Source organism: Anastrepha ludens, chromosome 4 (assembly GCF_028408465.1).
Source record: "Anastrepha ludens isolate Willacy chromosome 4, idAnaLude1.1, whole genome shotgun sequence".
NCBI classification, from domain to species: Eukaryota; Metazoa; Arthropoda; class Insecta; order Diptera; family Tephritidae; genus Anastrepha; species Anastrepha ludens.
This window is the reverse complement of record NC_071500.1, coordinates 15,736,395-15,880,573: the sequence shown is the minus strand read 5'-3', so window position 1 is coordinate 15,880,573 and position 144,179 is coordinate 15,736,395. Positions and strand designations below refer to the sequence as shown.

The following is a 144,179-nucleotide window of genomic DNA, read 5'->3' as shown; positions in this document are numbered from 1 at the left end:
TAGTTGCCACGATAACCGTTCAACTGCCACAACAGAGGTTCACGCTGAAATACCAAGGAGTTCATCACAACATGATATTAGTAGTACACCAATAGCAGTAGATCGTCCATTGTTAGTCCCAACAACGCAAAGTGAATGGAAAAGAAGCGCAGTACACGACATCATCGCATTATTACCTGATTTTGATCCATTAAAAGGGAGTTTAACATCGAGACAGTTTGTTGATAAAGTTATACAGCTACGAGAAGCCTACGGATGGTCTGAGCAAGAAATTTTGTTAGCCGCTCAATCAAAGTTGAAAGGGGTGGCCAAAGAATGGCTCGATGCACAAACCGTATTTCAACGATGGTCAGCTTTTGTATCAGCATTTCAAACAGATTTTCCTTTTACAATGTGTACGGCAGAAGTGCACATGGAATTATCACGAAGAAAGAGGCGAACAAGTGAAACGTTGAGTCAATATTATTACGCTATGTTAAATATTGGTAGGCGAGGTAAGGTTGATGAAGAATCAATCAATACATACATTATTCGGGGGCTAAATGACAGTAATTTAACACGCACCCTTTTGGCAATGAAATTATCAACGTGTAACGATTTATTGCGTTCTCTTGATAGTTTAGCAGATGTATATTGTGCGGTCAAAGGTACAGATAGTGGTAATAGAAATGTAAACGAGGTAACACGAAATGTTCCGACAGAGAAGAAATCTATAAAATGTTTTAATTGCAACGAGTATGGACACATGGCAGCAAAATGTCCAAAGCCTCCAAGAAAGGAAAGATGCGCAAAATGTAACAAGGTGGGACACGATTCTAAGTCTTGCCGCTATGAAAAATCAACGGTTGCGAAGGTAGTTACTGAAAATGTATATCCACCGTTAATGTCAAATGTTTTGCTGAATGGTGACCAGTATTCGGCGTTTATCGATACTGGCAGCGACACATCACTCATATCCGAATCCAAAGTACCAACCAATGCGGAAAAGAAAGCATGTGTTAGAAAGTTAGAGGGATTTGGGGGTGCAAGCGTTGAAAGCAAAGAAGAAATTGAAGTAAATTTAGTTATAGAAGGCATCGCACTGAATACGAAATTGCAGATAGTACCCGATGAGTTTATGCCATACGATCTGTTCATTGGACGAGATGTTTTGTGTCAAAAAGATTGTTCATTAGTTATACAGTCGGGGAATATGCAAATACAGAAAAATACTGCAAACGGTTTTAATGTGGACGTATCATTAAGTAAAGATGAAATGCATGAAGTACGTCATTTACTTGAAAAATACGATGATTGTTTTGCAGAAGATTTAGGAAAGCTTGGACGTTGTAAAACAACAACTATGGAAATCCTTGTTAGCACCGAGAAACCAATTACAGGTAGGCAGTACCAGGTGCCGTTCATCCAAAGACCTGTACTTTCCACGATAATTGACGACTTGCTTAAGCACAATATAATTCGTCAGAGCTCATCGCCTTACGCAGCTCCAGTTGTAATAGTGAAGAAGTCGAACGGGGAAGATAGAATGTGCGTTGATTTTAGGGCACTGAATGCGGTCACGATAAAGAAACAATTTCCAATGCCAATAGTAGAAGAGCAGTTGTCAAAGCTTGGGGGTAATACGTTTTTCACCACCCTTGATATGACTGCAGCATATTATCAAATTCCATTACATGAAGAGAGCAAGAAGTTCACAGCGTTTTTGACACCTGAGGGGTTATACGAGTATAATGTAATGCCATTTGGACTTCGAAATGCGCCAATGGTATTTCAGGAGATGATTATTCAACTTGTACGTGGTTTGAGAAGCCGAAACAAAATTATAAGCTACGTTGACGAGGTTATAATTGCAACAAAGAATGTTAGTGAAGGTATTGATGTCCTAGCCGAGTTTTTGGAGGCAGTACGAAATGCTGGTCTCACGTTAAAACCAAGTAAATGTACTTTTATGTCAAGAAATGTTAAATTCTTAGGCCATGTCGTAAGCCAAGATGGTATTAAGCCTGGTGAGGAGAAAACAAAATCAATTAAAGCTTTTCCTCAACCCACTAATGCAAGTGAAGTCCGTCGATTCCTTGGCTTAACAGGTTTTTTCAGGAAGTTTATACCAGATTATGGTAGTACCGCTACGCCGCTAACAACGTTACTAAAGAAGGCACAAACATTCGTGTGGACAGAAGAACATGCCACAGCGTTTGGAAAATTAAAACATGCACTTTGCACTCAGCCGGTGTTAGTTTTGTTTGACGTAACAAAGAGCCACGAAGTACACACCGACGCTAGTTCCGTAGGGCTATCTGGAGTGTTGTTACAGCTAGACGGCGAGAATTGGAAGCCGGTACACTACTACAGCAGACGATGTAATGCAGCTGAGTCTACGTATCCATCACATGAATTAGAAGTATTGGCGATCGTAGAGACACTTGAACGATTACGAGTTTATTTAGTCGGCACACCATTTGTTGTACGAACGGACTGCAATGCAATTGCAACAACTAAGTCCACTACAGCCTTGAAGCCGCGCATTGCCAGGTGGTGGTTAAGACTACAAGAATTTGATTTTACATGTAAATATCGACCTGGGTCTAAGATGCAGCACGCAGACTCACTTAGTCGAGCGCCTGTTGAAATATCGGAAAGTACAAACACTGTTGCAGAAAAGGTATTGAACCTTAACCGAGGCACCACAACTGAGGATTGGGTATCCACCATACAACTACAAGATAAAAAAATACGACGAATATGCGCACTTATCAAAGGCGAAGAGGAGACAGACGAAGATGAGCTAAAGCAGCTGAAAGAAGATTATGCCATGCGAAATTCACGGTTATTCCGAAAGGTGGAGGAGCATTACAAACTCGTTGTCCCACAGGCAGTGCGATGGCGGGTAGTGAAAGCAAGTCATGACGATGCAGGACATTTTGCACTGGAGAAAACATTAGACCGTCTTAGAAAGCACTTCTGGTTCCCACGAATGCGACGTTACGTGAAATCATATATTGCGGCTTGCGAAGAATGTTGTTTGAATAAGGTCAAGGGAGGTAAGAGGGAGAGTGAACTTCATGTTGCCGATGTACTACCGATACCATTCAGACGTTTGCACATCGATCATGTGGGTCCATTTCCCAGGAGTAAATCGGGAAACGTCTACGTGTTGGTTATTGTCTGCGGATTCAGCAAATATGTGCTACTCAAAGCTGTCAGAAATACTAAGAGCGAGCCAGTAATCAAAGCAATGGAAGAAGTAATGGCTATTTTCGGGCAACCACTGCGTGTTACATCGGATCGTGGTACAGCCTTCACGTCGAAGCTGTTCGAGAGCTTTCTCAACCAAAAGGGCATCCAGCATGTCAAAACCGCTATCAGAACTCCAAGAGCCAATGGGCAGGTTGAGCGCGCGAATAAAACTCTATTGAACGCTCTAAGATGTACAGTGGAAAATAACAAGGTATGGGATGAGTCATTGATGGCCATCCAATGGAGTATGAATTCGCAGAAGAATGAGGTAACGAAATACAGCCCAAACGAACTTGTGTTCTACTTCGATCCAAGGGATGTTAGTCACAACCGAATGATCCAAGCTATGCATGATGAAGTTGTCCATGTGTCAGACATGGAGGAGAAACGCGACATAGCAGCGTCCAATATTATGACCGAACGTAATAAATGGAAAGAGAGATACGACAAACGACATCAGAAACCCCACAAGTACGAAGTTGGCGACTTGGTGGTAATTGGCAATGTGTTTACAGCGACGGGTGAATCCCACAAACTCGATCCTATGTACAAGGGTCCATACCAGGTGACGAAGGTACTAAACTACGACCGCTATATCGTGGAAGATTTACCGGATACGATGGTCACTCAGCGCCGCTATTGCAATGTGCTGTCCGCCGATAATCTCAAACCATGGTGCGCTAATAGTCCAGAATTAGACATTCATGATGACGACGATGATTCGTCCATGCAGGACGAAATGTCAGGAAAGGCCGAGCTGTCACCGACAGTTGGCATGTAGAGGGCATTCGCTGGTTGACGTTCAAAAGGGGTAGTCGTCGGGTCGTTGAATGTGCACCCGTATACTCATTTGTTTAAATTAATTATAAGTTTCCGGTTTGAGTTTGTAAAAGATTTATAAAATATAAACTTTAAAACAGAATAAAGACAAATTGGCTATTCTTGACACTACCAATATTGCTGTTGCTGCGTGATTTCACATCTGCCATACAGCCAGCTGTAGCCTCAGCGTGAGAAATTCTCTGAACAGTCGTTTTGTGTTGCTTGGAAAGTTGAAGTTGACAACCTCAGACTCGACCACAACAGTTTTTCTACAATGCACATTCCAAATGCATATCAACAATATTTCTAAGGTATTCTCTTTTGCGGTATTTTTCTAAGGTATTCTCTTGCGCGGTGTTCACTGGAATTTTCACAACAAGTGTGCGTGTGTTTAAGTGAAATTGTCGCGCAGCAAACCGATACTTGGGCAATCTGGTGCGGAAGGTAAGCGCATTTAGGAGAATGAATGAATTATGCATGCATTTTCCTGCAGCATTTTACATATGAACCATTCAAAAGAATAACAATGTGACATCGCTAATAAATGCCCCGATGAAAGGATACTACAGGGTCCGACACTCGAAGTGTAACCAACTTCAGACCGCTCATCCCCGTTCATCAGCCGTCTGTTAGGTGGATAATTGACAGTCCAGAGTATTGTTTATAAGCGCGCGGAAGCATTTTGACGAACAAAAAAAATTAATAATGGATTTCAAGCGTAATAGTGTGATTTCATTATATTTGGCTGGAAAAACACATCCAGCGAGTGTTCGTGAGCTCGAGCTCAATGAAGTAAAAAATGTTTTTGTTTATCGCACCATTACTCGTTACTATGATACTAGTAGCATCGCGAAACGTCACGGAGGTTGTCATCAAAAGACTGCAACGTCACGTGAAATGGTTCAAAAAGTGAAGACGCGATTTGAGCGAAATCACCGACGAGGTGCCAATCAAATGGCGAAAGAACTGAAAATATCTGACTTTAGCATCCGCCGCATACTGAAAATTGATCGCAAAGTCAAGCCTTACAGATCCAAAAACACATAATCTCACACCAAAGCAACAACAAGTCAGACTTAAGAGAGCAAAGGAGTTGCTTCGCTTGGCCTAAAGCGGTTAATTTCCGAACATTGTGTTTTCTGACGAGAAAATGTTTAAAATTGAACCATTCGTAAACTCCCAAAACGATAGAGTTTATTAGATAGACACAGGTAATGGTTTGAGTCTCTGTAACCGCAGATGGGCGATCTCCATTCGTTTGGAGCCTGGCGTCAAGGTCAATGAGAAATATTCTCGGGAAAGTATTCTGGAGGTTGTTTTGAAGCCGTGGACAGACAAATATTTCGGGGGCAGACCATGGACGCTTCAAAAGGTCTCGGCACCGCCTCACAAAGCTCGAGTGCACCAAGAATGGCTAAAAAACAACGTTCCGAACTTCATAACGTCCACACAATGTCTCTCAAATTCACCAGACGCGAATCCGATGGATTATTCTTTTTGAGTTATTTGGAAAGCAAGGCCCGAACTAAAAGACTGACCTATCTCGAGGCGCTGAAAAAAGCCATTGTCCGCGATTGGGCCAAAATACCTACAAGTCACATTTGCGCAGCTGGCGATTCGTTTCTGTACCGTCTCAAGGGCATAGTCAAGGCAAAAGGTGGACATATCGAGCAAAAGTAAATTGATTCTTAATTTTGTATTATTTTCACACAATTTTTACTTTGAAATAAATAAAAGTAGTCTCCCAAACTAAATTTATGACCTTTTTTAATTGGTTACTCTCCGAGTGCCGGACCCTGTATAGTAAAGTATGGCGTGAATGTTCAAAATTTGTTTTTAGTCAATTAAATGTACGATGAATCCACTTATTTGATGAAAGAATTCATTGGGATCTTAATACTTAGGAAATATGTAAACTTCGCGATCAGTTTTGAATTTAAAAATTAATTCAAAAAATATAATTCTGGGATAAAGTTAAACCATTTTTTTAAAATCGTATTTTGCAATTTCCGTTTGTACCGTATATTTATTTATAATTTAAGTGAAAACAAAAACACTTTTTTGCTACCATTTTTACCAAAAAGATATTTAATTTTTCTACTTCCTTCACCCTTCTTAAATGCGACCTTTTGTGCGGGAGTGTCAGAATTCTAATGTCACAAGTGAGCCAAGGCCCATTTAAACAAAAATTGCAGTCTTTAACTGGCTATAAATTCGGGTCGTTCCGGTGACGTAGAATCGACTGTCCTGGAAACGCGAAACACTTGGTAATCTGATTCGATTTGGAGCCTTCACTGAGTTTCTGGAGCTCAAGATATTTGCCAATACTGCTACCTTCTCATTCTTGCTGAACTCTGCGAAATAATAAGGTAGCAGCCAAGGCGCATTCATCAAAGGTGGATTTATACATTTGATCCTCACGGCAAAGTATTGGGAAAAGTAGAAAACAAAAAATTAATTTGCCTTGTTTTATTCTGTGCTGACAGCCACATGGACACGGCGTAAGAAAAAAAACAAATCAGCTAATTTACCAACAACGCCTTTAATAAATTTCAAGGGCCGATGTTGAATGTTAACCACACCTAAACGTCAAGTTTTTTTCTGCATTTCATTTGACACTTTTCAATTTTAGACTAACTCAATTTGAACCATGGGAAGATACATAATCGAGCAACGCGTTAAAGTTATTCAGGCTTATTATGAAAACGGGCGTTCAAATCAAAATGCATATCGCGCACTTCGTGAAGAAAATCATCTTCAGTGTGGAGGCACATTTTCACCTCAGTGGATTCGTCAATAAGCAGAATTGCCGCTTGCCGCATTTGGGCGAATGATAATCCAAGAGTGATTGCCGAAAAACCAATGCACCCACAAATAGTGACTGTTTGGTGCGCTTTATGGGCCGGCGGCATCATTGGGACGTATTTTTTCCAAAATGAGGCCGGTCAGGCAGTTACTGGAATAGTGTTCGCAATCGTGAGATGATAACGAACTTTTTATGGCCCGAATTGAAAGATATGGATGTGGACGATATGTGGTTTCAACAGGACGGTGCCACTTGTCACACAGCTAACGCAACAATGGCTCTTTTGCGCGAAAAATTTAATGGCCGAATAATCTCACGTCGCGGCGATGTGAATTGGCCGCCAAGATCGTGTGATTTGACACCGTTGAACTTCTTTCTGTGGGGTTATTTGAAAGAAAAAAAGGTCTACGTCGATAAGCCAGCAACAATTCAAGAGCTAAAGGATGAGATAATTCAGCACATTAACGGCATAGAACCTCAATTATGCCTCAGCGTCATCGAAAATTTTAACCTTCGGATGGAGGTGGCCGCGGCAGCCATTTGCCCGATATTTTTTCCATACGTAATTGAGCCATACCAATATTATCATAATAAAGGGAAATGAAAATAATTTCTTAAAAGAATTGTATTTTATTCAAAATCAACACCGGCCCTTGAAACTTAACCACCCTTTAGATGGGCCTTGCAAGTAAGCAAACCTTTAATAATTGAATCATATGCACTCAGTTACTATGGAGAAATGAGTTACAAATAATATCTAAAGTTTTTCTGACATCTGTCTAAGACATTCCACATAAATTTTTGTCTCAACTCACGAGCAGCAAAAAAGGCAGAAAATCAATTAACATACTACAGTTATTAGAGTTTAGCCGCAACAAGAATAGTAGCAGTGGCAGCATTAGCAGCAATAGATTTAATGGCAGTAGCACATGCACCACCTCACGGCCATAATTGGTCCAGCTTACCTAATGTGCGTATCGGCATTGATCGTCGCTTATGTTTGCTCGCGTAAATTATTTTCAATTAATAAAATTCCAAAAGCGGTATGTGGACAGGCGTTGCACTAGCTAACCAAACCACAAATCACTAATCTTAGCACGGGTGTAATTCAATATCAGGTGTGTAGCTTGCCAGAGATGCATAAATTACCAACAAAAAATTTCTTTTATTTTGCTCACTTTTATTTTGACATAATTGTGTCGCTTTAATTATTTAAATGTATTTTATTTAATTGGAAAATTATTATTTCAACTGTTAAATAAGCAATTACCAACAGTTACATAGTCGTAAATCTACAAGTAGAGCAGCAGGTATTTACTCGTATAATTGTTTTGCCCATACATACACACATACATACATACATACGTACTTATATAAAGGGTAAGTTGATCCAATTGTGCTCCTAAGTAATTGCATAGGTGTTTAAAAGTTTACATGCCACAATTACACACACAGTTAATTAGTTGCATAGACACTCTGTAAAACTAATGAAAAGATTTCACAGTTACACCTTTGGCAAGTGGGTGTGCTGGGATACGGTTAATATATACAACAAGTGAAATAAAAAAGATTTATGACATAAATTGTTGCTATTAATCCATTGGTTCTCTCCTCACTGAGGTTTGCTTAGAATGCATGGAATAAAAGGCACAAATAGTATTTAGTGTTTGTTAACTGTTATTGTTGCCAATGCAAAGAATGGAATGTAAATTCAAATTAAACATTTACTAAAGCATTTTATAAGTGTCACGCCAGTTATTGATTTATAATAGATTAATTAAAGAACCAATATACTGGCGCAAACATATCTACAAATTTATATATTTAACTAGATTTTACCCGTTCTAGTCGGCAATAGGTTAGGAAGAATTCCGATCAGTCAAATCGCTCTCACGGAAAACCTTGAGATTAGGGTTACAAAATTGGAGAAGACATTCAGTAGAGCCTACAAAACGTCCAATTGAATATAGCAAAAAATCTTATCCTTCTTAGTGAAGCAATGAACTCTCGAGGTCAAATTTTAATCGTTTCCACGACAGTCGGTTCTACGTTACCGAAACGTTACGTTATCCGGCCAAGGACTGCCACTCCAGCAGCATTCTCCGCATGTAAGTATGGGGAATGTTTATGCTGCTACAACAACAACAACATCAAATTTTAATCTCAGCTACTCAACAGGTAATTGGCTACTGTACAGAGAAAGTCGGAGACAATACAAAAAGGCAACTAGGGCCGCCAGGAAAGATAGCTGGATTTAGAGATTTTTGTTCTTCGATTGAATCTACCAAAGATTCTGCGAGGTTCAGCCGTATTTTATCCAAAGACCATTCAATGGCTTTTTGGATCAATAGGCCAGATGGTACTTGGACTTCTACAGCAGGAGAGTCTCTAGATTTTCTCTTAAACACTCATTTTCCAAGATGTAGTGCTCACGATAGCGAAGTTGGGCGAATTTGGCGGAGCCGCTATGACCCACAACATCTTGCCGATGTAATAGTTACAAAAGAGAAGGTTGCATGGGTAGTCAAATCGTTTTCACCTTTCAAATCTCCAGGCACTGACGGGATCTTTCCAAAGATGTTACAGGAAACTCTTGATAATATTCTACCATGGCTTTATTCCAAATAGCTGGACCCACAACTATGACCCACAACATCTTGCCGATGTAATAGTTACAAAAGAGAAGGTTGCATGGGCAATCAAATCGTTTTCACCTTTCAAATCTCCAGGCACTGACGGGATCTTTCCAAAGATGATACAGGAAACTCTTGATAATATTCTACCATGGCTTTGGTTATATTCCAAATAGCTGGAAAATTGTTAGAGTCGTCTTCATATCAAAGGTAGATAGAAGAGAACATGAGTCAGCGAAGGACTTTATGCCAATTAGATTATCGTCCTTCGTTTTAAGAACTTTTGAACGGCTTTTAGACATACACATTAGAAGCGCACTGGAGAGCTGTAGTATATCAATTGCACAACACACTTACCTCAAAGGTAAATCTATGGAGACAGCGCTTCTCGAGGTAATCCGAACAATAGAGGGGTCTCTAGTAAGCAAACAGGATACCATGACAGCTTTACTTGACATAGAAGGCGCATTTAAAGACCTTAGTACTGATGCTATCCAACGGGCGTTAATAGACTTAGGGGTTGAAAATTGTATCAGCAATCGGATCATCTCTGTGCTACAAACCAGGATCATTAGAACTAATATGGGTAATATCTACATAACTAAGAGGGTCTATAGAGGTAGACCACTCCCTAAACAACTTCGACACTACAGTCTATAAAGATGACAGTAAAAAGGATTTGATGCAGATACATATTCTCATAGCCAGCGTTCTCGCTTACCATCTTCATCAAAATCGCACAAACGGCGAGCGCTACCCTCTTCTCTTCCTATAACGGGTCTAATAGCCCGTCTACTCGTGCCGCGTTACGAGAGAATTGCATCGATGAGTGGCAAATAAGGTGGGATAACTCTGCAAAAGAGCGTTGGACGTACAGATGCTTTCGCAGCCTAAAGCTCTGGTTAACGAGGCCATATAGAGAAGTGAACTTTTACCTGACCTAGTTTTTGAGTGGACATGAATGCTTCAAAGTAATATATATCTTGGTTTTGAGCGGGCATCAGATTTGAGTAGACATGGACGCTTCAAAGCATATCTAAGTTAAACCACGATAACAATCTTTATTGTGACTATTGTGATGGAAACATTTTGGAGGACGTTTACCTTATATTCTTCACATGTTCGCGCTACTGTTCTGCAAAAGAAAAACCCCGTAGAACCTTTGAAGAACCTGCTTCGCCGGAAACATTAATACAGCATATGCTGCGCTCGAAGAAAAAGTGGAATGGAGCATGCGGCATACGACTTATTGGCCGAGATTATGAAAGAGATGAGACATCTGGAAAGACTTGCAACACTGTAGCGGCGGCTAATCGCCTTCCCTCATCCGCGAAGTAATACTTGACGGTTGTCCCGCGGCGAGAAGTGATGGAAATAAACAGGCTCAGCCTGGTTTCAGAAGGCCTCTTGAGGGTAGCGCGCTAACAAAATGCTTAAAAAAAAAACACAAAAAAAAAACTATCTTCTCTTCCTACTTGGAACTTGACCGGCCCTCCCTGCATTGTCGACCAACTCAAAGGTAATGTTTAGCCGCCTGTTTAGCAACTTCGCTGAACAATTTATGCAGTCCACCATTGATTTCCAGCCCTTCGAAGCTCTCGCATCCACACTCTCTCTATTACCTTCCTCTGCGCCGCTAAGTTTCCCCTACCTCAGTTAATCGTCTGAGAATGCTTTTCAGATAACTGGCTGCCTTAGCGTTCGCCATTTCAAGAATGCGAGGACAATTTTGTAAGTCGGTTCCGACTTTCTCCCATTCCGCCATTACAGCTGTTCTTCGCGCCAAGGCGGAGAGAAAAGTCTGAAGGTTTTATGTTTTTTTTTTTTTTTGGAGAATAAAACTATAGTTACCCATATAAACGGACCACGTTCAGATCTACTATCCAAAGCCCGCAATCACTTAATGGTGTTATTATTATCTATGCTGTGACAGAAAAGTCATGCGAGGGTTGGTGCAAGTGCTTGTGAGGCATGCGCTCTGAGCCAGATCGTACGCAAAAATGGTAGTCACTCAACTGCACCTGCACCACAAACCTGATGGCGACGAGTTTGGAACGTACTCCGAGGCCTGCCTGGGATTTGACGGCACGGGGATATTAGCTCATCAGCCATTTCTAGTGAGTTTCACTCAAGCGTACTCAGGTGGCAGAATACCGCAACCACCAGCTCAAAAATCTAAATTCCAAAAGTCAAGTAAACGAGATATTTCAAAAATTAAAGCAAGGTTTCGGCACCACTCCGGTTTAGAAAAGGTTGTTAAAGCCACTGATCGGTTGATGTTGCCCAGTGTACACCGCGCGCTGACAATTCGCCCTACGCCCCATTAATTTACGAACAAATAATATCAAATTTGCGAATGATTGCAACCCAAAGAAGCAAAAAAGTGACTATTAAATAAAACTAAATTTGTACGTTACGCCTAAATAAGCGAAGCAAAAAAGGAAAAACATAAAAATGCCAAAATAATTTACCAGCTCAATTGAGATCTCAATTTCATGGTTTTGCCGCAATTCAAATCCGCAGCCAATTGTGAATGTATGAAATAATATTTGCATATTTACCGAAAGCAGCGAAAAAACAAACAATAAACAACAACAACAAAAAAGGCAATGCATACAAAAAAAATTGCAAGTCAAAGAAAAGCAGTCAGCTGTAGCCAACAAAACACGCTTCATATTTTCCCATGACCTCGAAAGAGGTAATTTTATACGCGCAACCACTGCAGTTGCAACAACAACAACAACAGAAGTTGGCAGCGAGTCAACGAGCGCCAGTCAGCGCTGCGATTAGCCAAACCAAGCAATGCAAGAACCAAATCGTTGCTGGCAACTAACAACCAATAACGTGATTTTGATATTAAGCGTACCAGACTGGGACAGGCTGAGCCGATTGCAAACTGCCAACTGCCGCTTACCGCCTGATTGCTCTGCGCTTAGCGCTTATGCTGTGCAGTGTTGCAGCTCCGAATTGTCGAACAGATCGATCGGTCATTGAGGTGAGGTGCTGCTCACTTTTGACCAGATCCAATTCACCGTGTCGTTGTGCGCTTGCAACATTTGTAATTGTCCATCGCGCAACCAGATCTCTTGGCCCCACTACAGCGCATTCGTTTTCTCTTATTTCGCTTATTTTTCCTCTTATTCTCATTTTGACATTTACTGGTGTAAATTGCGCGTCATTTAATAAACATTTAATTTGTTTTATTGCCGACGCTACGAACACTGACGCTACCTGCGTCCAGCTCACGCCGGTCTGAGCGTCGTTCTCGAAGAAATTCATGCTAATGTTGCAATCATTTTTTGTTGCCGCTTCTTCTTTATGCCTGTCGCTGCGGCTGCATGGCGTAATTTGTTTTCGTGATTTGTTATTAATTGATGACCGGCGGCGACAGTTTTTTTTTGTTTTTTGTTTTTCCAAAGCAGGTCCAACTCAAATGGCTATAAATGTGCATACATACCAATAACTTTAGCCAACCATTTCATTATTATTTTTTCTTTTCAAGTCCATTAAGACGAAGCTATGAGCGACTAAAGATCGTGTTGCTGTCCTAATGATTTCTATAAAATAATTACAGGTGAGTGCGACCGCTGGCGTATGGGTATTCTTGGAATGCACAGCTTCAATGTGAGTTTTATGTGTATGTATGTATGTGTGTGTATGTATGTAAGTACGCATGCGTATGTAGATATGAATGTAGATGCGTGTGGCTCATATGAAATTTGGAATGCAGATCATAACACACTGAACTTTATGCAATCACGAATTTTCACAGCCCCGCGTAATTGAACAGCACGTCAATGCGTTCAATGACTGCGAGCGCGTGAGTGCACGCGTGTACGCTGACCAATAATTTAAGGTGTTTACTAGAGTTCACCAATCCGCCACGGCAAAGGATGAGATCACAGGCCAATCATTGGGAGTGTGTACTGCGGAGTGCTGCATATCTGGTTGGCTCCTTCGACCCGAACTCAAAGCCACAAATGCATTACTTGCATGTATGACCGAAGAATGTGGATTGTTTGCAATATGGAAGGCAGCAGAAATCAAGCAAAAGCGCAACGCGTACAATCCAATGGGTTTGCCATAAAGCAATTCTCAATTTGTTTGTGCGAAAACTCAGCCGTTGCAATAACCTAAAACCGGCAACAAAATTGCAGGCACAAACCACAAAGGCCAAGTTGATATAGCCACTAAATAAAATTCGCCATCGAACTTCATCTTCGGATTGATTTCTTTAATACGCCGCATGGCATAGCGCAGATCAACAACAACACCACCAACAGCAATAGCAGAAGGATTTGCAAACCACGAAGAAGCGCCAGTGCATCGAAGCTGCTTCATAATACGGCAACAACAATGCGACACGATGGGTCCAAAAGGTTCAGCCAATAATACGTAGTGATTTGCTTCGACTGCTGTGCCTGGCGCTGCTGCTTCATTACATACACACACACACACGTACATATCGCGCTCATTGTGCAAGCACAAGCAATTTTGCATGCCGCAATGCAAAAAAAAACAATCGAAAATCAACAATTGAATTGACTAAAACAGATCAAAAGGTCGTTACAGCTGAAAAAATATTAAAAATAAAATAATGATAGAGGAAAGCCCAGCAACACGGACGGCTGTTCGGCCGCAACCTGATTGATCCACGAACTTTATTGCCCCAGTAAATTTGCAATTTCAATGCAATCACTGGTAATACAAGAGGCTGCAACAACAACATATACTAATTTGTACCGATAAAACACAGCAAGCAGCCAAACAAACTTGGTCATACATATGCGCATTCATATACTCGTATGCTTGTAAGAAAATGCGGCTGCTGAACAATCGCTTGCCCATGCAATGGTTTGATTGTTGCGCATGCTTACTTTATTTATCCGATCGATCGTACGATCACTTTCTTGCCACAATAATCCAGCCATCAACTAATCCAGTGATCGTCAAAACTGATACACTAAGCCGCCGGTTCACTCACCAATCCATTGATCCAAACTAATGGCTATGCGGCGGCGTTCATTTCCGCATGATTACAGCCACTTGGCCAGCTGCATTAGCGCTTCATCAGCAGCACACTTGTAGTGCCAACATTTGTTAGGTTGTTTACTACTAGCCGGCGCTCGTAAGCCGCTCAAGCCATTCTTCGTGTATCGCTTACAGGCTTCGTGTTGGCCAAGTTCGCTTCGCTTAGCTCGTTGATTCGGTTGTTAACAATTTTGATATTTTTACTTGCTCTACTCTCAAGAAATCTCCACATCTTGCTGAGCTTAACAGTAGCAGGGGAAATGCGTTAGGGGGCAGTGGAAAGCGACGGGGAACGAGTATAACATTGGAGAAGTCAGTTAACAGCTGAAGAAAGCATTTTAACAGTGGGGTAAAGTGGCTAGTGAAGGGGTAATGCGGAGTAGTGACTTATGTTAAATAGCAGGGTGGAAGATTGATGTAGAGTTTGACAGGCGCTGTAAAGTTAACATTGTTCGCGAAATGGGGTGATTTTGTGTAGAATAAGGAGAATGCTGTTAATGTAAGGGATAAAAGAAAGGTTGTTAAAGTAAGGAGTAAAAATGTGGAAGATTGATGTAGAGTTTTATTGTTGTTCGCGGAATGGGGTTATTTTGTGTAGAATAAGGAAAATACTATTAATGTAAGGGGTAAAACAAAGATTTTTAATGTGAAGAGCAAAAACAGCGCGCTCTTCCCAATAGGTTGAAGATGAAAAATGAGGTCTGCAAACAAGCAGAACTTCCTTAGTGGAAATCTAGACCGAGGTTCACAGGATCTGAAGTCTGAAAATGTATGGAAAAAATCCATGCGCCTATTTGTTTATACATTTTTTCAAAGCATATGTATGTACACTCATAAATATTTTTGTAAGCATTTATTTTCTATTATCTATGGCATAAGAAAAAAGTTGCACTAGATTGTATTTTTTTTAATTATAACGCTAGTTTTTAATAAATAAATAAAATATTTTTTTTATAATAGTTTTAGGTCAAGTTTAGGATGAAATACTCATAACAAATATCTGTTTGGTATGCACTTTTCACCTCATTAATTTGTGTGACCAAAATCAAAATTAAATCCATATTTTTTCTATTTATTTTAATTTTTTAAATTTTAAATTTTAATTTTAATTATTTATAATTTTAAGATTTGAAAAATAGTGAATTATAATATGACAATAATTAAGTTATTCAACAGAGTATTAAAATCAATTTTTATATTGTAGAAAAAAAGAAAATTTTGTTGGAAGTAAGAAGTAAAATAAAATCAATTTGGCGAATCGGCTGCAAGTTTTTGAAATATCACCAGCATTTAACTTTTACAAAATTTCTGCAATCAAGCAAGTGGACTGATTATTGCTCAATTTCATTCGTTTTCAAAATCATGCTTAGAATGCATCGAATGCATTGCAATTTTTGTGATTAGCTAAGTTTGATGTTACCAGATTTTTAATATTTATTAAATAACCGTCGGGTATATCCCTGATGTCACATTTTAACAATTTTTTTATTACTATTGTAAACCACCGTTATATGGGTGGCCTTATCGCCCAATTTGGAATCTAACTTTCTCACTAATCGAGTGATCTCTTTACGTTTGGTCGAAACTTCAACTCAGCGCAGAAAGTGAATTGGGTGATCAATTTAGAATTATCGGATTTTAAATTGAAATAAAACAACGAAAATTCAAATTGACTGAGCAATCTTTATTATTTTTGTGTAGAAGCATTCATGACATTTATTATCATTTATTTATATAGACACAATTCCTCTCAAATGTTGGCCGAAACTGCGCCGCAAACACCAATTTTGAACGCCTCGCTGGAGAACTGCGGTCGGTATCTTGTGAATAACTTGAGTAATGTTGGCTTCTAATGCCTCAATCGAAGCTGATTTATCCACAAAGCATTTCCCTATTTTATATACCCCCACAAATAAAAGTCCAAAGGTCAAAAGAACGAGGGATAAATTCATAGTTTCACGGCCTGTTTGGCAAGTAGCGACGGCGCCGTTTTGTTGGAGCCAAATGTGGAGATCACGGGCCTCAATTCGCGGCATCAAAAAGTCGTTTATTTGGCGCGAGAGCGTTCGCCATTCACTGGTACGTTGGCGCCACCCTCGTCTTTGAAGAAATATGGATGATTATTCCTCCAGCCCATAGGCCACATCAAACGGTTGTTTTCAATGGATGTAATGGATGTAATGTCTATTTTCGTAATACGACTTACTGAGGCGTAAGGCTTTGCATGATGAAACGTCTATGAATACTGAAAAAAAGTATGTATTTAGTTTGACAGTAGTCTCGCGTGATCTGTCAAAAAACTCGATTGAAAAAAGTATTTCATATCTCACTAGGTTTTTTTTTTGTCGGGAGAGACTAGAAAGCATAGCACTTAGACAACTTTAAGTCCATTCAACTGCACTCAGATTCCCTTTTTAATTTTCTTTAAATCCTCCAGACCTCCGAAGAAATCTGAGTAGATCTTGTGGTGCCAAGGAGCCAAGATGGTCGCCTCTTAACACATCGCCTGATCAAAGACCTCAAGCCTGATTCGATCGAAGGCCGGACAGACGCACAGAAAGTGGTCCGCCGTCTCATCTTCCTCTCCACATACTGGACAGAGTGCACTGTCTGAGATGCCCAACCGTTCCATGTGCTTCGCCCATAGAAAGTGGCCCGTCATTAGTCCAACAAGCTGCCTACAGTCCCATCTGCTTAATGACAAGAGGATATGAGACAGTCAGACATAACAGGTAGGATCAGTTTTGACCATCTGCAGCCTTTCTCTGCCTGCCAAGCTCGTTTGTGGGTTCAAGTAACCCGTTTGCTAACCGTGGCATTGATGGCTGCAGAAGATAGTGGCAGAACGGGTTCTGGGCCAAAGAAGTTGGCTACAGAGCCCATCCGAGCTAAAGAGTCAGAGATATCGTTACCCGCGATACCCACATGTCCCGGGACCCATGTTAGCATAAGGCTATTATGTCTAACAACAGAGTTCAGCCTGAATTTATAGGACTCAAATACCCTTGAAGTGGGTGGAAGGCTGTCTAAGGCCATCAGCGCAACTTTGCTGTCGCTGCAGATACCTACAGATCTGCCTCTCCATCGCTTTTCCACAACAAAGTTCATCGCTTCTTGACCTCACCTCCGCTTGAAACACAGATGCGTGCATTCCAAGAGCAAAGTGTAGTTTTGACCCGCTGGATTCCCCGTAGACACTGCGAAAATAATGTTTGCCGTGCTCATTTTCAGAGTGTAACCACAATTGAGCCTCTGGCAGCACCACACTGTATTTCTTTTCAAGTACGACTCGTGATGGCATAGAGTCAAGGGGCATTGCGAGGATCGTTGGCCGATAACAGCCTTTACATATAAAGAAATTTAAAATACCTTGGCCACGAGGACGCAGCAGACTGCTCGTTCTGCGGCAAAGGTAGTGAGAAAGCGGAACATATCTTCTTCTCCTGCCCGAGATACGCATCTGAAAGAACGCCGATCGAAGAAATGGTAAAAGCAAGAACAACCCCAGCCAACATTGTAAATCACATGCTGCAATCGAAGTTGGTGTGGGCCAAGATGAGAGAATGGTCCGCAAGAAAAAAAATGGGAACGCAGTAAACAAAGAAGACAAACAAGTAATGAAGGGTAAACAGAGACAGAAACATATATGAAGAGCCATACTGGCCAGGGTGGCGCTGCGATACAAAGCTTAAACGTCGGTATCGCAGGGCAAACTTAAGCTACAGAGGTCGGAGTTAGGGTTTAGTACGTAGACGTACTGTTTCGCAAGTCCAATTTAGTAGTAATACTAACTGAGCGTGGTCCTGAATGAGGTGCACCTTTAGCGATCAGTACGAATCATGCATGCCGTCTATGTTGACGGTATCTATGTAAGATTCCTCCTTAGGAAAAAAAAAACAAACAAAAAATACTTCAGCGCATTAGTGGTATGCAGGATACATGTAATTAGAACTTGGGAACGACATACAATCAACCCTCTCAACTTATGTCCCACTCGTTTGAATCTTAGAAATCATATGCACTGTTTTTTTTCGCGTTCAAGCTTTGAAGTAAGCCTCGTGCATTCATTTCTTCTTGAAATATTTTAATTATTTTTTATTTTTAATTTTTACAACTTCAAACTGTGAACACAAATTTTTTCAGTCAATCTGAAACAAATGTCATTTGCACATGACAGCTATGACACAAAATTCTTTGCCTCCACGTGGGCACTAATGAACCACGTCGGTGATAAGCCAATTGGTGCATTGACCAATACTAAAAACGCTGTGGACGCCAGCTGCAATACAGAAGATTTGACAGTTAAAAAAGCAATCAAACGAGCGCAAAGTATGCAGAATTGAAAAAAAAAATTCAAAAAAAACGTCTACACCTTCCTTAAAGATGACGACAACAGCGACGAATATCATTAAGGAAGCACAAAAATTTGGCACTGACAAATGTGCCACCTGATGCTGTGATAGCGCAAGGAAAAAGAGGTAGCGATATTGCAGCAGCGAGTCAACAGCTTGCAACATGTTTTGCCAATTTGAAAATCACCTAATTACGAGCGACAGCCGTAGCCGTAGCCGCAGCCATAACCGATACGAGACCACTTGCCGCGCTGCAGTGAATTGGTGATTGGTTGTTGCTGTCACTCAGCGGATTGTTCGCTGCCAGTATTACTATAAAAATGATTGAAAAAATCCTGTATGTTGCCTCAATATTGTGACTTCTTTTCTTAATTGAAATCATCAATTTTCGCAACTTTTTTTTCAAATGACGACAGCTGCAGACGGGTCCGCATAATCAGCAAAAGTAGCAGAATTTATAGCATACTCGTACACGCGCATACTCACGGAATCAAGCAGTAACGCTTTCAATACGAGTGATTGTTGTTGGTTGCTGGCTGTCGGTTTGGTGAAATGTCGTCGCACATTTTCAAGTCCATCGCATACGAAATGGATGAGTGTCGTTGACTGATAATGACAGTGGGCCGCAACACTCTTACCCACCAAGTCTAAACAACATGGCATACCTACAGTTGCTTGCGCAAACACACACATACACATATATGTAGGTATATATGTAGGTATATACGAGTATGTAAGTAGTTTAGGCATGCAGTAGCTGCCGCGCTAAAGATGGGCAGCCGCGAGTGCAGTGACAGGATGTTGTTATTGCCACTTTACTTGCCACTTGTTGCTGATTCTTGCACGCTTAATTGCACGCAATTAATTGCGCAGCCGCACTGCCATGGCGATAAGCATCGGACGCTTGAATATTGAATCAGCAACCTTTCCGCAATTTGGGGCGCTATGCTGCAACAAGTAGCACGCTAAATACCTATGTACATGCATACAAATACATATGCGCATATATATGCATAGATGCATAGCATAGGCATGTAGGTGTTTTGGCATGCATTTGTATGAAGAGCCGAGTAATCACTTGTGCAACATTTTCGCATTTGCTGGCGCACATTCACCCGATTTTTTTAAACGTTCCCGTATCTCGCTGATAAGGCAAATGCGACAGTTGCAAAAACTAATATTTTCTCGGCAAGTGGGCCGCCGGTGCGCCAATCTGCTTGTCAACTTCTTTACGCAGCTTTGCAATCAACTCTTCTTGCTACGCTTCTTGTATATAAATGCATACATATTTACAAGTACATAGGTACATTCCGTGTGATATTTTGCATAGTGCCACTTGTAGCGAAAATTCATATTTGTATGTGCATATCTACCACAGTTAGTTGCCATCATAAGCTCATTGCTGCTGCTCCGACTTGAGCGCCTCTTGCCCATGCGTAGCTGGTCAGCCGCAAAGCTTTTGACACCTCTTATCGCACACATACACACGCACGCATATGCACTTCGTGTCACGCACTATTCAACGAAATATTATTTATTTTTTTGCTTACTTCTCAACACAGTCATACGTACATTTGTGTGTGCGTATTGTGCAATTTCCTGTTCGTGTATTTTTCATTTAATAATTTGATTTGTATTTACTTCAAAGTTGGTGCAAGAATTTTAATACGCCTCTACTAACTGCTATCCAGCACGTGTGGCGTACGAGTAATCATGCATCACGAAACTGGTTGCAAGCACAAGTGTTTAATGCAGAATTATTGCAATCTAAGAATGTGTAGCGGAGGCGCAATAGCAGCAGTGGCCAGTAGTTGGCACATTAAAAGCTAATAAATCAAGAGGCGAAACGAATGAGTAAAGGTGAAATATTTGCTGTTTTTTATGCAAATTTGCATATACGAGGGCGATACAATAAGTACACGTATTTGATGACAAAGGGCTTTCCTGAGAAAAGTTGGTGTTAGCATCGTATGCTGCCATCTATCAAACAACGGCAAAACAATTTTCAGACTGATTGATACGTTAGTTTGGATTTGGCAGCTATTCGAGTAAGAAGTGTTTTTCCTGATTTTCATTAAGATGGAAAAAGAGTAGAGTCGTTCGGCAATTCGCTTTTTGTTTTTGGATGGGAAAAAATGTGAGGAGATAAAAGCAAAGTTTGCTGTCTATGGGGACGATTCGCCATCTATGACCACAGTTAACTTGAACTTACACGTGGGCGAACATCCGTTCTTGATGAGGAGCGATTAGGCCGCCTTGCTGACGTGGTCACCGAGGAAGTCATTCATAAAATCCAAGACTTGATTCTCGTTGATCGGCGAACGAAAGTACGCGAAGAAACAGAGGCCATAGGTGTTTCGACCGGAGCGGCAATTAATATTATATGTGACATGATAAGTTGGCGATGAAAAAAATTTCGGCTCGATGGATGCCGCAATTGCTTACGGTGGACAATACGCGGATGCGGCTGTTAACTTCGAAGCAGTGTTTGAATCAATTTAAACGAGCTCCGAAGAAAACTAGCTAGTTTGGCCAGCTCTTTAAATGTCACACAATGGTTTAGAGGGGACGAAGTAGAGTAAGAATAGGATGGTTCCGGTGATATCACAGAGGGCCTCTAACTGTCGCAGGACAGCCACTTGAGCTAGCCTATAAGCTTCTTTTTTTTTGTCAGAAGAGGTATGTGGGGCATGTTCCCACTACCCCTATAATGTTCGGAGTTGCCGCCGCCAAACTACATGAATTGCTGCCGCACCCCCCGTATTCACCCGATCTGGCTCTGCACGACCTTTTCTTGTTCCCTAACATGAAAAAATGGCTCGCGGGAAAAAAATTTAGTTCAAACGAGGAAGTCATCGTCCAGTTAGATGCGTATTATGGAGAGCTCGACAAATCCTATTTTTTGGAGCGGTTAAAAAATGGTCGGAGCGTTGGGAGAAATGTATCTTTTTAAAAGGGGACTATGTTGAAAAAAAAAATTGTTTTAAATGGTATGTTCATTTCTAACACGAGTACTTATTGAACCGCCCTCGTATAGTAGAGTGCACTAATTTGCGGAATTTATTTTGTACAATGAAAATTACAGAAAACTATTTAAGGACTAGCTTAGAGGTCTGATGATGTAGTGACTTCCAGCTTCACGCCACCCTTTCGGTTTTTGACTATCGGGAAGCCATCGACAGTTTTCATAGTTTTTTAAAAACATAATAAACTCGTTTTTACCTACGTATCTGTGGTTTTAGCTTAAATGCCAGCCTCTTAATAATAATAAAAATTATAATTATCGCTTACACCCTTTGTTGGGTGTTTGGCAGAGCGTGTTCTCCTATTTTTGGTGCGCGTCTTATTCACAAATTATTATTAGGCACCTGCGCACTGCGACCAAAATGCATCTATTGTGCAATGCCTGCTGAGGCACCCTATATTTAGAGGCTTTTTAAAAATTTTAACACATTCTGGGGTTTATTGCTCCATAGTTTATATGGAGGCGCGGCAGTACCACCAAGGTGCTGTAGCCGTTTTCTGCCAAGTACAGGACATTTAAAAATAATGTGTTCTGAATTTTCAGTGTCCATTTCACAGAATCGGCAGATGATGGTCTCAGAGAAGCCAATTTTGTTTAAGTAATACCTCAGGCTACCGTGGCCTGTGAAGTAACCAGTTAAAAGTCTAAAGCCTACTCTGATAAGTGAAAGTAGCTTATCAGAAATTCCTCTGTCCGGCGTAAGGAATTGTTTCCCTTGTCGCTGACCGATAGACATTCTCCAGTGTTCAACGAACTTATTCCCCTCCCACCTCCTGAGAATTTCGTTAATATTACCCTTTGTAAGTCCACAGAAAGTTTCAGAACCAATTAGGGGTATGTTTGCCCCTTCTTTTTTTTTTTTACTAGTTAGTCCGCCCCAATCCAGTAATAATGTGTTGAAGTTCCCCAGCATATTAAGAAGGTTCAGGCAGGCATGTACTATTTTTTGTGGTGATTGTAGTTGATAGAAGGGCTTTCAAAGCCGCCTGACTATTTGAAAGTATGTAAATGTGAGTTCTTCTCATTTTTCTACGGAGACATTACCTCACACATGGTATGTATTTGCCAATGGTATGTATTTCTGCCTGAAAGATAGTCGGGTAGAGACCCACACAAATATTAGGTTATTTAATAAGTTTCGCAGTTCGAAATACACTTCATTATTCAGTATAGCCTCTCTGCATATCAATACACTTGTTCCAACGAGATTCCATCCCTTAAGAGGGAATCTTTATTGGTCATTGTTAGCGAATGCGGCATCCATTGTGCACAAACCCAAAACTTCTGTCGAAATATTGCTTTCACTTATTTTTTTAGGTATATTAATATGGATAATGAGAAAAAGTTTTTTCTAGCAGCGGTCGCCTCTCGGCAGGCAACGGCAAACCTCCGAGTATATTTCTGCCATGAAAAAGCTTCTCATAAAAAAATATCTGCCGTTCGTAGTCGGCTTGAAACTGTAGGTCCCTCCATTTGTGGAACAACATCAAGACGCACACCACAAATAGGAGGAGGAGCTCGGCCAAACACCCAAAAAGGGTGTACGCGCCAATTATATATATATATACATATATTATACCGCTTATTCCACATCACAACAAACTTTTTTGATTCTTTAATCACTTTTGCAGCCGTGGCGCAAGATAATTTCGCCCCTTTCGAATGCGTGCATAAAAATACCGCCTAAAACGCTTCGCGTACTTCTCACTAATTTTTGTTCGGTTGCGTTCACGGGAAAGTTTCGAACGACACTTCACCAGGACAAATATAGATTTTTTATATTGTATGCATTGCGTATACTTTATTTTGGAGGCGGAACGTTCTGTATTTTTAAGTTTTTATAAAACAGCAATAAGAACGAAGTTGAAAAGTAATGAAACATTTTTTTTATATATTTTGTTTTTAATAGTTCAATATATGCTTTTTCGTTTGATATCCATATTAATATCATAGAGTGCGTATAAGTATTAAAAATTACTTATTAAATATTTAGCCATTTCAAAAATTAAATTGATGAGAAAAGGAGTATGGAGCATTACTATATAAAATCTTTCATATGCATATGCAATTTTTCCCAGCTAACTTTTACTGTAGCGGGGTATAATAATTGACTTACTACGTTCCATAAAAATGCGTTTTATCTTGTTACTACCCTCTAAATACATCCGTGCTTTTGTCCTGGGAATTATCAAATTGAGGCGCACATTTTCACACAGCCCATTTAAAATTGATTAACTATTGAGCAGTTGGATGAAGAGCAAATATGTGCAGCTGCAATAATTCCAATGAGAAATATTATTCTCCCATCAAAACCAAAAAAAAAAAAAAAACATTATCAAACGCGCATTCAGGCCGAACAAATAGAAATGCATACAAAGTGCAAATGCTCAAATGTAACAATAATCCAATAGGGTAGGAACACTCAACTAAGTCAGCGACAAACAAAGTTACAATCAACCAAAACATACGCCAAAATACACGCTATTCTAATGGAAGCTCGAACAAGAGCGAAAAATTCCCACGCGCACGTGGCAGGCGCGCGCATAGCGAGCGCAGTGAAAGCGGTCAGCGGCTGCATTTAGCGCTTCGTACAGCCAAATGACTGATCTGACGGCAAATGATATTATGGGTGGTTGATAACGATTGAATGTGAAAGCCGATTATTTGGCAGTGCAGTGAAGACTCGTTCGATGTTTGCCAGCGAGGCAGAATTGGCGCGTGAATAGTCGCGCGAGTAGGCGCGCACGAAGCTCAGGTATCATCGATGGTAATTAAGGGTTTGGTTGTTTTGCGCCGCTTTAACGCGGATTGATAAGCAGAAGTCACAAACAAAGCAAATCCTCGCATGAAGCGGCTGAGTAAATTCTCATTAGTGTTTGTTTTATATTTTTCCATTTTTAGTATTTCTTTTTTTTTTCTTTTGAAAATCCCATCGCTTTGTCATACTGCAAATGCTTGTGAGAACGCGTAGGCTGTTTTGCGTGAGTGATCGCGCAAACCCTCGCAGCTTAAAAAAGGTACCTACTGAAGTGCCACTAGCACCATCATTTAACTCAACTGGCGTTGTCAGAGCGTTGATTTCATTCGCTTAAGTGCTGTAAATTGAGTTAATTTTGAAATAGTTAGCATACCACAAGGGAGCTGACCGTGCAAGTTCTCATCGGAATCGGTTGCGCTGTTGGAAAGTCACACGAGAACATTTCTATGTGCTGTGAAAATATTTTGGAATCTTTCGTTTTTGTGTTTTGCATTTGGTTTTCCTTTCAGTGATTGTTTGCGCGGTGAAACGTTACTGCCCCTATTTGGGTATGTTTTTGTTGTCTGCCATTCAGACAATTTGTTTTCTGTCGTTAGTGAAGATTTGTACAACTAACCCAGTTGAAAATTTGTTCAGCACACAGACTTGCATAAATGCTAGTTACACACCAGCAGAGCAAATATGAACTAATGAAACAAATTATAAGGTCTGCGAAGTAGTAGATATGGGAGGGCGTTGCTACTAGCAAAACTTTTTTTTTATTATGTTGGTACATTCTTCATATGAACGTAGTGGATAAAAGCAATTATATATACATATATATATATATAATTGGCGCGTACTCCCTTTTTGGGTGTTTGGCCGAGCTCCTCCTCCTATTTGTGGTGTGCCTCTTGATGTTGTTCCACAAAAGGAGGGACCTACAGTTTCAAGCCGACTCCGAGCGGCAAATATTTTTATGAGGAGCTTTTTCATGGCAGAAATACACTCGGAGGTTTGCCATTACCTGCCGAGGGGCGACCGCTATTAAAAAATGTTTTTCTTAATTTTAGTGTTTCACCGAGATTAGAACCAACGTTCTCTCGGCATTCCGAATGGTAGTGACGCACCAACCCATTCGGCTACGCTGCCGCCATAATAGAAGCAATTAATCGGCATTATTTTATACTGCAAACGTTGTCTCCTGTTTCAGTAAGTTGATCTTCAATCAAATTGATATTAAATCTCAAAATTTTAATAAAATTAAAATTTTAATTTTTGTTAAATTTTTTGCTTTAATTTGAGTGTTTTGTGCTTAATATAAAGTGGAAGAATTTCAATTTAATTAAAACCAAATATTTTCCTTGAGCCTCTACAGTACCCTATCTGCACATATGACCCCAATGATCCCAATTACGTCACAGCAACGTTCGCAGATGACAGCGTGCTGATTGCAGTTGGGGAAACTGAAAGCGAATTGCCAGTCACTTTACAAACCGCTTTAAATAAGGTCTGCCTAGTGGACTAATAAATAGAAAATTAAACTAGGGAGGCAGGTCTGGTGGCTGCTAAAATGACACACTTAGACCTGTCCCAGGTCCATTGCGATGCCACTGGAACTTTTTCCTTACACTAAGGGATCTCTTTCAAACCATCCTGTGACTTTTATAAACGAGCTTGACTTCGTTAGCTTAAGATGCGCTATATCCGCTGCATCTGTTAAAAATGCACCACCCAACGTGTGAAGTCTTCTTCCAGCTAATCCTTCACACGCGCAAAGGAGGTGTTTAATAGTTTCTTCTTCTTCTGTATTGTAGCAGCTTCTACAATAATCATAGTATGGAACTCCCAGCCTTCTTGCATGGTTACCTATTAGACAATGGCCGGTTAATACACCTTTCAATGTTCTCAAAATCGAAATTCTCTCTATTGGGTTTTAGCAGGCATTTTGAACCACCACTGTTGAGTTTCGGTCATGTCAATTGGGCTTAAATAGCATGTTGTTAGATTTCGGTATTTAGTATTTACTATTTTAATTTTTCTCTGTCTATTAGTAATTTACAAGTGGCAATGGGCATAGGTATCAGCGTTTTATCCAATTGGATATCAAGGGCACCCAAAAAAGGTGTACTTTGTAGTATTGAGACACATCATTTCGTAGTTTAAGGCATTTTATGGTTGTTTTTGCCGAGTACGTTTCGGATTCCAGCGCTGTTAAGGCTGCTTGACTGCCTGAGTAAATGAAGACTTCATTTGTGGATAATACTCGCGTTTTTATCGCTGTGAGTCCTTCCTTAATAGCAGTGACCTCCGCTTGAAATTCACTACAGTGATTGGGTAGGCGGAATGATTGCTTTGTCTCCAGTTTTTCGGAGTAGATCCCTCCACCTACTTTATTATCTAATTTTGGGTAATTTGTATAGATAATATTTCACTTTCATGTTCAATACGGCCCCTATCCCAATCTTCCTTCGAAGAAAGCAATGTGATAAAGGATTTATAAAAGTCCGTTTTGCAAGGAATACAGGCAAATTTCTCCAATATGGTCGAATGGACTTTATGGGTCGTTCTGAATGAATTTATTTCCCTTACTCTATGAGTAAGATTTGGCAGGTACTTTTCGAGCGAATGATTCGATTGGTAGTAAGTTCAGCATTATATTTAATGCATCTGTAGGTGTAGTTCCACAATTAAGGCAGTATTGCCCTAAGCACCGATGAGCTTTAACTATAGAAAACAAACTGTTAATCTACAAGGAGATACTAAGACCAATATGGAGTTATGGTGCGCAGCAAATCCGTTCGAGAGAAAGATACAAAGTCGAAAACGTCTGGCCAAACCCTGGTGACCAATTGAGGGTTAACCGTAGTTGCTTCGATTTTAAGAATATGTGGAAGCGCCACGTTGGTCGACGATCAGTATTTGGTTTGATCAATTTGGGGTATTTGGCAACAATTTAGTATTGTTGGAGTGCAATAGTCTCTGCGAAGTGTGAACGTGATTAGCACTGATTTAGTCTCGTTAGCTTTTATGGGCCATATATTTAGCCAAGCGCAGACTTATCGAGATTAGTTTGGAATATATATTTTTGGCTATTATGATAGTATAGTAGGTGTATATGCAGTCTCAGTTGTTGGTAGATCAGCAGTAAAATGCGAAAGAAACCGATCCTAAAACACTACCTTCAGGAATTTATGCTTTGATTGGTTGAAGACTAGCAACTGCATCATTTATTTTGCCCAGGAAATGTTTATTGTGAAGAGTTTTTTTGAGTTTGAATAGCAACCGCGCAAGCCAGACCTTATCAAAGGCTTGCGTTATATCTAGGAAAGTTGCCACGTATTTTTCTTTTCCAGCGCTACTCCAGCGAATTCATATACTGAGTTGACTTGCTCTATGGTAGAAGGATGTTTTCGAAAACCAAACTTCTGTGTTGAAATTATATTTTCCTCATCATTATGGCGTTTAACCTTTACGAAAATAGTTTTTGGAAGAATCTCAATAGAATAGACAATAGCCTTATTGGAAGAAGAAGGTATATGAGAAACCGTGCCAAGAAGCTTTTCAGGTTTTGGTATGAATATAATTTGTGCTACTTTCCACTGGATAGAAAATATTCTTTCTGGTGCTTTGCTTGCCCTAGTGGTTTTATTGATTTTGGCTTTAAGTTATTTCCACGTAAAGAGAGGCACCGGAAAATCCATTTTAAACGGGCTTGAAAGAGATTCGTATATTTCATTATCACCTTTTATATCTTTACTCAGAAAGGGTTCGAAGACTTGTGCAATATGTTTGGCGAATTCAGTCACTTTAATTCGTCGATTTTTGCTCACTCATCGCCAAAAGTTTTTGTTGGTACAATGGACGAAGTTGCTTGCGATATGTTTCTGGTTGCTTTCTATAACGAATAGTCAGCAACTCCAGTTGGTGACAAACCAGAGAAATATTCGTGCATTTCAGCACCTAACTAATTTCTGTTTGCTTGCCAGATATGACGACAAAATGTTGACCAAGACCAAAAGACCAACCGCAGAAATGACATATGACAGAGTTTCCTGTTGTCATACACACGAAGCTTCCAGCCATATGTTATGAATTTAAGTGTTGTGAACAATAAAGGACTTGTACTCGTATGCCACCACACTTTTCACTCAAGGATTTCGAGTGGATTCTGTTGTATATATCGATGATCTAGAGCCAGGAGTGAACCCCTGAATTAATAGCGTAGGCGTTGATGGTCATACATCCTTCGGCAATACTCTGCTTGAACTCAGATTGAATGGCTGAAAACTTGTATGTTATTTTGGTTGAATTAGGCAGGGCGGGTCGATTTAAAAATCGCTCATGGCTCTGTGAAAATCATATTCTAGGGATCAAAATAAGAAACTTTGCCGAAGGAACCATACCTCTAAAACGAATTCTGATGTCCCCCAATTTGGGTCGAACGAGAAATCCCACTTTCGACCCCTGGAACTCCCCTGGGGGGTTCCCCATACAATAATTTCAAAATATCACCATTTTTGACCTTTTCATGAGAAAAGAAACTAAAAAGTACGACCCAAATTGGGGGACATCAGAATTCGTTTTAGAGGTATGGTTCCTTCGGCAAAGTTTCTTATTTTGATCCCTAGAATATGATTTTCACAGAGCATTGGGCGATTTTTTTGCCTCCCCACAAATCGACCCGGCCTAATGTATATATATCTATGTACATAAGTACAATATTAAAAATGCAATTGACATTCCTTGTGCCATCATATAAAAACGAAAATATGCTTTCACTTTTACTTTCTTAAATCCACCAGCAGTTCATCAGTTCGCACTGATGTATTTCTCTGCTGGGAAGAGCAAGCTTAAAATTCCAACCGTCATTCATATTAACCTTGTGGTATTCCCACACTGATTTTTATTTCATCTGATTCTCTTTTCTGTGTTTGAATTCAAAACCGGACATCCCGTCTGATTGACCAGCATTAAAGACCGCCACCACCATTATTTCACCCTCTAGTCAAACTATGGCAATTACTTTACTTGGTAAACATATGAGAATGTGAACAATTCAATAAAAAAAATCGTTAATAAAGCTGGAAGTGGCGTGTCGTATCCGTGTCGAATATTTTTAAATAGCTGAAATGCCTTTCACACGCCCAGCAAGTGTGAGAAAACAAAAATGTGAGACTGAGAAACCGAAAATTTTGTCAAGTCACGCCAATGAAAATTTATGTACATACGAGTGTGTATGTAAGTGTAATATGCAAATTAATTGTCTATTTATTATCTATTCGAAATTATGCAACTTTTTCAAATACACGGGATAGGGCTTACTGATAGGGCTTACCTATAGATGTTCAGCAGGTAAAAAGAGTTGAAGCTAATGTTTGCCAATTTGTCCAGATATTCCAAATTATTGAATAAATCAAGCAACAGTGACGCAAAAAATCTACACGGAAAAGAAAATGAACGCGAAACATTCATTATTCTAAAACTACCACACGTATCCGCGGATTTGTCAGCAGAGCGTTTATTTTTTAGTTTTTTTTTATTTAAATATTATTTATTTTAGTCAAATTAAAAACAATTCCTTGCTGAATTACTAAGAATTAGTAAATATTCAAAAAGTTAATAGTTTATCCATCCAAAGAAAGAGTGAGGCGAATCGAAGTTGAAAGTCAATTTGATTCAGAGAGAGCTCCTTTCAAGAGAGCACATTTTGCATAGCTCGATTTTAGAAGTCGTACTTATTATATGTAGGTCAACATCTGCTACATTGAATTAGAGAAAGAAAGAAAGGGAATGGGTCTGGAGCTGAGCGAATATAAAAAGAGATTCAAGTATAATTAGAGAAAGAAAGAAAGGGAATGGGTCTGGAGCTGAGCGAATATAAAAAGAGATTCAAGTATATTCTATTAGGTTGGGAAATAAGTCCGTAGCGTTTTTACCGAAGGCTTTTATTTAAACGACGTCGTCGTAAATGACTATGGTTTAACCATGTCGATCGGGTCATTTCAGTCGAATAGCCTCATTCACGCGGTATAGCTAGGCAATGTAGAGTTCCTTGTTAACCATGGAATTATTTTCGAGCATTTCTCAGTGCACCATACCCTTACAGTCCCACCAAACACTTATCATGACCTTCTTTGGATGTGGATCCGGCTTGACACTCAGCTTTGGCGTATCTTCTGGAGCCACCCACTCCATTCTTTGCTTCATTTGATTTATAGGCACCATTTCTCATCTCCCGTCACGATTCGGTACAAAAAGCGCTGTTTATGACCGCGTCTTGCTCGATGGCGGGCGAGATGCTGAGGTGAAATTCAAAGGCGACTTTCTTTGCTTTTTGTTGAACTCGTGAGACACCCAAGCTCCCAATTTTTCGGTAAAGCCCATTGAATGAAGGTGATTGCGAATGGTTTTATGATCGCAGTTCATTTTTTCCAATTCACAACCAGGGGCTGTTCTGCTTCAAAAATGTTTTGACACGTTATTCACTGAATTCAGAAGGTCTTCCACTGCGGACGTGTAATCGACATCAAAGTCGCCATTTTTGAAAGAATATTAGAAAATACTAAAAATCGAATTGAACAATTTATTTAGTAAACTTTAGAAGTATTAATTTGTAGAACAAAAATCTACTATAGAAAAATACAAGTCAGAATTACTTGCGGAACTGTAGTTAAACTAATGCGTATCTATAAGTATAGAAGGCGGTGTGAACGGCTGTAGTTGATTTCTTCTTCTTTAATTCGGCTTTAATTTAGAAGTGCCACTAAAATGGAATGACGGAAAGTTGTTATTGTGTTATGTATGCAATGAATGATGACCATCAATTATCGATTCGTCGCCGTTCGCAGCAATTGGGCCTCTGTTACTCAACAACGTGGAACATTTTGCGAAAGGATTTAGGTGTGAAGCCTTTCAAAATACAGCTGGTGCAAGAATTGAAGCCGAACGACCTACCGCAACGCAGAATTTTTGGTGAATGGGCTCTTGGAAAGTTGGCCGAAGATCCACTTTTTTATCGAAAAATTGTGTTCAGCGACGAAGCTTATTTTTGGATCAATGGGTACGTAAATAAGCAGAATTGTCGATTTTGGAGTGAAGATCAGCCAGAAGAATTGCAAGAGCCACCAATGTATCCAGAAAAGGTCACAGTTTGATGCGGTTTATGGGCTGGAGGTGTCATTGGACCGTACTTCTTCAAAGATGCTGCGAATCGTAACGTAACTGTGAGTGGTGAGCGCTACCGTGAAATGATATCCAACTTTTTTTTGCCTAACATGCAAGAGCTTGACTTGCATGACATGTGATGTATGTGTGTTCAGCAAGGCGGTGCCACATGCCACACAGCACGCGTAACAATGGACTTGTTGAGAGGCGAGTGCGGTGTGCACATTTTATTTCACGTCGGGGCCTGTCAATTGGCCACCCAGATCGTGCGACATCACGTCTTTAGATTATTTTTTGTGGGGCTATGTTAAAGCTCATGTCTATGCAGACAAGTCTGCTTCAATTAACGCTTTGGAAGACAACATTAAAGCATTTATATGTGAGATACCGGCCGAAACATTGGAAAGAGTATGCCAAAATCGGACTAAGCGGATGGGCCAATTGAAGCGCAGTCGCGGTCAACATTTGCATGAAATAATCTTCAAACATTAAATTATATGGACTATACTATCGGTTTAAATAAAAAACAAATAAAAATTTCATGCATGTTTCTGAATTTTACGTGTGTTTTTTTGAAAAACTTTCCTATAGTTCTTAAAAAATCACCCTTTATTTATCATTCATTCCATGCTTCTAATCTCTTTCCCTTGACATTTCTAATTTGAAAAATGTTGTTGCTCGAATGTCACCACCTTGTATAGATACGCCTTGAGGTAAACCATGGATTTTTTGACTCCAAATACGTAAAATGACCAGAGTCGCATTTATTGAGTTAAAAACCCGTCTCATAAAAATGAAGTCGTTTGGTGCTGATCATTTTTAGCTGCGAAACTCAAATTTTGGCAATAATCGAGTGGCCCTATTGATAAAACAGTGTAATTTTTTATAAGTAGAAGAAAATGGATAAAACATGAGGGCTTGAACATACAAACGTATGTATGCACCTAATAAGAAAAAAATTAAACAAAAGTTGCGAAAATCAATTGCACAAAAACGTTTACGAACAGATAAAATTGATTGTATACAAAGAAAAGACGTCGATTGAGCGCTCTGCACTCTACGAGTGGACGAACACCACTATTTTGGCGGCTAAAGTGTTTCATTGGAGCTCAGGCCAACTTTAGTAAGTACACACTCGAATGCCTTTTGGAAATAATGAAATTATTGTAATTTAAACAAATGGAAAGCTTACTACAGCATTCACCAAGACAGCAGGAATTGCTTGCTGGCTTGCACCAAGGCTTGGCGATCATATCTACGGCAATTGATATGAACTACAACCACCAACCCAAGCGGTCAAACAAAATTCGTACAAAGAGAATATCCATTTAATGTAACTATGCTTGTGAGGCCACTCAACCGAAACTGCTTACTACAACAAAAACAACAACAACGAAATAAACTTTTTACAAAACAAGTGATCATCAAAGCGATCATGCAACGATCTTTGTGGCAAATTGCTGGCACAACCGATAATAAACGGTGCAACTAAGCAATTGTGGTCGAAAAACAATGCAACCTGGGATTATGTTGCAAGCATTGTTTGCCGTCGCGGAGCCAGTGAGATATGGGATCACTTATAGGTTCATAATCCTGTTTGCGTAGATATGTATAACTGCCATATGTACATACAAGCGCATAAACAACAATGGAAGCCACCAGCACCAAAGCCCTCTGAACCTACATACATAAATATACCAGGTTTTGCCCAAATGCCTATCTCTATTATTATTTACATTAGATTAGGATGTTCGAATATGGCGTAGCCCCATTGCTGGCCACCTATTGATTGCACATAAAATGCTGACTTAAACATTGGAAAAGTACTACAACGAACGGGCGAATACATCCTACATTGGCGTAGTAAAGCTTTTTGTTTTCGCTGTTTGTTGAAATAATCCATTATTCTTATTCAAATAATAATTCTTATTCTTGAAAATGATTTAATCTCACATATTTACTAACACAGGGACATTGAGGGTAACCGGTGATAGTGTGAGTGTTCCCTAATCTTCTGGGAGAGCTTACTTACGGCTGTGATTCGGCTAAGCACCTTTTGAAAAACTTATTGAGCCTTTTATCTTGGCGGATTTTTGAAAAGACCCGCTCTTACTGAGAAGAACTTCTTTAACCGCCTATCTCGACATGCGGACGTTGATCACAATTCCAACTGGAAACCACTCAGCTTAGAGCTTATGCACGAGGTTTATGGCATGCAATGAACTGCCATTTTGGTGTTTTGAAAACGTCTTTCATTGTACGAAATGTTTGTATATAAAATTAAATTAGAAATTTAAAAACGAAGTGATTCTTCTGACCACATCAACCTATTTAACATTTCTGGCGCATAAAGACAGCAAATAGATTGATTTGCTGAATTTGTTTGTAATTCTTCGATTAATAAACTTTTTTTCTTACGTTTGAAAGTGCAGTGAGTGCTAATACATGGCCTGAAAACTCCCGGGCCTAACAAAGAAAGCACGTTTTTTTTTCAAAATTAGTTTTATTCACTAATGTAATTTCCATCAAGAAATCGCAATCAACTAACATTTCAGTAAAACTTTTGTAGAACGATTTACCTTTTTCCTCAGTTGCACCGACAACCTCTTCATTCGAGCGAAATTTCTTACCGGCGAGCATTTTTTTAGGTCTGTGGGAGCAATTCGAAGTTCAATTCATGTAGTTTTGCCATTGTATTGATTGACTTGAGACACGGTGCGTTGTCTTGATGACACAAAATTGTTTTCTTTGCCATATTCACTGTTGATGGGATTTCCCTTCTCAAGATAGGTGATGAATATTACATCACGCATACCTCAAAATACTGAGCCTATAGCCGATTTCCAGCCGATTGTTGTGCTTTCGGGCGCTTTGGACGAGGATCACCAGTTGCTGTTCACTCAGATGACGTTCGTTTTGATTCCGGAGTGTAGTGATGGATCCATGAGTCATCAATGGTCAGATATAGAAACACAAATTTTGGCTTATTACGTTTAAACATGGCCAAACACCGCTCAGAATCATCAACACATTCTTATTTTAGGTCAACGCGGCACCCACTTGGAACGGAGCTTTCTCATAGTCAAATGCTCATGCAATATAAAGCCAACACGTTCTTTTGATATCTTTACGATGTCAACTAACTCACGCAACTTCACTTTTCGATCATTCAAACCAATTTTGTGGACTTTTTTGATATTTTCTGGTGTCACCGCCTCATTTAAACATAAACACAATTGAAATCAGAAAATCATCATTTTATTGTTGTTTCTGATGGAGCGGAGCACCCTTAACATTTTTCAAGCCATTGCTCTTTTTGAACGGTATTTTTTCTCATTGAGAAACAGTGTAAAATTAAAACATGAAATTGTTTTTGATCCATCGTTTCGAATGTATCAAAAGTAGCGTCATTCCTAGCACAATAACTCACGAACTAATGAATAGAATATCATGAAATTTTAAGTGCAAACTAAAAAGAGGTGAATGCAATAAAACTAGTGCCATCTATGTTTTAGACCGGTAATTTGTTTTTTTTTTTTATGAAAATTTATGCGATGAAATGTCCACGTAAAAAATACATCTAAGATCATTGTTTCGCATGCAATTAAATTGACAGTTTGCATGCGATAGCCAATCTGATGCAGTGATCTAATAACAAAAGGACAATTTGCTGCATACTTACAGGTGGAAAGGAAATTAAGCGAAATTTTTTTAAAAACGTGTGAGGCTAGAGAAAGTTTTGAAGTGAAACTTCTTAGGCGTCGATGGACGCGCGAGAATGGAGAGTAAAATTTCAAGGCCATGCAACGTTTTGGGCGTTTTCGTTCCGCGAGAGAGGAAATAGATATAACGTAGAGGAAAAGGAGAGAGAGAGCTATACCTTATATATACCTTAGATACACTTTAGGCTACTTTTCCTAATTTTTTCCTTGTGGTTGCTAATTTCTAGTGAAAAATAACACTGCCTACTTTTTGGCGCTTTTTTGTTGGTGCAAACTTGTACGAAATATATTTTTGGTGCCTACTGTTGTTTTGGTGCCTACTTTTTGGCGCTTATTTCCGTTTCCTAGCTAGTGCTTGTGCGTATCCATTCAGGCGTCGGATTATTGATATTGCCTTGCGGTAATTTGTGCCGTTGCTGCGGTCCTGGTGCGGGTGACAAACGCTCGGACTAGTGCGCGTTGTTGCCACGGCTTGTGTGCGGCGTTTACCTGCACCGGTCGACCCTACTCCGTTTTTTGTAAATTTTGTCTATTTGTATTCTCTGCAAATGTTGTGAATTTATTTAGATATATAATCTTTCTCTCTCTCTCTCATTCTCTCTCGGTCTCGCCCTCTTTCTTTGTCTGGCTTGAAAGTTTCACTTCTACACGCCCTTTTTTTGTTTTTTATTATGAGTTTTTTAAGATTAATTATATATGTACATTTGTTTTTTTTTTTTTGTTACGATTTTTCTGGGTTTTTACTAATCAATCGGTTTCGTGGGGCACCTACGATTAGCGAATTAAAAACTGTTGTTGAAGAATATTACTATTGGGTTGGCAACTAAGTAATTGCGGATTTCACTCATAGATGGTTTCAGTTGAATTTTTAGGTTTCCAGACGTAGTACAAAAATACATTTTGTTGTTTGATAGTTGGCAATTCAGCCGTCAATCAGTAAAAAAAGTTTTTTGATCGATTGCGTAGTTTTCGTTTGGCGTTCGTTGCAAAATCAAAAGGAACATTTTCGTCATATTTTGCTTTTTTATTTCAGCAAAGGGAAAACCGCATCGTAAGCTCATAAAAAGCTTTGTGCTGTTTATGGTGACGAAGCCTTAAAAGAACGGCAGTGTCAAAATTGGTTTGCCAAATTTCGTTCTGGTGATTTTTCACTCAAAGATGAAAAACGCTCTGGTAGTTCAGTTGAAGTTGATGGCGCCCTAATCAAAGCAATAATCGATTCGGATCGTCACAGTGCAACACCTGAGATTGCAGAGAAGCTTCATGTATCACATATTGGTAGGGTAAACTACCGTTTCATACAAGTGACCCTCAGGCTGAAATCTGAAAATATAACGACCGAAGAGTTAGTTGACCAAATGGAGTCAGTGGAGTTACAAGAAGAGGACGAAAGTCCTCCCAAAGACTCCGAAAACCAACCGGCGAAATGAGGTGCCTCCAGGCAAATCTTCACCATGCTAAGGCTGCCACCACTGAGCTTAGCAGAAGACTTGCCGGAGGAATCAACATAGAGGCCGTCCTCAATTGTATTCTCTGCAAATGTTGTGAATTTATTTAGATATATAATCTTTCTCTCTCTCTCTCATTCTCTCTCGGTCTCGCCCTCTTTCTTTGTCTGGCTTGAAAGTTTCACTTCTACACGCCCTTTTTTTGTTTTTTATTATGAGTTTTTTAAGATTAATTATATATGTACATTTGTTTTTTTTTTTTTTGTTACGATTTTTCTGGGTTTTTACTAATCAATCGGTTTCGTGGGGCACCTACGATTAGCGAATTAAAAACTGTTGTTGAAGAATATTACTATTGGGTTGGCAACTAAGTAATTGCGGATTTCACTCATAGATGGTTTCAGTTGAATTTTTAGGTTTCCAGACGTAGTACAAAAATACATTTTGTTGTTTGATAGTTGGCAATTCAGCCGTCAATCAGTAAAAAAAGTTTTTTGATCGATTGCGTAGTTTTCGTTTGGCGTTCGTTGCAAAATCAAAAGGAACATTTTCGTCATATTTTGCTTTTTTATTTCAGCAAAGGGAAAACCGCATCGTAAGCTCATAAAAAGCTTTGTGCTGTTTATGGTGACGAAGCCTTAAAAGAACGGCAGTGTCAAAATTGGTTTGCCAAATTTCGTTCTGGTGATTTTTCACTCAAAGATGAAAAACGCTCTGGTAGTTCAGTTGAAGTTGATGGCGCCCTAATCAAAGCAATAATCGATTCGGATCGTCACAGTGCAACACCTGAGATTGCAGAGAAGCTTCATGTATCACATATTGGTAGGGTAAACTACCGTTTCATACAAGTGACCCTCAGGCTGAAATCTGAAAATATAACGACCGAAGAGTTAGTTGACCAAATGGAGTCAGTGGAGTTACAAGAAGAGGACGAAAGTCCTCCCAAAGACTCCGAAAACCAACCGGCGAAATGAGGTGCCTCCAGGCAAATCTTCACCATGCTAAGGCTGCCACCACTGAGCTTAGCAGAAGACTTGCCGGAGGAATCAACATAGAGGCCGTCCTCAAGGCCTCAATGTCCAAAACACACAGGTAATTTATGACAAAAGCGCTGTCAAACCTAGGGCTGCGATAATCATAGATACCAATATTAAATTCTTGCCATTCACAGAATTCATGGATGGCGACACATCAACAATACTGGTCGAAGCGGAGTCTGGCGGAAGCAAGAGAGAGGTCGTAATCGCCTCAGCTTATTTCCCCGGAGACGCCGACATAGTACCACCAGAAAAAATAAGAGGCCTAGTGGAGTATTGCCAAACCCACAATCTAACCCTCGTAATTGGATGCGACGCCAACTCCCACAATGTGGCATGGGGAAGCACAAATACAAACAACAGAGGTGAGTCACTCCTTGAATTTTTATTACTTAGTAATATAACAATAGTAAACAGGGGTAATAAACCCACTTTTGTAAACGCAATACGACAAGAGGTACTCGACTTAACTCTAATTACTAACAAATCTTTGAATATGATCAGTAACTGGAGAGTCTCGGATGAGGACTCAATGTCTGACCACAAACACATACTCTTTGACCTAAATGGGGTAGTAAAGTTCTCCACATTTTACAGAAGCCCAAAAACAGCAAACTGGAAAAGATACAATGAATGTCTTTCAGCTAAGCTTAATAACAGCGTAAGCAAAATAACATCAACAGAGGAACTAGAAGAGGCAGTAACAGAAATGACTGACTCAATCATGGCCTCATATCAAGACTGTTGTTCACTAAAAATTAAATCCTCCACGAAGAGGGTCCCCTGGTGGAACAACGAACTTGACAAACTTCGGAAAGCAACGAGAAAACTATTCAACACTGCAAAGAAAACAAACAAATGGGACGAATATAGGAAATCCCTAACTAACTATAACAAAGAACTAAGGAAATCCAAACGAAACTCTTGGAAAAACTTCTGCGAGGATCTAAAAGATACTCCAGCAACAGCTAGAATCCAAAAATCACTTTCCAAAGGTGACTCAAGTCCCATAGGCACACTAAAAGGTCCAAACGGAACTATTACCAACACATTCGTAGAAACACTAGAGCTTCTTCTAAAGACTCACTTCCCAGATTGTAAAAGTCATGACCCATCAATCGACAATAGTCTAGACATGGTAACTCACCATCAACGGAGATCTACGGTCTCATTTGTCAATAAAATCATAAACTTCGAAAGGGTAGAGTGGGCAATTAACTCCTTTAAACCCTTTAAATCACCAGGGCCGGATGGAATATTCCCAGCACTTCTATCCAAAGGCACTGTGGAACTGATCCGAGTCATGGTGAAAATCTTCAGAGCTAGCCTAATATTGGAATACATTCCAAAGATATGGAGGAAAGTGAAGGTAATATTTATTCCTAAGGGAGGTAACAAACCCCCTGATTCTCCAAAATCTTACAGACCAATCAGTCTATCGTCGTTCATGCTAAAGACAATGGAAAAACTACTCGAATACCATCTAAGAGAAGAAGTAATCTTCAAAAAACCCCTTCATAAGCTGCAATTTGCTTACCAAAAAGGGAAATCCACAGTCACAGCACTGCACACACTCGTTGTCAATATAGAAAAGGCCCTAAATCAAAAAGAAATAGCCCTATGTTCCTTTATGGACATAGAGGGAGCCTTCGACAACGCAAATTACAAATCCATGGAAACAGCACTCGAAAAAAGAGGTGCAAACCCAATATTAACTCACTGGATAAGCCAAATGCTTAATCAGAGGATTATTAAAGCCTCGTTAGGCCAAGCTGAACTTAATGTCACAACAGTAAAGGGATGTCCGCAAGGAGGAGTCCTTTCTCCACTGCTATGGTCCCTACTAGTTGATGACTTGGTGCAGCACCTAAACAACAAGGGATTCATAACCATTGGTTATGCAGATGACATATCTGTTATAATAAAAGGCAACCATGAAAGGACACTAACGGACTTAATGCAAAACGCCTTGAGCGCAACATGGGAATGGTGTAAAAAGGAGGGGCTGTCGATCAACCCTAACAAAACCACAATAATCCCCTTCACAAGAAAAAGAAAGTTAGAGTTTCCTGCATTGAAACTAAATGAAACAGTGATAGAACTAAAGGAAGAGGTCAAATATCTAGGTTTAACCTTAGATAAAAAACTCACTTGGGAATCACATATAAATAATATAACAAAAAAAGCCACGAAATCCTTGTGGACAACCAAACAATTACTAGGGAGATCCTGGGGCCTCAGCCCTAGTATGGCCCTCTGGATATACACCCAAATGGTTAGACCAATCATACTGTATGGGGCACTAGTATGGTGGAGCAAATCTATCCAACAAACAGCGATAACCAAACTGGGAAAAGTACAAAGGCTTGCTTGCCTATGCATCACAGGTGCTATGAGAACTACCCCAACAGCTGGCATGGAAGCACTCCTTAATCTCCCACCACTTCATATAGCAATCCAAGAGGAAGCAGCTACGCAAGCACTCATGCTACACATGAAAGTAAATTTCAAATTGGGCAACCTCACCGGTCACCTAAACATCCTAAACAAAATCAAAAACACCATAAGCATGGCTCAAGTTTCAGACCACATTGACCCAACCCTCTGTTTCACAAAAGGATACTCAGTTACCTTTCCTGAGAGGATAGAGTGGAAAACAAACCCGAAATGGATGAATGATGATTCACAAAAATGGTACACTGATGGATCAAAAACACCTTATGGTGTAGGAGCAGGTGTAGTGGGGCCCAGAATCCACAAATCATACACTCTCACCAGGGACACCACTATCTTCCAAGCGGAACTATACGCAATAATGGAAGCAGTAAACATCATGCAACGCAGAAACCACAAGAGAGTAAGGATTAAAATACTCTCGGACAGCCAATCAGTCCTAAAAGCTTTAGATAGCTATACATACAACTCAAAAACCCTCTTAGAATGCCACAAGGCACTCAATAATCTGGCATCCAAAAACAATGTATCATTAATTTGGGTACCGGGACATGAGGGATATGACGGCAACGAAAAGGCAGACTTTCAAGCCAAAAAAGGGGCAGATGAAAACTTCATCGGACCTAGTCCTATGTTCGGATTCAACAAAAACAACCTAAAACAAAAAATAAAATACTGGGCCAAAACTCTATTAAATCAGCATTGGAACAATGTAGAGGGTCTTAGACACTCCAAAAAGTTCTTAAGTTTCAACGCTAAAAGAGCCAACATGGCCCTCACGTTAAACAAAAAGAGCATTCGCACTCTCACAGGCGCCCTCACGGGTCACTTCACCTGCAACAAACACTTACATAAATTAGGCATAACTAACACCAGCACCTGCAGATTCTGCTGCGAAGATGAGGAGTCTATGGAACATCTCATTATCGAATGTCCGGGGTTGACGCACAGAAGGAAAAGGTTTTTAAACAAGTTCATGCTTACAGATGAAGACCTTCAATCACTCCCTCAGAAGGATCTGGTACAATTCATAAGCATACTTAACAGTCAATAGACAGCATAGGGTGCACAATAGATCAATATGGTCGCAGTGCTAAAGGGCTATGTTGAGATGGCAACTCTTAAATAGTCAACGTGTATTCTAGTTATTATAAATTCTTTTTTGTTAAGCTTTTCTTATTTACCTATATATGCACAATATTGAATAAACGTTTTACTTACTCCGCTTTTATATCTTGAAGAAGAAAGACGCATTTAAACAGGTTATGGGCCCAGGGCCTTTCGATTTTGCGCTTTTGAAGAAAAAAAAAAATTTTTGTGAGGTAAGGACTCAAGATGAGTGTACCTAGTCTTCAAATCGACAAATTAGATGACAGAAACTATGATTCCTGGGAAGTGCAGATGAGGAGTGTGCTCATCCATGGAGGCTACTGGAAGATGGTGTCTGGGAAGTTGACCCATGAGAATGCAGAGGACAAATTGAAGTTTGAAGCCGACGATGAAAAAGCGCTAGCAACAATTTTGTTATGTGTCAAGTCGCCGCAATTGGCACATGTAAAGAAGTGCAAATCTTCTAGAGATGCGTGGGTGAAACTGCAGGAGGTGCATCATCCGAAAGGGCCGTTGCAAAAGATTTCGCTTTACAAGAGACTGCTGAATTTGACCATGGCGCAAGATGGCAATGTGGTGCAACATATTAATGATTTCACAGAAATTTCAGAAAAGCTGGCTGAAACGGGTATAGAAATTCAGGAGGAGTTGCTTTCCATTATGCTTTTATCCAGTTTGCCCAAAGAATTCGAGAACTTCGTGGTGGCTATTGAAACAAGGGACTCCCTACCCAATTTCACCATTTTGAAGCAGAAAGTTCTGGAAGAAGGCAAAAGGAGAAATGAGAACAACGAGAGCGAAGTAGCAACAGGTGAGCATGCGTTTACAGCGAAAAGCGTGAAAAAGAAAAAGTTCGGCAACAACTTCAAAAAGGAGCGAAAAGAATTCAAAGGAAATTGCTTCGTTTGGCAGCAAGGGCATTATGCAAATCAGTGTGAGAAGAAACAGAACAATAAGAACAAAGGACTAGCGATGCTGAGTGCTGCTGAAGTCAAAAGTTGGAAAGAGACAGCATGGTATATCGACAGTGGCGCGACAACACATATGTGTAACGACCGCCGCATGTTCACGCGTTTGGATAAACACGACGAGCAGATTGCACTTGCTGGAGACAACTATATAAAAGCAATAGGCAAAGGAGATATTGTGATTCGTCGTGGAATCGAAATGAAAGATGTGTTGTATTCACCAGAACTGCAAGCAAATTTTATTTCCGTAAGCAAAGCTGTAGAGAAAGGGTATACAGTGATATTCGACTCGAGCAAAGCCACAATAAACGACAGATCAGGCGAAGTACTTTTACAAGCCGATAGAAAAGATAGCCTTTTTGTGTTAAGAAATAGCGCAGAAAAAGCATTTGCAGCATGCAATAGTGACATAGCATGGCATAACCGAATGGGACACCTAAACTTCAAAAGTTTGCGGGAGCTAAGCCGTCGAAATATAGTGCGCGATATGCAAGTAAACAGTCGTGGCGATACAGGAAAGTGCAGAACTTGCATGCTAAGCAAAATTCATGTACTACCGTTTCCTGATGAGTCTAGTACAAAAACAAAGGATTTGCTACAACTTGTACACTCAGATGTGTGTGGACCCTTCCGAACTAATTCAGTAGGTGGCTCAAAATATTTCGTTACCTTCATTGATGACTTATCACGACGTATTTTTGTGTACTTCATGAAAGCAAAGAATGAAGTTTTTAAATATTTCAAGATATTTAAAGCACAAGTGGAACTTCAAACTGGACATAAAATCAAGGCGATCAGGTCTGACAACGTTCGCGAGTACGTCAATGCAGAATTCGACGCATATCTTCAAACATACGGTATAACAAGGCAGTTGACAGTGGCATATACTCCGCAGCAAAATGGAGTGCCGGAACGCGCAAATCGCACACTGGTCGAGATGGCGCGATCGATGATGGTGCATGCTGGTGTTATTCAATGTTTGTGGGCTGAAGCTATAAATACGGCAGCATATATCAGGAATAGATGCACATCAAATAAGCTGGGAGACAAAACTCCGTACGAAGTGTGGTGGAACAAAAAGCCCACTGTAAAGCACTTTCGCACGTTTGGTTCTATTGCAGTTGCATTAGACAAGTCACATAAGAAGTCCAAATTCGAGGCCAAAGGTAGGCAGTACATTATGGTTGGTTACTCAACAACAGCAAAAGCTTATCGCTTATATGATAAAAAGAGTCATAAAGTTATTGAGCACCGAGACGTTTTGTTTGACGAAACTGCTTTTAATAAATGTTTTGATGGCGACAAACCTGAAGAAGGGGTAGATTTAGTGCTACTGAATTGGGAGAAAGAGATAGACACTTTGCAGCAAAGTAAGCATGAAGATGCTTATGATACACCAAACAGTGACATCGATAGCGATTCAAGCGCGCATCAGATGAGCGAAGAGCAAGCAGAGAGAGAAGTGAAAATCGGACAAGGCAGACCCAAACTTCCGCGTACGTGCAAGGTAAGCAGACCGAAAGATCAATTCAACGAATTATACAGCATGGTAGGAGAAGGGGTACCGCAAACCATTGAAGAAGCGCTAACTTCTAAAAATAGTAGAAAATGGGAAAAAGCAATGGAAGACGAATATTTCGCGCTTAAGAAAAACAATACCTGGTCAGTGACAGATTTGCCAGCTGATGGCACAGCCATTCCATGTAAATGGGTGTTTGCATTAAAGAAAGACGAACACGGCAACATTGTGCGCTACAAAGCACGTCTTGTGGCGAAAGGTTGTAATCAGCGTTATAGAATTGATTACAAAGAAGTATTCTCACCGGTTGCAAGATATTCTACTATTCGACTTATGTTGGCATTAGCAGTGCAACATGAAATGCATCTTCATCAAATAGATGTGAATTCAGCATATTTAAACAGTGAGCTTCAAGACACGATCTACATGCAGCAACCGCAACATTTCGTCGAGGGCGAGTCATCGCAAAAAGTTTTGAAACTCCATAAGGCCATATATGGGTTAAAGCAAAGTGGCAAAGAGTGGAATAGCAAGCTTGATGGTGTGTTAACGCGCATTGGTTTTACTGCATGCGAAAATGAGCCCTGCTTATACAAGGCAAATTTCAACGAGCAGCTTACGTTGGTGCTGGTGTATGTTGATGACCTGATCATAGGATGCAGAGACAAGGCAGTGGTGATTAAGATAAAACTACAACTGGCAGAACTATTCGAGGTAAGCGATAAAGGTATGTTACAACACTTTTTGGGAATTGAGTTTAGTCGCGATGGAGAAACAGGCGAGATGACTATTTGTCAAGCACAGTACATACGTGAAATGTTGTCACAGTATGGTATGAAAAATTGTAAAGCTGTATCGGTTCCATTAGAGAAGGGATATCAAGTCGATTGTGCAGATGATTGCGAGAAGGCAAATCAAACAGATTATCAGTCCCTTATTGGTGCTCTTATGTATCTGGCCATTACAACGCGTCCTGATATACTGCATTCAGTGTCAAAAATGGCGCAGCGTAATTGTAACCCTCATGTGGAGCATTTTTGCAAACTGAAACATATTCTTAAGTATTTGGCTGGCACTGTAGAAATGAGAATGAAATTCCGTGCAGGCGAGCAGTCCATAAAAGGGTTTGTGGATGCTGACTGGGGAGGTGACGTGTTGGACCGGAAGTCGTATACTGGGTTCATGTTTTTCTACGGCGATTGTCCAATATCTTGGGAGTCGAGAAAGCAACATACGGTTGCACTCAGCAGCACAGAGGCAGAATATATGGCTGCATCAGATGCAACAAAAGAGGCTATATATATGAGGCGATTGTTGGTTGAACTTGGAATTGGTCAAAACGAGCCTGTAGAGCTGTATATCGATAACCAAGGCGCTATGAAATTGGCGCAAAATCCTGTTTATCATAAACGTAGCAAACATATTGACATCAAATTCCATCACATTCGCGAAGCCGTACAGAGGAAGGAAGTTGAGCTGAGATATTGTCCTACAGACGAAATGCTGGCTGATATTTTAACGAAGAATTTAGCCAGGAACAAACATTATAATTTCATGAAATTAATGAATTTTGAATAATTTTTGTAAAACAGTATCCACGTTGAGGAGGAGTGTTGAGATGGCAACTCTTAAATAGTCAACGTGTATTCTAGTTATTATAAATTCTTTTTTGTTAAGCTTTTCTTATTTACCTATATATGCACAATATTGAATAAACGTTTTACTTACTCCGCTTTTATATCTTGAAGAAGAAAGACGCATTTAAACAGGCTACTCCTTAACCCTTTACAACCATTAACCATTAACATAATTGCATTGAAAATCACTTAAAACAACTTGGCTATGTTCAAAAACTCAATACATGGGTTCCTCACGAACTGAAAGAAACGAATTAACAGCTACGATTTGCTAAAGAAACGTAATGAAAATGATCCTTTTTTAAAACGACTGATAACTGGCGATGAAAAATTGTTTGTTTACAACAATATTAAGCGGAAAAGATCGTGGAGCAGGCCAGGTGAACCAACAACATCAAAAGCTGATATTCATCAAAAGAAGGTTTTGTTATCAGTTTGGTGGGATTACAAAGGAATTGTCTTTTTTGAACTCTTACCACCCAAATGAACGATCAATTCTGATGTCTACATTGAACAACTAACGAAATTAAGCAACGCAGTTGAATAAAAGCGGCCCACATTGACACATCGAAAAGGTATTGTATTCCATCATGACAATGTAAGGCCACACACATCTTTGGCCACTCCTCCAAATTGGAGCTGGGTTGGGATGTTTTGCCACATCCACCATATATGTAGTCATGACCTTGCACCATCTGATTACTTTTATTTAGATCTTTACAAAACTCCTTAAATGGTAAAAATTTCAATAAGGATAATGATGTCAAATCGTACCTGTTTCAGTTTTTTGCTAATAAAAACGATAAGTTTTATGAACGTGGGATTATGATGCTGCCTGAAAGATGGCAAAAGGTCATTGATAAAAATGGGAAATACATTACAGAATTAAGTTATTTAGTTCCATGAAAAAATTGTCTTTGACTTTCTAAAAAAGTCCGCAATTACTTTGTCGCCAACCCAATAGATTACCCTTCAAAATGAAATGTTACTATGGCCTTTTAATTTCAACTATTTTGCTTGAGTTACGCGTTCGCAAATGCCAGAGCAGATCGTTTTCGAAAATTATCATTTAGCTTTTATCAATAATCAAAATATCAGAAACTATCAGCATCGTGAACACAACTGATATTTAGTAGGAAACTAGCCGAATAAACCTTATAAGTTCATTATATAAATTTTTTTGAGCGCCAAGAGGGGAACATTACTAACTTTTGCAAAGGATTTGGGGTACTGAAAAAGCATCGAGAATTGTATTCTCCGGATTTCGGGACTGACATTTATAGGGTGGGCCATGTAAAATTTGCTTTTTGAATCGGCTATAAAAAAAAACTAATCAATATTTTTTCAAACCTTTTTTTTTTTATTTGGAAGATTGAACATTGTCATTTATGAATGGAAAATAATATCGTTGAAATGACTGCCGCGACTGGCTTTACAGTAGGCCATTCGATCAACCCAATTTTTAAGCACATTTTCGATTGTTTGGGCTCCAATTTCATGAATGGCAACTTCGATTTCGTGTTTTAAAGCATCAATCGTCTCTGAATGGTTCGCATAGCATTTGTCCTTAACGGCTCCCCACAAAAAATAGTACAACGGGCTTAAATCACAGCTCGGAGGCGGCCAATTGATATCGGAATTTCGGCTGATTATTCGGTTTTCAAAGACGGTAGCCAAAAGTTCGAGTGTAACTTTGGCAGTGTGACAAGTTGCACCGTCCTGTTGAAACCAAATGTCGTCCATGTCATCCTCTTCAATTTTTGGAAACAACTCGTTGAGCATGTCACGGTAACGCTCGCCATTTACCGTAACCGCGGCTCCTCGCTCATTTTCGAAAAAAAAATGGCCCGATGATGCCGCCAGACCAGAAACCGCACCAAACAGTGACTCGTTGTGGATGCACTTGCTTCTCTACAGTAACGTGTAGATTTTCTGAGCCCTAAATCCGACAATTTTGCTTATTGACGTAGCCACCGATGTGAAAATCAGAAAAGAAGAAGAAGACTTACCACTTTGGAAATAGGTTTTCGATATTTCCCAATTTTGTTCAAGCGTATAGCGTCCCATTTCGTAATGTCAAACCTTTAAGTAAATTATGAACACATTTGACATGTCATTTGTGTTACCATTCTCAAAAAAATAGATGGTTCAAAAGCAAACGCTACCTGCATACGGTTAGCACTTGCGCATCTGCTAATAGTCATGTGGACCATTTTTTGGGCATAAATTTTAAGTTAAAAGCACCCAGATGGATGCGCCAACTTCCAACACAAAGAACATAAATATTGCAAAAAATGGGAAGGCTAGTTGACTAGTTTGCAATAATTGCATTTTTCCTCACTATACAAATGCAAATTAATTAATAATCAAACACATTTGCAGCTGCTCAGTTGCCACAACTGCGACTTTATAAATAACTACATATACATACATACGCACATGGTTTGTGGTGTGCATGAAGAGTGAGTGATGAATAAATATTTGTCGAATGGGTATATAAAAATCAAAGCCAAATCACACGAGAAGTAGTTAGGCTTGTTGCAAGTAACCCACTTGAAACGCACATGTGGCAGCAGGCAGCATCTGCCACATTAAAGCGGCAACAATGTGGATGGGCGAGAACAGACAACATTTGCACCTGCCGTTTGTGATTTCAATGCAGCGTCAAGTTTTCCCCCCACGAGAAAAACCAGTGACAACAAAAACAATAGCACAGCAATTGCTTGAATCTCAAGTATGCATGTATGTGATTTTGGTGCATGCTTATACTCATACATACATACGTGCATATGTATGTTCGTGTGACTGTGTATGCCTTTGTAAATATCTGCGCCACATTGATGCTTCATATTGGTCATGAGGAGAAGCTGCACATACTTGGACCGTCTATCCTAGCGCGACCATTGACAACAGATACGCGTTGGGGCGGTTGCAACTTGTTATCTGCAGTGCTTTTACTCGTATATGCCAGTCATGTACACACAGTCACATATGCATGCATATATATCTACGTATGAAGGAATAGAAGGCTTTGCCCCATGGTCATTATTGGCTTCTACGAATCATTCATTCATGGATACATGAGCGAAAAATGCTAACTGTGTGGGGTGGTTTCGTGGCAGTCCCCCATTGCATGATGTTGCATGAGAAAATCTGAGATGTTGCCGCTTGAATATGAGCGTGGCGCGCACAGCTGCTAAGTGAGTGCGAATAGTTTAGATGTTCTGCCATCTAGAATTTTTGTTTTGTATTTATTGCCAGCAATCTTGCCGAGTGTACATCTGCCGCTTGTGGAATTTACAATATGGTAACCAGCCACTTGTTGCAACTGGTGGATGTAATATTGCAACCACAGGTTTTTCAACATGTACATATGTAAGTACATTTTCACATACATTCACACATACGTACATACATATATGCATATGAACACGCATCACTTTCCCCCTCGCCCTTATTTCGCACTCATTCATACATTTCTTCAACTGACCGCCCATTCATGGATTACTTTACTCATGTTGTTGTAGCAGTTATAACAAATATCAGCTTTGAAGTTATCTTTTTATTATTTTATCGTTACTGCAGCAACAACATCGAATTGTCAGAAGCAGGTGGCGTTTAATAGAGAGAAGAATTTGCAGTTGTTACACCGCAGAAAATCAAGCCTAGGTTAACTTGTCGAACAATACTAAAAATATTCGCCTCTAATGTTAATGATTCTTAAAAAGGATAAAATTGAAATAACCTCTAGAAGTATTTCTAAGGCCCAACCAGGGAATAATTTTGTGAAAAGAATATAATAAAAGAAAATGTTGATCATTTTTAAAAATAAAACAAAAATGGGACAGCATACACAAGGTAGATTCCATGATCGATACGTCAGAGACCTCAAAAGTGGTGAAGTAAACATTGCAGCCAAATATAAGCCGAAGCAGCAATTAAGAGGATGGTTCCATATGTGAAGTCCACGCGAATGGGGAAAGTTACTGATGGCCATTCACTTGGGAGTGGCCAGGGCGATTCTTCTCCACATGGTTCAAGCAGCTCACAACTTCCGGGATTAGCCCAAGTATCCTCTGGGTAGCTTCCGAGTGAGAAGGCGAAGCATCCCGGGATAGCTGGTTGTGCGCTGAGTTTGGGACCCACCACTTAAAAATCCCCGGAGGGTTTCTCTATAATTTTATTTTACCTCTTCTTGTATGGCCTTTTAATTAGATTTACTTACAATGTCTTTTATATGGGGTAGCATGAATCGCATATATCGAAAGTAACACCAATCAGCAAGCTGTAAAACTTTATCACATCTCTTACTAATTCGTTGCGCATTCCTGAGTGAAGTTTTCTTGGTCACATTCATGTGCGTGCAAAAATTATTAATAAGTTGACTTTATCACATCTCTTACTAATTCGTTGCGCATTCCTGAGTGAAGTTTTCTTGGTCACATTCATGTGCGTACAAAAATTATTAATAAGTTGACGTCATCGATTACGAGCTTGCACTTAATTAAACAATATATTTAATGTTGGTTTTGATAAGTATTATTTTTATTTCAACTTACTCTTTTATGTCATACAAGATTTATATATATGTTCCCATATTTCTCGTTGCACTTTTCTCGACGAACTACTGTACACCAATGGATATCTCTTCACCAAATATATCACCTTGAGATTTGTATCTATATATCGCTGATCTGGATGAAGCATTGGTAAAATTATTTTTGTAAAATTTGTATATGGCTCAGAGATCAGTGAGGTTCAATGTTGCTTAGTGAGATACGTTACACTAGACAAGGCTAGTTTACTGGGGTGGCAGCCCTTGGTCGGGAAAACCCCGAGTCATTCCGGTAACGTAGAGCCGGCTGCCATGGAATGGTGTTGCTTAGTATAACAAACTGGCAGTCGAATCCATTGACAATAGTGAATTGTTTATCCTTAACCACTTTCAATAACAAACCCAAAGGCAGAAAAGGAAATATGTTAGTATTTCGAATATTAATACCATTCGATTAAGATCTTTTGAGTTTAAGTTTAGAATTAGTTTATACTGAAACCGTTACTGTGACCAAACTTAATATTTGTGAAGAACGTGGATACATATTATACGAGTCTTAAGCAAAGTGAATGCAAATTTCTAGGCAAAATGTTATATACTGTTTTCCTTTATCTCTTTTCTTTTGCTAAACGTCCTATGTTTTTTCGGCAACAGCTGAAATTTCTGCCTCGTTCAGTGACTGCAACATTTCACGCTTAACTTCGTTCTCCAATTTGATTGGCAATAAACGCTTTGCACGAAAAACAGCATCAAAAAAACTACCCACAAACTTTTTTCTTTTTCTGACATATTTTCTTCATTTATTGCTGGAATATCCATTAGTATATTTTCGGAAAGAGTTTGTGTCTCAGCAGATGGGAGGTGGGAGAGGTTTCATTGCAAGGTTGTTGTTGTAGCAGCAGCATAAACAATCCCTATACATATACTGGGAATGCTGCTGTGGGGACAGTCCTTGGCCGGATATAAATGCGGATCGTTCCAGTTACGTAGAATCGACAGCCGTGGGAACGTTGCAGGGTCGTCACTCATTGCAAGGCCGTTTAATATTGATTTGCAGGCAATACGATCGGTTGCGCCAATTGAATAAGTCTTTCCAATTCAGGATCTTTGCTTTTATCTCTGAATAATGCAATGAAACGCATTTCAGTGTAGTGAACTGCTTCAACCGCTGATAGCGTCAGTATTTTCTTCCAACGGCAGGGAAATATGTTTTGCATTATAATTGGCACGTGCAAGACGTATTAATTCATTGCAAAAGCAGATCATAAAAGATTTGTAGAGACGGTTCCAAGCATCCTTAGAGTCGGCGACTATAACTAAGAAAATATAAATAAAAGTTATCCTTTGCAAAGCAAATCTGGACTTACCATTTTCAAAGTCACACTCTACTGCGATGAATTCCCAAACTCCCTTCTTAAAATCCATACTTAACATGTCGAAAATCATACAAAGGTGTATTTCTGCGCACGGCCTGTATCAGCGACAGTAGTTTTGGATCCTTTTTTGGCGGCATTTCCACATACCTGATTAACTAAGGTCAAAATTATTGCAGTTTACATTAAGACATTGTAAAATTGTTAAATATCAATTTAAACAGCTTGTAAATGAATGTAAACAACCCAGGAATGATAGAAGACTCAACTCGCCTTGTAAACAGCCCAAAGTCAACGGACAAGGCGAATTCGGGCAAGGTGATAGCAGTAGTATAAAAACAGTATTAGCTTGTATTTTGTTTTCCCACTGCGGTAGCTTGAATGCCAAATTTTGAAACGGCATTTATACACATAAACCAAATAACTACAAAACACAGGTCACTTCTACATTCAAACCAATTTGCAACAAAAAATCAAATCAGATGCTCTATTAACTTCATCTTACATGAACTCGCCTTGAATGGGAAATTACATTCATAAAGCCAAGGCAAATATATCATTATTATCATAAAGCTACGACGAATTCATACATGCATATGAAAATACCAAAGAAACACAGCTACAATAATCAAATGTAGGCCTCTTCTTTTCGCCAAGACTTAGCAATTTTCGCTGCACTCACTTAACTTTCATGCGCTAGAGCTTTTTTTACGTATATTTAACATATCTTCTTAAGTTAAAGCACTTAATTGAGTATTTTTCAAAATTTGTCCACAACTTTCAACAGAACTCAAAACAAAACAAAAATTTATTACGCAAATTTTGTCGCATCTGTCAACTGTGTTTTGTATACAAATGACAGTCACCAAAGATTCGTGATCTCTTATATTCGTTCATTTGGTCTCTAAATTGTCAAATTTGGTTTAAAATTGCTAATAGATTATTGTCAATTGTTTGTAAAAGCGGCAATCTAAGGGCTAAAAGCAAAAACAAAATGCATTGTTCTTGTTGGTTTTGCTCTACTGTACCTGTTGAATGTGCCTTGATCAACATGATCAAATGTCAATTCTTATTGTTAAACAGCTGATAAGCACAGGTTACATAAATTGTAGGTGCCTTCGTATATCAGCGCACGTCAACATGTAATTAACCTCGATTTGTAAACGTAAAAGTTTAGTTATGTCATAATTTTTGCCTTAAAAAACCCGACTATGGTTAATAACAGAGAACGTTAATGTATCTGTCAATAATGTCTATGGGTAACGAAATGAACAAGAATGTTAATAAATATTTATAGAAATACAAATGTGAAAATTTTTCTGATATTAATATATAATACATTTTATTCATTCATGGAACTTACACTCATTTGCTAAACTATCCTAAACTAATCAAATTAACAATGAACTATTGTTTTAATAAAATAAAAATTATTCAGCATTGCGTCAAAACCGTAATGTATTGTTTGCTATGGTTAATGGTTAACATTTTCTGTGCTGTTCTTTCTCGGATAAAAAAAATAAACACATCCAAAAAAAATACGAAAACAAATGTAAAAGTTTGACAATATCATAAATCGGTAAAAAGTGAAAAGGAAACCCAAAAGCAGTGGGCGATTGACGGATATTGATAATCTGTTGAAGTACATGCGCCGGGAATGCAACAAATATCAAGTTAAATATACAAGTTTTATATTTTTGAAAGCTTGAGCAAAATTCGCAAATATTATTTAATACACTAAACCTAAATTAAAATGGCTTTGAGCATTTATAATATCCACATATATATGCAGCTAAATCAATGCATGTATTCTTGTAGCTGCACTGCAGTGTCTCCATCAGCGTAAACGTAAGTTTCACTGTCATCGTCCATATATAGTAATTTTTCCTCATCCACGGTATCGGTAGCAGAGTGGTCTTCCATAATATTAGCCTGTTCATATTGTGATGAAACCACTGCCTCTGACGTATTTGTTTTTGGTTGAATACTTCGTTGACGTCCTAAATTTCCAAGGCAACCTTGAAAAAGTATTTCGGAAATTGCCTTTCGGGCATATATTCGCTGCTCTTGCGACATTTCTTCATACTGTATAGCCCACGACTTGGCTAATATATTTGAAACCTCGCTTATTGCACGACTAGGTCGAGATTGTCGCTTAACGCGTTGTTTGGGATCAGACTTTATTGATATTATAGGAGTTTTCGTGTGTTTTCTAAATTTTATTAGTTGCTCTGGAAGTTCCACAGGTTCAAGCTCTTCTAGGGTATCGTCTTGAATATGAGATGTATCGTCTATGTTGCTAATTTCGTGAAAGGTTTCGGCATCAACTTTTGTTTCTTCGTAAATCGGCGTATGAAACTGTTTCTGAAATTGCTGCTGAAATGAATTTTCATCTGCATATTGCACTGCTTCTAAATATTCTTCTGACTCATTTCTATTGGCCGTTATGCATTCATATTTGGCAAGCTGGTGTTTGTATTCACTGGAGTTGTCTGGCAACGTTTGAGAAGAATCAGAAACATTTGAATTTACAGTATCGATTTCCGAATGTAGAGGCGTTGTTTTACTTCCCATGCGACGCTGTTGTATAGAAATAAAATCAAAAACACAATATACACATATACATATGCACATATAAGCCTACCAAAATTTTCTTTTCCTCATTCGGCATCCGTCTCCTATCCTTACGGAACTCTTGACTATGTAAAAAATTCAGCATGTGAAAGTACCAAAGCGAAGTTGTATACATTTTGCCCATTCGATTGCTCGCTTTAATTCGTGTGCATTCACGTCGATAATTTGTGCGGAAGATATTTATTTTTCGGAGCACGTCCTCACGGCAAGCGCTCGGATCGATTTCGCGCATTTTCATAACCAATATCTCATAGCCATGTGCCCTACTTTGTTTATCTTTGTACGAAGGGTCATTTAGGTCCCATAATGCAGGCAAACTTTCATACAACGCAAAGAATTCAGTCCAGAAAGCGCGTTTGCCCACTGAATGTGCATGTTGGCGGGAGTTTGCCATTTTGTTGCTTGAAACGGATCCGCGACTATAAATAACACTACATGCAACAAAAAAACCGTGAATTTGCGATAGTTAAACAAAACATCAATCACGCGAATTGGCTTGTCCACCTGGCTTGATGACCATATGCGTTAACTACTCTTATGTCAACTGAGTCAAGCAAAATAATTATGCTTTTTCTCTCTTTTGGCTGCTTAGTTTTGAGCAAGGCGAATTCATTCATTCATTCATTCCAAAGCGAATTTAATAGCTTACTTCTAAGGCGAATTAGGTACCATAGGTGGTGTCTTCCCAAAACAATTACTTTATTTTTCGCGATTTTGACAAGTATGACAGAGTTACAAGTACAAAACAAACCAAAGGAAGAGAACTTGCTCGTTTGTGAAAATTCAGCGAATGGCTTATTAAAATTAAGATTATATTTCTTTCTTCACAATTTATCACACGGCGATTCGTTTTTAAAAGTTTGTTTAGTTTAAATGCCACAAATTACAATATTACCTAGCCATTCACTAAATTTTTACAAACATGTAATTTCTTCTCCTTTTGTTTGTTTTGTATTTTGTATTTGTATTTTTAAGGAGCCTGACGTCACACTTGTCAAAATCGCGTAAATTAAAGTAACTGTTTTGGAAAGGCGTCACCTTCTGTATTCAATTTGCCTTGATGTGTTTTTGAGTATAAAGCGGCACATACTGTACGTCATGCCGGAAGCACAAAACTTCACAACTTTCTACTTTTGCCGTACGGTAGGACCGATGCAAATAGCAATTGTTTAACTGCGTACTTACTTTTTTTTGTAAATTTTATATTACAGTGTATCATATTTCCATTTTCAGTTACAAACTCCCACGTGGACGATCTCGTTAATCTTGATCCCATTTTAATTGAACTCTGTATGTGTATACATGAATAGTTCCAGTACGTTTTTTATAAAATAAGTATTTTTTATATTACCAGAGATTTCGATATAAAACCATGAAATTTGAAAATGTGATGATACACTTGTATGTTATTTATAGAAAATCATGAGTGGAAAATTAGTATTGAATGACTATTCCATCGTGTATGCTAAAAACAAGGAAAAACACTTTTTACATGATATCGGAATGAAAAAAGGATAACAAAATTAAATTGCTATATCTTCTGTCCACAATTGGTTGGAGTCAAATGAATTGCATGAATCAATAGACCGCTTCTTTTCGCCAAGCGTTAGCAATTGGCTAGCTGCCTGAATGTGACTTGCAGGTATTTTGGCCCACTCGCGGACAATGGCTATTTTCAGCGCCTCTTTTAGTTCAGGCCTTACTGTGCAAAATGGTCCAAAGAGAATGATCCATCGGATTCGCGTCTGGTGAGAGCCTCTGTGTGGACTGGAACCCGCAAGGGAGCAAAGGTCGCGGTCGATCAAGAAACACTTGGCGAAAGGTCGATGTTGCGTAAACTAGCAGATGCCGACATCGGACGACGCAAAAACAACAGCACAGAACCGTGTACGATGGAAGAGTCTTGTCGAGGCTCTATGCTCCCGATAGAAATGAACTAGGAAAAAAATGTAAAGAGGTGGCTAGTGTTATACGGCCGTAAGAGGTTAACCTGCTACATTATTCACGCTAACGTGAGTTTTGCCAAGCAACTGAAGCTCTTTGTCTGCAATAGGTGATGGTTGGACTCCAAAACCGACATTTGTAGACGGAGAGTTTATGAAGGTGTTAAGGGGCTCTCGGTGAGGAAGTAGTATGTATGCTATGTATTGTCTGCTGAAAGAGATAGCTTTCTCTCTGGACTCGACAAAACACAATTACCGAATGTGATGGCAATCTGTCATTGCTGTCAATCGGATGCGGTGATTCGCAAAAATAGAATCGGTTTATCGATCAAGACGATAATGGGTAAAGGGTATTATGCAATTGTTAGGCCAAGCGAAGCATCTACTACGAAGCTAAATCCACCAAGTGGTTCAAACAGTTTGGTTTACTCCCTGTGTGTACTAAGACTTAACAGGTCATAAGGTAGCTCCACGCATTGCACTGATTTCATCTAACCAAAGTTGAGTTCGAATGGAACCTTTGGCAAAAGCGCGAAAAAGAAGTTTCAAACACTAGATAAAACATAGCTGGAAAAATATGCGCCAGCGATGAAAGACGAGGAATGAAAATCACTGCACTAAACAGGGTCAGTTTACTGGCGCAAAAGGCATTGGTTAGGGAAAAACCTGATCCATTCCGGAAGGTGAAGCTCGGAATGTTGTGCTAGTAATCATCCTCAAATGGAGGAATCCAGATGCATTCAGGGAAGTTTGCTGAATATTTTCTCTACCGATGGGTCCAAGAATGAAATAGGGTCTGGAGCCGGATGGTACTTAAACGATAGTATGTAATAAGTATCGCTATGCTATGGGGAAATGGCAACTGATTTCCAAACGGAAGTTTTTGCCGTCCTGAAAGTAGCCGAATGGATAATCGAGAGCAGATGGAGCGCGAAACAGATTGGAGTTTTCAGTGACAGTCAGGCTGCACTGATAGCCTTGGAGTACGCGAAGTAAACCTCAAAGATTGTTCAAGAATGTAAGAAGAAGCTTAATTCTGTCGCAAGACAGAACAGGATTGTACTTATATGGATTCCAGGACACTCCGGTGTTCAAGGAAACGAAATTGCCGATGAATTGGCCAACCGTGGATCAGCGGTTCTCCCACAAGAGCCAGAGCCAATAATCGGAATCAGTTCAGTTCCGCAGGAATCATGAATAGGATCAGCGATTATGTATGCAATCTACATAAAGTGCGATAGTCCGGTGTAGAACGCTGCAGAACTGCAAAGTGTTTTGTGACAAGTCCGAACAGAAACTGTCAAACTGTCTACTAAAACTTGGAAGGAAAGACTTTGGTTGATGGTCGGTATCATTACAGGACACAACCCATGGGGTCAGCATATGACCACCATTGGAATCATTGAGGACCCAATGTGTCTGTCGTGCTTGGAGAAGGCGGATAGCACTGAGCATTTTCTCTTGTCCTGCCTTTGCTAGAGCACGGCTACGAGTTTTGGGTTCCGATGTCGTGAGAATGGGTAACATTCGTTCTCTAAAACTGGAGGATATTTACAAATTTACCAAAGAATCTGGAAAATTCTCATAGGACTAACTATCTCTATCTCTGTCTCTATTCTCTCCTATCTATTTCTTTGATACTTTTCTCCTTCCCTCCTTGACTTTCTACCCTCTTTCCAGAGCTCTACGTGCAATGGGATTTTTAGTCTGAGTGTTTAAGGAGTACCAAATCTCTTGGTGCTCCTTGGCTCGACCCAATCAAATTTCATTTTTCAATTTCAATCAAGAATTATATTCTTTAAGTAATTGGGTACGATGACATATGTAAATATGCGGGTTTATGTTACTTTCAGACAGATATGCTTATGTGTTTTCTTATATTCACAAAACGAGGGCTTGGTCCACGAATGACTCGGATTTATATCTGGCCAAAAACGGTAGCTCCAGTTTTTCTCAGGAACAACAAAATCTATGGCATACTCTTTTTTATTTCAGCATTAATATTGACTGATTTATGTCAAAGAGATGTTAAGTCCATAAATTCGGTATGTCGTAGTATACAAGTTTTTATGTGTGTTACAAAGATTCTGATCAAAATGGAAATTTTCATTTCGTGATTTAAAAAGTGCATATGTAGGTATGTATGTATATAAGAAAGCGTTAAAGGAGAATTTTACGTTTTCTACATATGTATGTATAATAGTGTCCCACAGGACAACCGCTTCAACCTAACCTAACTGAAGCTACATATGTATGTATGTATGTATGTATGTATGTATAATATAGTTGTACCTTTATGACCATCAATAAATATATGTATGCAAATGTATGTTAACATAGAAGTGATAGCTACGTCACTCCTAAAAGCCCTACAAAATTATTGTTGTTATTCCTCGGTGTTTTAAAATACCAGCTGCTGTCATAAAAACCAATGAAACCTATTTTCACTTAGAATGAAACAAATATCAAGGTATCACTAACTACTGTTACCAGTATCACAAACGAATGCCAACGGTTCACTAGCTCTACCTCCGAACATTTCTGTCTATATTTAAAATGAACTTTCGCAGCTGCTGTGCTACCTGAAAAAAGACCTCGTGGTCTCTCAACAAAATATGCCTGTATGTATGTATAACAAACATATTTATAAGTATGCAATCACATGTGCATCGATATGTGTGTATAAGCATTCATCTACATACACGCATACATACAACTGTATGTATGCATATTTTTAGTTCGACAAAGCTTGTGTTGGGACCGAGTATCTGATGTTGCCCAGACTCGGTCATCAGGCCTTTTCTTACTCAGCGCTCTATACACTCGATATGTATAACTCTGAATTAAATTACGTCTATTTTCTGTATGCCATTGATTTGTGGCTGTTCGGTTGTTCGCTTGATTACTTGGTCGAGCTCTGCACCCGAGGCTTGGACTCACTCAGTTGTCTCTTTCGTTGTGCGTTTCACTAGTCTTTATCACCGTATTGGTGTCGCTCTTCGGCCGTCATCATCTACTGCTTTGCATGGAGCTTGTTCGGTCTGTTTTCTTGTACGGTGTGCTCAGTCGCTTGCCGGGTTCCTTGTAAATTTCACGTGTTTGGTCTCGTTTTGCAACAGTTTGCCGGTTTTTGCGTTGCCCCGTTTCATGGTGTTTTATGTTGTTGGTTTCGCATATTCATCGTCTATTTTTTGGTAGTGTGAGTTTGTGGCTTTGCATTTGCTTTTGCCAGACGGTGAGTATACGACTGTATACATACGTGCAGATGTATGTACACGTACCAAGAGAATATTTTCATTTGCAATGCAGTGGAATTGTGTTTGTGCGAGAGAACATTTGTTGTTATTGTTCTTATTTTTGCTATATCTGTTTTAATTCATTTACTTGTGTATTTTTTTGCCTTCATATGTAGGCTTATTTGGAGTTGAGTGGGAAAAACAAAAATTGCATACGACGAGCATCCGCACACTTCGCTTTTTGGTTTTGAAACAGTTGTGACGGACATGAAAAATGTAAGTACTTAGCGTATTGAAATTGCTGCATTTGTAAATAATATTTAATTTATTGTTATTAGCCGTTTTCACAAAAGGAAGGGGGATTCTCTAGATATGTATTTAAAATAGACTTTACATAAGCCTGGGGATCTATTCGGAGATATGCGTATACGTGTATGTATGTATGTATGTAGGTATATGCATGTTTCTGACCTACAGTTTTATGCCGCCTTCGAACAGCAGATGGTTTTTTATAATTAGCTTTTTCGTGACAGAAATACTCCTGACGTATGTCATTGCATGCCGAGTTGCGACCGCTATTAGAAAAAAAATTTTATGTCATTTTTGGTGTTTCATACCCGAGGTTTCAAACCCGGGGACTACGGAATGGTATTCACGCCCGAACCATTCAGCTACCGCGGCCGCTACATATACAGTGGCTCACAGCTTATTTCGTGTGGCTGTATGTTAAACTAAAGAATTGTAAAATTATTTTTATTTGATTTATTTTAAAAAAAATTTAAATGCACAATCAAAGATAAATTATTTCTAATTACAAACATGTATAAATGCATTCAAATTTTTTCTTCTTTAGTAGAATATTTACAACAAAAACAGAATACTAGGTAAATTGACGTCACAGCTTATTTCGTGTGTTCACTTTTACCGTTATCGGCGCCAGTAAACCGGTTAGCAATTATAAGAAATTTGTTTTGCATAGTATATTAGATTATATCCTTATTTAGTTTACACATTGAAAGTAGTCGGTTGTCCAGCTTAATTTAAAAATACCGTGATGGGTCGTCGTACGTCGATTGAAAGGCGCGAACTAGTGATTACGCATTACAAAAATGGAAAGTCGAAGATAAAAATTGCTCAAATTGTAAATTTGAGTACTTCCACAGTACAGTACATTATTCAACGCTTTTCTCGTGAAAAAAGAGTGGTTGACAAAGGCCGCCAAGCTCCAAACAAAATTTTTACAGAAGCTGATGAAAGGTGGATATTAAGAAAAATTAAAAAAGACCCACGAATTAGTGCGCCAGCTTTGACAAAAGAGGTTGAAAAAGTACTTGGTAAGTCATGTAATCCTGAAACAATAAGAAGAATTCTGCGCAAAGCTGATTTCCACGGTCGTACAGCTCGAAACAAACCGTTTGTTAATGAGCGTAACAGAAGATTAAGGGTGGAGTTTGCCGAAAACCATGTTAATAAAGACCAAACATTTTGGAATAACGTTATTTTCGCCGACGAAAGCAAATTCAACCTCTTTGGTTCCGATGGAACGTCTTTCGTTTGGCGTAAGCCCAACGCGGAGCTGGACCCGAAGAATCTGCGTGGTACAGTAAAACACGGTGGGGGCCATGTAATGGTTTGGGGCTGCATGTCAACAGCTGGTGTCGGAAACTTGGTTTTTATCGACGAAATTATGGATGAAACAGTTTATTTGAATTTATTAAAAAATAATTTACTACAAAGTGCTGAAAAATTAGGCATTCGGGACAGGTTCAGGTTCTATCAGGGCAATGATCCGAAGCATAAGTCGGAATTAGTGCAACGGTGGCTTATATGGAATTGCCCTCATGTGGTAAAAACGCCAGCACAATCACCTGTTCTCATTGTAATTGATAATTTATGGAATATTCTGGATCAAAAAATTAGAAAACATAACATAAGCAACAAACAAGATCTAAAAACAGCATTGCAAGTGGAGTGGGAGAAAATATCTCCTGAATACACTGGAAAACTTGTTAGCTCCATGCAATCCCGGTTAAAAGCTATATTAAAACAAAAAGGCTACCTCTACAAAATATTAGATTAGTAAAAACTTAATAAATTTAAAAAAAAAAATCATGTTTTTTCTAGTTTGGTTAAGCACACGAAATAAGGTGTGACGTGGATTTACTTATAATTTTGATTTTGCTGTAAATATATTACTTAAGAAGAAATAATTTAAGTTTATTTATGTATGTTTGTAACAAGAAATAATTTATCTTTGAATGTACGTTTAAGTTTTTTTCCTAAATAAAGTTTATACAAAAATATTAAACTTTTTTATTTTGATAAACGGGCACACGAAATAAGCTGTGAGCCACTGTACATTCAGAAATTTCTTCAACCCTCTTGAGTTGGTGTTCATGGAATTATAATTATATAGTAATTATATTCTCTTCCATAGTTTTGCTTTCCTTCTCTAGTATTTCTGTTGCTGCTTGGCTCTTCATATTTTTCATTGGAAATTTCAAAAGTCAACCGTTCGCAATAGAAAAGTAGCGAGCTGGCTACTGCGTGAAAAATGTTTGATTAAACAATTTCAAGAAACTGGTTCTGCCAAGGATAGGAAAAGGACTGGTAGACCAAAACTGGACGTTCTTTTGATAATCGACTGTTTGGCGGATTTTACCCCTATACCTACTCATGGCCGACATTTAAATAAGGCCATTTTTCACATATAATTGTTATGAGCCGTAATTTGAATAAAAAAAGTGAAACCTGAAAGAATTAAAATTTCCAAATATTTTATTTTAAAGCAACATCTAGTCGCGTCTTTTTAAAGACCCTTTATAAACACATTGCCGACGTAGAGACTGAAAAATTTCCTTCTCTGCAAATGTCGCCTTAAAACCAGCTTCTTAAATATTTTCAAAAAGATATCAACTATCAAACGGCTGATCAGGGTAATATTTTACGGCGCAGAAAAGGAAAATAGCTTAATTTATATGTTTAATATAATCGATTGTTATAATAAAGAGTTTTCCAATAACAGGTGTTAGGTGTTAAACAGGAGAGATGATTAACGATTTTTATGGCCGGAATTGAATGGTATTGATCTGAACAACGTTTATTTTCAACAAGACGGCGCTACGTGCCCCACAAGCAACGAAACATTGATCTTTTCCGGACCGTGTTATCTCTCGAAGAGGTGATCACAATTGGCCACCGACCTTTTGTGATTTAACACCTTGAGACTCTTTTCTTTGGGGCCACGTGAAAGAGAAGGTCTACGCCAACAGCCCAGGGCCGATTCAAGACCTCAAAGATGGAATTCGTGAGGCTATCGATGGCATAGGGCAGCCACTTTGCAATTCAGTTATGGAAAATTTCATGAAAAAGATATTGTCCTGTAAGCGTGGTCGTGGTGGTCATTTGTCTGATGCTATTATAATTCCACTATTAACGGTATACCTTCCTCTTTATAATGAAATAAACATCCGATCATTTATATTAAAAAATAGCATTTTTCTTTGAATATTAAAATAACACCTCTTATTGGAAACCTCTTTTTTTTAAAGAATATAATTATTTCATGATCTTTTTGAATAAATAACCATTAGAAATAGATTTAATCTGGCGACGTCAAGGATTGCAGTCTAGCAGCCAAAATGTCGTGCTGGTGTCTAAATATGGCGTTATATAAATATAAAATAACGGTCATAAGAACGTGTTTATTTGATTATTTTACAGATATAACCTGTCGTTACCGCTATAACAGCTGATATTAAAAAACTGCCACTGCATTCTTGGGGTACGAATGCCCAATAATCACCCCTGTCCAAGGCGAAGCTATACAAAGTGGTGTCATTAGACCAACTGATGGTTTTTTTCTACCTTAAAAGGTTAGGGAGGAACAGGTGGGGTAGGGACCATTACTTCTCAGCAAACTTCCGATATTTTCTTAGGAATTTTGTCAGTTTGTAGAGGGAAAGAGAATGTAGCTCGTCCATTCTCAATACATCCTTACTTCATATTTACACACAGGTACAAAACCGCATGGTACAAATATAGTAAGGTTGCACTACAAGCCTAAGGTCTTTCACCAGAAAGCATGCAAATGTCATGTAGAAACAAAGAATCTAAACATAAATATTGGAAATCAATTTCAAATTTTCCAAAAAATAAAATGTCTTGTTATAAGTTATAAGGAATGCACAAATACCAAATACAATACAAAAATTAAGAAAAACATCATATAAAATATTGTAGCCATTGGTTTTACTTCGCAATGGCTACTTAACATTCTATATCTACATAAATAAATAAATTTTTAAATAAGTGCACAGGAATGAAGATGTGACCAAAGAATTCGCCAGTACGTGCGCTCCATTTTAAATTTTTTACACAAATATATGAGTCATGTTTTTATCTGAAAAATTAAATTTTTAGTCGTCAAAAGTATGAACTTTGGCTAAAATTTCTATGAGATAAAGTGTGATGTAGCCACAATAAATCTGGAAACATCGAGGGATGTCCAACAGTCAGTTGTGATGCAAAATTGATCCATAACTCCAAACTCCGCCTGTAACACTCTTCGTGCATCGCAGGAATCGATGTTTTATAAATAAGCCGTCTGCTTGGAAGTTCATATTTCGGATTCAATGATCGTCAAAACTCTCTTAATCCTGCAATGGTTTTTGTTCTTGGCCGACGCATATTCAAAATTACGCCCTAGAAGCCTGATGGTACTTGGACTGCTACGACAGAAGAATCGTTAGAACTTCTGCTAAACACGCGTTTCCCGGGGTGCAGCGTCAACGAAAGTGGGAGGGAAAATATCAGGGGCAGCCAATATAATCCACAGCATCTTGCAAAAGAAATAATTACAAAGGAGAAAGTTGCATGGGCAATTAAATCTTTTTCACCTTTTAAATCCCCGGGTCCAGATAGGATCATCCAGAGATGTTACAGGAAACCTTGGACTGTATCCTACCATGGCTAGAGGAAATTTTTAAAGCATGTTTAAACCTAGGCCATATTCCAGATAGTTGGAAACTAGTCAAGGTCGTCTTCATTCCAAAATAGGCAGGAGCGAAGGACTATAGGCCAATCAGTCTTTCGTCTTACCTGTTAAAATCCTTTGAAAGACTTTTGGATATACATATATCTCAGAAGCTCTTTGGAGAGCTCTGGTATATCAACTGCACAACATGCGCACCTTAAAGGCAAATCTACGGAGACAGCGCTTCACGAGGTAATCCGAACAATAGAGGGCTCTCTAGAGAACAAACATTATACCATGGCGGCATTCTTGGATATAAAAGGCGCCTTTAACAATGTTAGTAAATATGCCATCCAACGGGCGTTGATAGACTTAGAGGTGGACAATTGCATCAGTAATTGGGTCATCCCTATGCTAGAAACCAGGATCATCAAAGCTAATATGGGTAATATCAGCATAACCAAGAAGGTCCACAGGGGCACTCCACAGGGGGGAGTATTATCTCCACTCCTCTAATTATGCGTTATTAGCAAAGTCTTAAATATTAACGGAAAAACTGTCTCACTATCACCCAGCGAGCTTAGGGCTGGACTCCAAACTTAGCAGGAAATTAAATGTCGAAGAACGGGTAAGGAAGGCAGAAATTGCTTTATATGCCTGTAAACGTATGCTTGGAAGCATGACTGTATAAAACGGTTATACGACCTATTTTATAGAATGGTTCGGTAGTTTGGTGAAAAGCTCTAGGGAGAGATTACAATACCAAATTACTCGGCAGAATACAAAGATCAGCCTATGCAATAACGGTCGCTGCATTCAGATCATGTCCTGGAGAGGCTCTCAAAGCACTGACACACGTTATTCCAATAAACCTACATATTAAGAAGACGGCAACCATGAGTGCTTTTAGGTTAAATGAAGCGGGTCGCTGTCGTTATTGCGACAAACTCAGTTAATCTCGGTGAGAACTGACTACATCGTCCCGACGGTAACATTCAATAGGAATTTTGCCACTCTCTTTCCATCTAAGAAAGAATATAATAAGGGATTTTCTCTAAACAACATCGACACTACTGTCTATACGGATGGCAGTAAAATGGGCTCTCCCTAATACCAGCAGTGTCTTCCAGACGGAAGTACTGGCAATTGGGGAAACCTGTAGGCTACTAATCACAGATTTCTCTTTTAAGGGCAATATCGCTATTCTTTCGGATAGCCAAGTTGCAATCCAGGCGCTGGATTCGAAATAACGAAAAAGCAGCAGTTCATCTTCAAGAGGGTGATCTGCCATGAATAACGCTCTTGCAGAATCGGTATTCACACCATTAGGTGCAATCAAGGATATAATTTCCCCACAAAACCTCCGAATCGCGGATTGTAGATGGAAAGACCAGACGAAATGCAAAATTAGCAGAACGTTATGGCCCACTTACAACCTCAAGCAATCGTCGGCATTAATAAGCATGAAACGATGGGACGCCTGGAGACTAACGGCAGTCATAACTGGCTTTTGGTCTATCGGAGAACAAGCAGCCAAAATGAGTACCCACCCCTCACAATACATACTGTTACAGTTATAAACAACCGGAGAAAAAGGAAACAATTTTCCATTTCCTCTGCCCTATGGAAGGACAGAATGTTAACCCTGGGCCAACCGCTGTTCGAGAATCTTGAAAAACTGCCTGGCTTAGACGTCAACAAACCGCACAGACTGGATATAGTCATGCTGTAAATAACCGTTAAACAAGTTGGTAACGAGGATGTGGCAACAAAATGGTGCGGAAGCGCTAGTTGGGTTCTGGAATAATCACCACTTTAAGCAACGCCCTTACAAAATTCATCCTACAAGGATCGACGGGCACGTTGGTACTCGTTGTACCATCTTTTCACAGCAGCTAAGTGTAGTGTCTCAACGCCGACAGTCGAAGTTAGTTGCATGCACAAATGCACAAAATATACTTTCTATTCTGTTTTTGAGTAATTTTTTACCTAATAAAAAAATTATTCTGAGTGATGGAAATCTGTATTTTGACCTTTACGCGCTCCATTGGTTGTCTATTTGTATACTGCAGCTGTCTAGTTCACAAATGTCAAATATGATTAATGTACGACGTCATTTGCCAAAATTATAAATCTTCCGATAGTCTGATCAATTTCTCGCCACCTTGTATAGATTAGATTAGATTTGTGAGGGGTTGGGCAAGTCCAAGCACTCAGTAAGTAGACCATTCCATTCCACAAATCTCTTGGATTCATTAATGAATTTTAAGAGATCCGGAAGAGGAAGAGTACGAACTTTATCCATACTCAGTATATCGCAACCCAATATCCTAAGTCTGATTCTAAAAAATGCAGGACAGCTACAGAGAAAATGCTCTGCAGTGTTGTCATTCTCAAGACAGGATAGGCAGGTCCTTTCTGCTGAGTTTTAGGAGCAATGTCGCTATTTTCCTCAGGTTCTTTCACAAAACACTTGGCTACTCTGCACGAGTTCAACTCAGAACCTAGAAAGAGTTCAGGGCCTAGTGGCATACTTGCATAGCCTTCATTTGCCAATTTATCAGCTAACTGATTCCCTGTAATACCACAATGTTCAGGCACCCAAATAAGACTAACTTTGTTGTGTTTTGCAACACTGTTAAATTTTGTCTACATTCACCGACTAACTTCGAAGAGCAGCGTGGGTTAGCAAGGGCTTTTAGTGCAGCTTGACTGTCACTACAAATTCCATTACTGTTGACCCCCACTTTATACCTCCCAAGCCCTGTATTTGTTCTTTAGACACCCACGCTTCTTGAATTAATATTATGTGAGGATTTGTGTGTAGTTTCGTTTGACTGCGGCATAAAAAAATAGTAGCCGATATGCTATGCTGCAAGTTAATTTGGGTAAATGAAATATTTGATGTCATATGGGCAGCCATAATTCCAATCTTACACTTTTCCTATATCTGAATCGAGGACGGTAACTAGTATCCGCCCCAGATTCAAATATGGGCGCATTCTATGCCTCGACCGTATGACCTTCAACGATTCTGGATCCACACCAAGAACCAAGTGGGAACAGTTTCCATATTTAGGATCCGTCCCCGCTTCGGTATAGTGGTATGATCTCCAGTGCTTCGTAACAAGTCCCTTGTTCAGGGCATGGAGCCTAGAGATGATCGCATGCGGCTCCCTTGGAAGCCCAGGAATCAGCATACTCACCCTCATCAGCTTTTGAATTTTGTTCGTTTACCGAATGACAAACTTATGTACATCCTTAAAACGCTGGCATCGCAGCCACAGTTTTGGTCAGCCATTCGAGCGATTGAGTGTTTGAGCATTGTACCTTCAAGATACCTTGCTCAACTCTCATTGGCTCGAATCTAGGTACATCTTTTGATTTCCCTATAGCCTCCCAGACTTGACTGTCGACAAAATCCAATTGTTTTTGGGACAATTGGATATGCCCATCGCCACAGATCTCCACCACCATGCCGCTGGCTGCTGCCGCAGCATAGTTACCTCCGACGGACAATAGTGGATCACTAGGCGGGCTCGGTTTCGCGCTCGCTACTGCGCTCTTAGCCCCCGTGACAATCGTTCCACTGGATTCGTTAGTACTACTACCAGGCACTTGATTGCTGCAAGAGGCTCCTCCTGCAGTCACTGCAACCTGTTGTCTAAGGTTGCTTACTTCGGATTCCGGTTTATTACCCTTGCCCCTTTTCTTCTTCCTCTTGCCAACTGGTGCGCTCACCCTCGCTTCATCTGTCAAGGTGGGTCATCATCAGATCTGTTCCTCTTGCCAGATTCGGCTACAGGAGTGGACGAAGGCAGATGAGCTGCAACCCGGCTTGAGTGGCAGTGGCTGTTTCTCTTGCCTTCTTCACGTTCCTCTGCCTTTGCCGCTTTTTCTGCCTATTAGACAGATTTTCTCCTGAAGCTGGTGCGCTGGTACTTTCTGAGCGTGAACTCGGATTAACCATAGCCCCGGACAGGAACCAATTTGGTTTTCTCAGTCGTGGTAACATGACAGGCAGGGAATACCTGCGTCATAACCACGTCTGCATCTTCCAAATTGCCTCCCGAATCAGACGCTCTCTTTATAGCCGTTAGTGCAATGATACTTTTCGGATTTGTATCCAAATTAAGCACGTTACTTCCGTCCGTAGAGGAAAGCGTCAGGGCACTGAGACGTAAATGAGTCAGCGCAGCCTCCCCAGGATCAGCTAAAGGGTTTGCAAGGGTCGCCTGCATCTTTATTGCTTTCGCTTATTCCACTGAGCCAAGCTCATTTTCGCCCAGTAACAGGCTCTCTATAGAGCTTGCTTCCTCCATGGCCCTGATTTTCAGCCTTGGTCGTCTTTGTGGTGAATGAGTTTTGGGCCTGCACATCCGATGCCCAAGCCGCTGGAGAACCAGCGGGAGAATTACCACAAGTGTGGGTACCCCGTCAGAGTAGTCCTGGTTTGTACTCATTTCCATTTGTGTAGTGGCCCTGTTAATACTCTATTCTTCAAGGGAGCCACTGTTGAAGAGGAACCCGTTATCGACAGTTCAAGTCTAGATCCATAGTGTTCTGTTTTAACTCAGTAATCACTCTATTTGTCATCCGACAGCAAGGGATCTTACTGAGTTAAGTAGCAGGGTTATCTCGCGCAGGATGTGATTCTTCATCACGCACTAACGGTCTTGGCTTAGTAGAGGCTATGGAGTTGGAATAACCCTCTGTATTGCGCTTATCTACGCCCTGTGCCGTCCTCGTAGTAGTTATAGTCAGTGCTAAGAAAGACTCATACAGTGAGAACAAACACTTAACCCCCCCACCTTGTATGAAAGAGGCAGTAGATGAACTACTACTTAAGGTGTTGCAGCAAAGATACGTCTAACGTGGCTATGTGTGTAAAGAAGTTTATAAGAAATTATGTTTTATATTGTAATTCCAAACTGTTGAAACGTCGGCTGCTTTTTTTTTTTGAATATTTTACGCTTACGCCTGCGAAAATCTACAATTTTAATTAACAAAAAATATTTTACAATTCATTTTATTATTTTTACTTATTTACATATATATGTTATACGTGCATGTATGTACATACATATGCATATACCTATATATACATGTACATATACTCGTATACTTACATTTGTGCTTTAACGCACTCGTCTGCACACTGCGATGGCTCCAAAGTAAAAGAACGAACTTTCTTCGTTCGCTTTACTTTGGATCGAACTCGTGAGGTGCAGGGCAAGTATGCTTTTTGTAGTGCTTACTAAAATAGTTACTGATTACAACGCAATTACACTGCGTTATAACTCAAACTTTTGACGTGACAACGTCTTATAATTCGATGGAGCCGGCTGCACGCACCAAAAAAACATGACTCATGCGGCGTTATCTTACTCTGAGGCGTTCCATTTAAGACTTGAAGTACAAGCGAGAGGGCGGAATGAGCGACAATCGGCCTCCGGCAACGTTCGACATCTGTCTCTCTCCTACTTGAGTGAGTGATGCGTTCGGACAGCTGCTACTCGTATACAATAATACTATGTAGACTAATTCAAAGCGCGCCTCAATTTCACCCAATAAGGAATCAGTGCCTCTTTTTTCGATATTTCGCTACTAAACAACTTCACACTGATTCAGTTAAAATAATATTAATAATAGTTTACACGTTTTCGTTAAGTGTGAAGTGCTGTGAAAAGTGAATGTGGTGTCAATTGTTTATAGCAACGATAATTGCGGCGATAAAGGTAATGAATCTTTCGATATTAAATATATGTTCAGTGATATATTGTCGAATATTCGTGCTTTCATCATTTAAATAAATACCATCAGTCCGCTAGTGTAGCGATTGTAGGTTATGCTATAATTGACAAAAATATACAACAATAAGTTAACAGACCTATTTCACGATGAGTAAAAAATCAATGGATTTACTATTCAATTGAAATAACTATCAAGCGTAGCTACGATTTCAAAAAATTAAAACATAAATGTTAAATCTTCCACATATCATAACAACATGTCTGAAATGACAGGTTGGACCAGCCAACCGTCAAAGGGAACAATTTTATCCTATATCAACCACATTGAGGAGGGCTTTTTAAAAGCTAGAGTTAATATACAAAAATGTTAATGTTTCCAAATTTTAAATTTTAAATTTAAGATTTATGATCAATAATTTAACCACAGATTATTCTTATAATAAATTATTCACGAATATATTAACTCTTTTACAACAAATTACAATTAAATTTGCAAAAATAATTAAGTAACTAATTGAACAGCAACTTTTATTCAGTTTACTAGCTGTAAGAAATAATGTCAATACAAAATGTATTATTATAAAATAATAAAATCAAAAATTAATTTTTAACGGACGAGTAGAAATTGAAACAATACATTTTATTCAAGTATTTTGTAAATTTAAAATGATTTTCTGAACGAAGAATTTTATGAAAAACTTTTCTAAATTGTTTCGAACGCCGATCATTTTGCAGAACCGCTTATAATCGCACCATGGAAAAACAACCTGACGAACTAGGGGATGTCACGAATGAGCCACTACCTTCGATGAGTGAACCCATGGAGGTTCAAGATGCTGTAGCATCTACTTTAGCAACGTCATTCGCGCAGCCAATAATCGCTGCTTCAAAATCGAAAGCACAAAAACAACGTGAGTACAGACAGCGGATTGCTACAACCCAAACTCCTGCACAGAAAGCAGCTGCAAGAAAAGCACGTAATGCAAGAGATCGAAACAACAGATTACACCAAACTGTTAACTTGGTTACTGCCAGTGGTTCTCTAAAAGCGACAACTGCTGCTCCAAAAACAAAGGCACAAATACAACGAGAGTACAGACAGCGGATTGCTGCATCCCAAACTCCTGCACAGAGAGCAGCTGCAAGAAAATCACGTAATGAAAGAGATCGAAACAACAGATTACGTCAAACTGTTAACTTGGTTACTGCCAATGGTTCTCTAAAAGCGACAACTGCTGCTCCAAAAACAAAGGCACAAATACAACGGGAGTACAGACAGCGGATTGCTGCATCCAAAACTCCTGCACAGAAAGCAGCTGCAATTACTGTACAACCAAGTACTTACTCAGCTCAAATTGAAGTTCAAGCACAATCTACTTGGAACACTAAATGGGCATCATTAATCGAGGTGGCGCAAAATTTATCTTTTCATACTGTCTTTGACTAATTTTTCTACCCTATAAAAAAGTGATTTTGAACGATGGAAATCTTTATTTTGACCTTTACGCGCTCCATTGCTTGTCTGTTTGTATACTGCAGCTGTCTAGTTCAAAAGGGTCGAATAGGATTGATGTATCATACGACGCCATTTGCCAAAATTATAAATCTTCCGATAGGCTGATGAATTTCGCGTCACTTTTTATCAAAGAGGCGCCCTTTGTTAATTGTTGAATAACACTAAAAGTATTTGTCGGATTCACTTCAAATTTTCACACAATATTTGTAAGATATTATAGACAATTTAAGAAAATGCAAAAAATTCAATTTTTTGAAAATTCTGACTACCCCTAACCTCATAAACTGGCAAAATTCTATTGACTTTCAAAATCAAGAACCAGACTTAAATCTTCCGAATGTTTTTAATTAGCAGAATTCGAGACTGATCTCCGAATATTATTTGGCGAATTCGTCGATATTTCGAAACCGAATAGAATCATATAAAGAGAAAAATATGCGTAATTATAAGCGTGCGGCGAATTGCAGTGGCGCCTTCCGGAAAGCGTTACGTCATGCACCGAAAGAATACAAAACATATAAACAAAACAAACAATGTGAGGAGAACTTACACGTTTTTAAAAATTCGGTGAATGGTGGCTTGGTAGTAATGTGATTTGTGACATTTAAACTAAACAAACTAATGAAAAATACCTGCAAATGCGGTTTTTTTCGCAGTTTTATGCGGAACATGCCGTGGCTAGAAAGTGTAGGTTTGTTTGTATAATTTCTTGTGTTTCTACTGCTTTCGCCTACGCTTCCCCTTCACAAACAAGTAATTTACCTCCTTCTGTTTGGGTATTCTTGGACCACGACGACGCAGCGAATACGCAAGACCCAATCTTTTATGCTATCATTTCTTGTTATAAGCGCAAAATAATTGTGTTCATACACTTTTTATTGTGTTTTGGAGCAAATATTTTTACATGCACTGTTTACACAAGTGTGTTAAGGCAACAACTTCACACAGCAAGCAACAACAAAATCATCATTTGTATCAGGCAAAAGAGAGCAGGCAACAGACAACATAACTGTTGCAAAATTATAAAAGCATAGTGCGGTTATTAAGAAATGTAGAAATCTGTAGGTGTCTTGTCATTTTATATCAAAATGCCGCGTGGCACACAACTTACAGAAATGGAAAAAGGTAAAATTTTAGCTTTAGCTTCCGAAGAAAAGTCATTTCAGGAAATAAGCCGTCTAATAGAAAGAAGTGATTGTGTGGTGCGAAATTTTTTAAAAAGAAAGAAAAGTACGGAGCTACAAATAACCAGCGTGGACGAAAACAAATTTTAAACACCCGTGAAGTGCGAAAAGTTATTCGCGTGGCGCGGAACAGTACAAAGAGCTTACGTGATATCAAAGCTGAATGTGATTTCAAAGTTTCTCGGGCCACGTTAAGTCGAGTCTTAAAGCGTTCGGGCAGCATTAAGTTCTCTAAAATGAAGTCCGGTCCAAAACTTACCGCTGACCACAAAATGAAAAGGAAAACCTTCGCACGTTATAATACAGGCCGTAATCTGGTAATTTAAAATAAATACAACAACTTTTCAAAAATGTATAAGTTTTGCATATTTTATAAATTTTTTTATAAGGTTATCTTTTCTGAAGAAAAGAAATTTAACTTAGATGGGTCAGATGGATTTAGTAAGTGTTGGAGAGATTTGCGATCAGAGCCAAAATATTAAAAATAAATAAATTTTGGCGGTAAATCTCTGAGGGTTTAAGCAGCTGTGGTTACAATTGGAAATCTCAATATTGACATCCCATCAACACGCATGAATCCGAAGGGTGCATAGGCTTACTTTCGGATAAATTGCTGCCATTTGTCAATGTGTATTCTGGCGAAAGTCTTGTTTTCCAGCAAAATAATGCGCCTGCCATTCATTCGTCGCACTTGTGAGTTGGTTTGCTGAAAAGTGTACAGGGTTGCCGTTATTCGACGGACCCATGTGTTTTTTTTTTAATCAAAGAAAAACACAATTTTTTTAATGTTGACGATAATCACTTTTTGCATATGATATCTCTCAAATGGCCGCCTTGAGCCTGTATGGCGTATTGTGCCCGTTTTGCAGCATTTTCCATAGTTTTAGCTAACATTTCGGCTGGAGTAGCGGCTATTTCCTCACGGATGTTGTTCTTGAGCATTTCTATGGTCTTTGGTTTAGTAATATAAACCTTTGATTTTGAATATCCCCCCAAGAAGAAGTCAGGTGGCGTTAAATCGGGCGAACGCGATGGCCAGTCAAAATCGCCATTTTTCGACATCAAACAACGAGGAAACAATTTCTTCAAAAAATCGATTGTGGTGCGAGCTGTGTGTGGTGGAGCGCCGTCTTGTTGAAACCAGAACTGCTTCATACGCTTTCGACGAATAATTCGCATCACAAAAGTGGTTATCATATCGCGATAACGCTCCTGATTGACGGTAACAGCTTGACCATTTTCATTTTCGAAGAAACACGGCCCAATAATCGTTTTCGCACTAACGCCGTACCAAACTGTGACTTTTTCGTCGTATAGAGGTACCTCTTGAATTTCGTGAGGATTTTCAGTAGCGTGAATACGGCAATTTTGCTTGATTACCGTCCCATTCAATAAAAAATGAGCCTCATCGGACATGATGATTTTGTTCCGAAATTTCTCGTCATCTTCAGCTATGTCGGGCCCATTCCAATCGACGAGGCTTGTCCGCAGGCAACAATCTTTGCGTCAATTGAATCTTATACGGGAATAAATGCAAATCAATGCGGATAATTCGTTGTAAAATAGTCCGAGCAATGCCCAACTGCTGAGAACGGCGATTTTGGGATGCCCTTGGCGACGTCTCAACACTGGCCAGTACAAGAGCAATATTCTCATCCGATCGCCTTGGTCGGTTTTGATTTGGCGTCTTTGGATTAGAAAAAGCATCACCAGTCCAACACCTTTCGTACAAACGCTTAATAGTGTTCTTAGAAGGCGCACTTTTCACATTATTTAATTCTTTATACGCACGTTGAGATTTCACAATTTACTTCTTTTGTTGAATGTAAATTTCAACAATTTGGGAGCGCTCGTGTGGCGTGTACTGTTCCATGGTAAACATCTGCTTGGACTGACGCTTCCAACGCGGTATGTCTTTAAGCGATCTGACGTCTCTGTCAAAAGATACAGGGTTACCAGATGGGTCCGTCGAATATTGGCAACTCTGTATCTATCCCCTTTCATGAGTGGCCATCAATTTTTCCATATACCAATATTATGGAGAATGTATGGGGTACAGTGACAAAGGAAGAGTTGAAAAATGTTATTCTTCATTCATGGTACTTTCTTAGCACGCAACTAGTGATAAAGTTATTTGATTGAATCCCGAACAGGATCTTTGAAGTTATTGAAAAGAGTGGAAATGCCACACATTACTAGGGAGAGCTGATAAAAAATATTTTTAAGGAATTCCCAAATTGCCTAATACAAAAAATGATGTTTTTGTTGCTTGTCATGTGAACTTTGACGAAATCGTCGAGTGAAACAAAGATTCGATGCGTGATTAATTGTTTCAAATCTTATAACAACCCCCGGTATCGTTCTAGTAAAGCTTCAGTGAATGCTTGATCTGGCGATACCTTGACTCCTGGTTATTTTTAGATATATCCCTGATAAGCGGAGAGAAACCAATAGAATTCCAGCTGGACGTGAGTGGGTTGATAATGTACCTAGTCGGAAAAACTGCTTACGGTTCTTTACTGATGGCTCAAAGCTTGACGATAAAGTTGGCTCTAACGTCTACTGTAAGAAGAAAAAATAGGTGTTTTATTGGTTACACTTCGAGTGTCGGACCCTGTAATTTGATTCCAAATTTATAAAACATTCTGATTCTGTTGTAAAACAATAAAATTGTTTGTTGGGGCTTAAATTCATTTTGGCAAAAATATGTAAGTGCCTAATGTTTGCCTTACATTGAAATCAATGTAAAATATGTACATATAGTATGTATGCACATAGTATAAGTATATGTGTACCTCCTTATGAACACATTAATCCATGTCAGTAATTTGTTTGCTTGTACTTTTGCTTCCAGCCCACACGTTATGAGCGCGAACGCGCCTCCATGAAGAACAAACCACGCAAAGTGCTCAACTTGGAAGAGCGCGTTTTGGCCATACGTTTGTATCAAGAGAACCCCGTCTATCAGCGTGTAGCCTCCGTATTCAAGTGCAGCTGGGAGCAAATACGCAACGTAATCGCCAATCGTGACGACATACTACGCTACTATGGCGAATGCCAGACCGTCAATGTCAAGGATTCACCACAATATGTGCGAAATAAGAAAATCAACTTTCTCGGCAATGTGACATATGAATTCATTAAACGTGCTTATTACCATCACAATGCCACGCTCAATGACGAAGTTATACGCCAGCGTGCGCTGCAGTTTCGCGATATACTAAAAATTGAACAATTCCACCCGAACAAAGTGTGGATAGCCGATTTCAAAAAGGTATATAACATAGATTGGCAGAATTTGGCTGGCTTAATTATATGTGGCGTACCGCCCCGTTCGCTTGAAAATAAGGATTTAATCGAATATTGCACCCGAGTGGTAACGAAGGCGATATCACTAATAGGAAAAATGCCCAAGCAATTGTCCAAGAAAGAAACTAAAAATGCTGATATGGAGGATGAAGAAAATGAGGCGGCTAGTGCTATTAGCAGCTATGGCGATAATGAATCCGATTCTATGTTAACTGATCAATTCAATGATGTGCCAGTGGTGAACGAAATTGATGACTTTGCAGGTATGTACCTAGATGCGGCCGATATCGATGAGGAGGAGATCAATGAAGATGAAGAAGGACCGACCATCAATTATGCTGACTACGATGGCACCGATGAAATGCCAGACTTCAACGCCAAGAGCAATTTGTCGGCAGTGACGCGAGCAGTACCAATAAAAATGTCAACCAAACCATTTCTAGCAGAGGTACAAATAAAGCAAGAACGACCTAGTCGAAGTCGCAGCAGAAGTCCGCCATTGTTATCGCCATTAACTGTGGCGAGTGGTACGAGTACGCAAGGCACAGGCGCAGGAAGTAGTCCAGGTGTAAAGCGAAAGAGAACAGAAGCAACCCAATCAACAACAGAGTTGAGCGAAATCGTAAAAAGAGAGCGAGTGAGTACTTATACGGAAGCAATGCGCGTTTTGTGCCCTTTAGAAGACTTCGCGACGCAGCAGGAAGATTTCCATGCACTAAACCTACTTATGCAGCTGGTGCGTGTATTCGAGAAGGGTGCCAATCGAAATAGTGAGCGAAGGGGGAATGTCTAAGAGCAGTCATAATTAAGAATTAGTGTAAAAGCATAAATTATGTATTTACCTACATACGTATAAGTAAATGTAAATAGTTTAGGTGTCTCACCCAGTAACCTATGAATTGATGTATGTACAGTGAAATCGCGATAACTCGCAGGCTTTATAACATAAATTGAAAATCGCGTTAATTCCTAACAAAGTTCGATGCCTTGGAGTACTCGTACAAAATGCACATAATTTAATTTGGTGCCCTCTACACGGTGAAGTCCAAAATAAACAAGACTAAGCTAAAATAGAAACGACATGAACTTTAATCTCATAACTTCGAGTTTATTTATTCAAAACCGTCCCCTCTGGCCTCGATACACTGTTTTGCGCTATCTAAAAGCTTTTCGAAAGAGTGTTTCAGGCCATTGAATGTTATTCAGGATGTCGGTACAAGCCTTTTGTATGGCCTCTACGGACCCAAAACGTTTTCCTTTCTAGCCAAAAAATCAGTCACAAGTCGATTTCTAGCCAAAAAATCAGTCACAAGAGTGGATCGATGAGATGATGCAATAAGCGCCAGCTTTCTCCTTCGCGGTATTCAGGGCGAATTCGACGAATGCAATGCAATAAATGCTTCAAAACGCCCAGATAGAAAATCGCATTGACGATTTGGCCCGTCGGCACGAACTCCTTGTGGACAATTCCTTTGGAATCGTAAAAACAAATGAACATCGACTTGATTTTTGACTTTTCCAAACGCGATTTCTTGGGTGTTGGCTCGTATGGGGCCTTCCATGCGGCACTTTGACACTTAGTTTCAGGTTCATGTTGGACACACCACGTTTCATTTTCTCGTCTCTTTAATGAGGTCTTTCGAATCATGAATTCGGAGCAATTTTGGTCCTCAGTTAAGTTGTGCGGAATGAAAAGTGCACAGACCCCTTGTAGGCCCAAATGATCGATGTTTTGGAGATATCGAACTCCGATTCCATGAATTTCAACGATGATTTCGGTTTATTTTTGATAAAATTACCAACAAATTCGATGAAGTTTTCGGTAATTACTGATTTTGGGCGGCCCGTATTCCCGTTCATTCTTATTTATGTCCTCACAACCATCTCCTCTGAAACGTGTAAACCACTCATGAACTCTGGCACGAGATAGACAGTCAACACCATAAACTTTTTTCATCAATTCAAATGTTTCGGTAAACCTTTTACCGATTTTAAAACAAAATTTGATATTAGCTCTTTGTTCGAAACTCATTTTTTTACCGATGACACAAACATACTTACACTTTGGACGCAATAACTTCACTTCCACTGCACCGAATGTCACCAAGCTTTCACTGGAAGTCAGCTGGGGATGTAACTTCAACTCACCAACTCATTAAAAAGATGGCGCCATCAAAAACATTTTTATGACGGCAGTCTTGTTTATTTGGACTTCACCTTGTATAACTCGTTTTTTTTTTCTCTGCCGAACGACTGCGTTAATTTTTTCTAATCGTTCTCTTTTAACTTTTATTCTTGCTTTTGGTTTTGCACAAATGCACGTAATTCCGCTTACTTGAAAATAGCGATAACTCGTAATATTTTGTTGGTGTTTTGGATTATGAGTTATCTCGATTCCACTGTATGGATATTTTGCGGAAAACCCTTTATCACCAAATAAGTGTAGTTACTACAAACTTGTAGCACAATAGAAAATTAAGTAATATGAATAATAGTGTTGAATCGCATCAGAATAAACTTAAATTTCATATGGAATAGTACATTTGTACCTACTCGTATATATGTACAATATGTATGTATCTCATTCTTAGTTTGTGTTTGTGTATATGTAAATATATGTAAAATATGATGAAATTCGCTCGTGTACACTCAGTCAAGGAATTTAAGTCACTGGCCCAGGATCTAGTTCGGCTTAGCGCCACCATGTCATGCTTTTTTGTTTTTGCTTTTTGTTTAATTTTTTTTTTTTTTGCGGGTGAGGTAGGTTGAACCCTATGCCTTCGCATCTACAGCGACCGCCGTCTAGTACATCGAATGGTATAGCCACTAAAACAATCTCTTTTTTTTTCTTCTGGGTAGACACCCTTCCAGGGAACTACTTTCTGCATTATTTCGGAAGGCACAGAACGGCATCTATAAAGGACCAATTCTATTCATCCACGTCTGGGTCGATCATATTCGTATTCAGCTTTCTTGCTATAGGATCATCTTCTTGTGTCGCCATCTGTGCGGCTAGGCTCTGTTGCACTATGTCTAGGTCTATGTGTTTTTTCCGTAGTGCGTTCTCGATGTATCCCTGTATCAGCCATGCCATGAGGTGTTGTGGTTTGTCGTTATTCAACAAAATTATGAACGCCTTATCAGTGGCATTTTTGATGCTGACTCGATACAGACCAAGCACATATACAAATACAAGTATACATGTACATACATATGTATGCATACTTGAAGTACCATAATTAAAAACAGTTTTTTTCAAATAATTTTGCAGAAATGAACACAAAGCTCTTCTTTTATGCTGGCGTTATTTATTTACAATATCTTATTGCTTAAAAATATGACTTTACTTTTACTTAGGCAGGCTTAGCCAATTGAAAACTTTGAAGACATTTTTCTCAACATTTTGGCGTTTTGAATTTCACAGACTATTAAAGTAAATGAGCGATATGTGAAGTATAATTTTATATTTGTTGGTAGAAAATCAATTGTGCACAGTAATACGCGCCATAGGTACATTTGCGTGCTTATTGACTCGCACTAGTCAGGTTGTAGCTTGGCATGTTTAAATGTCTGTTCTAAATATAATTACCAGCACTTTTTTTGTAGCACTGCAGTCACACCGCCGTCGCCTTGCCGAGAGCTCACCGAAGCACCAATGAGAGTGCGTCGCTTAAGGCTTTGCGTGCAGCGGAGAGTAAAAAGTAAGTAGCTAAATTTGCGCATACGAGTTGCAACACATAAATACATTTATGCACTTCTATGTGTGCTTTCCATATTTCACGTAGTCATCCATACGACGCTTTGACTCAGTGGGCAGACATGCGCATAGGCGGTCAGGTCCCACTAGGGGAGATATATGTACATGCATACCTATGTATGTGTGTATAATGTATGCAGATATATGCATATGTGTATGTAAGCATGCACACGTGTGTAGCTAGCACTAGTCATAGAGCTTAAGCGATATAGCCGCTTATTTTGTAATTTTCCCGACACACAAAATCGATGAGGTCTCACATTTAGTTTATTTTCTTGAAAAATTACTGAACTTCTTATGTTAAGAATTATATTAATTTTTGCTCGAGTTAAGGTGTGCAAGCACGTGCAGACGTGGCTAAATCGATTCCTCTAACCATTTTAGTAAATACACATGGAGATATACATACATACATATGTCTATATCTGACTCGATTCCTTAACGCTGTCACATACAACCGTTAAAATTGTAATTTATTATTTATTATTGACATGTTCAGGTGTTACAATACATATAGGTATATGTACTAAGAACTTAGTCTATCTACAAAAGATTTCCACATATTCCGATTGCTGGCTAGGAATTTTAATTCATTGAATGGCTTTTTGGATTCCTGGTTAACGCATCTACGCCAAGTCATTTTGGGACGCCCTCTGTTTCTAGTGCCTTGCGGGTTCCATTGTAAGGCTGAGTAGACTATTTCATCGGGTTGTTTTCGGAGGGTGTGCCCGATCCATTTGTACTTTCTGTGCATTATTTCCTTTTCAATAGGTTTTTGGTTCGTCAGTTGCCACAGGCGAGGGTTAGATATAATACGTGGCCACCAGATACCGATAATGCGTCGCAAGCATCTGTTTACGAATGCCTGTAGTTTTCTCGTTGAGTCTTGTTTCATGTGCCACGTTTCGCTGCCATACAGTAGCACTGATTTTACGCAAGCATTAAATATACCGATTATAGTGCCTCTTTTAAGCGCTTTGTTAGACCACACTCGTGACAACCCAGCAAACGTGTTCGTCGCTATGGATATCCTACGCTGAATGTCAGCCGTTGTACCACCATCGGGGGTTAGGATGCTACCTAGATACTCAAATTTGTTTACATCGTCAACTTGTCCTCCGTCTATTTTAAACTCTGTGTTGTTAATTACGTTAATTCTCATAGACTTGGTCTTCTTTATATTAACTTGTAAGCCAAGTTTTAAGCAGTCGTTTGTTGTGTTGGAGAGTCTTGTTTGTAGTTCGTTATAAGAGTTACTAATTAGAACGACGTCGTCCGCATATGATAGGTCGCCAAGTTTTTGAGTCATTTTCCAGTTTATACCACATCGGTTATAAGTTTCGAAAGCTATGTCCAGTGCTGTTATGAAGAGTAAGGGAGAGAGTGCGCAGCCTTGCTTCACGCCTGATACAGTAGGGAAGGACTCGCTTAGTTGTTTTTCGTGCAACACTCGGCAGCATGAGCCGTCATACATGCATTTTATGATGTTAATTATTTTATCTGGGACACCTCTCGCAGATAGAGCAGACCAGATTATATCCCGCTTTAGGGAGTCGAACGCCTTTGCAAAATCGATAAATGCCAGGTAGAGTGGTGAGTTGTACTCAGCAGATTGTTCTATCAAGATTCTAAGAGTATGTATATTGTCGATACACGAGCGTCCAGGTCTAAAACCGGCTTGATTTGGTCTGATAAGTTTATCCAGCGGGGCTGATATTCGTTCTAGGATGATTTGAGTAAAAATTTTTGTGATTGCTGGTAGAATAGATATTCCTCGCCAATTCTCACATTTTTTCCGATCGCCTTTCTTGGGTAGCTTAATAATGATAGATTCTTTCCAATCACTAGGCATCACTTCTTCTCTCCAGATTTGCTGGAATAGTGGCAGCAACAGGGATGCCATAGCCTCAGTATCGACTTTGAAGAGTTCAGCAGGGATACCGTCATTTCCAGTAGCTTTGCCGTCTTTCATCATTTTGATTGCTGTTGTTATCTCTCCTAAATCTGGCGGTTGCACGCTTATATTTCTGTTAGGGTGACGCCGAGTTCTTATTTCGAAACTTTCTGAGCTTTCATCGTACACAGAGTTGAGAGTTTTTTGGAAATACGTTTTCCAGATGGCGAGCTGTTTTTCTTTACATGTTTCTATTGTGCCATTTTCGTCATATAGTGGCGACTCGTATGTTCCCTTGTAGCCACTCAGTTTACGGATTGCTTTGTAGACGTCTCTTGTATTACCTCTGTCAGCTGCATTTTGCGCGTTCCTTCCTAGTTCATCATAGAAATCTTGTTTGTCTTTTACGACTTGCTTTTTAATCAATTTAGTTAGCCTTCTATATTCAGAGTCAAGCTCTGTCTTTTTTCTTCTGCTGCAACATCCTGTTAGATTCACCTTGACTTTTCTGCGTTCTTGTAATATCCTCATTCAAAGCTGCGCCCGGGTAAATGTCGTTTTCTTGACATAACAAGTCATGCCAATATTCAATATATTTTTCAATTAAATTAACTAAATAAAAATAAAATAGAAGTTAAAAAGAAATTTTCATTGTCATTACGGCACAATATTTTTAGTGAAAAAATACTTTCATTCACTACTCAAGTTTTTAGTGTAAATTATTTATACTTCCACTATTACTCACCGAATGGGTTGGTGCGTGACTACCATTCGGGAGTGTGGTCGCCTCTCGGCAGGCAAAAGGTCTGTTCACGCAAAAATTATGCAGTAAGTTGCCATTTACTTTATTTCCGAGAATTCTCTCTCAAAGGGGAAAATATCAAAAAAGGACATGTACGCAAATCCAGTAACAATTTTCAAGACTGACGAACAGCTGATTAAATTGTTGGTAGGAAAAATCATAAAAATTAAACATTTTTCCACCTGAGCTACCTTGTATTAAATTAATAGAAAAAATAAATAAATCTATACTATAAAGGTGAATGTCTGTACGTTATCCGCGCATCACTACGAAACGACAACACCAAATGACGTAAAAATGTTTATACATACATTCATATTTTCACCCACTGAAGATTATAGGCATGTTTTTATGATGGAACTCCCTTCCCACAGCCCCCAGGCCGCGCCACCACTCTCATTCGTCACTAATAATCGAATATTTGCTTAAATTTAATCTAAAAAATCTTAGTTTTTCCTATTTCCCACTATTTATAGCACACTCTATACTTCATAATCCGCATAAGCTGTTCAACTATGACCCAAATGCAAAGTTCAAAAACGGTTTGAGATAGAAAATTAATAAAAATAATTTTGCTTGATATTTTTCTGATTGGTTGTTTTGATTTTATTCAACGAGGCATAGCAACGGATGCCGGGTATTGGAATATTATGGTTATTAATAAAAAATTATTTTCTATGAAATTATTGTTTGTAATTCTTTTATATATATATCCTAAATCCCTCAAAACTACTCCTACGCGAGCGGGGCCGCGGGTTAAAGCTAGTCAAAAATAAAATACAAAATAATGAGCACCGAAATCACACGATTTCATTTTGCCCACAGTAATTTGTTGCATTTCATCATCGCTTTCAGATGCACAACATTCCATTAGCAATTGCAATTCACAAATTTTAATTCGTGTTTATTTTTACTTTGCGGTCAGCTGTTTTCCTCACTTGCAAATTCGTACAAGTAAAAATTTATTCAGTAAAAACTTGCTACTTCCCCACAAAACGAAATTTCATTTTGCTCTCTCACTTTCCCCTACTTTGCAAGTTTTTTGGGTACATGAACACCAAAACGTGATAATTCATAACAATTGTTACAAACTGTTTGCTTCATGACACAAGACTTCAAAACTCGTTTCAAAATTTTAATTTTTCGCCGTCATTCAGCTTCTTTTTCATCGAGATTGGCGCAATAACCGCTTACGCGAGTTTTGCCGAGTTTAACCAAGTGCGCCAGTCATTTCTTTCTCGTGCCTACCGGCGTCAGTTGGGCACACCAAGTGAAGGCAAATCGTTCTACACCCGATCTTTTCAACGCATAGGAGGCCTTCCTCTTCCTCTGCTGCCACCAGCTGGTACCGCACCGATTACTTTCAGACCCGACGCGTTTGTATCCATTCGTACGACATGACCCAGCCAACGAAGCTCAACCACTCATAAATAAATTACAGCTTTGCAAAATAAATTTACTTTCTAACATATGTACATTTATGTATGTATGTGGTTTATTCAGTTTTTTAATGATAAGCCGTGGATTGTTAGCATCCATATATGTACATACACACAATTACGTATGTACAAGAAATTTTTAATATTATATATTACCATACAGTTAGATGTCAAGTGTGAAAAAATAAAAATCTTCAGTTCTTACAAAAAACCAAAAAGTAAATATTTCATAAAGATAAATTAAAATAAAAACAAATCCGTATTAGTACTTACGTATGTAACTACAATTCTAGCTCTTTTCTACATGTTTACGTATATAAATATGTAGTAAACTTCGATATAGAGAATTATTCACATATCTCATACATGAATGTATACATACATTTTCTTCACCGCACTTACAAACTATGGCAACAATTACCGGCTTTGGTATTCATAGAAAAGGCTATACCCATATATACTTATAGATGTATGTATGTATATTAATTGTATATGTATTTGTTAATGCATATATTACATGCTTCCAAAGTGTGAAATCCCTCAATCCACATCCACATCATCGTCACCGTCCAGCTCCCGCAATACTTCGTCGGCGCGTGTTATCAAACCGATTAGTCTAAAATTTTCTTTGACCAGCGCAAAATCTTCCAATAGCTTTAGGTATTTACGCGCCTCGTAACAACTTTTGATGGGCGGCAGCAGTGGCATATTATTTGTGGCTTGTTTTCGCTTATGCGCCAGTCGATTTATAACGGCATCTGGTGCTTTTGTTAGAGGCGGTAATGGAGGTGTAAAACTCAATGACCTGGTCATGGCAGAAATGTTTGCGGCAGGTATGCAAGTAATGGCAGTCGTTGATGTTGGTAAATTTTGACGATCGGCTGTGAAAGCGGTGAGTGGCGTTAAAGCTCCTAGTGATAAATTGGGTTTTGGTGACAATGGAGGTACAGATGATGTAGTTTTCGTAGGACGCATGATCGCCGATGCTGACGTTGCGGTTGGAACAATTTTACCCTGACTCTGTATGAGTCGTCGCAAATTTGCTAAAGCTATATTTTCATCATCAGCACATCCTGGCTCTACAACAACACGATCTTCCGCATCCGTTCCACTGCCGGACGATGTTGCATCACCGTCAATGTTAAAATCATGAGTATTCCCCTTTTGATTGTCTTGCGTGCTGACAGTTGACTGCGTATTAGTTGCATTTTGTTGCTGCTTTTTTCCTACCTCTTCCTCCTCATCTCCTTCAGCATCCGAAATATACTCTTGCTTAATTTCAACTGGCTCCTGTTTGATTTCCTTTTTGATATCTAACAAAGGTGTTGGCACAGTCGACTTTTCAGCGTCTGAAGCGGGTGTGATTGCAGTTGCTGTGCTTGTTGCTAGTGCGGCGGTCAGCGTGGGTGCAGTGGTAGTTATAGCTGCTGCTGAAGTTGCTACCGTTGCCGGTTGCATACATTGAGACTGCGCTATAGTTGCTAGTGGAATGATTGTCATTGTCATGGGTTTCGTGCCTGGAACCTGACCAGCAGGCGTAATTGGCGTAGCAACAAGTACCTTCTGTGGCATACCTGCCACGTTGCCCTGCAGCGGCAAAGCGACCAGTTGGCGTAATGGTGGCAGCTGTTGTGGTGCCACCTTTTGCAACGCCGGTTGTGCAGCACTCTTATTTTCATTATTGTGGGTTGCGTTGCTTTTCGGCGTATTTAAATTGAATTTAGAGACATTTATGCGATTAACGATCGCTTTGCCAGCTGCATTTAAGGTACCGCTCGCAGCATTCGATGCACAGCCAGCAGCACTGCTTTTAGTGGTATTTATAGGTGCGCTCGATTTTAAACGTCTACGTTTCGCCGACACTTCCCTATCGCCATCGCCTTCTTGCGCATTCGCATTTTCTGTGTTTTCACATTCTTCCCTAATTTCTTCAACATCATTATCGTCATCGACCAACGGATCCTTGGTCACATCCGGTGTACACTCGTTAAGCACGTCCTTCATGACATCTTTAATTTGCACGGAATAGCCTTGCGTGTAGCCAATTTTCAGTAATTTGCTATCTGTTGTGTGGATTTTATACGTTTGTCGGAATTTATCACACCAATCCTGATGTGGAAAGAAGTTCTGTAAACCCATTGCGCTTTTGAATTGCAATGCTGTCTTCTGTATGAGTCCATCGGTTATTTGTATATCTTGGTAGTAAATCATTCGACGCAGCCAATCAAAGACAGCCTTACCCAGCATCGAAACGCGCACTACTTTCATCTCGAGGGTTTTCGCGTCGTGGCAGCGGCGCGTGCGTTGTTTCCAAGCTTCGAGTATGCTCTCCTTCTGCTGCACTATACGCTTTATCTGATCGGGACTGCAGTGAAAAATTCGCCCAACTCGCTTATAGACCGGTGATTTCTCATACTCGCGAATTGCTGCTACCTTCTCGTTAAGCGCCAGTACATTTTTCCGACGAATACGCGTGTCGTACAACATCTTTTCATGGGCAGGATGCGATGTGGCTGGTGTGGGGCGCTGTAAGGCAGAGAAGAGAAATATGGATGAAGAATTAGTCACTCAAGTGCAGTGTTTCAAGAAGTCGAAAAAAAATACAATATATCTATGTATGAGTATATATGTATGCATGTAAGTATGTATATAGAGTAAAATGTTAGTGGCATAAACACCTCTGCAACGAACGTAGCTACATATGTAGTTTTAAACTAACCATTTCACGAAACTTCGGTGCATAGATGAAATTATTTACGTCCACTATCACTCACCGAATGGGTTTGAGCGTGACTACCATTCGGAAGTCGGTCGCCTCTGGCAGGCAAACGGTATGTTCACGCAAAAACTATGCAGTAAGTTGCCATTTTCTTTATTTCCGAGAATTCTCTCTCAAAGAGAAAAATACCAAAAAAGGACATGAACGCAAAACCAGTAACAATTTTCAAGACTGATGAATATCTGATTAAATTGTTGATGCGAAAAATCATAAAAACTGAAAATGTTTTCTCTTGAGCTACCTTGTATTAAATTCAAACAAAAAATAAAGCAAATAAAATTCAAAATAACGAACATCGAAATCACACGATTTCATTTTGCCCATAATAATTTGTTGCATTTCATCATCGCTGTCAGATGCAGAACACTCCATTAGCAATTGCAATTCGGAATACTTTGCGATCAGTTGTTTTTCTCACTTGCAAATTCTTACACATAAAAATTTATCCAGTAAAAACTTGCAGCTTCCCCTCAAAACGAAATTCATTTTGCTCTCTCACTTTCCCCTACTTTGCAAGTTTTTTGGGTAAATGAACCTCAAAACGTGATAATTTATACGAATTTTTACAAACTATTTGCTTCATGAACAGACCTATTGTCAAATGTTACATTTCTGTGTATGTATGCATGTATATGTAACATTTTTTGGCTGACACGCCTCGTTGATTTCTATATTTTGCAATGAAGCAGCAAAACTGAATGTGGGAACACAAATTTATAAATTTGTTTGCTGTTTTTAATGAAATATTTAAGATTTAAATATGAATTTCAATGCATTGGGGCATAAAGCGCGAATGGTGTGTTACCTCAATGATTTCATAGTTTTTAACTAAATACTTATATAATTATAAGTACATACATATGTATAATATGTATATGTGAACACATTCACACAACCAAAAATATGTCAAAAGTTACATAGAATTCTCGTTCTTATTTTCGTCCAATCTTAAATAAATTTAGTGAGATTTAGTAGTCCACGAAGACATTAAGAATATGGATAATAAATATTTTAAAATGAAATAACAATATCCATACCAATACATATATATGTACATATAAAGGGCTCTAATTCTGTCGAGAATAGAAAAATGACTAGCAGACCAATAACAGGACATTAAGAATATTGCTGCTGTGACACAAAGTGTTGCTGAACACCTTCAACATCAATATTTCGACGTACTCAACAATTATACATTCATGAATCGAATGGATTTCATCAAGCAGATTTTATCTGTGGACGTGATCAAGTGTTGTAATTTTTAACCTACATACACTTGTTAAGAACCGTATTTCGAGTAAAATTTGAAAATAACTAAATTTTTACATGTTTTATTTTAAAACAACACCTAGGCGCATATTTTGAGAGACCCTTTACATTCATTTTAACGAAAAAGAAAATTTTGGAAAATACAAATTTTTTGTTTGTGCCAAAACTACACAAAAAATTCATTGTTAGGACTTTTAAAATTTGCTATAAATTTAGTGAAAGACCTCCCAGCGTTTATATGTTAAAAACACATCGAAATGTCCATTAGGTTAGATTAGGTTTTAGCGGATGTCCACTATCGGACACAGTCAGCCTCATAGCCGCTACCGCTTGAGGAACATGTCTTGATTTCGCTAAAACCTGAACGTGAACTTTTCAGAAAATTTTTAGAAGATCCCTGATTTCAACAGTACTGAGATCCTACAACTCATTAAAAAATTGTTTACTTAAAGCGGTGAATCTTCGTCTTTTAGTTCATGCATTCCGTAAACGCATATAAAAATAAAATACGTGCGTGGTACATTTTGTTTTCCACGGCCCACAACTACGCCAAGGTCATAAACAGTTTAAGGATTTGAGGCTCTCTATCTCACAAAAAGCAACGTATTTCAAAAACACCCGGCATGAGCTGCTTAGCCGTTAAAGCAAGTTATGTATATACAAAAGAGAAGTGAGCAACACAACAGGCAACAACAAAGAAGCATGGCACTTTGACTCTCAAGCCACCAAATCACGAGAAAAAAACAAATCAGTTGCTATACCGAAGTCCCCTTGTGTGGCTTCGCCTTTAAAACAAATCAAAAGATATAGAATTCAGAGAGCATCACTTTGCATGTTTGCTTTGTCTGCTAATTCCCGCTTATCCCGCAGAGTGGAGTTTGACATACAGCGAACATACACACAAACAGCATTTTTTTAATAATTAATGCAGAGTAATAGTAAATATTTATAGGTTATTTGGAAATTAATCTTATGAATTTTTAACACATTTTGGCTTCTACAAACGCCTGTTTTGTAAGTTTATGCAGTTCATGTCATGAACGAACTTCAAAATACATAACGTAAAGCCCTGTGCAAATCGGAGCATTCCTTGCATAATGTACATACATATGTACATATATTACGGGACTTTATTTTGTAAGATGTTGAGATAATATATAAATATATATATATATATACATATATATAATTGACGCGTAAACCCTTTCTGGGTGTTTGGCCGAGCTCCTCCTCGTATTTGTGGTGTGCGCCTTGATGTTGTTCCACAAATGGAGCGACCTACAGTTTCAAGCCGACTACGATCGGCTGATATTTTTATGAGGAGCTTTTTTCATGGCAGAAATACACTCGGAGGTTTGCCATTGCCTGCCGAGGGGCGACCGCTATTAGAAAAATGTTTTTCTTAATTTTGGTGTTTTTCACCGAGATTCGAACCAACGTTCGCTCTGTGAATTCCGAATGGTAGTCACGCACCAACCCATTCGGCTACGGCGGCCGCCTGAGATAATATATAATCTTCTTCAAAAACATGTATGCAATTGCACTCCAATTCTACGTGACAACCACTGCACATAAGCTAGAGTCGTAAGCTATAGCTACTAGCACTCCTTTGTTTTAATTATAAGAATTTTGATGCATCCTATAAATAATAATGATCATGTATTAATGAAGAAATTTAAACAAATATTAAGTAAGATTAAAAAATAGTTCATAAAAAAAGTTTACTACGCATTCTGCGTCTCTAAATAAATATCTGTTTGAGATTCCAAATCAGTAAGATAACAAAAAGTAGTAAAACTATAACAGAAAAAAGGGGTTTGTTCATGAAGTAAATACTTTGTAACCATCAAGCTTTGGTGTTCATGTATCCAAAAAACTTGCAAAGTAGGGAAAGCGCGAGAGCAAAATGAAGCATTGCCATTTTGAGGGGAAGTTGTGCAAGTTTTTACTGAATAAATTTATACTTGTAAGAATTTGCAAGTGAGAAAAACAAATGATCGGAAAGTACAAATCAAAACGTGAATTAAAATTTACGAACTGAGTCAAAGTTTTAAGCCCAAACAAAAATGTAAGTAAATATGTTTTAGAAAAAATGTATGATGTCATATATTAAATAGAGCTCGGCCAATGATATAGAGGTATGTAGTCACCGTTGCTGCAGTTTCTGGAATACAATCGAAAGCATTGAAGGTATCTTTTGGCTATTAACTAATTTGAAATGTTCTCCATCTGACAACAATGATGGAATGAAAGAAATTATTGTTATTTTGCATTTATTTGCTTAGTTTTTTTTTACGCGAGGTAGCTCAACTGATTTTTTTTTTTTTTAATTTTTGTGATTTTTCACACCAATAATTTAGTCAGCTGTTCGCAAAACTTGGGTATTGTTACTGGTATTGCGTTCATGCACTTATTTGAATGTTTTTCTCTTTGAGAGCGAATTTTCGGAAATTAAGTTACTGAAATTAGGTTACTGGTCATTTTGAGCCGCCGGCGAAAAATGTTAAGTGAGAAAAAACGAGGTTCATCTCATTTAAAGTTTCTCGCTTGCAAGTCATTTTTTTTGAAAATATAAAAAAAGATCTGAAATTAAAAAAGATCTTTCGTTCAGAAGCTCTGTAAATGTTGTCTCGAGTCATATTAAAATTTGAAATGTACATATGTATTTAAATACACGTTTTATAGCGGAAGGCGGTATGAAGATTCTCTCCTAATAGCAAATAGTAGTTTCAAATCTTACAAGTAATTTTATAACTTTTTAAAGCGTACAGTGGTTCGAAATCTGCTTATCCAGTATATACAACAGAAATTATACAATCATTTTTAATCCGTCTTGCAAGCTTTGTACATATAATCATAAAACTGTCTTTATTAAAATAATTAAATTTTATTTTGGAAGTCTTTTGTGTTTAGAAAGGAAGAGTAAATTGGCAACTGAAAAGCCGGTTTTCTCAAAATTTAGTGTTTTGGTATCAGACATTCTTATGCCATATGCACCAACTCTTATTCCAGCGCATAATACATATATACATGCATGTATATATATGTAAATATGTATGTATAGTACGATATATAGCAGAGCGGAATAACCACTTACATTTTCCGACCTATAGGTATTGGCGCCTGTTCCGTTCATCGGTTCATCATCTTCGATTTCATCCATATCTTCCATATCGTCCACCTCCTCCACTTCATCCATTTCATCTACATTCTTATCTGTCACCACCACCTTATTGCGCTCCTTTACTTTCATCCCGTCTTCACTTGTGCTGTTGCTATTGCTTTCAATACAACTTTGAATGTTATTCCTATTGATATTAGTGTAGTTGTGCTGAGCTTGGCCACTTGAAGCAGTGCGCACTCTGAGGTGTTTTCTTTTGCCGCGCGACAATAAATTTCGCAAATTTCGCAAACTTCGCAATTTTTTTGGACCCAGCGTGGATGACGTTCCCGTTCTTATAGTGGCCGTTACCGACGTCGCGAGGTGCACGGGTAGGCGCACGCGTCGTCCGACACGACTGGTAGTTGTGGTGGTGAATTGCGGTAGCGGGACGACTGCCCGCCGACGTTGTCGTGAGATTTGTTGTTGATTCGGCGTATCCGATGTGAACGCCGTGGTTGCCACTGTTGTAGACGTCGTTGTGGCTGATTTTATTATTTCACTATACTATCACTCTTACGATTCGTTATCGTTTTGTTTGTGTTGTTATAGCTGTTTTGTTGCTCTGCCGTTTTGTCTTGTTTTTTTTTTTGTATGCACAATGGGATTGCACTTCTGTAATACATAAATTTAGTTTTATTTTTCATTTTCATAAATTAAACAAAAACATGCACACACATTCATGCATATACACGCAAACGCACATACATACGTACATACATATGCACATGCTTACATACATACATACATACATACATACACACGTATGCATCGAAAGAACTTTTAATATGCTGCAAAAACCGAAATATGCCCAGCACAGCAAGTAATTTTCGAATAGGACCAACACTCACTGCGTACAAATTGTTTTTCCAAAAGTGATTTTCCTTCCCTCTGCACGGTGCTTTAAGTCGTATTTGATTATTCCAACAAACTGCTGTATTACTTTGTTTTCAATGACGGATATGCTGCTGCTCCTAAGTGAATGAACAGATGGGCGGGTGTGCGGGTGGTGTTCTTGTGAACGCACAATTCGTAACAGCAGTACTGCAAAGAATTACCAACCAGATTGCTAGAGCGGTTCGTCTCAACTAGAACGTTGCGTTTACTAGAAACGGAAGCAACCAGCGAAAACAGCCAGGCAATATGTCAACGAGTCAGCGCCGCCGGTGTGCCGTGTCGTATCGTAGCCATTGTCGAAAGCTGCATCGTTCTAGTGGTGTCACAATTACATTTCTGTTTTAATATGCCAGCCAAGCTATTCGGAGAGCCCGAGAGCGATATAACTCAACAACCGCGTTGGTCGTCTCTTTGCGCTTGCTCTTTGCGCAGCACCACACAATTATCGCTGATTGCGTTCTATTACTAAGTGCTTACAAATATACATACATACATATGTACATGAATTTTATTTAAATTTATATAGCAAGTTGGTGTTTGTTTTTATTGCTGCATGTACACTTACATATGTACATACATATGGATAAATTTAATTTCGCTTTCATTCGAGATTTGGAAATTTTGTTTTCGTGCGCATCTGCAGCACATTTCTCACCGTCGCGCTCTCTCCATAGCCAATGCCGTTTCCAGCACCATAGCTTGGTGATGGACTTTGTTATTGTGAAATATACAAAGCGTAGAAATGTAGCGCTGTTTGATAGTTTTCTGGTGGATGAAAAGAGCGCCGGCGTTTGCCTTTTATTAATTTAAGGCGTGTATGTAGTGGTATTGACTTCATTACTGAGGCTGTATTTGTTTGGCATTATCATTTTGCTTGCGCTATGTATTGTTTATGCTTATCATATGCAAAAAACATAGTATGTACATACACACATCAGCATGTACTACAAAGGTATGCATTTTTTTAATGCTGACCACTCGAAGATTAGACAAAGCTTATGGTGCTTTCTTTCCCCGCAATAAGGCCGCATTTATTGCGCCCTGCCCCAGAGATGTCAGATTTTCCTGATCTTTGCTCATCATATTCATAAGGGTTGCGTGTTATTTTCTCAAACTTTTGTACTCTGAGCAGGCGAATGTGAGGCATTTTCTATCAACAAAAAGTGAGGGGGGTGAGCGTTGTTCAGCTGTTTTGCTGTTTTTTTTTTTCTTAGCTGTGTACACAAGTTCGTCAAAAAAGTTAGTTGTACGAGGACTTATGTATATTGGTACAAGAAATTTTAAACTAAATCGCTCTATTTCATTATTATTAATATATGTATGTGCATGCATATACATACATATGCTTACATATATGTATGTATATTCATTTTATTATATTAATTATGCAAATAGTGGAAGTGTTAAATTTGTTTGCCATCCTCTCATATGACATTCATCATGCAGACATTCTCACAGGGCGTCTGACAATATTTTCAGCATGTTGGCTATAATGAGGGGACTTTTTTCGAGAAAAGAAAACACTATTTGTTATCATGTTTCATCTTTACCGCCTACATTCATACACACATGCACATACATATGTATATAACTATAGTACATATGTTTCGCTGCACTTTTTTAAGCTTCTTCGTTTCTTACTGCTTTTAAGACCTGATTTGCCTATCCACTGAGCAATAAGTCAAATTTCAATTCATACATACATATGTACATATGTGCTTCAAAAAATTAAAAACGTTTTATCAATACTTGGCTTTGTGTGGCGATCGGGTGGGGCATTCGTATTCTTTACGTACACAAATCTTTACATGTATATTCGTATGTATGAACAACAACATGTGATTTATCAGCGATGCGCATACATATATATGTATGTTAATAGTTCTGTTCGCTCAAAAACCCAGTAAGAATTAGCAAGCAACCAAAATTCTTCACAGTTTTGAAGTATTCTCTCTCAAAGAGCGATGCTTGCACAACGCAACGCGAACGCAAAATTACAGAATACAGACACTTGTAAGTTTCAATGACAACTGATTGCCGCAACCGTTGAACAAAACACAATATGTATTTAAAAATGGAAAACAAGGAAAAGTTTTATGTTCTGCTTAAAATGGTCAGCAACACGACTGAAATCCAATATATGAATAAAATAAGAATAAAAACAACAAATAAAAAAACGCATTTTTGTTACTTGCAGAAGTGGAGTATTGGCAGAAAGCTCTACAAGATGCTGGTGGAAACGATTTTTGCCACGGCATGCAAAATACTAAGGTGTGTGCAATAGCAAACCGTTACTGGGCTCACAACGAATTTGAAGGATTCAGCTGGTTTGTTGACCTAAAAGGTGCTATGACAGCGGTTTGTTTACGACAGAGGTCGGCAAAGACGGTAGTGATGTAAGAAAAGCTTAACGCAGCCAATGCTCATATTACTGCGTTGCCATCTGAACAACGACTAATTGGAAGATTTGTAAGAATACATGTGAAATGAGCGCGCACAATTCTGCTGACCAAACCATCGTGACGTAACAGCCAAAGCTACTCTCATAATGTTGCTGTATATGGGCAAACCATCCTTGATTTTTATGAAGAAATTGCATTTTCGTAACATAATGAGAGGTGTAGTGTGACAGAGTAAAATCGGTTTCTGGTAGTCTTGTGTCAAGACAAAGATTGTGGTAAATTCGGTATGAAATAGTTTTTGGCAAAAATTTTTTAAAAGGCTTCCAGAACTTAGCTCAGAACTTTTACTCCGTAGAAGGTGACACATTTTTGTTCATTTGCTCCATTTAACCCTCCGTTGGTCATATGGGTCTAGTCTGCCTTTCTTGACTTTGGACGTGAATTTAACACATTTCTATTATAGCTAACGACTTTGAGCTTCAGGGTTGGTTGGTTGGTTGGTTTTTGTGGTGATTCTTCCAGAATCCAACTAGCGCTTCCGCACCATTTTGTTGTCCCATCCTCGTTACCAACTTGTTTACCAGTTATTTACGGCATGACTATATCCAGTCTGTGCAGTTTAAGAACCTCATTAGGTTGTTGACATCTAAGCCAGACAGTTGTTCGAGACTCTCGAACAGCGGCCTACCCAGGGTTAACATTCTGTCCTTCCATACGGCAGGGCATTCACAGAGGGAGTTTCATGTTTAACAATATTGACGATTGTTTGAGGTTGTAGGTGGGCTATAACGATCTGATGATTTTGCATTTCGTCTGGTCTCTCCATCTAAAATCCGCGAATCGAAGGTAGATTCCTAAAATTTAATTTTTTATCAATTTATGAATATAACCTTTAACGAGAATCGTCGAAAAGCACGATAAAAAGGACAGAGCCGAGTGCCCAACGGAAGGTTAGTTGAATTTCTATCATACTCATTATAGCTATTGTTTTTTCTTTTGAGTTGTTGTTCAAATTTCATTTCTTCATCATCGTCATTGTCGGGTGAGAAAATGGACTCTTAATGGTGATAGCAACAACCTTGTTTCTGAATTCCACGTTCTCGATTTTTTAAATTGTTTTGGTTGGCAAAAATGCTACCATATGCCACCTGTTTTGCCTGCTCGCTCGTTCTTGTTGGCTAAAATTTTCCCAGCACGAATTTCCAGCTTCCCCACAAAAAGAAATGCCAATTTACGTACTCTCCTTCCAAGTTTTGCGAGTAACCGCACGCAATTGGACCCAATTTGAGTGAAAAATACATCCATACATATACACATACTTATACATATCTTTTTACAGTATGGAATCTTAGTATAACAGTCTATTTCCTACATGGAGGTTGTACAATTTTTGTTTTTTTTTTGGTTTGTTTAATATTTGCGGCGTGTGTATATTTTCGGATTGATTTTATTCATATATTCACTAAAACTGTTGGATGTAGTCGAAGTGGTTAGACTATAGGTCGTTGATGTTTATGGAAAATCATTGAACACTTTTCGAGGAATGTTGTAGGAGCCGAATATACATACATATGTACATAAATCCATGTCATCCCGGTACATTCAAAGCACTTGGCATATAAGTATAAAAACTACGCTTTCTGTGATGAAGTAAATTGTATTCAACGGTACAGGCGTTCAAGGCATTATTATTATTTATGGTATAATCTTCGTGATTCCTAGAGTGCATAGAGTAGCATTCAGCTGCATTGGATTCCGGGCGATAACGCGTTGACGCAAGTGAGGAGGCTGATAGATAAGCTAAAGAAGCGGCGGCAACTCCACCAATAGAGCTCAAGCCATGAGTGGCGGTTTGAAAGCGCAACGCCGGGCAAAATTAATCTTCCAATTTTGTTTTAAATATTTCGTTTTACTAAATAAAAAAATATTTTGTGTGATGGAAATCTTTATTTTTACCTTTACACGCTTCATTGCTTATCTGTTTGTAGTATTGCTGTAGCTGCCTACTTCACGTCGTTTGTAAAAATTATAAATTGGCCGAAAGGGTGATTATTTTGCACTTGTACAGCTTCAGGAGGTTTGCGGACCTTATTGGCCTTCCATAGAGCAAACTGAGAATGATTACACCCCGTCGGTGAGTGTAGCCAAGGATAGGCACATCTGTATCAGAAGTGAACCCATCCCTTTCTTTCTTGAATCGTTTTCTTTAGCACAAATTGTAGGCCTAGATTTAAATTTAAAAGCTTACACTAGAGAGAATACAGATGGTGGTACCTTTTGAAAATTGCTATTTTATTCTTGGCGAATTTGAGGTTTGAGTGTCGTTAGTACAGAAAATTTTCCTCCATTTTAGTCACGATAATCTTCCAAAAACGAAATTACGGGAGAGTTGCGAGAAAGGAATTAATAACAGAGCTGATGTCTCAAATGTTCATTCCTCATCATGAATAGCATATTTCTCGTATACTTCGTATTTCAATAGCAAAATTCAGCTTTCATTTAGTGATTCGGGTGGAAAAATGCATACACTAGCTCTAACTCTACACCAAAAGAAACAACACTTCATCACTACCGGTAAAAAACTCGCTCTTAATAAATAAGTTCCGCAAGTTCAAAAGCAAATTTTGAGTAAGTATTCTCGCTCGCTAAGTTGCTTGAGGTTGAGGTTTGAATTTTAAAACATAAAGAATCACAGTTCAAGAGAGCTAGCATTAAATTATTGTTTGCCCCTAATTTTTGTTGGTGTGTAGAAATTTCCAAATAGAGATGCGTTTTTGTTGGAGCAGCGATAAAAGCGAAGATTTGAGTACTATTTGAGTTTGAAGGTGAAGCAGTTGGAATGAGTAGCACCGGAGAATAACTGTTGTTATTGTTTTTTAAGACAATTATCATATAGCTAAACATACAAAGGAGACAAAGGAGCTTCTGCACACAACATTGATTAAGAAAAGCAAAAATTCGGCGAGTTGCATAAGATGTACGAAACTCTGCAAAATATATACATATGTATATGAGAATGAGTACCGAGAATCGTTTGATTGTATTTTATAAAAATTTAAGGAAAATTTCATCTAAAAAACATTTAAGGATAACCATAAGCTGAATGGGTAAAAGGTAAAAGTAGCAAAATTCAAAAATATAATAATGATAAAAAAGGATCAAATTCTACCCTACATCTACATATATGTATGTATATTGCATATTTCTTACATCATTGCTTAATACAGTAATGATCCAATATCCAATAACCATAATGTTTTTAAACTCGCGCACTTGTACCCAAGAGTATTATAATTTTGTTCCATAAAGATTGTATGCAACATAGTCCGGGAGCCAGGGGTCGATTTTGCACTGTGTTTTTATACCGTTAAATTCTTGACTACACTTGTGATTTAGCTTTCATGAATAACGAAAGTGAACGTCAGCTGGCGGGGGGTGTGATTGTGGAAGGGTACGAAACATGTCGAAAAAAAATTTGTACCAACTCATTTTATACCGGCTGACATTTTTTTGTGTATTGCGCCGTAGAGGGGGAAAAATACGTCAGCTGAACAGGCGAACTTGTAAAATAAATTAAAAAGTAAAACTACTTTATGTCGATTGAAATTTTTTTACATAATTTTGGACACATATGAAAATATAATAATGATGGTCAGCTGCGTTTATAGCGGTGGGAACTTCATAAAATAGTTTAGATTGATATAGACCTACGTATGTATAAGTATATGTATATACATCCAAAAGGAGTCGATATGGTTATGTCTGATCGTCTATGCGTACGATACCTCGAGCAAAAATTAATAAGAGGGGGGTTCAATAAGTACCCGTGTTAGAAATGAAGACACCATTTTTTACCAAATGTTTATTTTTCAACTTAGTCCCCTAAGAAAGATACACTTCTCCCATCGACCCGGCCATTTTTGAACCACTCTAAAAAATAAGATTTGTCGAACTCTCCAAAATACGCCTCTGTCTCGGCGATGACCTCCTCGTTTGAACTAAATTTTTTCCCGCGAGCCATTTTTCCATATTAGGGAACAAGAAAAAGTCGCACAGAGCCAGATCGGGTGAATGCAGGGGGTGTGGCAGCAATTCATGCAGTTTGGCGGCGACAACTCCGGATGAATGTCCTGGTGCGTTATAGTGGGGAAACAGCACCTTCTTTTTCACCAAATGCGGTCGTGTCCCCTTCAATTTTTTGTGAAAGTGGCCCAAAAGTGGGATTCCAAATATTGTCAGGTGATCGTGCTTCCATTTTCTAAAAAATCCATAAGGATAACGCCGTTCGCATCCCGATGGGACTATCTTCGCCTTCTTTGGTGAAGATTCACCTTGAGAAATCCATTGTTTTGATTGTTGTTTAGTTTCTGGTGTATAGTGATGAGTCCAGGTTTCACAACGGTGACAACTCGATGCAAAAATTCCATCGGATCTCTCTTAAATAGCTCCAAACACACCTTTGAAGTTTATAGCCACATGCGCTTGTCGTCCATCGTGAGCAATCGCTGGACCAATCGGGCTGACAATTTTTTTTATCGCCAACTTATCATGTAACATTTTAATTGCCGCTCCGGTCGACACACCTATGGCTTCAGTGACTTCACGCACTTCCATTCGTCGATCAGCGAGAATCATGTCGTGGGCTTTTTGAATGATTTTCTCGCTAACCAGGTTTGCCGCGCGTTTTGGCGGCTCCTCATCAAAAAAGGATGTTCGCCCACGTGTAAGTTCGTTCAACCAATATCTTACTGTAATCATAGATGGCGAAGCGGCCCCATAAATCTCATCCAGCTTTGCTTTTATCTCCTTGCATTTTTTCCCATCCAAAAACTAGAAGGAAATTACCGAACGACTCTACTATTTTTCCATCTTAGCGAAAATCACGAAACACGACTTACTCGAATAGCTGCTAAATCCAAACTAACCCATCAACTAGTCTGACATTTGTTTTGCCGTCGTGTGATAGATGGCAGCACACGTTGCTAACACCAACTTCCCTTAGGAACACACTCTGTCATCAAACACGGGTACTTATTGATCCGCACTCGTGTCTTTCAATGAAACTTTGTCCAAGGTAAATTGGTATTGAAAATGGGCAAAATCGGTAAATAACCATTTATTAGCGAAATAGAGTGTCCAAGGAATAAAGCCCTGTTGTTCTTCTTCTTAAAAAATTTTCATTTTTAAACTTTTAATTTTAGGCAATTCATCACGACTCTCAATAGCCACAACGAACTTCTTCATTTCATCTGGCAGGCTACAAAGGAGCATAATACTGAGTATGTCATCAGGAATAGATACGTAAATCTCCTTAAGGCTTTCCGGGATGGAACAAAAATATTTAACTTGATTACTGTTACTTACGCGTCATTGAAACTGAAAACGAACGATCTTCTTGAAGAGGTTCACCTTTCATGCAGGACCTCTAGCTAGATACGTGTCAGGTAACTTAATTTAAACATCTGTCACTCGCAACCGTCTCGTTAAAGCAAATTTAATTGTGTAAACGTAATATTTTCAGTGACAATATACAAAAGGAATGCTTAGAGAGAATATTTGAAAAGTATATAGTTAAGTAGTTTTGTAGTTGAGTTGTAATACAGAGAAATAAGTTATTATATTCCAACAGACCTAATAAAGCTCGCCCAAACTTAGACCTATTTCTTCTTACCTCATTTAGATCCGACTTATGGTAATTATTGTTGAGGTCGGATAAGAACCACGGCCACTATTTATGTGCTAAGACTAATGGTGCTCACACTCACCAACGTAAACGCTGAAATGAAAGAAACGATGAAGGAACCATCTACTATACTACGGAGTTCATTTACATAGGGCTCTCATTAGTTTAATCGTGTCAGCTGATACGGACGTACCTTTACGTTGATGAGTGTGAGCACCACAAAGCTGCGCTCGAGCTTCTGATGTTACTCTCTCTCTGCTGTAACTCTCTTTGGCTATGAGTTTGTTTAATTTCAAAAATGACCGGGCAGTCCAACTGAAATTTTACTAATATTTGCGCGACTATCTAAAGTTCATTCCCGACCGAGTTTAGCATCCCTTACTCCTTTTTTTTAATTCTAATTAAAATGTTGGAAATTTTTTTAATTTTTATTAATCCTGCACAAAATTTGAAACTTGCATTGATATGGTATATTTCTTATATTCCTATAGAATGAAGTACATTTTTATTAAAAAAATAATAATTAAAATCAAAACATAAATAAATAATTAAATAAAAATATAATTTGCAAAATATGGTGCTTTATTAATTTTCTTCTTATTTTTATTTGATATGCCATAAATCAGTTATTCCTAACCCTCCTAATTTCATTGGCGATATAAAGAGAAAAACGCTCAAAACGAACTCTCACCTGATTATAGTCTTTAGCACTATTGAATAAAAACTAGAAGTTCTTCGGTCACTTCTTAATTCATTCAATTCATTCGACTCATTCCATAATCTCTCGTTACTAATTTTTCATTCATTGGCTTCCTCTTTTTCGGGGGATACTTTTTGTTTTTAGCTATATGATCCGTTTTTTTACTACATAAATACTTTTTTTCTTGCGCAAACCCTTTTCTCACATACACTTCTTAACGCACTTGGTGAGCAAGAAATGAGAAGCAGACGGTGCTGCTTAGCTTTTGAGAGTGCAAAATTACACGCGCAGTGTAGGTGCATTGAGAATTACTGATGCCACAAAAATAAAATTTAGAAGTGGAGAGATGATAATATTTTAGTTCCAAATAGATAGATACATACAAATATTTAAACATTTGAAAGAAGAAAACTGTGACTACACTGAGATAGCCTGAGAGATCCCCTTTTAAATATTATCTGCAATTATCGCAGCTGCAACATAAACGCACCTTAAGATAGGAAAGCAAAGCCAAAGGGTCTTATAACAACTAGAGTTAATGGAGTTTATAACTCATTAGCGATTTGCACAAACTTTTTTTCGGACTTGCAACAGTTAGAATGATTATATATGTAAATGTATTCATTGAAACTTAATTAAACGAGTACAGCGGCCACCATATACAAATGGATTGATGTGTATCTACCATTCGGAAGTGCTTAGGTTCGAGACCCGCTGTAGTCACGAACCATCAAAATGGCAGAAAATGTTTTTTTTTCTTATAGCCGTCGACGCTCGGCAGGCAATGGCAAACCTCTGCGTTTATTTCTGCCATGAAAAAATTTCTTATAAAAATCATTTGCCATTCGTAGGTGGCAAAAAACTGCTTGTGGGAAAACATCAAGACGCACACCAAATATTGGAGGAGGAGCTTGGTCAAACAACTAACAAATGATGATGCATATAATCAGTGTTTTTTTTTTTTTCAATAAATAGGCCAAGAAATGTCGCACTATCCATCCGACTAAAATAAATAAGATTTAGTAAAATCCTCTAGACAATAAAAAAATATTGTATGGTATATACTTGAATAGGTTTAGATAATTTCATATACATACATACAAATATGTACATACGTTTTCTGTGATTTCAATTTACGCCAGCAACGTAATAAGATGACGTAGTTGCGTACTAAATAAAGCATTTAAGGTTCCGAATGCGCATGTCAAGCAATTCTTATCGCTTGTCTTCTACTGCCAATATGCAACTGTATATGGGTGAATATGTATAGGCAAACACATACATATCTATGCATATACACAAAATATTCGTAAATGATATCTTTTATTATTCTTATATAAAATAGTTATTCCTTCAGTAAATCGGCGCCGCAGTCAACGCCGTCGCTGAGATCTATGATTAGTTTACGTAAAGCGCACCACCCCTTTTCATGTCAGCCACTAATTTCCTGCCCGTTTCAAGGCACATTAGGTAGCATTCATTAAGAGAGTAGTAAAGAGAAATAAATATTAAATTTCTCTTGCTTTGAACAATGTTTATGAGCCAAAAATGATAAAATTGCAAATTTGCGCAATGAGAGTTTTCGGTTTGAGTTTGCCAGCCAGTTCTTCTCATCGAGACGTTTTAAATTATCTACATACATATGTTTTAAATGAAACGAATTGCAACCAAAACACACGAACAAATACAAATTTACATAGAGCGCATTGTATGACCGGTGATATTTAAACAATTTGAAAGAAAGAAATGAAAACTGATATTTAAGAAATAATGAAGTGCTAAATTCGGCCCTGATCGAACTTTATATACCCGCGCATATTTTAATTAAATTCTTTTAAGCTTGATGCTAATTTTTGGATCAAGCAAAATTGTAAACAATGGGAGTTGTATCTTATAATATCAGACGGATAGACGGAAGTTTAGTCTTAACATATAAAAAGTGGGACGATCTCAATAGTATTTATGTCGGATATATGTATATGAAAAGGGGAGAATTACAACTACCAAGTTTGATTCTTTTCTTATCGACTCGCATGCTTTTAAATATTTTACTTGCGGCGTATTTTTATTGTTGGCTTCATCAGATATGCATTTTTTTATTTTTTTAAATTAACGTTATATGGGAAGTGCGCATGGCTATTGACCGATTTTCCCCACATTCAATGGCAAAGAGTAATACAGGGTCTTTCAAGAGTCGTGCAGACTTTGACAGCAGTTATTTGTGACATATTAATTTCTTTTTCAGACATTTGGTACTAGAGACTTTAGCAAACTTAGTTATGGAACGATACTGAGTTGAACAGCGCGTGAAACTGATCTAAACATTTTATGAAAAATGTCGATCGCACGTAATTTTTTCAGTTATGGATGATGAATAAAACTGCCGCGCTTGGGGAGCAAGAGAGTTTACTCTCTTAAAATGCATCTAATATTACTGATCTACTTTTATTGCATATATTTTATTACTTTTAAACGCTTAATTAATTTTGTTTTGCAATATTCGCTTAATTTTCAACAGGACACATTGAAAAGTAGAAATAAAGGGTACGTATGACGTCAAAGTCACCGGCATATTTTTATTTTACAATGGCAGTGTTGCGATCATTAATAACTTGTTCATGTGTCGTTTGGTCGGCTTGCTTTCCAGTAAACATTATCAAGCAGAGAAATTCTGGCGAATTGACATCTGCTTCGCAAAGGGAAAAATATTAGAAATAGTCAACGAATAGAAAACCAGTAAAAATTGCAAATTTCGCCAAAAACTGATAAAGAATTGGAAACTGCCAAATACAAGAAATTATATACACACTTTCTTACCATAGCGTCATCGGCATAAACACACAAAAAAACTGCATTTGGAGATATTTTTATAATTCGTGCTTTCTCTTCCTTTTGATTCTGTGTTTGTTTATTAGAAATTATGACTGTTATGACGTCTACAAGTTGTCAAAATACCGAGAAATTAGCGATTATCGCAAAGCGCCACCTATCCAATTCTGTACACCGTGCATTTCTTATAACTTTCATCAGTGATGCCATATTGGAAGAAACATTATTTGAGTAGTTTTTAAACAAAAACTGGAAAATGTGAGTTTCTACACCATCATTGAGATGGACAGACGACGAGTTATCGAAGTTAGTGTTGCGCAAGAATGATAGAATACAACATTGCTTCTTCCGAATTTGCTAAAACATTGAGTAAAAATATATAAGTTAAAACATCGGTAAAAATATATAAACAAAAGAAAGAGAGATTACAAATTTCTGCATGTTAAATTGTGAAAGCACGAATTACAACACTGCCTCCAAATGCAGTTTTTCTGTTTTTGCCGGTAAAATAAGCCCGCTTTTATTCATTACTTCCCTGCTCAGCTCACTTGACGAAAATTTTGCATAACAAAGCGTGTTTATACTTCAAAGATTTTAGAATACCAGGTTAGTCCTTCCGAATTCACTGTGTCGTCAGAATCCATGAGTAAACAAATAAGAGGCAGGGAAATACCTCGAGAAAAATATAGTAACTGTTTAGGAAAGACGCCACTTTCAGTATTCAATTCGCCTTACCAATGCTTGGCGAAACGAAGAGACCAAAGCGTATTTATTAATTTACTAGTAATAAGTCCATGCAAGGTGGATTTATTATTAATTATTATGGCCTCTGGTGACGGTCCAGCATTGTTTGACAAGAACTTTATATGTGTGCGTGTCGGGTGCTTGACGCTAATATCTAAAATTTTTGATTTTTACCGACAACAAGTATGTGTGACACGACGCCACCCGACTGCACTAACACATACAAAGCTCAGTCAAGCATGCTGTATCGTCACCAGAGGCCATTAGTCTATCCAAGGTGGATTTTTTAAGGTGATGGAAGCCACCCAGCTGAATTTTTCGCCGTAGATATGTACAGCGTCAAAATGACGTATTATTTGTATTTGTGTGCTTACATTCTGGTTCAATTCAATATTTGGTGAATAGTTATTTAGCATTTAATTTAAAATTTTAATTCAAGATTATGTACGTTTGCTGAGCTATTGGTGCAAATGGAACATTTATTCGTGTATGCCAATTTATAGACTCGCGGTGGTCCTTTTATTTTATTCATTTATGATTATCCAAAAGACGTACAAACACTTAGTAATGCAGGCCCACAAGAGTTGACAATAATTTTATCTGGTGGTGGTTTATATACTGTTGCATTGAAGCTGGTTACTGGCTTCTAATTATTATCTCTTTCCATATGGCCGCATAAGCCGCATTACCGAGGAAGGCGCCAATGAAGCATGGGTGTGGTTACAAGAAAATGAAATGGCTGGTGAGAATAAGTAGTTTCTATACAAGCACCTTTTTCGCTATACGATTTTTTCTGTAATTCAGATTTGCCTCATCGCAATAAAGGTGCCGATATGACCTGGTCACAGTTACAGAAACTCATTTATGATTATGAATTAGAAAATTCAACTAGCGTACGTAAATATATAGCAAACAAGCTGCTATGTCTCAACACTTTTATACCGCAATGGCTATATTATGACTACAATTTATGAAATTTACTATAAAAACGTTTTATGTCATTTATTAAAAACATGCATACGAACAGTTGGCGAATTGTCCAGAGCTATTGTATTTGTTCGTCAAACATAATCCCTTAATTGAAGCTGCTGAGTTACCACATGCACTGTTGGAAGCTGAAAGCTAATATTATAAGCCAGGGAATTGTGTCTGCCAGTGAAAACATTAGATCTTTTGTTGCACGGATTGAAATTGAATGCTAATTCAGATATCGTTTATAAGCAGGTGTGCATAATAATAATTCGAGTAATAGGCATAAATAATCATTTGTTTTTTTATATCATAGGTGCTCACAGATTTAGAGGACATCATACAGCCCTACATATATCGATACCACACAGCGCATAGCAGAGGATGAAATCTCATTGGATTGAATAAAAATAAATTAAATTAAGTAATTTATTTTTCAATCAATTTTGCAAGGTTTAGGAACTTATGTTTTAAATACAGATTATAAAAATTATGTGGGAAATGTGGCGACTTTTTATTTTGTAATAATTTCCAGCGTAGCTTCAAGGCGAATTTATTAGAGGTCGTATCGGTTAATCGGCTGATTTTTTTTCTGGCGCCGTGTTCTTGTGGCTGTCAGCCCAGAATGAAATGAGTGAAAGCGAATTCATTCTTTGTTTTGTACTTTGACAATCTAACGTACAAGACATTGTTGTTGGGCAAGTGCCACCATATTTAATGAATTCGCCTTGCCACAGCTATAGAAAACCCTCTTTTTCTGATTGACTAAACCAAATTAATTTTCTTTTTTCCATATGACGGGCCCATATACTCATATTGATACCCTGCTTGCGGGCAAAAAAATTAACAGAAATTGTATTGTTGAGATTGAATGTGTACATCTGGCAGTGCCGATTGTAATCGCTTCAATGCAAAAAAAGTCAACAAGCAATAGACAGCTGGATGTTGATTAGTAGCATTTGTTTACATTTATTAAGTTGTGGCCAATGTTTTTTTGTATTTTAAAGTGTTTATTGGCAAATTTTGGTTTAACTACAACGTTGGTGTGTATAAAATGTTTCCTTATTATTGTTGATTATTCGTAATAAGGCTTAAATGCCTATACCTATCTACATGCACATGCGTGCTTCTTACTTTAAATTTGTCAAATGAATAAATATTCCGCAATCAAATGTGAAAAATCAAGAAAAAACTTTGCGAAGGCAGCCAGTATTTGTGTGCTCTAGTTAATTAATAATCTAACGGTATCAAAATAGTACCTAGTCTTTCTATCAAATTTTATGTGTTTCTATAAGATATATAATATAAACTATTACTTACGTGTTCTCTAATTTGGTTATACTGTCTCCATTACAGTAAGCATTTATATAAATAAATCCACATATACAATGGATACCGATCCGTTAACAGTAGTTAACATTGAAAATGGTGTTCCGGATGAGAATGACATTTGGCAGGCCCACATCCAGGAAGAATCGGCAAATACCAACACAGACGATACTGCTTTTTGCATTAAAACTGAAGGCAGTTATCCCAATGATATAGCTTCAAATAATGGAACCATAGATATTGATGATGATACTACCTTTGTTGTTTCGAATCCGCAAACAGTCGATGATTTTATCATATACGAACTAAATGAGATGGATTGCCGAGTTTTGGGCAAAAATTCAAAATTTAGAGTGAATCCGACCGGCAGATTTCCACGAAAACGGCCAAAGGTATCAGATATTTCCCAACGTTCTTTTAGGCTAGATAAGGGACCAATTTTAAAGAAAAGAGAGCAGGCGGCACCTCGCACTACTAACACTACTTCAGGTTTAATAAGAATAATGTCATCGGAAAGAAATGATAATTTAACCAGTACAAATGACTTCCACTACAACAACGAACACATGGCTACACAGAAATTGACGGTTCTACCAAGTAGACAAATTTCTGAAAACCATTGCGCTATGACAATAAAAGAAGTTACCTCCAGTGCAACAATAGATGGATCTGTCACAAAGAAAAAAGGCACGTCTTTCAAACAAAAATTCCCCAAAATAAAGGAGTTTTGGGAAATGTCGGATACTGTTACAACAAAGGTACCGCGAAATCCAGAAACTTTGGTACTAAAAAACAACAAAAGTCCAATAAAAATATGCACAAAACCTGCTAAAAAACCTTTGGCGAGTTACAGTGAACTTGAAAAAAGATGTGATTGTCATATCTATCCAGTGAAGGGCGCTGAAGCTTATACTACATTCGAGTTAAAGGATTTCTTTGAAGAGATGTTTGAAAAGACGCGCAAGTTAAGTATTGAACGGCGTCAAATGGTTAAAATGGAATTACTGAAGGCTGTTTGTCGTGCAGAAGAGGACGTAGAGGCTGGAAATTTTTGCGAAAAGTGCTACACGATATTGGCGCAATCAAAAAATAATTGATACAGAAAAGCGTAATTGAACATCTCTCATACATATATATATTTATTTTAAACACAGTTACTTATGTAAGTCATAGAAAAATAGAATAACAAATACAAATTATGTAAAAAGATCGGCTTAACATCTTAGTTTCCTTCAAAAAAAAAAAAAACAAAAAAAAAAAAAACTGAAGATGCTAGATTATTTCTAATTGTTGTTGTTGTTTTAGCAGCATAAACATTCCACATACTTACATATATACGGTCAATGCTGCTGGAGTGACAGTCCTTGGCCGGATATAAATCCGGGTCGTTTCGGTAACGTAGAACCGACTGTTAGTATTTAGTAATTATAGTAATAACAAGACATTCTCGAGAGTAGTAAATCTCCATCTACAAGTATAACGCTGCTCCAACAACTCGGGTTGGGTATGTCATAAGATTAATCTAAATTTCTATCTAGCGCTGAACTAGGATATTCATAAGTTTGAGACATTTTGAGCTTGATTTCAGGCTGTTATTATGCATCATATATATTTTGTAATTGTGGAATTGTGCTGCCGAAATGTTGTTACTTTGTTGGATATAAATCGCGGGCCTTTCTAGCATCGTAAGTCCGACTAGAAACGTGCCCGGCTTGATTTTCAGCCTTTTAGCACTTATCATCAAGACCATTGAGCATAGTTGACTCCAAACAGGCGACCCTGGACGCAGGGTGAATAAGTAAGTGTCCTTCTTAGGACGCCGTATTCGCCCTCTACCTTGAAATAATGCGGAAGTAGCTCCGTGGTGGAGGGAAAATTCCAAGCGAAGAGGAGGGATACTTTTAGTGGAATCACCACACACGTGGTAGCGACGGTTATTATATGGTGCGAAGGCATTTTTAACCCAACCTCTCCGACAAAAAAAAATACTAACCATCATTTTGTTGCGATCGTCGTACCGCTAACATGCGAAACAAAAAAGCGGATGAAGCGATTGGCAGTTCGGTTCTACGTTACCGAAACGACCCGGATTTATATCCGGCCAAGGACTGTCACTCAAGCAGCATTCCTCGTATGCAAGTATGGGGAATGTTTATGCTGCTACAACAACATTAGAATTCTGTGCATTAAGAAAAAAAAAACATAAAAAAGAAAAAAAAGGTGTGGATGAAAGGGTGGTTGCAAAACAGATTACTCCTACTTGTTCTCATATTGAGTTGTTGAGAAATATGGAAATTAGTGCTCCAGAGGTAGGTAGGTAGGTGAAATGGTTGAAATGCCCGTCTGGTACTCCTCAAGTAGCACTAAAGCGACGTTTTGATACCATTATCTGCCTCCAACAGGCAGATATCTATAGCCAGCCAGAGCTGTTGATATAATGGAGAAGATTGATTAGATTTAGGTTGGCGCACTGCCTCAGGCTGTCGAAGAAAGGAGCACCCAGTGATCTTAATCATCTAGCTGCCAAACCCGGACATTTACAGAGAAAGTGCTCAACAATCTCCTTCTCTGAAAGGTCCCAACAGCTACTGCAATGGGGGTTAAATGGAAACCTAGCTTTTCCGCGTGTGTGACTATCGTCTAGTGACCGGTAAATACAGCTACGAGTTTGGAAATTGAATGGCGTGGAGTCCCCAGGGCTGTCTGAGTACTCCTTCTGTTGTACTGCGGACAAAGGGTTTTCGAAATAGCACACGAAGAAATGAAGCTCCATCTTTTCTGCGCTTTCCTGAGAAATAATTTGTGCAGTTCCCCTTTAACAACTGTCAGGGGGATGCCGATGCAAGGGTAGGAGGTCTCTGAGGCCAATTCAGTCAATTATGTCCTGGAACCCAGATTAGAGAAATGCACACCTGCACACCCAAGGAGTAAACAATGTTTTTATTATCACGTATCATTTTTCCGTTTACTCTTATCTCGACGACAGTCAGTAAAAAAATGAGAGAATCCACAAGCTGCACCACAAAGTAGCAACAAATTCCGAGGTAAATGTAAATTTGCAGTTACTTGGGATTTGTGTCCGCACTTCATGGATTTTCTTCGAACTGCAACAAATCCCTGGGAATTGCACCCTTTTGGGGCTAGCTTTATACACATTTTAAGACAAGTTTTAACTTGTTTCCACGACAGCCGGTTCTACGTTACCGAAACGACCCGTATTTATATTTGGCCAAAAACTGTCACTTCAGCAGCATTCCCCGTATGCCCGTATGTAAATATGGGGAATGTTCATGGTGCTACAGCAATAACAAGTTTTAACTTCTTCAAGAAACATAATATAATATTATATTAAATAAAAATACACTTTTTGTTTTAAGTTATTTGAAAGGGGCGGCTGCATCTTTTATTTGCACAGTAAATATTTCTAATACTGGCTTAAAATAAATAAAATAAACATTGTCTTTGCTGCTGACTCGATACATTAATTCATAGACTACACTAAGTACCTTAAATCAGATTTCTATGTACTAAATTTTTAGTTATTTATAAAAAATTACAGAGTGCATAAATAATGGTTACACAAGTTTATGGAGTCTAAATATACTAAAGCGTTTTATAAATTATTTACAAAAACTAAATCACATCAAAGTGTAAGTAAATAGCTTTTAGTTCTACTACAGCAGAAATTAGCTCATTACTGGTTCATAGCCAGTTGTTTGTTTTCACCCTTACGCAATACAATATCCAATTGTGAGATTAATCCTATTGCGCGGAAATTCTCCATTGAAAGGGCAAAGTCCTCCAACGGCTTTAGGTATTCAAGTGCTTGTGCATAGGATGTCAAATCAGTTTCCACACTTTTGCTAATACCATTTGTACCATTTGTATTGCCATTCACTGTAGGTTTCGGCGAAGGAGCTGGTGTGTGATAATTCGTGCCATTTGGTGTGTTACTGCCATTCATCAGTTTGATTGGTTTTACATCGCAATCGTTAACATCGCAATCACTCGTTAAGTCTGTTACATTGTGACCATTTGTTATTTCGGTAACGTCGTCCTCATCTACGCGCGCTCGCTTTGGAGGCGCCGGTAGTACTGGGCTCGAGCGATGCACTGGTGATTCTAATTTTGGTACTTGTTGCTGTGGGGGCGAGTGCGATGCAGGACGTTGTGGTTGTGGCGAGCTATAATTGCTATGTTGATTTTGTCGGTCGTAGTATCCTTCATAACTTTTATAACTACCATTGAAGCTCTGTTGTGTCTGACCGTAAGCGTCATATCCCGAGTGATTTTGCTGTTGATCCTTCACTGAATTACCCTGAGAATCTTCATCATCCTCATCATATTCCCCATATTGTTTCATGTAGTCCATATATTGTTCAGGTAAACTTTCCAATTTATCAACGCGTTCAGCGCTCGTTGGGGGGAATAGATGTTGCAGATCTTGTACAATATCTGGAATCCACAGTGACACACCAAGCGGCTTCAATTGATTGCTGGCCAATTTTTGTGCAAATCCAGTTAAATGTGTCTCGCGGAACCTATTAAGCCAACGATTATCAGCCACAAACGAAGTAGAACCGATAAGTTGTCCCGCTGAAGCAGCCTTGTCCTTAATCATGCCGTGCGTTATAGAACCTCGTAGCTGTGGATTTAGATTGGCACGCACCAACCATTCATATACAACGGCATTGATGTATGCGCACTTGCGGCTTTGCTCGATTTCTTCTACCATGGCTTGTCGTTCAACGGCTTTCAGGTCGTTTGGCACTTCCAGGCGCTGAGATGGTACAGCTGAAGCTGTCAGTCGTCGTCCACCAATGAGATTAGGATGAAAGTGGAGCGCGCACACAACTGGTTTTTTGAAAGGCAGTATGCGACTCAGCGAGGCATGGCACGCCTGCTTCCAAAGGTTATAAAATGGGTTTTCCGGTCGAGGAAATTGGAAGAACTGCAATTGTGGACTCTGACTGGAATTGGAAAGACATCCTACAATACAGCAACGTCGTATGGTCGGCATAATGATTTTCTGCTACTTATTTGTCGGGAAAAAAATAAATTGTTTGTGGGCAGATTTTTGTTTTGTGCGATTTCTGAAGACCGTTACGGAACAGCTGTTCTGTGAAGAGAAAAATGAAATTTATATGAGTGACCAGAAAAAAACGTAGTAAAAGTATTAATTACAAGAAATCACTACATATTATAAAACAAAGTCGCTTTTTCTGTCCCTATGTCCCCTTATACGCTTAAATCTTTAAAACTACGCAACGGATTTTGATGCGGTTTTTTTTAAAGATAGATTGATTGAAGAGGAAGGTTTATATCTATATAATGTGAAGAAATATATAAAGGGGGCGTGGCAATCGGTCAAAATGTGGCAAAAAAACATAATTTTTTTGTTTTCACGGCCATAAATCATAAACGAATGAACCAATTAAAATGAAACTTTCTTGAAGTTTAACTTTGAAATATTTACTTTCGTTCTGAATCAAAAAAAATAATTGATTTATTTGTTATTTAACCAAAATTGTTTAAACAAAAGCTGTTTGTGTGTGTGTTCGCTGTCAACCGAATTAAGCAACAGGCGTTAAGCGATAATCTCACCACACCTCATTAATGTTGAATTACATCGTATGGTGACGTATGTATGTATGTATTTACGAATCGCTCGCATTATTTCATTTCGGACATATGTACATATGGTATGTATCTATGTATGTACTGAATTCCATGTAATTATATGTACATACAATTTTACAGCGAAATAAAACGCCATTTTCAGGTTCTATATTAGTAAATCGCACATAATTAAAATACAGTTTTTGAATAGTTTTTATTGATTCGGAGCGCGTTTAGTTTGCTATCAATTCCATACAATAACATTTTTTGTCATTTACTTTTTACGACAACTAATAGCTTATTTTCGAAGCGATTTCAACAAATGGGTACAACATTAATCCTTATCCAATTAAATACCTTAAATACATTGTTGTTTTCATATAGATCTATGTATGTATATGACTCTTTACAGCATATAATTAAAAACAATATTTTTCAAGATATTACAACAGTAATTAGTAATTGAGATCTACCGGAAAAATTGCGTTAGCTGTTGCGTCATCCGGCATTGCCGCTACTCTTTTGGAAAGAGGCCGAACCACACACTCTACAATGAAGCACCCGCTGAAAATCGCCACCGATGATGATAACAGCGTCTGTAGTGTTTCTAGACAGAGCAATACAGGAAAATTTATGCGTGACTGCTCATTAATAGTCTGGGACGAAGCTACCATGTCAAACAAGACGTCTGTGGAAGCACTGGATAGGACAACACGCGATTTGCGCAACAAAAATGCACCTATGGGTGGATGTACAATTCTGTTCTCCGGAGATTTCCGTCAAATCCTACCAGTTGTGACTCGAGGAACACGTGCTGACGAAATAAATGCTTCGCTAAAAAGATCCCACCTTTAGTCGCATGTCAATAAATTAGATCTTAAAACTAATATGATTAAAACTAAAACTAAGGATTAACCTAGAAAACCTTTGTGTTTTGATAGACAACATCCAAGAGTTAGTCAACAATGTCTATCCAGACATTGATAACATAAGGTATAAGACAATATCTTGGTTTAAAGAAAGAGCTATTCTGTCACCAACTAACGAACAAGTAGATAAAGTAAATAACTTGATTATTTCAAAGATTGATCGGTCGATACTGTTCTCGATTTGGAAGAAGCTGTTCAATTTCCTAGAGAATTTCTAAATTCTTTGAAACCGTCTGGACTCCCTCCTCACAAAATGGAGCTGAAAATAGGTTGTCCTGTTATTTTATTAAGAAACCTAAGTCCACCTAAATTTGCAATGGCACGCGTTTGGTGGTAAAATCACTGAAAACTTTCATAATAGAGTGCACAATACTCACAGGATGTGGTACCGGAGAAGATGTATTGATTCCCCGAATCCCTCTGATACCATCGGATCTACCATTCCAATTTAAACGCTTACAATTTCCGGTAAAGACATCTTTTGCAATGACCATTAATAAATCTCAGGGTCAAACCTTCAACGTTGCAGGCTTAGATTTGAGTGTTGACTGTTTTTCACATGGCCAACTGTATGTCGCTCTTTCAAGAGTAACCTCTAGAGAAAACATGTTTGTATTGTCTAATGACAAGAAGGCTATGAACGTTGTATATAAAGACATTCTGTAATATAGTAATTGTTGTAAAAATAAAATAAATACATACATATGTAAAAATGCAAAAAGTTAATATGCAAAAATGTAGGGTATGAATTTAGATATCCCAAAGATAGCAGGAAATCTTCATGCTATAAAGAAAGGATAATTGTTTTACTCCAAATTTAACGCGTGCGGGCCACGGGCAATAATGAATAAGCTAAAACTACTGGATCGATTTTAATCATTTTTTCAGTGAGTGACATAGGGTATATATTTTATACCCGTGCGAAGCTGGGCGGGTTGCTAGTATGTATTATAATTTATAACGCAATTAAGAACGAAATTAAAGTATTTGGTGATATCTGGAGCAAAAGATCATGCACATACATATTTGCATACTGATGAAAGTATAAGTGTATTCGAGCTGCAATAATTTTTATTTATGTATTTATTAAAGTCAAACATACAGCAATGGGTTATTTTTGCAATGATTGACGTTAAGAATTGCTTGCATAATTTAATCGTAGATAAAAGAATTAATAATAAAATCAAAATAAAATTAGAAGGTATTAAAATTGAGAAGGTATTAAAAAAGGAAAGAACGATAACAATAGTAGAAGTAGAGAGTAGGGATGGCGGCCGCCGTAGCCGAATGGGTTGGTGCGTGACTACCATTTGGAATTCAGAGAGAACGTGGGATTAATTGGATTATGTTTGAAGCGCAAGTTTTTATATGTTTCATGCTTCGGGGTGAGTTATTCCAAATACGGACAGAGACACATAGATTCGATATAATTATTATTAAAATCGTATAGGAAAACGACTGCAACTTTATAAGTAAGTTTGGAGAAATTATTAAAATAATATTATGTTTCTGACATTTGTGAAGTAAAATTAAGAGAGGAGATTAAAAAATATCGACTTGTAAACGTGTTTTACAAAATTTACGGCAAAATGTTGTTGGATAAACGGTTGTATGATACAACTGATTTCCATGTTGGTCCAATGGTTCCATGAATATTAAAATGTTTCAATTTTTGGTGGGCGGAGTTAGCGGTTGTACAATGAGTTGGAACGTTTATACGCAAATTGTACAACCTACTTTTTTTTTTTTGATTTTTCTTTTTAGTTATTTACACAGAGAATAAATAAAATAAAATAAAACAAAATGAAATAAAATGAAATGAAATAATAAAATAAAATAAAATAAAATAAAATAAAACAAAATAAAATAGAATAAAACAAAATAAAATAAAATAAAATAAAATAAAGGCAATAATCGAAAATGCAAATTTTAAACTGTACTGGGACAGATTTATATCCACAGATCAAACAGCAGCTGCCAACAAACCTGACATTATCTTGTTCGACAAGACAAATAAAACGATCGAAGTAATCGATATAGCGGTGCCCCTTAATCGCAACATCCAAAGCACATACTCCACCAAAGTATCGAAGTATGCAGCTCTGGCCATAGAACTTAAACGGATGTACAAAGCGAGGGAAGTGAATATAATACCAATAATTATATCTTCCACTGGATTAGTGCCTAAGCATTTAATAAAAAACTTGAAGAAGTATGACTGCCAACACCTCTTAGAAGACATGCAGAAGTCGACCATACTGGACACATGTGCAATAGTTCGTAGATTTTTAAATATTTAAGCAATAGCAATCGCATGGGCGTAGAACTTGGACTACGCTCCACCAGAGCACAATCCCTTGAAAATTTTATCCGGGATGTGTAATCTCCGGCAATAGCCGAGATGGATTAAGCTCAAATAAAATAATACAAAAATTTGAAGAAGTATGACTGCCAACCCCTTTTAGAAGACATGCAGCAGTCGACCAGACTGGAAACATGTGCAATAGTTCGTAGATTTTTAAATATTTAGGCAATAGCTATCGCATGGGCGTAGAACTTGGACTACGCTCCACCAGAGCACAATCCCTTGAAAATTTTATCCGGGATCTCGGCAACAGCCGAGATGGATTAAGCTCGATTAAAATAAAACAAAATTAAATTAAATTAAATAAAAGAAAAATTAAAAAAATAAATAAAATTAAATTAAATTAAACAAAACAAAATAAAATAAAAACAAAAATTAAATGAAACAAAAATAAAATAAAATAATAAATAAAATTTCTTCAATTGTTTCTATTGCACAAATTCCCTTAATTCCTGCATTTTGCGAAATGTTCAACCCCCCGAATATGAGAATAGTACAGTTGGGCATTGCGTTGTATTTCAGGTTGGAACGTGCCGTCCAACTCATTGTGCAACACCTTGATACAACGGTTGAAGCGTGTGTATTCTACATAATGCCCATAGATATACACCTAATTCTCTTTTTTCACGAGTTCAAAAGAATAAAATTCTTTTTTTACACGAATTGTTTTGTTTTAAACGATTTTTAATATTTTATGAATTTTTCTGGAATCTAAATAGAGCTATTATAGTGAGATTTTTCGACGCATGTACGAAGCGATTAACTTAGTATCAGGAAAAGTCTCTGATACTCGGTAGATTTTGGTCTCGCCGTTTAATATTTTATGTCTTATGATATATTTAATAAATTAAAATGTGCAAGCACGGAATAAACGTGAACTCTAGAAGATTTTTTAATATTGTTTTTACTTAATTCTCTTCTTACACGAATTTTTTGGGAACGTATCTATCGTTTAAAAAGAGAATTAGGTGTACTCGCATTTATGGATTGCTGGTTTCTAGAAATTTTTCAAAGATGCTTTCCATTTCAATTCAACCGGGCTATTCGGGACATGTTCTTCGATTTCGATGTAACTTAAATATGTTGCTCTCTGGTCAAAATAATGAGACACGTATTTTTTTGTTCGCCCGAAAAAAATTTTTTTCAAGAGTTATCGGCAATTTTGTTTTTCGCCTCAAACTCGATTTTTTTTAATTATATAAGACAATTTTTTTTTTAAATTCCCATAACATAGTCAAAAATGAACCGATTTTAATAATTCTGGGTTCAAAATGATCGTAATTACTTACACAAGCGACTTCATGTAGAAACAATTGCAAAAAAGTAGTTGACAATTTTTTATTTAGCAAAAAAGAAAAAAAATTGAAATTTTTTCAAAATTCAATATTTCAAAAAGTGTATTTTTTTTTTTTTATAACTTTTTCTAAATCAAAAAAACATCTCAAACTTTAATTGAGCTGCATGCCTAGTAGCTAAAATGAGTTGTTTTTGAGTAATGAATTTTTGAGTAAACACCCTGTTTCGCACTTTTTGTTTTTTGCAAAATAAAAAATTTTCAACTACATTTTTGCAACTATTTCTACATGGAATCGCTCGTGTAAGTAATTACGATCATTTTGAACCCAGAATTATTAAAATCGGTTCATTTTTGACTATGTTATGGGAATTAAAAAAAAAATTTTTCTTATATAATTAAAAAAAATCGAGTTTGAGGCGAAAAACAAAATTGCCGATAACTCTTGAAAAAATTTTTTTTCGGGCGAACAAAAAAATACGTGTCTCATTATTTTGACCAGAGAGCAACATATTTAAGTTACATCGAAATCGAAGAACATGACCCGAATAGCCCGGTTGAATTGAAATGGAAAGAATCCAAAGTAACTGTGTTCGATACTCACATGTATGTATGTGTGTGGACGTTGTACAAAAGCTAGAGATATAAATCACAGTTACTTGATTTTCCACCAATAGTATAAAAAGTATGCATTCGCTTAAAATATTTGTACATACATATTTTATTTATAAGTATGTTTGTACATATCGTTCATTTACTTCAATATTGTGTAATCCAAAAAAGTAAAAATGTTGAGAAAAACGGATTCAAAGTGATAAATTTACTATACCTCCCCAAGTAGAAGTAAAGAAATATTTCTATCTAATGAGAAACTGTTAATAGATATCGCCATGAATTTTATACACAGCATAAAAAAAGGCTTTTTGTTTGGATTATCGTACTATTGAAGTAAATGAGCGCATATAGAGATGTTAGGGTTAAGTCATCAAAATCAAAGTAGTTTTCATAGTCGACACTTCATCATATAAAAAATTGATATACTCAGCTGGCATTTCATTTAGTCATAAATGTGAGTGTATTCTTTATTTTAATTTTTTTTTAATTCAATACTTCTAACTCTATTGGTACCCTCAATTCACGCTGTTGCTGTTGCTGCTACTTTTGGTGGTGTTTTGAGAAATCTCAAACTCAATCGAGGTTGACTACAACAGAGCAAACGTTTCTTTTTGGTTGATGCTTTTGTGTGTATCATCACTCCAACTACCTACTCTTCATATGCCATTGTGTTGACTCAGACGCTTTCTTAGGACCGAATGAGTCAAGCAGTTTTTTCTTTTGCCGATTAACTGTGCTACAGCGTAGATTACCTGAAATAATGGAAATCAGATTGTCGGTAGGTATACCTACCTCTAAATGCGCGTATGTATGTATGCACACACATATAGATATATGTATATGTACGAGTATATGCCCGGAATTTAAAATGCTGGGAATGGAATCGTGCAGAGTGACAACTCGATAAAGTAAACGAAAAGTCTCTATACCCAAAACGGCGTCGTATTCTCACAAGCTGCTATTCGTGCTATTAATTCATCTCATTTTCGAATACAAGTTCTTCTAAGGTTAAGTTACAGCTTGAGGCTGGTTGTGGAATTTGTATTTAGGTATTAATGTGGGTATGGATGTATAAGTAGATACGTATATATGTATGTACGTATATATGCCTTGTGTATGCCTATAACTGCGTCTACTGAAATAAGAATTGCCATTCCTCAAGAAAATATCTGCTGTTTTATCTGTCCTACTTTGTTCCTGCTTCCACCTGTGCCCCTTTATTAATGGGCACAACTATTATAGTATACATACATACATATATACGTCGAACACTGAATACAAGAATGTATCTATAATTTTTTGCTGTTTATTTATAGTTCTAAGCCTTTCAATTCCCATGGTTTGCTAGCGGATGTTCGAGTGATTTAAATCTGGCATCCCATGTCTGGCTAACGGTTAGTTAATAGGATTAATGGGTGTTTGTACATTTGTATAAATATATATATATGTATGTATGTATGCATGGATGAACAGCTGTTTAACTTGTATATAGTATAAGTTCATACATATATTCTTTGAGTGTCTCTGATGGCCTTTAGTTATCAAATCACGTAATCTCAGCTGTATTGTTGAACAAGCTGGAATATTAGAGTATATGGCTGTAGGTTTGCATGTACATATGTATGTAGAAGTAGAACCCACGCTAGATTTGCAGCTGCCATTTTTAGAGTTTATCTACCCTACATGAAACACATACCAGTATACACCTTGATTAAAAAGTTCTCGGAACAACCGTATTGAGGTTCTGTTTTTTTTCGTTTTCGTTTATTTCAATGTCTAAAACATAATTATAATCATGAAAAAAAGTCAAGCGGAATAGAACTCGAAATCGCATTAGATTACCACATCTGTGATTAATATTCCTACCAAAATGTTATCGCCATTGAGATTAAAAGTTACGCCGCCAAATCGGCACGTGTTTTTGGTTTTTTTATGGTTTTAAAAATGGATTTTAATTTGCAACGACTTTGTATTAAGTTTTAAAAAAATTTTAAAAATGGATTCAATGGTGCGAAAACCTTAGAAGTGTTGGAAAATTGTTTCTGTAAAGAAAACAGCCGACAGCCGTTTACGAGTGCAGGTCTGCAAAAAAATGGGTTCGGAATGTTCTATAAAAGTGTAGTGTCATTTCCGAAGTAATTTTTTGCGTAGAATCCGAATCCGGGATTTAAATTGCTCTATTGCACTTTAGGTTAGGATATCTCAAAATCCTGACGTAATAGAGCAATTTAAACCCCGGATTCGGATTCTACGCAAAAAAATTACTTCGAAAATGATCCTACATTTTCCTAGAACAATACGTTGTTGACCTGTGTAATCGCCAATTAACCATTAGAAAACTGGCCGAGGCTTTGAACATTGCTTATGGATCCGTTCAGGGCATTGCAGTTAATAATTTGGGTTTGCGCCGTGTTCCTGGAAAGTTAGGACCTGAAAAAACGCCGACCGTGTTGATATTACGAAATACATGATTTCCAGGGCTGAATCCAAGCAACCCACATTCTGTGAAGTTTTGACCAAGAACGAAACGAATACCACACAACAGCCAACGAATTCGCCAGACATGGCTTTCTGCGAATTTTTATATTTGATCGAGTCAAAAAACCACTTCGGAAATCAGAGTTGATGTGGAGTACTTTGAAGGCGATAATATCACTTCTGAGGAATAAACTTGTATTTTACATTTGCTAAATATATTCCGGGAACTTTTTTATCAGGGTGGTATGTGTTTATATATTTGTGTGATTTGAAAAATTTCTTTCACTGCTTTACATCTAAACAGATCAACTATTTTCGGCAACACGAAGCCATCCAGTTTTTTAGAATAATTAATATCGATCGCCGTAATTAATGGGTTGGTGCGTGACTACCATTCGGAATTCGGGATACATTGGTTCGAATCTCCGTGAAACACCAAAGTGAAGAAAAACATTTTTCTAATAGCGGTCGCCCCTCGGCAGACAATGGCAAACATCCGAGTATATTTATGCCATGAAAAAGCTCCTCATAAAAAATATCTGCCGTTCGGAAGCGGCTTAAAACTGTTGGAGGAGCTCGGCCAAACATCCAAAAAGAGTGTAAGGGCCAATAATATATATGTATGTATGTATAATATTGAAATTAATGGCGTTATTATCACATTTCCTAAGTTTTGTATTATCTCAGGCATATGTAAGTATGATACTTAGCCCTATAAATAGGAATATAAACCGAACGCCATATTATTTTTAATGCCCATCTTTTTTTACCTTAATGGTTTAATTACTTATAATTAATTCTTATGTATGTATGTAAATCAATTAATCAATACTGACACTGTTGTACAAGAAGTACGCATGCGCCAGCGCTCGCCGGCTGCTTAACGTTAAGCCTACGAGTAAGGCACAAGTCTATCCCGCTTCTATAAAAAAAATACCACAGTCTTCATTCGGATTAAAGAATTTTTTCTTGTTTCGCCGGAAACATTTTAAGAGTGACGATTAGCTTCTTCTATTCGCTACTTCACTGCTCGCTATCTCTATGTTCGATTAACTTAACGAAAAATGTGGATGTGAAAGCAAAATCAAAGATATCGAGCAAGAACGGCAAAAACTGAGTTTGTGTTGATGATATGCGAAAAAATCAATGCAGCCACTGCTCATGTTGCTTCGTTACTCCGCTCAGCTTACAACAACTGATTGGACGAGCAAAAGTACAGGTGTGAAATGAATAGCCGAGTCCCCGATGACAAGCAGCCGAAGTTACGTTCCCACAACAGTCGGTTCTTCGTAACCGGAACGACCTGAATTTATATTAGCCAAGGATTGTAACTTCAGCAGCATTCCCCGTACATACATATATGGGGGATGTTTATGGTGCTACAACAACACCAACAACTCTCATAATTTTGTTTGGCTTTGAATTGTCAAACCTTGTAATCTATCATCCTTGCACAGACACACTTAAACACATTTGCATCTGTGTGCGGACTGTCTTGTGTAGCGCTTCTAAGAAATTCAGATCCATTATATGTTTTAGTTACATTCTTTCCCTATACCAACAATTAGTGAGTTTTAACGGTCCAAAATACCGAAATAAAACTTTTACAACATGAGCCAACTTTCAAAGAAAATGTGTGAGGTTGCATTTCAGAAGGCTCCAAGCCTTTTAAGAATACTTGATTGTATGATACTAGGTAGCATTCACATCATTCTGTGTTTCACTGCTCGAAATTCTAGATAAATGCGTTTCGGTTTTTTACGAAATCCATTAAATTAGACGATGTCGAAATATCTTAAATATCGAGTTTTTGGTAATTGGGGTATTCACAAGGGCGCTACTGCTTACTGCTGTTTACTAACCCCTTTCAGTGCGATTAAGTCAACTTGTGCTGTATCGACAGGTTGGGTCCAAGGGGAGAGGGGTGTAAAGTGAGTAGGTTTCATAGGGCATATATAAATATATGTATATGCTTGAATCCTCATTTAATCGTTAAAAACTTTGCAACTTAGGACAACATGACACTTACGACACCTGGTGAACCACCTAAATATGTTGCGAATCATTTATAAATTTTTGTTTATTTTCACCTTTGGATAAGTGCAAATACTTCAATAAAATTGTCTAAAATAGCTTTTTGTATGTTACTTATTTTGCAATAGATATTTCATTTATTTTGAGTGCCTGTCGCTCGAAAGCTTCCGACAGTGCTTGTTTCACATTCGATCTTATCGTGCGCTTTCGTGTGACACTAGACGAAATTTGTTCTGCTTATACCCGCGCACTTATGCACAAAGGAATTATAATTTTATTCACGTAACGGTTGTGTGTAACAGCATAAAGGAATCGAATGTAGACATATAGCATATATGTATGTATGTATGTACCATATACCAAAATGCTCTGATTGGGAAGATGAGTCGATTTAACCGCCCGCCCGTGCGCACCATAACTGGGGCAAATATTTATATATTTCAATGAAACTTGGTGCATATTATATAAACATTCTTATATACTCCCAGATTACACATATGTTCCAAGGTAGTTTGGCATTGAAAATTGGCGAAATCGGTCAATAACCGCAATAACCATCCATTTAACGGTAAGCCCAAAAAAGGAAAACACCTAATATTTGTGTTATAAATAATGAACCTCAGAAAATAAATACGACGTAAGTAAAATTTTGAAAAATAGCCGGTGCTACGCCCATTTATTGGGTAGTAAAACTCGCCCACCCACTTCATTTAAGTCCGACAAAATTTTTATTGAAATCGGATAGAAACATCGCCCGATTTGTATACATATGTAAAGTCTAAATTTCCGTCTGTCCGTCTGATGTTACAAGCCATAATTTTATGAGTTTGTTTGATTCTAAAAATTAACATCCAGCCCAAAATAATTTTTCAAAAATGTGCGCGGGTACATAAAGTTCGATCCGGACTTAAGTACTTTTTTTAGGGAAAACTTGTATTTGCAAGAAAATGCGGTTCAAATTCCATGGCGCCATGGTGATTTTCACCGAGTCCAGTTCCGTCAGGATATCGATATCGTGCGAGTTATAAAAACAGTTATAAAATCCAAAATAAACAATAAAGCGGAGTGTCGCATTCATTGGCAGTTAAACGGTTAAATATGTAGGTGGCAATCCTATTTAAAAATATTTCTAAGTCAAAGATTTCCCAAATACCTTTCATTTGATACCCATATTATAATTTGTTTTTTTTTTTTGCGGAAAGTCTAATTTTCAGGTTCCGTGAGACCATATTTTTACTTATGTATGTATATCTCAGGAAGGCATGCTAATCACCTGTAGCGGCAGCCTTATCACCTACCCTGTTAAAAATCAAAATAGATTAACGAAACCAACACAAGACTGAGTCTTATCGAGGCCCTATGCTCCCAAGAGGAGTGAACAAGGGGGAAAAAATCTCAGGAACCGTTAGAAATATAAAAATGGAGTGAAGCTCTAAACATTTTTCTCTTAATTTGAAAATATGTATGTTTATTTGGCATACAAAATTCTCAAATAACGTTAATTCAAATAGCATAATGGGCCGATTTATGTTCAAAAATATCCTAGAAAGTGGAATATTTTCACATAACGAATGGAATATGGCATTTCACAACCTCACCTCACAATTCATAAGAAAATGAATGGCAACTAAAAAGTCCTCCTCAAATGATTGGCTTAGTCGGCGGACCATAATAAAAAATTTAAAAATCTGTGGGAAATAGTAAACAGGAGCATAGACAGAGGGTGACATATATGGATAAAATCAAGTTAGTTGAAACTGCAGAAAGCGCCTGGTTAAGTATTTCACCAGTTATCATTAACAAACTTATAACTCCTATATCTCTATGCATCTATGGAGATTCATAACTCATAAAAAATAAAGGTTGTGCTATAAAATATTAAATAATAATCGGTTCAATACGTTTCGATGCACTGAATATTGAATATTTGCAATTGTTTTCGTATCTAATGTCACAAAGTGAAATAAATTCTACGATTGCTTATGTTTTTTTCAAAATAACTAGTTTTGGCTAGAATTTAGTATAGTGCCGATCGCTTTGGAAAAAACGGTAAAAAGGGGGTGATAGAGGGGTGTATCCTCATCTTAAAACTGAAAACAGAACCTGCCGGAGGCTTATAGTTTTTAAGTAATTTAATGTTAAAGTTCTATAATTTAGCGAAAAGTTGGTGTTGCCATACACCTGAAATGAAAGCGAAGTTCGCACGCAGGGATGTTCAGTGGAAGGTTCATTGTAAAACTGCAGTATTTTTTGCTGTAATTTAAAGTTGAGAAATGAATTTGAAAATAAAAACATACAACTCATTTAAACTTAAAAACAATGATATTAAGCGTATCACAAAAAATAATAAAGTAATTAAAATTAAATTAAATTAATTAACACAGTATTTTTGCGTGGAACTCTTTATCGCGTATACATACGCAGGTGCCTTTGAATTTTACAGGAGCGTCGACTAGGAGGGTTTTTGTAAATTTGTTACCCTCATCAGTCCAACTCCGGCTACGCAATCCACAGTATTTTTGCGTATAACTCCTTTTCGCGTGGGCGGCCTTCGGCCGCGCTTCAAAAAAATAACCCTCATCAGTCCAACTCCGGCTACGCAATCCACAGTATTTTTGCGTAGAACTCCTTTTCGCGTGGGCGGCCTTCGGCCGCGCTTCAAAAAAATAACCCTCATCAGTCCAACTCCGGCTACGCAATCCACAGTATTTTTGCGTAGAACTCCTTTTCGCGTGGGCGGCCTTCGGCCGCGCTTCAAAAAAATAACCCTCATCAGTCCAACTCCGGCTACGCAATCCACAGTATTTTTGCGTAAAACTCCTTTCCGTGTTAAAACCATTGAACCCAAAATTAAAACGTCATATGCGTGTATGTAGTAAGCAGGCACAATAACCCCCATTCCCATCATTAACACTAAACTCAAGTACTTAATTTTTGTTTTCATTTGCAGGCATCCGGCAACACCATACTGTTGTAATTCCAATCTTCTTCTTGTTCGCGCTTAAAATTGGAATGTGATTGCATAGGCAAATGAATTTGCATTTAATTTTAATAGATATAATTAGAATATTAGCATAAAAATCGGTACAAACACGCGTGTGAGTGTATATTTGGTGATTTATAGTGAAATGTTAAAAAATATAGAGTGTAATGTGGCAAATTATACTGATGTTCCCAAGGGCATTTTGAATGTAAATAATTAAAAAATTATTATTTCCCGATTAATTTAAAGTTATAAAGAGTGTTCCTTAACACCTCACTAACATCTCCACCAAGTTTCATTAAAAAAACATTATAGTTTGCCAGAAATTCCAAGATCGGCACTGTTCTAAACTCCAGCCCTAGTTTTTTTTACTTTTAAATAATTGCATTATATTCTGAATAATACAATATTTGGCAGTTCAACAGATGATGGTGCAATTATAGGCATCAGTGCAACATCGCTTGTCCTACGCTGTACATGCATACATATGTAAGTATATAAATTATCGTATCTGTTTGCAGGTTTCCCAAATCGATTTAAGTTTTTTAATATAAATAAAAATAAAATTAAAAAAAAATGTCTCACTTACTAAAATGTTTAATTTTACTGAAACCCAAATTAATTTTAGTGGCACAAAAATTTACATATTTGAGTGAAAAAAGTCTTTTCAACTTTGATATCGGGTTACACATAAAAAAAGTAACGTAGTTGCAAACTATTTTTATTTTTTTTAATGTGCATATCCAAACACTTTTGAAGACTTCACGTGTATCAACAACTTCTTGTTCTTCACCTCATCCATCTTACTTATACACTGTATCAGACAAGCCGTTTCACAACGCGCAAAACTGGCGTAAGTAAAAATTTCAATAAACAAATAATTGTCATATAGTCAATGACGAAGTCAACAAAAATGAAGTCGCCAACCAAATATCAGCTGTTAGAAAATATCAGCAACAACACTTTAAACAATTGGTAGCAATACAATAATGACACACACCGTGATGAAATAACAACAATAACAGCACTCGTTTTCTCACATCCTCACACTCACATATTTACTTATTATGTTTATACATGCGTATGTATGTACTGTATGTATGTATGTACATAAATATATACATAGATGTGCCTTCACATACGAATGATAATTACCTTGCACGCATACAAGCACAATTCTCAAGACCCCGTCTTGCGTCTATTTCGTTTCAACTGGCGCGCATCCAATGCTCAACTGTCTCTCAGCTCTCTTTCCTTGGGCACGACCCACATGAACACAATCCCAGCGATTATTATCCGTTAAATATTCGTACGTATGCGAATTTCAGGTTGGGGGAAATCTATATCCGGCTGACAGCCCCTACGTGAAGCGTCTGTGGTATCGTATTAAATATTTGTATACCGTATACTGAAATGGTTCGGTTCCCTGACCTCTGTTTGTGATATTTTTTCAAGAATCACTTGCACGATGCAAGTAACATCTATGTATTTTTGTATCTGTGTAAATACTCGTACGTATGCCAGATAATGGCAATGTCTGCCAAATGTATGATTATATTTTGAATTCTCTTATATCCAGTAAAGCGCGCGCACTAGTAAGTAATAATCAAAACGTTGTATTCACAACGTTCCGTATAAACTGAAGCACTCCACTCTTTCACTGCTACTACTCGAGAGAGAGCGATATTCTTTGGATGCCTAGTAATTGTGTAGTGTATGTAAATGTTAGATACACACCACCGTAGCGTCGAGAAGCAGATAAAACACAAACGTTCAACGCGACTGCTCAGCACTAAATGAAACGTACATTCGACCGACTTGGTGGTCGAGGTCTTGTGCGCCCCAAAATAATACTCGTTTTTCCCATACGCGCATATAGACGAAAATCCTCCAAGCACTGTGGCCCGGCATCTATAGTCGTTAGTCGTCAGCCAAGCGGTGTTCGATGTATAAGCACAAAAACAACTATATACAATGTGTATACACACAAACACAGATACACTTGCACGCACACAAGCAAATGTCGAATGAATGGTTGAATGGATGGTTGGTTGGGATGGTTGTTGGCTGTGGTTGCTGAAGCAAACGCTTAGAGGTAAGGCAAAGCTGCCCGTCAGGCAGCTGAATTGAACTGAACTGAGCTGAGCCGAGCTGAGGTGAGGCACAAAGTGTATAACGACGCTTTGATGCGAATCGACTAAAACAGCAGAACCCAACTGAAAGACTACCTACGACGACTATCCGACTAGCACAAGAAACGGAGGCGTTAACGACGACTATGACGGTAAATGGATGATGTTGACGATGATGATGATGAAGAAAAAGTCGGAGAATACAACCAATACAACAGCTAGCATGAGTATTTTTCGTTGTCGTCATCGTCGTTTGTTAGTGGTAGAAAGTAAACAATAGTCATTGAGGCTAAGTAGTGAAATAGTGCGTCGGTGAGGTACATAGTTAGGCAGCTATACAGCTATTGTACTGAGATACAGGCAAAGACGTTAGTGTTTAAGCGTTGATTTTCGATCATCTCACCTGGCGGACGTGTTTTTTTCATTTATATACTTACGATATACATATACCGTCTTACCTTCTATAGTGTTTATTACAACTGATATCTATCTATGGTTATTAAACCATGTAAGACTTGATCACAAGCCAGCGCGTTCCGAGGAATTGTATATACGACTTTGTGAGTAATAAAATTTGAAAGCCTTCTGGCTTTGGGCTTTAAATTTCAACGAACAGCGTAGTGTAGGCACACACCTTGTTTGTATTCGTTGGGGCTCTCACACACATACATACATACACACAAAAGAATACTTTAGTCTTCATGAATCATGATAGAACTAAAACGGGTTTGGTCCGCATGCTATAAATTCACATGCGCTATATGTTTTATTTTTATACACGCATATAGCGTCTGCATTATACTATATTTTGAAAAATTATAGCAACCAACAACGAGTTGCAAATATATATACATATATGTACACACCAGTCCATACATACATACATACATGTGTATGTAGTACGCTTTGGGTTTGTCTAAAAACTATGAGGCGTTGAATTACGACAAGTACCGAACGATTTTCATCGACTCAGTCTGTCGCTTTGGGTCTCTACACCGCCGACAATCGCCGACCGATGAGACTAAGGCCCGCGCAGCACAGTGAGAGCCGTTTTGGGTCGAGCATTTGAATTTGACGCTGTGGGCAGGTATGCCCACTTATATTTGCACACACACATACATACATATATGTATGAGCATACACACATGCACACAACCATATACGACTATGTCCATTTGTGTCTGTTGATTTATTTTGAATTTTATTATGTGCTCATCGTTCACATTTAGGGGCCTTTTTATTTATGGTATGAAAACTGTTATACGAAATCGTTGGGTCAAATTTAGGGTAAGGGTCTATAAAAAAACAAAAAATACGTAGGAGTTATGTACAATACATATATTGGCGAATAAGGGGACTCGCTTATGAATATGTATGCGTGAATGTAGAACAAGCTTGTATTTTTTATTTAAAGGAAGCATCCATACATTCATATGGGCATGTGTACATACATATGTACATATAAAAAAATATGTTTGTTGGTTTTTATATAATGGTGTGCGTGCTGTTTTTAACGATATTACCGCTGCATTATTTTTTAAGTACTAAAAAATCTATTTATCTGGTTTATAAGCACGCATCACAGTGGGACTAGAACCATATTGAAATATGAAGACTTGAATTCAAACTTTTGGAGACTCGGGTCGAATAACGGCACTATGCAAATCTTGATTTCAAATATAACGGGTGATTTTTAGCTATTATCTTTTTAAGCAGTTGGTTTAAACAGTTGACGCATGTTTCGTGTTTTGTTTCACTGTCAAACATCTTCAGTTTGGTCTATAATTTAACCATGAATCGTCTTACAAACGAACAACACTTGCAAATCATTGAATTTTATTGTAAAAATGCGTGTTCTGTTAAGAAAGTTTATCGCGCGTTTCTTCCATTTTATGGTCAGTTTAATCGACCCACTGAAGCAGCTATTCGAGCTATTTTGACTAAATTTAGAACCAAATTTACATTATTGGACATCAAACCACCAACACGCTTACGTAGAGTGCGAACTGAAGAAAATATCGCAGCTGTATCGGTCAGTGTTAATGATGACCATCAATTATCGATTCGTCGCCGTTCGCCGTTCGCAGCAATTGGGCCTCTGTTACTCAACAACGTGGAAAATTTTGCGAAAGGATTTAAGTGTGAAGCTGATGCAAGAATTGAAGCCGAACGACTTACCGCAACGCAGAATTTCTGATGAATGGGCTCTTGGAAAGTTGGCCGAAGATCCACTTTTTGATCGAAAAATTGTGTTCAGCGACGAAGTTCATTTTTGGATCAATGGGTATGTAAATAATCAGAATTGTTGATTTTGGAGTGAAGATCAGCCAGAAGAATTGCAAGAGCTACCAATGTATCCAAAAAATGTCACAGTTTGGTGTGGTTTATGGGCTGGAGGTATCACTGGACCGTACTTCTTCAAAGATGCTGCGAATCGTAACGTAACTGTAAATGGTGAGCGCTACCGTGAAATGATATCCACGAAATGCAAGAGTTTGACTTGCATGACATGTGATGTATGTGTGTTCAGCAAGACGGTGCCACATGCCACACAGCACACGTAACAATGGACTTGTTGAGAGGCGAGTTCGGTTAACATTTTATTTCACGTTCGGGACCTGTCAATTGGCCATCCAGATCGTGCGATATAACGCCTTTAGATTATTTTTTGTGGGGCTTTGTTAAAGCTCATGTCTATTCAGACAAGCCTGCTTCAATTAACGCTTTGGAAGACAACATTAAAGAATTTATATGTGAGTTACCGGCCGAAACATTGGAAAGAGTATGCTAAAATTGGACTAAGCGGATGGACCATTTGAAGCGCAGTCGCGGTCAACGTTTGCATGAAATAATCTTCAAACATTAAATTATATGGACCGTACTATCGATTTAAATAAAAATTTCATGAATTTTTCCGAATTTTACGTGTTTTTTTTTTTTAAAGCTTTCCTATAGCTCTTGTGCCTTTATCAAGATGACGTAGCTGATAACCAAACATCTACATTTTCTACTAAATGCGCCAAACTTCTGTAATCACTTTGTCCCGTACAACATTTCATTTTTAAAATGGCACCAAACAAGTCAGATCGCTGTAAATGGCGCGGTAACATTCAAATTAGTTGTCAAACTAGGAAATGACAGCTAATGTTTTAACAATGGAAATTCGCGATCTTCACCTGACATTTCTGTTTTGATAGAGCGTTTTTAGCATTATCTATAGAAGGTGTAGAAGTGGTTCAAGAGACGTCTACACGAACTAAATAGGAGGGGGAATAAAGTTCCGCAATTTTAAGGGGACAGATACCGGTAAACGGCCATATTTTCCCTGATTTTCATTAAAATTATTTAAATTGAAGAAGTCAATATATTTTTTTCAAAGTTGGCATACAGGAAGGTCGCAGGGGGACTTCTCAATCGGCGGGCATTGCAGCATTGGCGTCAGTGACCTGAACACAAAAAACCAATTTTTTTTTGGTTTATTAATGTCATAATTTCTATATGAATTAAAAAAAATGGGAACAAAAAATTCGCGTAATTAATTCTGCAAAAAAAAAAATGAATTCTCGGGCGAATTTTCCTACTATTTTGCTTCGAAAAAATTATTTTTTCGAAGAATTTTCGAAAAATTGTAAATTCACATAGAAAGTATATATAATAAGTATATATATAATTGGCGGGTATACCCTTTTTGGGTGTTTGACCGAGCTCCTCCTCCTATTTGTGGTGTGCGTGTTGATGTTGTTCCACAAATGGAGGGACCTACAGGCGACCTCTATTAGAAAAATGTTTTTCTTAATTTTGGTGTTTCACCGAGATTCGAACCATCGTTCTCTCTGTGAATTCCGAATGGTAATCACGCACCAACCCATTCGGCTACGGTGGCACATAGAAAGTAATATCATATAAAAGATGCGTGCAAAATTTCAGGTAGATCGGTAGATCAGTAGATCTTTTCGAGTTATCGTGTACACCATTTCGAAAAATATAGTTTTGAGAAGAACGCGTCTAAAGTCGGCAACGTAACTATACCTCTCCCAGTGCTCGAACGCAAAGAATAGAGCCGTCACGGTTGACGATCTATAATATAAGAAATACTTAAATTTACGTTCTAAATTGTTTGACATATTAAAAGGATAAAGGATTATATTAACATTTTATTACAGGTATCTGTCCCCTTATGTTATCGCTACAAGACGAGCATTCAAGCGCCCACGATTGCCGTGCTTAGGCCTGTAGTAGTTGCTCGGTTACAGTTCTTTCCGGAGGAAAAGGAGGAAAAAGAAAATAGTTTCTTGTAAACAAATCATTAAAATGAGGCCGGTTCAACAGCAGTTTGACAGAGCGAGAAAGTGAGTATCATATCTCCGCAGAGGCGGGGCGAAATGAATCGCTTTGTGCTTGAGCAACGTTCGAAAGGATTGCAAATATATTTCTAAAGCCAATGTTGTGTAGCCCAAATAATAGGCCTCTTCTATTCGCCATTTCTATTAACGTGACAGAAAATTTGCATGCGAAAGCTATAACAAAGTTATCGAGTAAAATTCGCCGGAGGCGGGTATGGCCGCACTGGTAGGGTACGTGTAATTTAAGGCAGATCTCTTCCTGCGCTGCCGACACATGTTCATTTGCTTCATCTATTCGCCAATTGCAAAGTTTTGACGAAAAAAGAGGCCTAATGTGTTTGTTGAAGAGACGTCAAAAAACATATTTTCTGGCCAAGCTCATTTTCACCTCGGTGGCTATGTTTACTAGCAAAACTGCCGTATCTAGGGATTGTAAAACCCGAACGTCGTGATTATCGAGAAGAAATTGCACTTTTGCGCGTCCATGGATTGGATTCGGATTTAATGCCGTAATACTTTTCTGAGATGAAGGATCGATGTTTTGTGAACAATCCATTCACGATTTAGGCCCCGTAAAGTGAATATCGAGCAAGCTATTCGTGAGAGGGAGCCAGAAACCATCACGGAGGCCTTGGAAAAGCGGATTTACAGGATGCCCAACTGCGCAGCCAGCCGAGGCAACCACATGAACGAAATCGTGATTCATAAATAATGGGAATGTTGGTCCTTTTGTTAATTTTTAACCAATATGTACATACATATGTAAGTACAAATAGTATATAATTGGCGCTTACACCCTTTTTGGGTGTTTGTCGGAGTTTCTCCTCCTATTTGATGCTGTTCCACAAGTGCAAAATACCCATGTTTACATTCTGGATAGTGTAGCAAGTTAAACTCCTACCTATTCAGAATTGACCCGCACCTTTTCACATGCCCCATCAAATCCACTCATTTAACACCCCTCTCCCCTTGGACCCAACCAGTTGAAACAGCAAGTTTCCTGTGCCTACCGTTAGATGAGCTAAACGAAGATGACCGGGGATCTACATTGCACTACAGTGATCTACATTAAGTATACTGCTACAACAACAACAACCCATGCCATCTAAAATTGAGCAAAACCAGACTGCTCGTTTGCGCGTAAAGTGCCCGAGTTCGAAACGTCTTCGTAAAAAATGTACAGTTAGTAACAGAAGTAAGTATACACTGGACACGTTTTCAATTTTCCCCCAATCGATTCCTTTAAACAACCTAAGTTTAACAAAATTTTGTTTTATTTACATGAATGAAATACAAAAATCATATTTAATCCAACTAATGACAAAATTTAAAAAATTAACAAAATTATAGCTTTTTATATTAAACTTAATAAAAATTCATGTCTCAAAAGTAAGTATACAGTTCATCATATTATTAATTTGTGAAATCAAAAACATAATTAAAATCAAATCCTAGTATTTGGTAGAATAACCATTAGACTTTACAATCGCTTTAAGTCGTGATGGCATTGATTTCACCAAGTTTTCAGTTACAGCTGGTGGTATTTTATTCCATTCCTTTTGAAGCACGTTTTTCAGTTGTTCCTTATTACTAATCGGATGTTTACGTATTTGCCGCTTTAAATGTTCCCATAAATATTCGAATGAGTTAGTATTCGGGGACTGTGGCGGTGTTATCAGCTGTTTTCGCACATTGTATAACAGCCACTCTCGTACAATGTTAGATGTATGCTTGGGGTCATTAGCTTGCTGGAAGATAAACGTTCCTCCAAGGCCCAATTTCGGAGCGCTTTCTTTTATATTATTTTTCAAAATATTTAATTAACCATATCGGTCCATTTACGATAAATACCAAGTTTCCAACCCCGTTCACAGTCATACATCCTCAAACCATCAGAGAGCCCCCTCCATGCTTCACAGTGCCAGTCATATTGTTTGGATCAAATTCCGCGTTAATTTTTCTCCAAACTTTTTCACGGCCATCAGATCCACAGATACTGAACTTACACTATTCAGAAAATATGACTTGGTTCCAAAACATTTGGTCATATTTTGCATGATCTTTTGCGAATGAAATCCCCTTACACCGATTGACACTACTCACGAAGGGCTTTTTCTTAACATTGCGCCCATGACAACCAGCACTATGCAAAACCCGGCGAATAGTTTGGGTGCTTAATTGTTTTCCAGTCTCGTTTTCAACTTCAGATTTCAATCCCGTACGACTAAGCTTTTTTCTCCGGGACTTAAGAGCGGCGGACGCCCGCAACGCTCTTTATTAGTGGTACTTCCCGCACTTTTATATTTATTCACAATCTTTTGAACTGTAGCAAAACTCCTTTCTATCAAACGACCGATTTCTCGCAATGATTTATGTTCCCTGTGATATTTTATAATCAGTTTTTTTAAATCATCAGAAAGCTCTTTTCCTCTTGGTGTCATTTCTAAAAATGTCGCAAAAATTAATACACAACGTACTTCCCTAAATTTTTATACTCACTTTAATTATTTCCTTTTAATAGTTTTAAATCAATGCGTAAAAAAAATGTTATGCTAACTGAACAATCGTTTGGTGTATACTAACTTCTGTGACATAAATTTGGCTGGCATTAAAGACAAAGCAAAGCGTGGATAACGGTACCTAAAATTTACAGCTAAATTAAGGCGCATATGAAAGCGTCAAACAATTCCATAAATCAGGCTCCTGTATACTTATTTATGTTACTAACTGTAAGTACATATTCTTTATATTTTTTAGTGCATGTTGCTGGCAAAATTTCACGGCGGAAAGTTAGTATTAAGTTTTAGAAAAAATGTTTCTTCTATAAAATTTTTATAAATTTTTTTTCCATAAAATTTCTGTATAATTAATATACAGACCCTTTGAGAACCATCTTAAGCGAATGGGCGATGTAAATTTAAAAATTTCTAAAATATATAGTTTTTAATTTTTGCTTAAACTACCAAAAGCAGTGATTATGTTATGTTTTTGTCTTACCTATACAAATGGAAAAAGAGAAATCATCGTGCCAAAAAATAAAAACAATCAGTTTCCTATCGTCTCAAATTTCTATTATCTAAACCGGTATATTTTTGATATGAATGTGTTTACGTATAAGGCCAGTGGTATTTCAAGTTATAACATGTGCAAAATAACTGCTCTGCTGTTGGTTCCACTTATCTCTAAAATAAAAATCAGATATCACATTTGTGTTGCTTGGTTTTAAGTTAAGAGTTTCTTTCAAACTCACAATTGTGCTATCTGATGAATTGCAGGGAGAAATACCTATAGACTTCTCAAAGGATTCTGACCTTTAAATGGTCTTAGATATTCTTGAAAACTCCGATGGTAACTTTTCATCTGATGATGTTATTGACCCTATGCTTACCGCGCGACCAAATACAAGAAATTGATAGTTAGGATGAAGAGGAGTCAGAAGAAGGTATTTTTGTGGAATTAACCTAATTTCTATTTTTCTATTTTTTTTTAATTAACCTAATTAATTTTTTATTTGATTTGAATTGAACTTGCAGATTCAATTTCGGAACATTTCGTAGCTAATCAAAAAGCCACAAAATCACACAGAACAGAACTTTGGAAGAAAGAAGAATTCCCAGCTCACAATATAGAGCAAGGCTGTCAAAATTTCGTTGAATTAGGAACACCCCAAAATATACAAAAATGTATAGACTTGCGGTATTTAGCGAGATGAATCTAACCGAAAGCGAATAAAGAAACTTTTATGGCTGCGCCATTATTACATATGTCCTGCCTAGGCTATCCACAGATAAAAATGTATTGGGAAAACAACTATAGGTGCTAAATAAAGGGGGCTTCAATTGGCGCGGGTCGATTTTGGCGCCCTGTGGCAGCCATTTTGTTTTGGTGACATCTGTCAAATCTTTTGTTTATTATTCAGTTGTTTATACCAAATCATCATGGCAAATTACACGATTGAATGAGCACGTTCAAATGATAAAACTTTATTGTCAAAATGAGTGTTCATTAACGCAAACGTTGCGCGCATTGCGTCCATTTTTCGGTAGACGTGGTGGCCCTTCCAATTTCTTATGGCCCATATTGAAACATATGGACCTAGACGCCATGTGGTTCCATCAGGACGGTGCTACGTGCCACACAGCAAACGCCATTTTATTCCATTTCAACATCAACAAGTTCATGAGATTTAGAAACACCACTCATTTCGCTGATAATAACTTACCTAGTGAAACGAACAAGCTATGGAGAGTTCAGCCTGTCATTCACATGGTAAGAAACCGATGCAATCAGCCAGCGTCTGAAGTTACTTCATACTCTATTGATAAGCAATTAGTTCCTTTTACTGGTAGATGCCCTGCGCGACAAGTAATCCGTTCAAAACCGCGTCCTGTGGGTTTAAAGAATCTGGTTTATACTACCTCTGATGGTCTGATCGTTGATTTTGAACTATTTCAAGGGGCTGGAACAGTTCCTTATTGTGGATTTGGTCACGGCCCATCAATTGTTTTAAGACTTACCAAGTATTTACCAAAAGAAAGTCATCTCTACTTTGATAGATTTTTTTACCAGAATACCTCTTTTAGAGGGATTACAGCAAAATGGGTTTAAAGCGCCAGGCACCATAATGGGGAACCGCTTAGGCAAAAGAGTAAATATTTCGCCAAACAAATCCATGGGCCGTGGCGATATGCACCAGTTTGTTAAAGGCGACAATTGAGTTGTTGTGAAATGGTGTGATACAAAATGCGTTACAATAGCCTAAACACCATGTGGAAAAGATCCAATTGGTGAAGTAAATCGTTGGGTGCGAAATCTTAAGCGAAGGTTGCCAGTTCCAATTCCTGCCGTTGTCCAACTGTACAATTCTAAAATGGGAGGAGTGGATTTAGCTGGCCAAATGATGGAATACTACCGAATTAAAGCGAAAACAAGAAAATGGCCAGTCAAAGTTTTTTTCATTTTCTTGATTTGACAATATATAATATAATATATGACACAAAATAATATTACATGTATCAAAACAAAATTTTGATCCAATATCTATAGCCTAAATTTACTATTTTTGTTTTGGTTTTTTATTGTTTCGTTAAATTCACTTTGATTTTTCAATAAAAAGGAAATATTAGAAAATGTTGGGTTCTTTTATGGTAGTAGCCCGGTGTGACGGGTTCAAAAAGTCGATTTTTTTTTACATTTTTCGGAAGAAAAACATCTTAAAAATATACTATAAAAATTTCAGACAGAAATTTTTATTATTTTTAAAGTTATAGCTAAAATAAGAGAGCGCGCCGTGGTGTGTATGAAAGCGTGTGACACGCCAGCAGCAGCTGTTGTCGAAACTTCAAACGCGTTTTTCTCAAAACCATGTTTTCGAAATTTCGGGGAATCACTGACTCAAAACTATTCAACCGATTTGGCTAAAACTTTAACCCGTTATTCTAGGCACACATATCTAGATCTCGGACCTTTAAAACATTTAATTTTTTAATAATAAACTATTTAATTTAAACAATTTATGAAGAAAAAAAATTAGATTTTGAGAACTTTTTTCACAAGTCCGCAATTTTGTTTTTGTTTTTTTTATTTTTATCTATATTTTAGGTTCGGGCCTAAAATGAAGTCAACAGAATAATAATCTCTTTGAATTTTTTATTTCAGATGACTTTGGAAGGCTGTGTGTTTCCCCGAACCAAATGATCTTGTTTTTAAGGAATCCACTTTGACGTCAAAAATTTTAAACAAATTAATATAAAATTAACTTAAAAAAAAATTTTTATATACTTCAAAACACCAATAAAAACATGTAAAAACTTTAAAACGATCGCATTTTATTTTCTTTTTAAAAAAGGTTCATGAAAAAACGTCCAAATTTCGGTCGTTACACCGGACTACTACTACCTTATATAGTTGGAAACCAATGTACAAAATTGTGATAGGTCCTTTTAAATTAAAATTTTTTTACGAAAAAAATTTAAAAATCATGCAATATCCTACAATATAAGATATATTGAATAAAATGGTGCTAGTTCTCTAAGGGATTTTCACAATACAACAACGAGTTCTGCAAAATCTGCAGAAGCGAAAACGAGTCAGAATCTTAACCCTCTAGTGCATATAACCGCCTACAGGCGGGCAACACTTAAAAGCAAAAAAAAAAAAATAAACTAAAAACACGAAGTGCTTTTAAAAGTGGAATTAAAAGAAGTGATCAAATAACCGAAAAAAGTATTTTTCTGAGAAGGTGTTTTTGTGAGACTTTCTAAGAAGTGCCCTATTGGAATATTGAGTTAAAAAAATATTTGGTAAGTAGATTGAGAAGTGTAGAGTGAGATGAAGTGTTCTCCAAGTTTTTTTTTATGTACATTGTGCCACTGTGTGCTTCACGCTGCAACCGTCTACAGGAGGCCGTATGCAGTGCATTCAAAAAAAATGTTCAGTTATTTTGAACTTCAAGTTCACATATTATGCTGATTTATATTTTTTATCACTAGAAAAATGTCGCGGTGGGGACGCAAACGCAAATACGACTTGTTGAAGATGTCAGATGAGGAGTTCAACGACTTTATAGACTTTTGCGAAAACAGTGATGAAGAAATTGAAGGCGATGATTTCAATAGTGACAACGACGAGAATGACCCAGATTTTGTGGTCCCCAATCAAAATGATTCCTTTCTACAAGAAACAGCAACCAACATTTCTGTATCTGATCTTTCTCTTTCCCTTGCTGTACCAACTGGTCCACAAGAAAATCTAAAAAGCATGTCTGTACCGGTTTCACAAGGAGAAATTGAAATTACAGGAACAGACGAATTTTCGGGAAGGGGTATACCAACTTATTCAGCGCACTTTGAATGCGATGTTGCTAATCTTCGAAACAATATGAAAGAGTTTCAAAACTTACTGTGGCGTAAAAATCATCTTCAAATAAATGTTGAAGAGTTGACGTTTCATAACCCGAATCTTGAAGAGTTTTTTCACTTAAAAACACCCTATGACTGCTTCGCATACTTTTTTAATACAGAGCTATTGGAACTGATTTGTGACGAAACCAATCTCTATGCTCGCCAGAAGAAAATAAATTCAACTTTCGTCTGCACAGTGCAAGAAATACGAAAATATATTGGCATACTGATATTTATGTCTATATATCGTTTTCCGAATGTGCGATCATATTGGGGCAGACATTCTTTTCAACCAATAAAAAATGCCATGCCAGTAAATCGATTCGAAGAAATTCGGAGCTACATATATTTCGCTGATGGATCGAAACGACCATCTAGAGACCACGAACCTATTATCAAACATATGAATGTTCAATTTTCCTCTGTGCCAATGTCCCAGCGTTTGAGCGTGCCGAGCTTACACGATTTCGGGAAGAAATCGCCGAAACTCTCCTGCTCATATCGGAAACGAAAAAATTAGGTCGCCCCACTACTGCAGAAAAACAAGCTGAAGAAGTACCAAAGGGAAGCAAGTTACTGTACCTACCACCACCCAATATAAGGTATGATTGTCTCAATCATTGGCCAAATTTTTGCGATAAAAGTAGTAAACGTCAGCGTCATAACAAGCCATGTAAATCGGAGACTCAAGTTTATTGCGAAAAATGCAACATACCACTTTGCATGTCTGTCAAAAAATCATGTTTTAAGGAATTTCATGTTGAATAAAGGACATTTTTGAAGATATGGTGGGAAGTTATTTCGAAGTAAATGTATATGTACATATATTCGTTCTTCTTAGACTTTGAACCAAACTTAACAATTTGTATACTATTTCATATATTACTTAAATTTTTATAAATAAACGTTTTCTGTTTACTTGTTTAAGTGGTATTGTATTTTTAGTAATTTTTTTTTAAGCTACCTGCATAAGACCGTCCAGAGGCGGGGTGCTAATTTCCAGGGCCACAGAGCGAATTCGGGTCGTACAAATAAAAATAATATTATATTTGTGTTTTATGGCCTCTAATTAGTACAAAACATAATTTTATTATAAAAAATCTTTTCTATGCACTAGAGGGTTAAAGCGCTTGCTTTGCAAATGCCCGACAGTCTAGAGAGGAAGGTGGAAATTCATGGGCTGCAAAATTTTGAAAAGTTGCCTGATACAGCATACTCAACTTCGTCGACTACTTATAGAGCTTAGTTGAAATAGAAAGGGGACCGGACTTAATCCATGTGGTCTCACAATGAGGCCAATTACGGAACTGAGTATGTCAGTGGAGCGAAGGCTAAGGGAGGTTTGCTGATACCTACGTACTTACGCCGGGCGATCTCGGGTACAATGATAAGAAGTTTAAAAGACTCACAACTCTCCCCAAGCACAAACTGAGAATGCTCACGGACATTCAGTCCACTGTGATCGGAATATGGTCCACTAATTCTTGTCGTTTCTGCGGCCAATCCCAGGAGACTCTAATGCAAATTCATCCTGGAATGTAACGCTATAGAGCGGAGAAGGTTGATATATCTGGGCCAATTGCAGCTAGGAGAAAGGCACATACGCTCAATCCAACCCAACTCTATAAGGGAACTGGGTCTGGATGAGCTAATGTAACGAGTAGAGGGCACAAAAAACCATGAGGTCGAAGTGCAAGTCTCGAAGAAAATCTACCTATCTATCTATCTTTGCTAGTGGAACTTATAAATAACCACTTCAACCGAACCTAACGTAAGCGGATGAAGTGGCGAGTCAATTTTTCATAGTCCATAGTACAAGTTTTATTCTCTCTAAAAGCGGTGTTAACGCGAAAGGCAATCGGAGGTGACGTAAAACTATAGGACGGTCAGTTTGCACAAATATACAATAACATCAAGGCATTAATATTATTTTTCGAGAAGCAGCGCTATCAAATGTAAGCTGACGGTTATTTACAATTCAAAAGCTTACTGACTTTTATTATCAGACTAAAATTAACTACCGCTAGAATCCAACCAAAATCGATTTCTTTATGTAAACATGTTTAAGGCGTGGACCCTCCGCCGAATTCCCCGCTAGGATGTTGTACACACAACGCTTTGCTAAGGCTTCTCGTTATCTGGAAAAAAACTATTTATGTATGTGTAAGTGCACATCCCCCTACTAAGTGTATAATACCATTATTTTCGTCGTTCATTTGAGCATGCTCGATCCGCAAACTTTTTATAGAGAATACTGGACTAGAGGCGAGAGGGTGTGTAAAATTCATTCAACTGAGCATACTGCCAGCAATGGTGTAAATGTACTCACATACATATATACATACATACAGATGTATAATACTATACATACTTGTATAGAACATTTAATCCAACCCTTCGGGGACTTATAGCATCAGTGGTTTATATACCCCATGAGCATTGATCCCATTCTTGAATCCTCCTACTACATACATACATATATATGTACAGAAATATCAATGTACGTGCATGTAAGCGCACTTACTCACATGCATAGTTACAAACGACCGTGCATCTCATATACAATACAGACGTACATACATATGTATGTATGTATATGCACTGCTGCCTCTTACACTATATCCATACAGCTGGGGATTATCGTCGGTAGCATCATCGCCCAGCTGCCATGAAAAACGTTCAACGTTCAACGTCCAACGTCCCAGCGAGCAACAACCCAAACTCGAACTACTTGAAAAACGGGCAAAGTCATCGTACAGCGATGAAACCATGAAATGGAATTTTACTCGGGCAAGTCATTTTCTGTATCTGTGTATCTGGATATTTGCCAACTCGCTCTGACACATTCAAGCGGGCGTACGGTGGTCGTTTGGATGGATGATATAACTTTTTATGGATTTGTATGCAGCGAAGGCATGTTTATTTGTATGTGTTTAGAGATATGTATTTGGAGGCGCAGATACAAAAAAAAGAAGAAACGTTAAATCTTTCGGAGATACGAGCCAGAAAGTAATACTTTGGCGCAGTGCAGTGCCATACATTGCAGAAGAGACGATATATTGCCGTATAAATACTCGTATATATATAAGTGGAACAAAAAGGGTCGTTGCTGGGGCATATCGTCAGTTGTTCGGTTAAGTCGATTGCTAAATTGGTTGCTAAGTACTCGTATGTCGGTTATGTTGCTTGCCTAGAATTTTGCCGACTCAAGGTGCCACAACAGTGTATGGTGGCGCGCCTTCAACTCAACTCCACCTTTTTGTAGTCGAATCGAATTTAAACATTTACTTCGTCTCACAATTTATCTTATAATTTGCTGAACGTCTGAAGATAAAGACTGGTTGCTTGACTTTCAGCATTATTTAGAATTTTCATTTTCTCTCTGTTTCTGTTTTCGTTACCTTATGCTGCATTAACTGGATATAATGCATGCATGCCAATGTGTTTGTATTCACATGCATACTATATACTCGTATATATGTGTGTTGGTATAATTATACTGTAGCGGGGTCAGTCACCGTGTGGGTATCGGCTTAAGTAACCTTACCATATATTGAAGAAAATATACGAGTATACTCGCATCATTCCAACTTGAGTAGCAATACAAATAAGAGTTAGACTAAACGACCCCAAACCAACCTTGGGCGTTAGCAATCCATACTCGACAAAACAAAATCGTTCAATCATTCCATGTCTGACGTCTTTTACGTCCTTTCTTGCTCGCATCTATGTGATATCATCTAAGAAAGCAGAGATGCTGGAACGCCGGCAAATACAATACTCGTGCATACTCGCACACAAAGGTGGCAGCGCGGTCGACTTAAGCAGCACTACTGCTGCCTTGTGCATAGCACTTTGAACCTTTTGAGGGATTTTATATAAAATTATACGTTTCTATTATTAAAAGTAAAATGTGTAGGTATACCCACTATAAGAAGTAAGGTCTGTTGAATACATGTGTATGAGTATATAGGAATACACAAACATACTTTTTTATGTACACATTCTTGTTGGCTTGTATTTGTGTGTTAGGGTTCAGTTTTGCTCGATTTTCGGTTCGTCCCTCATAGCACGTAAAATACTGGCATGACAAACCCATTTTATACTTTATCTTCTTTTGTTGTTCTCCGAATCGTTGTTTTTGTTGTTTTTGTGTTGAGTTGCAGTTCGTTCATTCCCCATTACCACAGCTGTCTTGAATTTCCTGAGCACTCGAAAGCCCAAGCATTTAAAACTTGGTGGTTGGAGTGTCTGAGAGTTGAAGCGTTGCATTTTGTATTTGTCGTGTTCGTTGAATTCTTAGGTGAAGTCACGAGGATGCCAGTGAGTGATTTTTTTCTCAATGATGGTTGGGGAATAACGGCTGGGACTTCTTGATTTTCACCTTTTTTATTATTATTATAATGAATAATTTAGATTCGTGTGAAATCTTGCTTGCTTTTTTCCACTGAGAAGGCAGTTGTGAGCTAATAAATACTGATTGTGAGCAGACAGCTGAGTGGTAAGTTATTCCGTCGACGAAAAAACGAGGTCTCTTAAGTTTTTTTGGTGTTCACTTCTGCATAGGTAGAAGCTTAACTTGCTAGAGTATCCAGAACGTAATTGGGCCAAGCCATGTCTTCTTATGCTAATTTATCGATTTGACCAATTACTCGTACCAAGTGCACGCACATCCATCTGAAGTTGGTTTCTTGCTTTCGTTGTCTGTTGTCATGTTGTCCAATCACGGGTGCTGAATTAAATATTCAAAAACATGTTGTCACATTTTCCCTACATTTTTCGTTTTCCACGTAGCGCAGTTCATCATGGCATACATTTTATGTAGAGTAGCTGAAGCTCTGTTTCAGTTTCGCTTTGTTGAGAGACTTGAGTGATTTTTGTCTGAAAAGGGCATAGACCTCTATGCTTATCAATCGCCAACAGAGCTTATAAAAGTAGCAAGCAGCTGTAGGTATAGGTAGGTACGGCATGGAGATAAACTACTTCTGCATAGGACAACAACAAACACACACATTTGAGTCAATCACTCACAATAACCTCAGACAGAAGACAAGACGATAGTTTGTACATAAATGCTAGTAGTCTACATAAATACTACGCTATTGCAAATTTTCCAATGTTCCATTTACTCCAGAACCACCTATCAAAATAGTGGATACTATCGCTAGCGTAAAATTTCCATACGTCCATAAGAGAGGGACCTGGACGCAGGTTGTGCCAACTCACATAAATGCGGCTCTACCTTGGTGAAATGATTACAGCGGTCCCAGGGTGGAAATCAACCGATGAGGCGGAATGTTATAGTGTTAGTGGGAGCTTGACTCACCTACCACTGGTGCGGTAGGTGATGCTTCTGACATTTTGATTTGAACCTTCTAACCTAAAAGAAAAAGAGCTTAAAGGGGTCTTGTTTGCAATGGTTATTCTGGTAGCTATAAATGCTAATAAAAACGCAAGTCCCAGTAAGCAGAATTTGCGATTCACCGCAAAACCAATTTCTTTTGCCTCTTCTCCAAGTTGAGGGAAACCCCACTGACGAGATTTGTATTTGTATTGTAAATGGACTTTCAAAAGACCAGCCTAGATGTTGTTTTAAAATAACAATTCTTTCAGGTTTCACTATTTTTATTCAAAATACGCCCGTTAATA

General features: G+C 38.1%; 5 protein-coding genes and 1 long non-coding RNA gene across 16 annotated transcripts; 2 read left to right on the top strand and 4 right to left on the bottom strand.

The window, feature by feature from the left end:
• Positions 1-50,130: 50,130 nt before the first annotated feature.
• On the bottom strand, positions 50,131-52,160 carry LOC128860512 (uncharacterized). 2 transcript variants are annotated; one of them, XR_008454254.1, is made up of 3 exons: positions 51,628-52,160; positions 50,265-51,576; positions 50,131-50,204 (listed from the first exon to the last, which is right to left on the bottom strand). It is a non-coding gene; the product is annotated as an uncharacterized LOC128860512 (long non-coding RNA). The 2 variants fall into 2 exon arrangements; XR_008454253.1 differs by having other exon boundaries at positions 50,265-51,570.
• A 783-nt stretch (positions 52,161-52,943) lies between these two features.
• LOC128859751 (uncharacterized) lies at positions 52,944-54,865 on the bottom strand. The gene is made up of 2 exons (XM_054096808.1): positions 54,278-54,865; positions 52,944-54,213 (listed from the first exon to the last, which is right to left on the bottom strand). The coding sequence occupies exons 1-2, from the start codon at positions 54,659-54,661 to the stop codon at positions 53,431-53,433; spliced, it is 1,167 nt and encodes a 388-aa protein (XP_053952783.1). The 5' UTR covers positions 54,662-54,865; the 3' UTR covers positions 52,944-53,430.
• Positions 54,866-58,508: 3,643 nt separating this feature from the next.
• On the top strand, positions 58,509-105,961 carry LOC128862241 (uncharacterized). 6 transcript variants are annotated; one of them, XR_008454437.1, is made up of 6 exons: positions 58,509-59,445; positions 59,623-59,722; positions 99,784-100,026; positions 105,219-105,280; positions 105,343-105,762; positions 105,824-105,961. XR_008454437.1 is itself a non-coding variant. In XM_054100762.1 (4 exons), the coding sequence occupies exons 3-4, from the start codon at positions 70,929-70,931 to the stop codon at positions 76,974-76,976; spliced, it is 1,902 nt and encodes a 633-aa protein (XP_053956737.1). In that variant the 5' UTR covers positions 59,130-59,445; positions 59,623-59,722; positions 70,910-70,928; the 3' UTR covers positions 76,977-78,817. The 6 variants fall into 6 exon arrangements, 4 of the variants coding, with proteins under 4 accessions (XP_053956737.1, XP_053956740.1, XP_053956738.1 ...); XR_008454438.1 differs by lacking the exons at positions 105,219-105,280; positions 105,343-105,762; positions 105,824-105,961 and adding an exon at positions 100,104-100,162 and having other exon boundaries at positions 58,512-59,445; XM_054100762.1 differs by lacking the exons at positions 99,784-100,026; positions 105,219-105,280; positions 105,343-105,762; positions 105,824-105,961 and adding exons at positions 70,910-71,582; positions 75,729-78,817 and having other exon boundaries at positions 59,130-59,445.
• On the bottom strand, positions 84,115-103,872 carry LOC128862240 (uncharacterized). 2 transcript variants are annotated; one of them, XM_054100761.1, is made up of 3 exons: positions 103,783-103,872; positions 91,221-91,898; positions 84,115-86,601 (listed from the first exon to the last, which is right to left on the bottom strand). In XM_054100761.1, the coding sequence occupies exons 2-3, from the start codon at positions 91,374-91,376 to the stop codon at positions 84,616-84,618; spliced, it is 2,142 nt and encodes a 713-aa protein (XP_053956736.1). In that variant the 5' UTR covers positions 91,377-91,898; positions 103,783-103,872; the 3' UTR covers positions 84,115-84,615. The 2 variants fall into 2 exon arrangements, with proteins under 2 accessions (XP_053956736.1, XP_053956735.1); XM_054100760.1 differs by lacking the exon at positions 103,783-103,872 and adding an exon at positions 92,135-92,626.
• A 448-nt stretch (positions 105,962-106,409) lies between the features above and the next one.
• Positions 106,410-108,082, top strand: LOC128862239 (uncharacterized). 2 transcript variants are annotated; one of them, XM_054100758.1, is made up of 2 exons: positions 106,410-106,550; positions 106,864-108,081. In XM_054100758.1, exon 2 carries the CDS (start codon positions 106,896-106,898, stop codon positions 107,931-107,933), a length of 1,038 nt encoding a protein of 345 aa, XP_053956733.1. In that variant the 5' UTR covers positions 106,410-106,550; positions 106,864-106,895; the 3' UTR covers positions 107,934-108,081. The 2 variants fall into 2 exon arrangements, with proteins under 2 accessions (XP_053956733.1, XP_053956734.1); XM_054100759.1 differs by lacking the exon at positions 106,410-106,550 and adding an exon at positions 106,591-106,751 and having other exon boundaries at positions 106,864-108,082.
• A 2,372-nt stretch (positions 108,083-110,454) lies between these two features.
• LOC128862238 (uncharacterized) lies at positions 110,455-127,020 on the bottom strand. 3 transcript variants are annotated; one of them, XM_054100755.1, is made up of 2 exons: positions 126,309-127,020; positions 110,455-111,955 (listed from the first exon to the last, which is right to left on the bottom strand). In XM_054100755.1, the coding sequence occupies exon 2, from the start codon at positions 111,854-111,856 to the stop codon at positions 110,531-110,533; it is 1,326 nt and encodes a 441-aa protein (XP_053956730.1). In that variant the 5' UTR covers positions 111,857-111,955; positions 126,309-127,020; the 3' UTR covers positions 110,455-110,530. The 3 variants fall into 3 exon arrangements, with proteins under 3 accessions (XP_053956730.1, XP_053956732.1, XP_053956731.1); XM_054100757.1 differs by having other exon boundaries at positions 110,455-111,950; XM_054100756.1 differs by lacking the exon at positions 126,309-127,020 and adding an exon at positions 113,762-113,890.
• Between the last annotated feature and the right edge of the window lie 17,159 nt (positions 127,021-144,179).

Bases quoted from the DNA above. Each gene is read 5' to 3' on its own strand.
- LOC128859751 (XM_054096808.1), bottom strand. From the start codon at position 54,661: ATGGCAAACTCCCGCCAACATGCACATTCAGTGGGCAAACGCGCTTTC. The intron at 54,214-54,277 runs GTAGGCTTATAT...TCTATACAACAG, and splicing joins ATGAGGAAAAGAAAATTTTG to CGTCGCATGGGAAGTAAAAC.
- LOC128862241 (XM_054100762.1), top strand. From the start codon at position 70,929: ATGGAAAAACAACCTGACGAACTAGGGGATGTCACGAATGAGCCACTA. The intron at 71,583-75,728 runs GTGGCGCAAAAT...TTTTGCTTCCAG, and splicing joins AATGGGCATCATTAATCGAG to CCCACACGTTATGAGCGCGA.
- LOC128862240 (XM_054100761.1), bottom strand. From the start codon at position 91,376: ATGAAAGTAAAGGAGCGCAATAAGGTGGTGGTGACAGATAAGAATGTA. The intron at 86,602-91,220 runs GTAAGTGGTTAT...TCTGCCTTACAG, and splicing joins ATACCTATAGGTCGGAAAAT to CGCCCCACACCAGCCACATC.
- LOC128862239 (XM_054100759.1), top strand. From the start codon at position 106,896: ATGGATACCGATCCGTTAACAGTAGTTAACATTGAAAATGGTGTTCCG.
- LOC128862238 (XM_054100755.1), bottom strand. From the start codon at position 111,856: ATGCCGACCATACGACGTTGCTGTATTGTAGGATGTCTTTCCAATTCC.